The sequence below is a fragment of the Amblyomma maculatum genome, chromosome 2 (genome assembly GCF_055883805.1).
Source record: "Amblyomma maculatum isolate TAMU_Amacu chromosome 2, ASM5588380v1, whole genome shotgun sequence".
Taxonomy (NCBI): domain Eukaryota; kingdom Metazoa; phylum Arthropoda; class Arachnida; order Ixodida; family Ixodidae; genus Amblyomma; species Amblyomma maculatum.
This window is the reverse complement of record NC_139345.1, coordinates 100,986,025-101,097,424: the sequence shown is the minus strand read 5'-3', so window position 1 is coordinate 101,097,424 and position 111,400 is coordinate 100,986,025. Positions and strand designations below refer to the sequence as shown.

The following is a 111,400-nucleotide window of genomic DNA, read 5'->3' as shown; positions in this document are numbered from 1 at the left end:
GGGAATCAAATGTAATTAATTGGAACCAGTTAAAAAAATCATCATTGGGTGAGATGAGGAACCAATTGATTTCAATTGTACTTGCCTGAGGGAATGAACTGGACCAAATGGGAAATTACTTACTGCACTTAGTTATGATTGAGTCATGATTGATTCCAATTGAGTCCAACTGGACTTGAAGATTGCAACCATTTGGGAAGAACAGTTGGCTTTGCCAATAGGTGCAAATAGTCTGCCTAACTGCTCCCAAGATATCCATGGAAACATTGGCATATTTGACAAACACGGTAGAATATTTATAGTTTTCACATTAAGAGCATTAAAGACCTTAATCTAGAGAATTGTATACGGGAACCTATACGGGAATTGTATAGAGAACCGGGTTAATTGGAGAAATATGGGAAAGGCCTTCGCCCTGCAGTGGGAATAGTCAGGCTGATGATTATAATGATACAATAATTTGTGCTTTTCTGCAGTTGCATTAACTGCGCTGAACTAACGCATAACTAGTCCCAGCATGAGAGTTAAATATATGGGATAATGAGAGCAAATGTGTTCTATGAATATGTGTTCGGGTTATGTTAACAGTGTATGATGTTAACGTCCCTTGATTGTGATGCTTTATTAGGGTCTTGGTTTATGTGAAGCAAGTAGTTATGATTTGCACTGCTATGGAAAAACGTTGGCACAATAAGGTTCAGTACCGTCTATGTATGCCAATCGGGCTTTTTTCTCTTTTTTTTTTTTGTCTTGCACCTTAATATTGTTCGTATTGATCGTTTTACCCACCTTAATGTAGAAGGGCATCTTCTTATCGTCTAGTGGGTGATATTACCTTCATGAAACCTTACAGATGGAAAAGGACGAGTTTCAACTGGTTCAATTTTGTACCAATTGGTACAATTGGATGGCTACAGTACCAGCGCCCAAGAATTAAAGGGCAGGCAGCTAACGCGCGGAGAAGCGTACAAGGGCATATCCAGATCACGTAATCCAGATATATGCTCTCAGTCCTTCTGTAATCCTCTAGTGCGCCACGGCCTAGCTAAACGGCATAAATGTAAAAAGAATATGAGCTGGAAAGTAATGTCGCATAAACTCTGTGCAGGTAATCAGAAACGAGATAAACATTTACATTGTAAGTTGGTAGGTAAATGAAGACGAAAAAGCTTTCATTGGACGGCCATAATTTAATTGAATGGGCGCGCACTAACTAGAATAGTTTCAACGAGTATGTATTTGAACTAAACCCAAGTATCCGCAGACACGGGCGCGAGTATCAGAGCGTCTTTGTTAATGGTCAACGTGAACTAGCAATCGGTAGACTTAAAATTTAGCGATTTAGCGCATCAGCGCATGCCTCATTGCTCAGAGAGGTTTCGGTTTCGTTTCCCCAAACATCATCACGGTAAGTGATGGCGGTGGTTTCAGTTTCGTTTCTTAGAACAGACGAAAAGACGCTTTAGGGGGCGTCAAAGTAGTTCCGGCTTCCAGCGCCTCCGTTTCTTCCGTGTTGTTCTGTCGGAAGTAGCGTTACCGTTGGTCGGGAAATAGTCGGAAGTAGCTGAGGAGGGAGGGAGCAGACTCGCTTTCCACCAACCGGGATATCGGGCGTCGGTCGGAAAAAACGCCTCATCCTGCACGCGCCGTTGTGTCGACGCATGTAACGGGATGCCCGCTCCGGAGCGAAGCAGCGGCGGTGCGGCGCGCTTGTGAGGAGAGAGGCCGTGTTCGGCGCTCGTTAACACGTCGTCTGGAGAGCTGGAGGAAATTCGTGACTGCTCGTTTTCACCTACGAAGCTGAAGGAAGCAGCTACTCGACGTCGTTTCGTGCCATGAAACTGGATTCCCGTGATTTAGTCAAACTAGGCGCAGCGACGCGATGCAGACGTCCAGCGCAATTTGGGATGCCTAGGAGCTACAACCCCGAAGGTGAGTCCGCGCGCGACCTTGCCGGAGTCCTCGTCTAACGGTGACTTGGTTGGGTCGACGCTTTGCCGCTGTCGTGCCGTAGTTGCAGAGCGACCGCTTCGGCGCACATGCCGCGTGGTCCCGTCTCGCACTCCGAGACCGCGTGTGTGTGCCGCGGTGGAGGGGACGGTTTACTATTTGCGGACGCCGCTCCAGATTGATTGCGTTAATATTGCTGGCTCGAAAAAATAGCGCGATGCGACGATTGGGTGACTATACGTTTGTCGCCGCCACGCCGTTTTCACGTTCGTTCGTGTGCGGCGCTTGTCAGCGAGCAAACAGCGCGAACAAAAAGCCTATGTGCGCGTTTGTTCGCCTTTCTGCTTGCAGGTCGAGATATCGTCAACCATAAGGGGGCTATCTAATCGCTTTTATGTTCCCCCACGTATCCTTACCCCATGTAACTGGCCGATGAAAATGTACTACTCAAACAGCGCGCGTGCAGTAGGCAGGCAGGTTTCAGTGGCCCTTTCATTATTATAGCCCTTTAATTCAGTATAGATAACCTTGTTTGGCAGGTACTGGGTTACAAACAAGCTCTTTCATTTTTTCCTGTCACAGAACTGCATAATTAAAGATGGTAGATTTAATGCGCTGCCGTTTTCCCCAAGAATTCGCTGACACTACAAGGTTTCGAAATGCATGTTCTTCGAGTGCTAAAATTTGCGTCGTTGTCAGCATAATTGGGTCCAGAGATGCATGGAACCTTTTGTTTAATTGATGATTTCGTAAAGTCAGACTGAGCTCAAGTGCACATCCATTTGGAAATACTGGATTATTCGTTCGAGCTTATGATCCAGATTGTTTCAGTGCATGCAAAAATTAGTGCGGGTACGGGAAGAACCTACAAACATCAATTGCTGCCAGTGTGCATAGTATCAAGCAACTTTACAGTGTCGCTACCAGAAATTCGTGCTTTACAAATTTTGTGCCTCGGGCAATCCGTATGTGCTACGCCACTAATTGGCACCTTCCACAGTGATCAATAATTAAATTGTTGTTGCCTCCTAATCTTTAGAAATCTAAATGGACCAGAACTCGTTCGATTTATGTGGAGTTCGAGCCACAATTGAGCTAGCCTTTTAATATACTTGCCCTTGGAGGGAGCGAACTATCAGTTCGAGTTAACGGGAAGTTCGAATTAAGCGAATTCGAATCTATGAGATACCTATGTATAGTCATTTCCATTGAAATACGTAGAAGTTTGTCCATACTATACTGTTTTTGTGAAGTTTTTAAAGCATTCTACCCTGAAAGCGCCGTATTTATTATTATAATTGGCTGCAATTTTGATCTTCTAAAGTTAAAAGGTACTCCGGGGTGAATAATGCTTAGCGTTCCACCATAGAATGTGCCTATTTTAGAATCCCTTCTAGCTGTGATTACTGACGCAGCTGTTGCCATTTATGAAATGAAAGGAGTCAATGGTAAGGAATTTTTCGCATAATGAACTGTTAATTGATTGTTCTGCTGAGGTATGAAGTTTACTAGAGGAAAGTTGAAGGGCACCGGGTCTAGGATAAGCATGAATAGTGAAAGAAAGTCTTCGGTATTGTATACGTGTATGGTAGATGAGGCGTTTTTTTAAACCTTGTGCAGAATTTTCTATTAAGCGAAATGTCCTTGATAGAGTACGAATGAAATACGAATTAACGAATATCACGTAACTGACTTTTTAACATTTTGGTTCCTTTTGATGTTTGGTATGGGCGCAAGGATATATTGGGAAAGTTAAAGTCGTCTACATGAATCAACCAGACAGTCAATCAATCTATCTATCAATCGATCGCTAATTCCCGCATACCAAATAGGGGGAAGCCGAAGGGAAACTATGCTTTCTACATTTATGAAGGGACGTCATGTTTCCAGACTCTAACGGGACGTACATAGATAGAATTAAATTAAAAGTGATTTTCCATGTCGTACAATGAACAAAAGTCACCACTCGAGTTTTACTGCAGCAAAACACAGACGCTGTTTATGTAGTTTATCGTATAGTTCGGAGATGTTGGCGTGGTTCCCGTGGCAACACGATGTATGCGCAGCTGCGGATCGCAAGTAACTCTACGGTCAAAGTTTAGTCTTCGTATTCGGTCCAATGACTCTGTTTTAAATGTGTCGTTTTTATTACTTCATTAGATTTATTTTTTATCGTTATCCATCAGCCATATGTCCGCACGTCAAAGGTGTGGCGTTCATGAGCCCATGTTAGATACAGCCCAAGAACGAAGCGACCAATGGGGTCGAAAGATAGCGAGGTTGTCACAGTTGATATCAGTAGATCTGGATAAGATAAATAATGGATAGCGTTGTGCAAATGACCAGCAACACGCTGTGATGGTGCACATACTGAACGCAATAATATTTAGGCCAATCCCCCAAGATGGAGTGGAATTTGTACTTGGGGAATAATTACTCATTAATGTCCACCTCAACGCAAATATTCGGCTGCATAGGAGAAGTGTCCAGCTTTCGCAATCTTTATATTGAAGACTAATTCATCCTGATCAGGAGTTCATGCCAGAGGCCACCGCCTGACCATGCAGGACATCGCTTACCTGCTGAGCTAACCAGGATGGCTAACTGCATTACGGTTTGTGTCGTTTGCAGAAGTGTCGTAACCTCCCCGGCCTCGAGTCACATGATTGATGGAAACGCCGGAACCAGATATCAGTTCCACTTCCGGTTCCGGCGTTTCTACCAATAGGATGTCTCGACACCGATTTCGCACTTGCGCCACTAATTGACGGCGAGGCTTGCGCTAGGGCTTAGAGCACGAGTTTCTCAAAAACGCGCTTCTTTTGGGGCGAGATAGCCAAAGCTTGCCGAGCCAAACGCCAAGGCCATTCGCTTTTTTTGAAATCCTAATAACTTATATAACTGCTAATTGTAATGGCCGGTTACAAATATCGGTTTCATTCTACACGTAACTTTAATAGTTAGTTATTATCAGAAATTAGTTAACCAGCTTACAATTTAACGTTATCCTGTTTTCTTGTGTCCCTCAACACTGCTGCACCTGTGCCGTAGAAGCCGTCTTCAAAGTTAGTTCACGAGGGTGTTGCGGGCTAGTTGGTTCAACAATGCTAAAAAGGGAAAGGCGCAAAAGCAGGACGAAGCGAGAATGTTGTTCGTTGTTCGTTCCTCGCTTCGTCCTGTTGGAGGTGAAACTCAAAAGGCGCCCATGTTCTGATAGTTGCAGTTATTCCGTAGCGCTCGTCCGTTTCCTCACGGGGAGACAGCAGGAGGCGCTGGGTGAGATTAAGGTCATGAAGGTGGTCGGACGCGAAGAATTTGGACATGAAGTAAACTACGAGCGAGTGGAGCTGTTTAGTGAATCTTAAGTCTGACGTTCCTCGTACGACTCTCAGTGCAGGCCTTCCCCGCCGTGGTGATGCAATGCTTAGAGCTCTCGAATGCTGTGCCCGAGGATACGGGATCGAATACCGGTCGCGGCGGCCTCTTTTCGATGGAGGCGAAAAGCAAGGCGCCCGTGTGGTGTGCGATGTCAGTGCACGTTAAAGAACCCCCGGTGGTTGAAATTATCCGGAGTCCTCTACTATGGTGTCTCTCACAGCTCGAGTCGCTTTGGGGCGTTAAACCCAATAAACCATGAACCATTTCAGGGCAGGGCAGGGAGTTCGCTTGCGCCTGAAGACATGTTTCCATTTCTTCAGGGCGTCCATTCTCTCAAAACAGAAATTGCCCTGGCGCACCTCGACATTAAAAAGAAAGCAACAAGGGCGGCTAAACGTTAAGCACGAACGGTACAAATCTCATTCAACTGTCAAAGTGCGCAATCGCGTTGACCTTTACCGCTCTTTATGATTCTATGTCAAGCGCGTCAGTAGGTATTCCTCAAATACAAAAAGTACGTAGAGGTGCCTTAAAATTAAAACAAAGCAAGCGCACGGACGAACTTTTCTTTTTTCAGGCTCCGCCGTGATGGCTCAGTGGTTATGACGCTCGACAGCTGATCCCATTGACAGCGGTTGCGTTTCAGTGGAGACGAAGCTCAAGGCGCCCGTGCACTGTGCGATGGCAGTGCGAGATGTCAATGCACGTTATTTCCGAAGCCCTCTTTAGGTGTACCTCAAAACTGATAACGCTTAGGAGTGTTAAACCCTATTAACCAAAGAAGACAAACTTTTTTTTATTTTTATGCTAAAGCATTACTTCTATATGTTCAGATTTCTGTCCTCAAACCGCGTTCGCAAAAGCGTGTCCGCAGCAGTTGTGAGTAATTGGGAAGTGGCAGAGGTTAATGAGTGGCGTCAATCGATAGAGGGCGAGGTAATGTTGCTGCCGAAAAAGTAATTAGGCCAATAAGTTCATTAGGTAATTAATTAGAGGCAAAATATTTAAAAGTAAAGGCAAAAATGTCTCATTAGCCAATAGCTTGGCGCCACAATTTGAATGTATCAAATACTAAAATAGTTAAGTCAGTCCATTAGGGTGACGTCAAGATGTATCAAATACTAAATAGTTAATTAAATCGGTCAATTAAGATGACGTCAAGGATGTGACGTCACGCAACCTGAAGTCGAGCCAAAAAAGGGCATAGGAAGGGATTGGCGCGCGATTTGAAAGTACCAAAGACTAAAATGGGTGAACAAGAAGTGAATTAATGTGGAGTAGAGGATGTGACGTCGCGCAATCGGAAGTAGAGACAAAAAGGGCATAGTAAGGGATTGGCGCGCAATTTGAATGTATCAAAGACTAAAATAGTTAAGTCAGTCCACTAGGGTGACGTCAAGGATGTGACGTCACGCAACCGAAAGTAGAGACAAAAAGGGCATAGGAAGAGATTGGCTCACAACAAAACATTTACAAAAAAACAACAACAAAAAAACAACCCAAATTCGATAACAGCGAAAGGAAGAAAAAATACAAAAAAAGCATTCGTGCTTTCGCATTTCTTCAATGCAGATTCTGCAGTGCTCTTTTATTTTTATGTTCTCTAGCAGCTTATGCGCGTGAACATTATGGCTCGAAAGTCGAGCTTTCTGGGGCCCCTTTTAAATTTAAAGCATTGCAACTGCAAGACCTTATTAAAATACTGCCACGAGCATTTTGATGGGAATGGTCTAAACTTACGGCGAGTGGCAAATATTTGCTTCTAATGTTTCCCTGCGATGACAACTGAGTAGTTAAAACTGCAATTGAAAACCAATGGGCGGAGGTTTTGAAAATAATTGCGAGACAACTTTGGTATATATTGCAGGACACCTTTACGAGCATATTTATAGTAAAGGTATATAAGCTTCCGGTAACCAAACATTTTAATTCTCAATTAAGTTTTTCCTGTATTCACGAGCAATAAGACTGCCCATTAATTAATGGACGCGCTTTTTGAAAATAAATAGCATGAGGCTACAAGCCTGTCCAGGGAGAATCTTAGAATGAATGCATCAGATGTTATCTTGGAGTTATACGATGTTAAAAAAATGCGTTCAAGAGCTCTTTCACAGACTGTGTCCGAAATTTCTGGGTATGGATGCATGTGGAACATTTGGATGACTTGTGCCAACCTCCTCTTCCGCAGCTCGGTCGAAGCAGCGCAGTTTTCCCGTAGACACGGTCTATGTCCTAATTTTGACGGGTTTGGATGACATCCCACTCGGCCATTTGGCCATTAGCAAGGCCATCCTGGCCTTGCTAATTAGGGCCACATGTAGAGGTGATCGAAGGGGATAATGAGAAAGTATGGCTTGTTACAGAAAGTTCGCATTAAAAATTCGCAGGTGTTCCATTGGCCGATTCGAAGTTAATGCAATGAGCAAGCATGGCTAGGCTCGCTGCCCCTTTATATAGGTCATCGCGCACGCTTTCCTATATAAAAATGAAATCCTTATTACGTATACCCAATTGGTACAAAATCCAGCGGTGCTTGGTGAATAACACGGTTTGCAGGCATAGGGGTGGCTATGTCACCTGCCAACCACCACCTGCCAAAGGCATGCTTGTGAGGAACAATGGACATACGTAAAACTGCTTTTGGGCGGAGTAGAATCCCTAGTGCCAACGCACTAAAAATGATGTCATAAAACGACATACAATATTAATGTACCATTAGCACAAAAGCCGGCGGAAGACGGCGCCCATGGCACCAAAATCACAAGCATACCTCTAGCAGATGACGTGATCACATAATATGGCAATGTAAAAGAGAATCTCTATTGGAGAATCTAGTGCAATTTTTATTTTTTCCTCTTGAGCAATGGGGAGGCCGTCCTGGTCACCTCGGACCCCACGCGTTCGAATATACCTCTAAAGTCGCCACCAACCATGGGCTGAAGTCCGTCTAGAGCATCTGCATTTTGACAAAATTAACTTGTTCCATTTCAAAAAATCCCGCACTGAATCTCGCCCTTACGCTATGTAAGCTTGGCGTTGGCGTCAACTTCTGCTGTTTCATGTAAACAATAAAGTGTGTCAAAACAATCCTTTTTATTATGTACTATATAAACGATCACATCCAGCACGAATAGTGCAAGCTGGATCTGAACGTGATGCATTGAATGCTGCATTAGAGAAGAAAGATTTAATGTGCCCCAAATCCCTCAAGCACCTGACGCAGATTATAAGTATACTCAACGGGCAAAAGGCGACATTACAATACAAGCAGCTGAAATCCCATTCGAAATCCCTTTAGACCTGCTACAGTCGTGTGACATGTTTGCCGAAACAAGCACAATGCGACTGTTTCTGCCTGCTTGCATAACCTGCCTGATACTTCAAAGGATAACGCTTTCATGGCTTCTTTATATAAACCGCAAAGCTGTTGACACATATGTTGCTGACAAGACCGAACAGTTCAGTGAAAAGCGCGCGACGAAATGTATAGAAATCATTTCTGAATAAGATTTTGTGAGCGCGCCTTGCTTGTATGCATACGGCTTCGTCAGTAAGGGAAAAAGAATAGTAGAGATAAGCTTTGCGGCTTAGCGGATTATTCGGCGAAAGCTGAGTTTAGTGGCATTAGCGGCGGCCGAGTGCTGGGCACGCTTGCTCTTTCGCTCTTCGTCGGTCTGCGCATATTCCCACTTTGAACCTTGTTTATTAAAAGTGCTGGACGGCGCGTCATCGGCGCTCCTGCGCTCTCGCAGTGACCCTTTCCATCCACGTCAACCATCCTTCAGATATCTTCCGCTATATGAACAAAGAATGTAGGGAGAAGCTTCTACTGGACACCTAACTTTCGAACTATATCCTGATTTAAGAATTTCCCCGGTGCTATATAGGTTGGCTCTTAACGTTCTCATTAAGTGTCCTGTCATTAACCACTAGTACCGCCCATTAACTGACCAATAACCGCCAGATGTGAGTTTTTTTGTGGTTGTTTCATGGAAAAGGAAAACTTTTTTGATGGTGGGCTCTCCTAAAGTCTCCATTCTGCAAATCCTCGCCTTTAATAAGCTGCTGACCAGCGTCGCACGGTTTAACACCATCAATTGTTGGGTTAGAGGATGGTGCGAGCTCTGGAATAAGAGAATTTTCTTTCTGATCAATGCCGATTCCAATACCCAAACAGCGTTCGAGAGCCATCCCTTCCTTCAAATAAAGGCTTCATTCATTCTTATTTTATGACTCAAATAATGTCACACCCCTCGACGTATCTGCGTCATATCGGTTCAAGCCCAGAGATTAATCGGGCGCGGTGTCTTTCGAGTAAGTTGCAAGGAGTGAAGAAATAATAATAATAATAAAAAAAACAACACGGTTAAAACATTCGTCATTATTATACCGGGCGTGGATCGCTCTAGCGTGGCTGACCAGAGTTTCCATGGTACGTGGGGAGAAGTGGAGGCGGTGGAGCGAGCCGGTTCGGGTGTTTCGCTTAGCGCAGCTACACGCTACGCACCAGTGCACTCCGTGCTGCCGAGGAAAGGACGTTGTCGAACACGGCGGGGGCTCCGCATGACGGTTTTTCACGCGCCTCTTCCACTCTTCCACTGGCTGAACATGTCTATTAACATGATAAGGTCACATGTCACTGCGAGCTTCCCTGTAATGACATGAACCGAACAGTGCTACACTGTAATGTGAAACCCGGCGTTTTAACGCTATAAACTTGGAGGCCTTGATGATTATGATGATGATCCTTGAGGCTAGACCCTTTGTAACGGGCGATTTACGAAACTAACTCTGATCAGGTTAAAAAAAAAAGAAAGCAAAACATTAACAAAAAACATTGTGGTAATCAGGTGCTTGGCTGGCTCAAATAGGGAACACTCCAGCCGCCGCTTCGTAGACTCAATGGCCTCCCACCGCGGCGGTTTGTTGTCCGAGCGAAAGTCCAGTGCTATCGGCAGTGGGTCGGCACCGGAGCAGTCCATCGCACCACTATGGGGATGGTTTCAGGGTGGGGAATTCCAAGACAACATGGCGGATGGATTCGGCATCGGAGCTGCATTGCGAACAGGTTACTTCCAGGCCGCTGGTGTACTTGGCTCGGAACATTCTCGTCCGTAGCACGCTACTCCGAGCGTCGCACAGTAGGCCGCTACCTTGTCGTAGAAAGCTTCTCAGCCGATGATGGTTTTGTTGGCTACGTATGTATACCATTGCCGCCTTCCCCTGGCTAGCGAGTCTTCCACTGGTGGAGCTCCGGCTTCTTGACAAGCTCGCGTACCTTTTGGCGATGGTCACGCTGAGGTGGGGCATCAAGGCGGACAGTGGGTACGCTGTACCTGGAGGCCCAGCGTGTCCTGGTCCAGAGAGCTCGGGCAGCGGCGGCGGCCAATGGCGTCCCGGAATAGGGTCTGCCTCTCGGCTCCACAACCAAACGCACCTCCCTTCCCAAATCATATCGTCGTAAATAAATGTTTTCTCCTCCTCCTCCTGCACCTCTATCCGAGGCATCTTGTCCTCTTAACCCATTTGGTGTTTAGTGAGGGAAGGTGTATGTACTTGTACACCTCCCGAGCCCAGCGACCATCCGGCATCTCGCTTAGTCGCCGCGGTCGAACGCCAGTTTCGTCACTGCTTCGCGTGTCTCCAAGGAGGACCACCCAATGTTCCCCTGTACAGCTTCATTCGGGGTGCAGCCGTGGACCCCCAGAGCAAGGCGACCAGCTTGTCTTCGTTGTTCCTCGAGCGCCAGCCGAGTAGATGACGACAGACACACCACAGCATTTGCGAAAGTGAGGCTTGGGACTACCACGCACTTCCATAGCGCCCGGGTCAATTCATATCGACTGAACGTCCATAACACGCGGGATCGCAGGAAAGCCCGCTGTCTTCTCGCCTTTGCCCGCAGCTCTTCCTCGTACCCCTCTGCATAGTTGGGTGATGACGTCGTAACCACTCCCAGATATTTATAGGTCGAGGACCACATTATCAGCTTGCCTTGTAGTGTGGGGTTTGGGTTGTTCCTTACGTCAGTCCCAGCTCCAAAGTGCAAGGCTGCAGATTTCTCCGCATTGAAGGTCAGCCTCAGAGCAGAGCCCTCAGTGGAGCATATGTCTAGCAGGGTTTGGAGCTCTGTCAGGCTGCCTGCTAGAGGGGCAATATCGTCAGCATAGAACAGCGCTGGCAGTCTCCGCTTTCTAATGACTCCTTTTGTCATATAGCTCAGATCGAACCTGATTTGGCTCTCAGTAAGGTTTTGCTCTAGACTTGCAACATACAGCATGAAGAGCAGCGGGGACATTGGGCAGCCCTCACGCAAGCCCCTAGAGACTTCAAAAAGATCAGGACGTACGATTTCCCCAATGCACAACTGCCCTTGTTCCAGTGTAAAGAGCCTTTAGGAGGTGTAGCATGTTTCCCCGAAGGCCAAGAGTGTCCTATACCTTCCACAGTCTAGCATGCTCCACAAAATCATAAGCCATAGCAATGTCCAGGAAAGCAATCAGTAGTGGGCGATGTTCCTTTGCTGCGATCTCCACAGTTTGGGCGATTATGAACGGATTGTCCTCTAGGCAGCGGACTGGCCTAAAACCATTTTGCTGCTCGCCAAGAACATTGTCCTCTGCCCACTTCTGTAGTCTCATTAGTAGGATATGGGCGAGCAGCCTATACAAAGAAGACGTCACTGTGATGGGTTGGTAACTTCCAGAAAGACCTCTGTCGACGCCTTTCCTGGGTACCATTTTGATCCGAGTGTGTCTCCAATCCTGAGGGATGTCTCCTGATGTCACGACCGCATTCAAGGCAACCAGCAGAAGACTTCTCGTACCGGTTTTGGTTCGCTTTAGTAGGAACGGAGGCACACCATCTAGCCCTGCTGCCGACTGCCCTGACATTTTTTTCAGTGCTCGTTCCAATTCCCCGTCTGTGATCGAGTCACATGGCATTGAGGAGGCGGTAATGGTGGTTATGCCGCCAGTGGCTTGAGGGGATTCGGAACGTAGTTTGCAGGCCATATATTCCGCCATGAACTGAACGCATATTTCCCCTTCATATTCTATCCCATTTATTTGGTCAACAAGAAGAAGAGGCAAGCTGTTCTCCTTTTACGTGCCTCCAGAATTTCCTTCCCGCATCTCTGCTAGTCTCCTTGATTTCTTGGAAAAACATTTGATTCACAGCCGTTATGCGTTTCTGGACCAGACCAGCCATATTCCTTTCGGCATCCAGATAGAGATCCCAGCTCTTTTCGAGGGCTGTCTCTTCCGCGCATTAGCTTAAATCTCGTCGGTGCTCTCTGCATTTCTCTTTACGGTGAGCTATTGCAGCTGCCACTTCTCTGTCCCACCGTGACTTTGGTCTGTGCTTTTTATTATTGCTCCTAGACAGTCTCTGCCGGTATACTTTCTCAATTGCATTCTGCAGCTATGTGTTTTGCAGAATACTACAGTGTTGCCAGCGTTGCGCGCGAATGCGAGATAAAAATTACGCATATGGCTCTAGCAGGTAAGTGGTGGTTGTCAGGTGACATATATGGCCAGGTACTGAGTGGTTGGCTGGTTGTGCGACGCCACGAGATCATATATATTACGTGCCAGTGGATGCCAACTCGGTCTTCTGTTTTAAGTTGGGTGGTGAGATGGGAATCTAAACTTCTAAGACACATGTGGGCGATGTGTAAGACACGCTACACCAAAGACTACGATACCTATGTGATCTTTGGAGTAGCCCACAGGTATCTATGTGATCATTCACATAATTGGGTAGCGCCCCGCCGTGGTCGCGCAGTGGTTAGGGCGCTCGACTGCTGTGTCCAAGGACGCGGGATCGAATCCCGGCCGCTTTTCAATGGAGGCGAAGAGCAAGGCGCCCGTGTGCCGTGCGATGTGAGTGCACGTTAAAGAACCCCAGGTGATCGAAATTTTCGGAGCGCTCCAGTACGGCGTCCCTCATAACCTGAGTCGCTTTGAAACGTCAAACCTCACAAACCAAACTAAACTAAACATAATTGGTTAGCTTAAGACTGTATTCTATCGATTTGTTCGATATATCAGATGCACAAATATTGAGCCACAAAGGGTTTAGCGATTAAGCAGGAGCAAAATAGATATACGCGAATGTGGATCCGCAGGAGGAGCCGCAGGCGGGATCCATTTATAACGTCATACTGCTAAAGGAGGAGCTTGTGTCCACCGATTTTCTTCTTTCTAATTAGATGGAAATTTGGTTTCGTTTAGAGGGCTTAGTTTTTGCAGGCGACTCACACTTTGAGAGATGTAGCTTTGGAAGCCTCAAGATTAATTTCGGCCGCCTGTCTTTTTTTTCTTTTTTTGCACGTGCATTGACATGGTACAGTACACGGGTGCCTTCCTTTACGCCTCCATGGGAAAATTTTCTCAAAAGAAGGCAGTATAGAGGACCGTGGTGAAGCAGTGAGTAGTAAGTTTCAGGAATAGTACTCCGCAGATGAGGCACTAGCGTCCTTTTAATGCATGACCAAAATTTAGGCGATCGCCGCAAGCGCAGGACAGTCTATAACTGGAGCTCAGTGGGCGTGGTCTTGCAGTGGGTGTAGGCAGGCTAGTGATGAAGGTTTAGCGGGATAAGTTCACTTACATGTGTAGGGGCAATAACCGCTTTACTCTTGCCGAGCACCTGGGCCACGCTGCAAAAGAAAACTGGTTTGGATGAATGGGAATGACGCAGTAAATCTCTTATATTTCCGGGGACACCTTGTCCGCGCCGTGCGAGAATTGAAGAAGATGGGAAGAGCAGGAGAGAAAGGCCGCTGCGCTCCGTAGAAGCGCAGCCGCCCCGGCCGGGTTCGAACCCGGGTACTCCTGCTCAGTACACGGGGGCTTTAACCTGTGAGTCCCAGTTAGAGGTCAAGATCACCAGATGATCGAAATTATTCCGGAACCCTCCACTATATATCATGGGGATACCAGGCCAAACCACAGCGCCTTACCAAAATTGAGCACACGCACGAGCTGTGGGAGGCGGCACAGAACAGCGGAAACCCGCACATCGTAGTTGTACAGCTACGGCTAATCCGGATTGTTCGCCAGTCAGCAAAAACCAGTAGAGTCTTGCCTATAGCACGCATCGATGACCCTTCCATCTCCTTTCCCAAGAGTTAGCTCCTCCTCCTCCTCTTTCACTCCCACATTTCCTCCTTTCCTCGCGGTGCGGTCGATAGTGTCCGCAATGGAGCGAGACAGTTACTGCACCTTCAAAATCGCAACGAACGCAAAAAGTTTTTCAGGAAGTACCACATCTCATTGTAACCTAGAGCAAGTAAGTAAGAGCTTGGAACGTGTTGCTGTGGTCGTCCAGCTCGATTAGTGTTGCAACTCGCTTATCAAATTTCAGACTAGTCTTAAGCTGCTGCAGCCATTGTCGTTCATTTTACTATCACAATGTGTTTTACAGATCTTGATCTTCCACCGCATCTGAGAGAACACTTCATGACCAAGGAGCATTTTTTAAAACAAACTGCTAGAGTTGTATCTTATAACTGGAAATTTTAATATCGCCCCTCTTTTTTGTCTGTGGAAGTGAGCAAACTGGCACTAAAGGTCATATTTTATATTGTATTTTGTGTAGTAATGTCTGTCTGCGGCAAACACATACAGGCAAGCACTTAAGCTTATCCCCGAGATCAGCAAGAACGAGCTGTGCAGTTTTGCATTTTTCGTTCCATCTTTGTTTTTATCAATTTTAAACGGGATATTCTCGACAACCCCCAAGGAAGTGATCACCTTCCTGCGGCAACCAGGTTAGCGTCATCACCATCAGTCATCCCAAGCAAACAATGCCGTTGGAAGCTGCAGTTAGCTAAACTAGCCACTGTTTCAAAGAAAGGCTAGTCTGGATTTTTTTTTTTTTTGGACAGTGGGTGCGTTGCAGCAACCATGATCGCCCAAGCAATTACTGCTGCTGACGATACCCCAAGACCAAAACACACACACACACACACACAAAAAAAAAGAAGAGCTGAGAGTAGCATTTTAGGAATGTTCGTTGTCACAACACGTAAAAAAAGAATTTGTTTTATGCTTACATACTTTGCAATGCGCATCCTTTCAAGGAACAAAAAGTCATTAAGTAATCTTTGTTCTGCTAACAAAGCAGAACATCGTATAAAAGTGCTTTAAATAAAGGAATATTACAATTTAGTGAAATCGAAAACAAAATGTCACTGGAATACAGTTTTTGCAAAAAAAAAAAAGAAAAAAGAAAGAAAACAAAAGGTCGTTTGGAGGTTGAGTCAGGCGACACACGGTACTTTGGAGCACTTCAGCTTCTTTTGTTGTAACAAACATACATTTCATCCTCGTGTTTGGCGCAGATAGCCTTGATTGCTTATTGTAAGCACAGAAAACAAACAAACTAGACTTGCTTATCGGTCATATTACTTCTCTCAATCTTTAATTTTTCTGGTCTTTCCTCACACCCGGTTTCCGCCCTTCTTCTGCTACTTTTATTCTCAACGCTTAGTAACAACCGTGTAGGGTTAACTACCGGAAGTTATGCCATATTTGGTTACTGGTAAAGTTCCTTTAAGCTCTTGTTCCATCCTCTAGTTTGGCCTCATGCCTGGCTGTTTGCTCCGTAGCTTAAAAACGAATAATATATATGTCCCTCCCCCCCCCCCTTTCCTCAACGACTTTGATCATGCAAGAAAAAAAAAAAAAAAGGCCAGACCGAGGTAAGATCGGGATTCTTCTAAAGATGATGCACAGCTGAGTCCGAGACACTGAACGTCCTCATCAGTCACTGCCCACACATTCTTAAACACTGTCCGCAGAGTAATACCCGAAAATGACTTTCTGAGCCCTACGGTGGAGCAGTTTCTAGAAGGACTCGAGTAGCAAAATATGACAAGTTTCCGTATATAAGAGCAATAAAAGACGACAAAGTAGTCCCCAACCAAACACATAGCTCGTACCTTTACTTCCAGCACAATCGTCGGCTCAGCCAAAGTTGGCTGCGTAGATATAAATGTCCGACCCTATATACCCAATCCTGGACAATGCTTCAGGTGCCAATGACATGGTCATTGCTCCCTGACTTGCCGTGGCCGTCAAACGTGTGCAAGGTGTTCCTCGAATGACCACCCATCCGATGACTGTGTCGGCAGTGGCGTTGCGCCCTTCATCTCTGCCTACACTGAAGAATAAAAAGTTACGACCATAAAAAAAAAAAAGACGTTGCCATCAAGTCCGAAGACGATTACATATGCAAAAAGAACGCACTCTTGTTCACTGATGAAACTTCACCGAGGCGGTGCGGGTGTGGCACACCACTGCGGTATCCGGCCCCTGCCCATGAAAATCTCGAAGGGCCATAATCAACGCCCCAGGTAGGCACAGTGAAAGCTTCTCGGCCACTTACGAAAAAAGTCCCACCATTCCTTGATGATGATGATGATGATGCTCAGGGATTAGTCCGCAAGGCATCCCTCTGTCAGAAGAGGCAATTGCAACCTGTACACCTGAGGCTTTCCCGCGGATTTCAACGCCTCTAAGAGGCGGTGGACACAACCTTTAGCCCGACCTTGCTGCAGCAGCACTGTATAAGTCGCTTGAGTGTGTAAAGAAAGAGAGAGAGAGAGAAACTAATAATGGACCGGTAGAACTAGGGAACCAAAATCTCTAACCTTATCCCCAGAAGTCACTAAACGTATGACGTTCGTAATACATTGAAATTGTATTATTCTATTGGACTTTTCAAAAACTACAGCGATGTAAACGATCTTTTAAACTCAGTTTCCGCGGTGGCCTTATTCGACGAGATACTAACTTTGGACCTGAACGCCGAGACCTTTTAAGGAAGTATCAAGTGTTTTGTTGTGACCGAGTGCAAGGAAGCAAGATCTCGGGAGGTGTTGCTATGATTCTCCAGCTCCAGCGGGGTTGCAACTCGTCTATCAAACCTCAGATTAAATACGAAGCTGTTGCTGTCACCATTCTTCATTTAGAAACTATCACAATATGTTTAATATATCTTGCGCCACATCTAACAGAGCACTTCACGACCGAGGAACACTATTATGCCGTATCTTACACTGAAGTAAAACTTTTTGGGGGGCTAGTTGGTTCATTTGACACGAAAAAATTCAGCGCAAAGAAGGGACAGGAAGGTGCACTGATTGATAACTAATCTTTACTGAGCTCTTGTCCCTTCGTTTCGCCTTTGGGCTGTTTTATTTGCGCTGAACGTTTTCATGTCATACCTTATAGCTATGAATTTTAATGTCGACCCTTTTCTTCTTTTTTTTTTTTTTTATTGAACTAACCGGCGCTAGCGCGATGTTAAAGTGGGATGTTCTCGACAACCCCTAAGGAGGCGATCACCTTCCACTGGTGATCATAGGGACTCTATAGTAACCAAGTTATCATTGTCGCCATCAATCATCTCAAGCAAATTATGTCATGCCACTGGAAGCTGCACTTAACTGACTATTCATTGTCTCGAGAAAAGGCTAGAACATATTTTCAAATAATCTTAGCACTGACGAACCCCATGGGATTTTCACGACATGTATCATTGCTACAGTAATGGTGGTGGTGACAAACATTTATTTATTATTTTGTACAAGGGGGTGTTTTAACCGGGGCCCTATTGGCTCAGGCCCTCATTAATCTAGTTGGAGCTCCTATTCCGGATCCCCAATGGAGTCTAATGCCGCCCGCGCCCGTTCGACCAAGGTCCTCTGGGATCGTAGGTCATGGCAGCTGAGCAGCGCCGCCTCCCAGGCCTCCATAGAAGGGTGGGTAATGAAGGATTGGGAACGGTGGGGATCGGACGGACAGGCCCAAACCAGGTAAGAACCGTCCGGAAAGATCGCCCCACACCGGCTGCAGCCCCATCAAAGTCTGCATAGAAGTGCTTCAAGACTGCCGGGCACAGCATTGTGTTTGTAAAAATTTTGAGGAGCCTTTTGCCCGCTCTCCGCAGACCTTTACAAGGTTCCGGATAGCGGTGGTGGCTGTCCTTATAATACGTAGTAATTTCTTTGAATGTGATAAGATATTGGGTGGGCTAGGAGTAGACTTCCCGAGCAAGTTTGAGTGCCCGGGGAGAGAGCGCGCGAGCCGCCTGATCGGCTAACTCATTGCCCAGGAGTCCCTGATGGCCGGGAGCCCAGATAAGATTACAATTTGAAAGGTCGCTGGACTGACAGCAATTTTGTAGGATGCGCTTGGCAAGAGGAGGTATCCAACCCAGCTCATAATTCCGACAGGTCCCCTTGGAGTCGGTAATGATGTGTTTCACTTGGGGGAGGGAGAGGGCGAGCGCAATCGCGATTTACTCCGCGTGTGTTGTGTTGTGGGCGTGGAACGTGGAACGTGAGTCCTGCCACTGTGTTGGTGTTGTGGACCGCTGCCGCGGTGAACCACCTCTCACGGTAGGGACCGGCAATGTCCACGTTGTATACACGTGGCTGTCTGCCATAATGCCGCTCCAGTGTATCCGCAAGCGCCTGGCGACGGCCATTAAGATCAGAGTGTGACATGTTGCGGGAAATCGGTCTGACCCTGAGTGTGCGTGTCCGGGATTCTGGCGCTCGTACTCGTTCCTCAAAGGTGGTGGTGCATTGGATGTTTAGTCGGTCAAGAATGCGGCGACCGGACGGCGTTTGTGATAGGCGTGTGTATTGGCTGAAAAGATGGGCCTCTCGGAGTTCCCGATAGGTGTTGACCATCCCAAGGTCCAACAAACGCTGGTTGGATGTGGCAGTGGGGAGGTCAAGAGTCCCTTTGATAACTTTGCGATGAATGACCTCGAGTTGGTCCTCGGCGCGCCTAGCTATCCTTTGGTCCTCGGGAGTAGTAGCAAAATTCACGCTGTTGGGCACACAGAATAATTTAGAGAAGCGAAAATAAACAAAATCACGTATGTGTAATATTTTGTTCGAATAATTCGTACAATACGGATAACAGCGTACGAACAACAATGACAACAACAAAATGGGGAAGCAAGTTCTTAATCTTAATGGCAGCTTCTCTCTTTTCACAATCCCTTTCCTAACAGCTCCTAGCACATAAATAAGTATCGAGGAACACGCACACGTTCAATATAGGCGAACATTTCTCTAGAGTAATTGGCGCAACTACCATAACGTGAATTTATGTCAATACTATATGAAATTATTCAGATGTAGTTCATTGGCCGCCGGTAAACCGACTGCGCATGGTCATAATCGAAAACATGTGAGCCCATTTCTCAGAGCCGGCTGTAGAGGCACCTTTAGGGTTTCTTTTTTCAAATTATGAGCATAAAAATATCCAAGTGTTATAAAAAGAACTGTTATTGCATCAATAATGAAACTTATAAAACAGCATTAATCTTCCTTTGTACTTGTAGGCTTATAGCTATCGTGAGTTGTCTCCTCTAATCTTTGGAAGCGTTGTGAATATATGCCTAGAGTATATTACAGCGAGTACATTCGGCATACCACCTGAAATTATCCTTAAGAAAAATGCAGTTGTGTACTTGGCATGTGTCCCCAGTCAGGTCCGGAAGAAAAGAACAGTTTAAAGTCGTTTATAGTTCTGAGCGCTTCCGCTTCTTCTGTTGTAACATGCATTTTATACTCGTGTTTGGCGCAGATAGCCTTGAGTACGTATTGTAAGCACAGCAAACATACAAACTAGACTTACTTATCGGTCCAACACTGCACATAAAATGAACTACACTACTAATGAAACAAGAGCATGCATTTTACGCACATTTCACGCACGCACATTTCACGCACGCACTGTATATATATTTATTTATTTGTTATAAAGCTTGTAAACAAATTACGTAACATTTGCTGGTTTTCCCACCTCGTTCTTGGGTCTATAGTGAAGAAAATATAAAGCATAGAGCTTACGTGCCCCAATGCTTTCTCTGTATACCTTACTTATGCAAAGGTAGCAGGACTCGAAAGGTTGACACCGCGACAGGAAGTGTACAGCTGCTCCCGGAAGTGGAACCGAGAAAAGGCGTTCTCTGTGCGCCAAAAATGTACGAGAGAGCAATGGGATGCCGGAACGAATCCCAAGGAGAGCTCGGTTGGACGTGTGACCTTTCCAGCTGTCATCGCGGCAAACGCTCTTCTCACATATTGTTCGAGGTTGCACCCTATTCGATATAGACTTGCGTGACAGAGCCGCATATGAGGGAAGCGGCGCGAATGACAATCGCGCATTGCGAACGTGACAGCCGGATACGCGTGCACGCGTCACGGTCTTGATTAAAACTGAAATAGCGCCGAGGTAATCCAAACTTTCGTGCGGAGCCGTGCTGTTGACGCCGACATCATCAAACTCTAACCCTGGGTTTTTGTCGTTCTTCCGCAATCCTACCCCCGCATCCTACGCTTTTTGTGTGTCATTCGCTCGTCTCGGATGGCAAATATCGGATTCTCGTTCACCTTTATGGCACCGCACCAATTGAGCGCGCGCTCGTTTTCTGTCACCATTCGAAAAGAGTGATCTCTGCGTCGCCTTGAACTGTTCGCCTATTGCGAAGGCTTTGTTGTTGAATATATATATAATTTTTTTCACCTGACCTATTACGCTTTTAGCGAATATTAATATACAGATACATTTAGTGTGGTATGAAGGACTGAAGGGGTTGGGGAGATGTTGTAGTCATTGATTCGAGCTTTATGGAAGGAAGACAAATATATAATACATCTGAATATACGATTTTTTTAAGGCTCAATTCTTTAAACAGTTTACTGGCCTTAGATTTATTTAGCCCTGAGGCTATATTTGGAGCTACGGCGTACACGAGGTAAGAGGCAGAAAGCTTTAAGTAGTTCGCTAATTAATTAAATGCGTGAATTAACTATTTCTTATTTATTTTAAGGGTCCTGTATTTGCAGAATTGGAGCTGGTCCTCCAAATAGTATAACAAAAAAATTCTTTAAAAGAAATATAGCGTGCATTACAACGCCCGCAGATGTCAGCCTGATAGGCGCAAGCTTCACGTTGTAACACAGCGCCAAGCGAATGCGTTCGGCGAAGGGAGCCCATATGTTGCGCCGCGGCTCCCGCGAAGGCTCTCTAGTCTGGCGTAGATCACTCCGCCTTGGTGCTTTGGGGCCGAATTGCGAGCTAATTCAATGACTGTGCGCATTGGGTACCGACGGGGCTGCTATCAGCGAGGCCACGGTCGAAGCGAAGTTGTAAACCAACTGCCGCGCGTCCGTCCGGTTCTGTGGTGATACCAGCAGAGTGACGAAGTCTTTGGGTGGAGCTACCTACGTCACACAGGCTACGTCACACAGGCTACTCCACACAGGCTACGTGATTACAGGCGTAGATCACCCCACCCATACATATGCAACCCAATGTGTTTGCTTCTAACCCAGTTTGCAAGGCTCGTTTTGTATCCTCGGTGTTCGCTGCCTCGTAGTTGTCGAGAAATCACGTCATCATCCTTCTCGGGCTTATATATTCCAGAATGGCTTAGCCCTGCTATAGGGCTTAGCAGCAGGTGCCCCCTTGGGCTGTATATTTTCGGCGAAGACTGCATAGCATGGTGTAGGCAAATGAAGTTATTGTTATCAACTAGCAAAGGAAGCGGCAGTGTCGCGTACAACTTCTCTTTTGAATATATCTGCTGACTTCTTCAGAAGTGCAATTCTGGCGGGCTAGTTGGTGTAAATCATTCATTTTACAAACTGCGCGACTAAAACAAGGACAGAGTGAGAGACACAAGAGCACACACAAAGCGCAGAACTTCCAACTTTGTGTGTGTTCCTGTGTTCCTCGCTCTGTCCTTGTTTTAGTCACGCAGTTTGGAAAATTAATGACTTCTTCAGGTGGGGTATGTGCCGGCGGCACTGTCTGTTGACCGCTACAGTGTGGTGGCTAGCGGCGGCGTGCCGGAACTTCGTGGCTGCGGTGTTGGCGTAGAGGCAAACTCGTGTTACCCTTGCGGCGTGCACACAAAGCAAGCGGGTGTTGCGCCCTAGGCCAAGACTCCGACGCTGGGAAACTCCGAGCTGCGGGCGGTTCGGCCGGTTTCTTGGCGCCGCCGCTCTCTTCTCTCCCGAGGCGGAGAGCCGGAGGCTCCGGGAGTCGCAATCCTGCCGCCGCCGCCGCCGCCGCCGCCGCCGCCGCTAAAAACGGTGGGGTCCCGTCGGTGCTAGCGCTGTGGCGAGGAAGAAAATGTGCGCCTGCGGGACGCGCATCGCGGCTATTTTTGAGCGACATTACCCCGCTCCTCTCTCTGCCCCTCTCTGTCCGCTCTCCGTCCTTCTCTATCCGAGTTGAGCATACATGCATGCTGCCTCTGCTGCCTGCATGCGGCGTTGTTGGTGGAGAGGAAGTTTTAGGATGAGCCGACAAGCTTTGAGCACGGCCTCGCAGTAGAGGCGGCGGACGCAAATTGTTCGCGAGCATGGCGCAAAGACGGGCGAAACTTTGTAAAACATAGCGGTTGTGTACGAACTAGCAAAGCAAAAGTAAGGTGAGGAAGGGAAGGCGATTATTGCACTAGTGTTTGCTCGTGGTTGCGGCGCGGCGCGGCGCCGGTGGCGTGAAGGATGATGTGAAGGATAAGCCATGACCGAGAAGTTCGGTTGACATCCGGCTATTGCAGCAAACCGGCGGAATTCGGTGTAGGCATGCAACCTGTAGTTGGATGCCCAGCGACTTCCTTTAGTTGGTATCTCTCAGCCTGTGAGCGCGTGCTCTTGTGGCTTGTCTATAGAGCACATACCTTCTCTCACAGGCACCTACACGTGCGTTTGTTCAGTTTTTGCAGCAGTTAATAGATTACTCGCGTCCAGAACAACAAAACTAGAAGAGTACGAAAGAAATACAAGCTATATTCGTTTCAGAATTTTTCTTCCATTGAATAGTCCATTGAATAGTCTCGTTTCACACTCACTTCTTATTATCGGTCCATGTGTTCCAGTGTATTGACGGCTGGATTGTTGTATATTCGAACAAATTCTAAATTTTCGCCTTCAGTAAACTGTTCCTGCCTGCCTTAATATATTCTAATAGGTTGGACTTCAGCTAGTTTCATGCTACTCCACGCTGTAAAGCTAATGCCGTGTACGAAATGTTCACGTTTCCTATAAGACATCGCCTGGTGTCCACACTTGTTTACGCTCTGTACCGTGCGCAGTAATGTTCGCTATTCGGCATTCGTGTCATTCGACTGAGCGGATAAAGACATGCATATTTTGTAAAGCTTGAAAAAAAAAAAAAAACGAATGCGTCAGTGTCATTCGCAAATACGTTACCTCATCACTGATGCGGTCTATTGAGCAGACTGAAACGTCGGTATTTGTGCCTTTGCAAAATGAAATAAATAAATAAATAAATGCGGGAGTACAAACACTATATTGTAACGCGCGCTGAAACAGAGTGCTAGCTCACTTACTAGGCAATCTACTCTGGGTAGGAATTTATTGCTCCTATTTCGTTCAACATTTTGAACGAATATTTAGTTAATCGCGCTGTTTTTTCTTTTGATGCGAAAGCTTCACTGGCCTCTTCGAGCTAATGTAATCGACGCTGCAATTTGACCTCAGGTACTGCACACGGAGCCTGAGACGCTCGTTTCTTCTTCTTCGTCTGCTTCCTCCTCTTCTTCATCTTCTTCTTCCTCTTCTTCTTTTTCTGCTTCTTCTGCTGCTTCTTATCCTTCTTCTTCCGTTCTTCTCCTTCGGTGCGTATGGCACATACCCACAGTGGGGGATTGGCCAGAATTCATTGTTTACGTGTCAGAATAGAATTCATGATGTCGATTTAGACTGTACGATAGATAATTATTAATTAGGAATTAGTGTTACTAAAATAATTTGGAAGATTTTGAGGTGATATGAATAGAAATCAATGAAAGAAAGGGTTAAAATGTATAAAAATAAGAAAAGAGTACAATTCAGACAGATCAGCTTTAACACATAAATCTATACCGGTAGCATTATAGCTGTGGAGTAAATCACGCACCGGTTTTAGGGCATACCCTTTGACGGTTGCTCCAAAGGAGAGGAGGACAGGAATTGTAAATGGCAGTCCTAGAGAGCAAGAGGTATTTCTAAATAATTTCTTCTTTGAATAGCAAACCTGCGGCAGGAGAGGATATAATATTCAATTCTTCTACTGCTTCTTCGCTTCCTCGAATTCGCAAATCTGCTTCTTCTTTTTTCCCACACCTGACAAACTTTATTCGTACCGATACATATCTCCACAAATGTATACATACAGGATTGCCTGACACAATGCCACACAGACTTCCACTTCTCTGCACAACCTTTCCCTCCACCGCCACCGCTGTCCATCTGGTTTAACTCCTGGGATTTACCCCTTAAAACTAGCTTAGACACCTTCGTGTCTTCTAGACCCGGCTGTCGTGTCCTTTAGGTTTCATGGAGGAGCCGCGCGCTGGAACCAGTGCTTCGGCTGCTTTTCCTTGACGTTCGTAGACAGCCACGGAGGAGTTAAACCGCAGCATACCGTGCCTGACCATTCTCAGAGAGTTTTAGCTTACCGCGATCCGCTACCGTGATCCGCCAGCGCGCGTTCCACTGCGCATGCCCAGACCTCCTTGACGCTGATAGATGGTGCCACACACTGGATGTCGGTAAAGCCCCTCTATCTTGGATAGAGGGGCTTTAGATGTCGGCACATAGACCTGCCGCGTAGGGACCAATCAGCTTGTGCGGCCCCGCCCACGCACGGTAGCGGGTCACGATGGTGGATCGCGGATCATGGTAAGCTAAATCTCTGTAATAATCGATGCTTCCGCCGCTCTGCGAACTAGGTTATCTGTATGAGTCTAGCATAACTTAGCAGCTCAACATAAGCTAGCACAACAAAGGTTTTTGCTTGCATAACCAGGCGTAGCCGAGCTAAGCCGCGGCCGTTTTGTGTTTTTTTTTTTTTTTTTTTTTTTCCCGGTGCCGGCGCTTAGAGTATAACCTGTGGGAATTATGGAACCAAAAAACTCGAATCATGGTATAAGCCGGTTCTGGGCCGCTTTAATCTGCTTTCGCATAGCGTTCCACACCTGTGAGTGCGGCAGTTAATTCTCCCCACAGCCGCATAGCTTCGGAACGCCACGAGTGTAGCAGGAGTTCTTCGTGGAAGCCGGCCAGAAGTTGGAAACAAGGCGCCGCCTTGTTTGTCTAGTATTTCCGTCCGTCCCCTTGTCTGAGCCCTCTTAAAGCCACACCAACTCAGCGTGTCTCGGACGGTGCACACGTAATCCTGTCGCCCCCGTACACGCGTCGCTGTCGAACCGACGCAATGAAAGCAGTGTCGCACCCACGACCACACAACGGCTCTATCCTCCTCCGTTCTTTTATATCGCTCATGGAACCGACGTAAATCTTGCGCATAAGCCTCCAGTCCGGGAGCGGTCGCTCGCTCGTAACGTCTTTATTGTTTACTGTTTACGCGCGTCTTTAGCGAAAGGGAGTGGGAGGCGTATCCATGGTTACCCCTCTCCGAGACCCCACAGCTCCTCGGCTTTGGCGCGTGTGCGCGCGCGCGCCAGAGCAAAGAAACCCTCGCGGTCAGCGCGGACGAAACCGCGCTGGCTTTTCCTTTTCTTTCTTTCCTTTTTTTTTTATTTTGTAGCTTTTTCTGACATTATTTTTTTATTGCGTACGGTCGCCTTGTTCGAGGAAGCACTTTCTATTGACCACGAATGTAAGGCCGCGCACGGAATAATACAATTTCAGATGTATTTTTCTTCTTCCTTTTTCCTTTCGGTTGCGCGGCTACCGCTTGGGGCATTTTGTGAAAGCACGCTCGAGCGCGCGTGTTGCTCTGAAAGCCTCTCCGATCGAATTTGTGTCGCCGGCGCATATAACCTTCTGCGGGCGTGTTCTGCGTTTGATTGGAAATGGAATTTATTCTTCCGTTGCATCTGGCTCAAAACAACAAATCCCGCTATTCGTGCCTCCGACGCGTGTTTGCGAGTCCGTCGGAGATGGTGTTGTAGAGGCGTCGGATTAAATGATTGCGCTCAAGCGACAGCCGCGCTGAGAAAGCATACGCGCGCGCGCATAGACGATGTATGTGAGGAGGCGCGGAGTCCTTGCTCTTACGCACTTGTACGCTTTCGCATCGAACGGCATTCTATTTAGGGTGTAGGACGCACTGTTGCTGCGTGCACGGTCTGCTGGAGAGGAGGCTGATAGTGTGTCGCCGCTTTATACAGCGCATATGAATTAATAGGCCGCGAGCTGCGGTGAAGTTACCCGTGTCAAACTCAGTGCCATGGTACTTGTAGCATGCATATCGAACGAAGGGAGCAGCATGTTTCAAGCAGACGCGCACCGGCTTAGAGGCGCCGCCAATATCTGGAGGATGGAGCGTGCGTGTCAGGCGGTAGCTGACTGCGCAACGCACCAACGTGACTGGGCGAACCATAATGCCGTAGACTGGAAATCCGTGAATCGGGCTTGTCATTTCTTTCGTAACATTTATAGAACTCGAGCGCCCTGTTTTGTCGTTACCCAAAAGCGGCTGCGACCGACAGCTTTGAGCCGAGCATAGTCAATCGACTGGAGCGCAGTTTGGGCGCTTTATGTTAACGCTAGGAAATGGTACGCACGTTACGATAGTGTTTACTTTTTTTTTTAATTAGCAAGTTTTCCGAATTCTTTAGTTGTTTATCTGAAATGCAGTGTGTCAATCCGATGATGGAATAGGCGATTTTCCAAGCGCCGAGTATGAGAGTGCATTTTTCGACGCCGCAGGTTGTCGACGTAATTTCATTAAGGAAACCTTGGTGGCGCTTACGAGGCTCTACTGGTAGATTGCGCCATTATAGTAAGATGAAGTTCATTACGGAAAAACCAACGTAACAAACGGTTGAATGTCATCAACACAAGGAAAGTAACTTGCCTCAACGGCTGCGGCGTTCGGCTACCGAGGACGAATTGGCGGGTTCGATACCGTGGCCTGTCTGTCGCACATTGAGATGACGGCAAAGCGCAACAACGGGATTGTGCTGTTGGTATTTCAGCACCTGTTGTATAACTCGACTTGGAGACGAAAATAACGCGGAACCTTCGAGTACGACTTGCCGGTTAGCCTACCGTAGCGGTTTGGTACGTAAATATCCATTCACTTTATCTCATATCTGATCTAATCAAGCCTATACAGGAAAGAGTAACTCAGACATGCAAGAAGAGGGCAGACTTAAAGGTATTCAAACTGAGGTCAAAAGGAAACTTGTCGAGCACATCGAAAAACGCAGATCACAAGGCGATATGATGAGGTTCTTCATCCGAGACGTGTTGAGCTATAGATGCTGACGAAAAAGACGGCTCGTGTGCTGCGCATGCCTGCAGTGCGCGGGGAAACGAAACTACGAAACGTGCTCCACAAGCACTGCATAGAGTTAATACATTGTGAACTCAATAAATAATAAAGCACACTTTATAATGCCAGGCTTGGGAAAGTCATGCAAGGACCGGGAACGTCTCGTCGAAGGATATTTATGCCATATTACCATTGGACACAAGCACATAGACGCACACATGCGCACACACGCACGCACACACACATTCCGAATTCTGACCGAACAAGACAAGCCTTTTCGTGAAATATGGGGAGACCAACTCTCAGCAAGCCATATGTTATTCTCATGCACAGAACTATAGAAGCATCAGAAATACCTCACTCTACAATTAAGATATTCATTTTCACCGGTTGGTACCTTAATGTGAAAATGCACATGCTGATTTGTAATGTTTTTTTTTTTTTTCAAGTTTTGAAAAGAAGCAAAAATTTAGTAGGTAAAACAAAATACTTTTTTAACTTCGTGTCTGGTGCGTGGTAGCCTCAGCTGTTTTCGTGCCGTGAAACTCCTACACGACTCAAATACAAAGAAAAAAGAAAGTGCACGGTCAGGGTGTGCAACGCAGAGGCAATAACCAATGGTCGCTTAACGGTGTGGATTTATTTATTTATTTATTTATTTATTTATTTATTTATTTATTTATTTATTTATTTATTTATTTATTTGAGATACTATCAGTCCGGTCAAGACCAAGATAGGAGCGATACAGGGTACAGATTACAAAGGCGGAAAACGACAAACAAAACACCAGCACCCTCCAGTCGGTGCCAAGTTTTAACATTCCAAGAAATGGTATTCGTCGCAGTAAGCGGATGGCGTTTGCAACTTTCCAGGGATAACGCAACCGGACAGTGTTGATCGGAGGGATATATGACAGATGTTTTTGTCTGGCAGGGGATGTGAGCTGATGGTCCACCCATGTTTACGTTCAGTACGAATCGTTGGCTTCTGTCATCGATATTCTCGAATCAGTTCTGCCCGTAGGCGCCAACCGATGGTACGGGAAAACGTATCCCCTGCTGACTGTCTCCCTTGGCCATGTTCCGTCTCTCTTCACTGCGTGCGGCCTGTGCACTAAGGGACCCACTTCCTGTTCGTTCCTCTTCAGTGACCTGTCTGTTCTCGGCACGCGCATTAAGCAGAAAATGCTTGCGTGCCACACGACAACGCTGGTGTCGTGCTCTACATCACATCCGTTGTGATATAGCACTTTTAATAGACCCCGCTCCGTTCTGATCACACGTCGCGTCAAGTGACAGTCTCTTGCTGGTCTGGAGGCGCCGCGACGCGAAGATAGCTTCGATTGACGAGCAGATAACGAGATCGGATGGAAATCAGTTCGAAAGAAAAGGGGTAATAGAGCCATACAGAGTACCGGTCTTTCGTTTTTCGTAATACCGTTCTTGGTAGAAAGTGTTTTTTTCTTTTCGTCGGGGGGGGGGGGGGGGGGGGGGGGCGTAAAGAAGAAAATTATGCATACACGTGCTTTCACTTCCTCCTTCTCCCCCCTTTAAACTACTGGTCATAGGCGGTGCACGTTACAAGCATTTGGATATAAGGTCATTGGCGGAAGTAAAAGGTCTTCCTTTGGGTAAGCATCTCACAAACATTAAGATCAGCGCCGCTGCAATGCTGTCATCAAGGATTTGCATTTATTCGGCCATCCGCTGCAAGAATGAACTCAACTCAAGTGCGCCGCCATATCTTGAATACTTGCCAACTAGCTATACTTCCAAGGGCGGTGCGGGGCGATGTCATTGCTCCTATAGTGTTTTGTACATGCGCAGTAATGTGGTTGTCATTCATGTGGGAAGCTCTGCAATGCTCTAACTCCATCACTTGCTCCTGCGCTGATTGTAGCAATTGGCGACCCGGTACAATTAAAGCCAACATACGCAAAGAATAACTTCGCTAGTCGATGCGACGATCGGTTGTTCGGTTTGCCGTTCTGTCTGGCGGTCGCCGATATTGTCTGGCGTCCATGGTCGATTGTTTGGTTTGTCTTTCGGTTGATGAAACGGATGGTTCGTAGATCGATCGTTACTTTTTATACTATTCTAGATAATAGTAAAAGTATTCTAGCATATCTTGTTTCTTGGTCAATTCTGGCAGACAGTAGAAAATGACCGCTAAGTTACCGAATTAAAGAACATGCATCACCCTCTAAAGATAGAAAAGTACTGATAACAACATTCGAGGTTTTCGGAAGCGAGAAGCAGCGTCGAAAAACGCACACAAAAGAGCCTAGCTTCCGTTTTCGTGCAGCGGGTTTGTGCTATAAAGCAGTAAGGACATAAGCGCACTATTTTCGAATGCCCTTAGCTGTCTTGTTTTTCTTTCCTTTTCAATGTAGTCATGCCGAATTTCTGCACGATTCACTGCCGACATCAAGTGGAAGTGGGAGTCGGATATGAGTGAACAAAAATCTAAAGACGAGGATGAGAAATGCAGAAAAACAAGACTCTTCTGTGACGTCACCACAGTATTCAAGAAGCGAGCGAAAAAAATGTTTTCGAGGAGCGAAATCAACGATTCAAGTTCGCATAAAATAAATGTGAAAGTTGGAGCGGCGGCGTCAGCCCCCTTGCTTTCTTTCGTGCCGGGCTATTCATACAATCGCTGGATGGTCATAAACTGTTGTAGAAAAATTCAGTTATGTTTTAACGACCGAAAAAATGTAGAAGCGAAGCTGGCTCATTTTGTTTGATATCTTTTTGAGCCCCTTCCTTGATGCCACTCGCAGTTGCTCGCATTTCCTCTCTGTGTGACATTCTGTAACGACAAAACACGCTCGCTCATGGCCAGCTTTTCCCGTTCCGCCAGGCCTCGTTTCCTTGACCCGGTTTTATCCTTGCCATAATGTTAGGCACACTTCCTCGTTCATGCTTGAGGCTCGTACGTCGACGCTACGAAGTATAAACTTTCTCTGAAAGCCCTGTGGAGATTGTGTGCGTGAAGCTTTGTTTTTGAAGTCTCTCTAGATCATAACGAGTGCCGGCGATGCACGAAGCCCTGTCGGCTTCTCCGCCGGCGTTCAGTGAAAATAAACACGGCCCTCTGTGCATGCTTGCGCCGCCGCAGGTCTTCTCGGTCTGGAGCTCAGTCGATGCGGATGGCCTTGCGTCGTTATCAGTTGTTATGATAACTTTTAAAAATTACTGCTCTAAAGAAGGGCGCGAATGCTTTGATGGTTCCCGAAGTTGCACGGATTAATATATGAAGATCGCGAGAGTTTCTGGCTGGATGTTGACGTGGCTTTCACATGACGCGTCGCTTGTGCAGTTCACGATAGCACTGAGGGCAAAAAGAAAAAGGAAAAATAAAACTATAATTACTAACGCGGACGTTCGTGGAGAGATAACGAAAACTAAAATATTGATAGATGTGCGGCGGGAGTGCGCAACCACGACAGAGGCGGGCTCTGTGCCGAGCCCTGGATGGTGATTAAGGGCGCCTGGGTCTTGAGACGTGTTGCATGGTGGTCGTGAGCTCTAAGAATATACACTGTTATTGGTGTTATTTTTTAATTACTTTGTTTGTTTGTTTTTACACGCAGTTAATATCGCTGTGATTCTATCATGCCTTAAGTCCCAGACAACTTAAGAAGCTTCTTTTTTGGCTAATGTCTCGTCTGCTGGCAGTGCAACTGAAGTCTTTCACCGTAGGCCGCGTCTAGTAAGCTGCCGAAAATCCGAAATGCTACCGCCGAAGTGGTTGTGTCGGGGCGTCGGTTTGGAATCCTGACCGTGTGGATATACTTCGATGGGAGCGAAACAAAAGAGAAAAAGATGACAGCGTATTATCATTATCAGATGAAATGCGAACAGGATAACCGAAACACGAATAGAAGAATACAAAAATATTAGCTGTTCAAGACAAGCTATAACTAGGGTCCATTAACACTTCCATGCAGAGGTCACCGCGCTTCAAGTGCACTAGTCTCTCTCAAATAAAATCGTTTTTATTGCTACCGTCGATCAGTATTGCCTTGGCGTTTCATTGGACGCTGACAGTGCGTCATCCCCTCCGTGGTGCATGGTGTAGGGGTTAGGGCTGTGCTCGGGGATGAGGGATCGAATAATCGCGGCGCCCGCATTTCGATGGAAGCGAAATGCTATATGCACATGTGTGTTGTCGATGTCAATGAACGTTAAGGAACACCAGGTGGTCCAAATTTCCGGAGCCCTTCACGACGGCGTCTCCATAGCCTGAGTCGATTTGAGACGTTGAACCCCATGAACCAAACCAGACAGTACGTCAACGAGCCGCATACCACACCACCAAACACATCACACCATAAAGCACACGTCCCGTACCACGCATATTACACCACCAAGTACACCCACCACCACGCACATCGTACCACCACGCGCAACACACCATCACGCACGCATCACCCCTACAACACGTCACCCCCACACATGAACGCATCACTACCACCCGCACCACCACCATAAATATTACTACACGCCTCTAATGTAATAACACGCTTTTTCGATGGAGGCGAAAAGCAAGGCGTCCGTGTGCTGTACGACGTCAGTGTACGTTAAAGAACCCCAGGTGGTCGAAGTTCCCGGAGCTCTCCACTACGGCTTCTCTCATAGCTTGAGTCGCTTTGGGACGTTAAGCGCGATAAACCAAACCAAACCATTCTTAATGTAAAGTGACTCTGCCGTGGTGGTGCGATGGTTAGGGCGCTCGACTGCCTTGCCCATGGATGCGGGATCGAATCCCTGCCACGACGGCCGCTTTTCGATGGGAGCGAAAAGCAAGACTCCCGTATGTTGTGCGATGTCCGTGCACGTTAAAAGAAATCAAAGCAAACCATGCAACTGCATGTTTGGTCAGCGTTGGCTGCTTGGTTGAACGCCTCGTTTCATCAGTGCTAGCTCTTGTGGTTATTGTCTGGTTTGGTCTAAGGGGTTAACGTCCCAAAGCGAATCAGGCTATATGAGAGATGTCATAGTGGAGGGCTCCAGAAACTTCGACCGGCAGGGGTTAATTAACACGCACAGACAATCGCACAGCACACGGACGCCTTGTTGAAGGGCAAACAGCGCAAAGCGAAGACAGGAGCTGAATAACTACATGACGAGCGCATCCTTGCAAGCAGCACTCGAGAGCCCACTGCTCCACCGCGGCGGGGCTCTTGTGGTTGTGGGTGCGAGCACTAACACTAAATGAAATGGCACTAGCGTCCTCTCGCGCCCTAGGGGGATTACGCGACTCCTCTCGACGCAGCTGAAAAAGGTGTCGGAAAAAAACTGCCGCGTTTTAAACGATACAGGTCGTGTTACTCGAAAACATATCTCCCAATAGCAGTGGAACCCGGCGTGGTCCGGCGTGTGGAGAGATGGTCACGAAAATTCAGGAACAAGAAAAATATTTTGAAAATATTCGGATTGACGCCAATTCTTTTTTAGGGAAGTTCATGTACGCAAAGGGAAATTATTGAGCTGCAAACAAAATCCGGTTAATTTGCGTAATGTGTGAATCGAACCCAGGGCTTTCAGACTGCGAGATGGGCATGCCACCCACAGGCCACGAAGGCTCGTTAGTCCAATGATGATCTAGTTAATGCACTATGCAATTAGTAGTAGGGATAGTGACGTCAGATAGTAGTGGCATTATGACCATGATCCTTTCCGTCGGTCAGAACGGTACGTTCAAGCGAAACTATTCGATAAACCTTAATGAGCATGCAACGTAGTATGCTGCAGAATAGGGGCCATACTTTCACGTTTACAGCTCGCAAGCAGTCTTAAGTGTCCTCCAAAACTTTCATCTTTCTGCTCTGCCCTGCTGGCGAGTTCCTTCATTGCACGTTTTGATCATGTGCCGTCATGGTAAGAGTAGCATGTTATTTACGCCTCCGTCACTGGCTAAGTGCCAGACTTACAGACGCGACCAAGCTTGTTGCAAGCTGAGATTTTGATCGGAAAGATACTGTGAGAACCATACTTACTTACGTTGAGAGTGGCCAAAAGGGCGCATTTTACACTGTCATGTGGGCACCAAGTATTTCGGCAAGCAATATTATGCTCGTGGAGTTGTCGCTAAACTGCTTATTTAAATAACAACCGACGCCGGAGGAGCTGGGGGCTTCAAATGATTGCTCCGTGTCGTCGAAGATCTCGAGTCGTCCCCACTGCCTCGTTCGCCTACTTTAATAGTTAAAGGGAGCAGTCGAATGGCACCGCATGCGTCAGCACAAATCGAAACGAACGAGCCAGCATTTGATTCGTACTGACTCTGCGTGGCTTGGTCTTCTCATAGCTCCATATCTTAGAAATTATTTTCAGCGCAAATAAGTGACCTGATGACAATGGTGCTAATGATAACGCAGCCGCTTTAGTGTGGTTTATAACGACTGCACTGTATGACGGCTGCGAAATGTTAGTTATTAGCTATTTTACTCCATGGAGTGCTTTTTGCCCAAAAGGTCACATTAAAAACTCAGATAGACAGTAATAGGACCCCCAAAGTCGTATACTGAAGTTAAAGGTCATGGGAGCGGCACACGTGATCCCCTTGCCATAGTCACGAGGGCTCCGACAGGTGGGTCAGAGCACCTCATTTGCCCCAATGGTTGCCGTTAACGCTGGCTCAGGTACCTCAAGGACACAAATGAAAAACAGAGAAGTGGCCGAGCTGGGTCGCCCTTGACTAAACTGAAAATATTTACTATGTTCAGAATAATAATGCGACTGGTAGGATATTCGAGCTGTATTGTGCCTTTCCCTGTACGTCGTCCTTCAGGCTCAGTGATGTCGTACTTGCGTGTTAGAGGCTTGCATGACGATGCTTGCATCGATTAATCGAAGAGAGACCGGAAAACTCGTCTCCTTTTGCATATTCAAGAGGCAGGGCGCACGCTCTTCTTGCAGACATGTAAGAACCCTATATTCCGTGCCTTACATATGCATATGCGCTCTTTTGGCACGTAACAATCGTTCGCGCTCTAGCATTCTGTTGTTGCACGATTCGATTGAGAGTGCGGCGAAAACACAACACCGTTTACGAGACAGAAGCCGGGGTGGGTGCAAATGACTGTTTTGCTTTCCTACCATTGTTCGGGAGTATGTAAGCGCGTGCTATTTTTACAGCCACTCAAATAAAAGAGTGCGCTTTACGCTCACGTACATTCGTGCTCGAGGCCGCAAGCACGTGTACCGTGCCCTCGGAGACGGCGTAAATGTTGCTTGGTTGTGCAGTGTGATTTCCTTGACTGTGCTGCTGCCCAGGTTTTTGGAACTGCATGGAACCCTCTTTGTGACCACGTTTGAGTCGTTTACATTTTTTTGACAAAGGCCGCACGTCGCATTGTCATGGTAGTCCCGCAGAATATGCAGATACGGAAGACTTCGTTTACTCTCAACGTAAATGATATTTCATGCATATGTCGTAAGTGTTGCATCCCTGATATCACCATCATCATCGTCATCATTGCAGGGTTTGCTGTAAACTCAGTACACCCACTGTTAGTTAGCGACAACGCCTTGTCTTGGCTAGCGGCTTTACCTTGTGTTGGCTTGTGGCTATGCGTTTACATCAGCTATAGTGCCTAAATACATCAGCCGTGCCTTTCACTTGCTGCTGTTCATTGACGGAGTGACCGAGTCCTTCCATCATGAGATCATTGCTGGGCAATTCCTAAGCATAGTTCTGGGGGCCATTCGCGGGTCTTAGCGGTTCTGTATCCTGTCGCGAAGCGGTTCGGCGTGGCAGCAGTGAGGAGCATGCCAACGAAAGGGCCCGCCGTGTTTTCTTTCCCGCTGTCGTTCTCGCCGCGTGTACGGCAATATAGTGGCTGCACTCCGCAAGACTTCCTACATCCAAGGCTAATGCATACACGGCGCATACACAGCATTCGCATTGTATTCGCGGTCGCGTCGAAGAGGACGCGGCATTTTGGGTCATGGCTTCTTGAACAGCGGCTTGAGAAAGCTGTTTGCGTGGCCCTTGTTCTGCAACTTCTCGGGTCTGGTCTCTGGCTTTTCGTGTTTTCCTGTGGACTAAAAAAAAATATGCGATTATTAAAGAAATGTTTCCTTTTTTTTTTTTTGCAAAGTGCGCCGTCGCACTGAAAGAGCTGGGTAAATTTTTGATGAAAATAGTGCGATTGGTTTGCATCATCACACGCCCCGCGTGCTGCATCAAATGGCAAAAGGGCAAGCCGGACAAAGTGCACGCGCAGAGCACCCATGAAAGCGCGCTCTCAAGGCTGTCTGCTGCAGAGCCTATAGTTGGATATAACTGCAGAATACAGAGGCAGATCTCACTAAGGGAGGCCCCCAAGCCTGTGGCATTTTCATAACGTCGTGGTTCATGTTAAGCTGTGTTCAAACAAATTTCGTCTTCCATACCCTTCGTCCACGGCCAGTCACCATGCGGTCATCCAGACAAAAATGAATTATCCACGGGGTCATGAGAATCGGCCGACGCCAATAGCTAGATAACATCCTTTGGGAGGAAACTGCTTAAAAACGAATATGCAGAAAACTAAAGCATTATTAAACAGCCTCTGAATTGAGGGAACAGAAGTTTACGCTAGGTAGCAAAGAGCAGGGAATGCTAAGAGAGTACGTCTACTTCGTGCAGGTAGTCCTCCAAGGTCTGGGACACGAGAGTGAAAGAGCTAGGAAAATAAGATGGGAGGGGGCGCATTTTGGCAAGTAATGTCAGCATCTGAGATCGTGAATGCCAGTTTACCGGTATCTTTGAGGAGGAGAAAGTGTACACGGTACCTTGTCGGCGCTTATCCGTGAGGTAATAACCTGGGCTTAAATACAATGGAGCAACTTAAGCGGAGGACAACAAAGAGAACTATGGAAAAGGAAAATTGTAAGCGGAACGTTAATAGATAGGAAGTGTACAGCTATCACGGAACAAGAGCTAGATGCTGCCATTTTCAAAACCAAGAAGGGCGTGTAATGCGGAGGCAGGGTAACTGATGGTCATTAAAAATAACTGATTGGATTACAAGAGAAGGCAAACGTAAAAGCGGTTAGGTGGGTAGATTTGGTTAGGAAGTTACTGGCACAGGGCCGAGTTAATTGGAGGGATATGAAAGATGCATTTGTCGTGCAGTAGATGCAGTCCTGCTGCTGATGATGATAGTGGAGTCATGTAGCTTCACGAAAAGGTTGTTTTCGATGACTCTGCTATGTTCTAGTCGGTTGCTGAGCACAAGGTTATGCTGTCTGAGCCAGATTGCGACATGCACATTTCAGTGGAGGTGTGTGAGAGAGAGAGTTAGTTCATCTGTATAAAAGCGTTGTTGCTAGTATTTCGAGTGGTGCCCTCAGTTCAGGGCTGTATAGTGGCGGTCGCCACCGAGCGCGCACGCGATATTAGCCTGTGGTGAGGCTCGCGAGATGTGTCGGCCAGCTCCGCTTCCCTGGATTCATGGGCGGCGCTGGGGGATAGGTTTAACCTCAGTGGTGTTTAGGCAGGTGCGTGCAAAATGTTTTTTCGTTTGTATGGTTTAACGTCCCAAAACGACTCAGGCTATGAGAGGGGGCGTAGTGGAGGGCTCCGGAAAATTTGACCACCTGGGGTTCCTTAACGTGCACCGACATCGCATAGCACACAGGCGCATTCCTTTTCGCTTCCATCGAAAAGTGACTGCCCCGATCGGGATTCGATCCCGCATCCTTGGGCACACAAGTCGAGCGCGCTAACCACTGCACCACTGCGGCGGGGCAGGCCTGTGCAAAGTGGTATAGGGTAGGAGTGTCCCCGCAGGAACGGCAGCAATCTGGATATGGGAGATGGAAAATTTCAGGGGTGCACTAAGTCTGCTTTGGTGCGAAGCCCAGATGTAAACTGTTCAGGAGGAATGGAGGAAATTATTGGAATTGAGTGTAATGGATTGAGTAGATGACTACATATGTAATCGATAAAACCGCTGAAATTGGCCATCAGTTTCTGAAGAACTGACTAATAATAAAATGAAGCACTTTACTTACACAATACTGCAGACCTTCAATTTGATCCACGTAGATCATTAATTCATTCGATCGATCAATTATTTAATAATTAATATCTTGATGACATAATTATTTCTAGTAACGACATATCTATACTTAAACAACTATTGTAATAATTACCTTTGCAATTGATGATTGACGATTTGTGCGGACACGCTTTGACCACCGGCTCTCCACGCTCCACGCTCCTGACCACGCTCTTGAAGCAGAAATACTTTCGCATTGAAGCGGGGATGAGGTGGAGGTTTTGTAGGTGTTGAGTGCCTGACTGCAACATTGAAAATAAGTGGAAAAAGACAAGGAAAAGCGAGAGAATGCAAACGACGACACAACACGCTGGCGTGTTGTGTCGTCGGTTGCTTTCTCTCGCTGTTACTTGTCTTTTTCCACGCTAGTTGCAGTATTGCAGTCAGCTACTCAAACGCACCAACCAGCCCAACTGTCTTTTTTAGTAGGAGTTGGTACGTCGTCTTGGTTTAACCGCTCGTCTCTCGAAACCCGGCTGGCGAGATCTCGGCCCATCTCATTAAAGATTTAATTTCCGAGGACAGCATCCTGAAGGTGTCCAGATGATGCGTACCTGCGATGTTTCGATGGTACTTGTGAGGCTTCTATGAAATGCAAACATTTGCGTGTGCTAGGTGATTATATGGTACGTGTAATGCGGGGCTTAACGTCCCGAAGTGCAGAGCCCCGGATTAATTTTGACCAGATGGGGTCCCATGTAGTAGACAGACGTTTTCGCTTTCTGACTTCTTCGAAACATGGCCGTCGCTGCTGAGTTCCGCCACGGCCATGCTCGACCATGTCAGCACACGTTAAAAAAAATTGAGGTTGTCGAAGTAAGCCCGGAGCCGTCGACTACAGTGCCTCTTACACTCTTCCCACTTTTGTTGCCTCCTTCCTTCTTTCCTTCGCGGCGTGTTTGCAGTGTTATCCCACCTTTTCTTTCTAAAAAAAATTCTACCAACTTTTTCCGTCGGCATGGCTCAGGTTGCAAGAGGAAAAGTCCTCCTGCCTTTGAACGTTGTCGCATGATTTTGCCTTTTCGGCAACGCTTCTGCTTATGCGAGCTTGGCCCTCCTCTTTTGGTGTCGAACTCGGCGTACGTAGCCAGTTCAGGCGTGAGCTATATTTAGAGTAATGAGGAAGCCAGCGTGGCGACAGTGGAAAACAATCGACAAGCCCCGGTTTGTAGAAGTCGCACATACCGCAATGTTCTGGCTAATCAGAAAAAAAAAAAAAAAAAAGTTAAGCTTGTGGAAGAAAAGTTTGTTGTCGTTGCAAATGCATGGTGTGACGAAAGACAGAGGTCCTTGCGACGAGACTTGTTATTGATTCTGAACAGTAAGGGCCTGGCGTGACGGCCTTCTTTTAGCGATTGATTGTGCGCTACTTGCTCATTGCTGGGTGCTGAAAATACTCTTTCGCTTCGTGTTTCTTTGAGCTGTCTATAAATTTATAGACTGGCGCCCTCACGCAAGTGCATAATACGCTTGCACTTATACGCAAACAAGACAAAGTCGAAAATATAGCGAGCGTGCTCGTTCAAAGCCGCTACACTGGCGGTGGCCGCTGGGGAGTTTGTTTATCTCGGTGTCGCAGGCACGGCTGCCGGCCACGGGCGTCGCCGCTATGGGACCGTTGAGCTAGCTGGCAAAAAAAAATAAAAAATAATAAAAATAAAAATAAAAAAATGGGTATGGGTTGCATGATTTTAAAGGAGACTGGCTAAAAATAATGAAACGCTAAACTAATCTGAAGGTCAAGCCGCTGCAGCTTCTCGTGTAGTTACGTATGCTCACTTGTTTCCACGGTACCTCACGTTGACTCTGATGGGACCGCTCTGTGTAAAGTTGTAAGCGAAACTTGGGCAATAAAATTATTATTATTATTATTATTATTATTATTATTGTTGTTGTTGTTGTTGTTGTTGTTGTTGTTGTTGTTGTTGTTGTTGTTGTTGTTGTTGTTGTTGTTGTTGTTGTTGTTGTTGTTGTTGTTGTTGTTGTTGTTGTTGTTGTTGTTGTTGTTGTTGTTGTTGTTGTTGTTGTTGTTATTATTATTATTATTATTATTATTATTATTATTATTATTATTATTATTATTATTATTATTATTATTATTATTATTATTATTATTATTATTATTATTATTATTATTATTATTATTATTATTATTATTATTATTCAGGAGCCCTCCACTGCGACAACTCATCCATACCCCTCATTTCACTTCTTTCATCAATTCTCTCACGATGCGATTTTATTTATTTTCCGATACTATTGGCCGGTGAAGGCCTTGTCTGAGGGAGGTAGGTAGGCACTTTGTCGCATCTCTTCCCCATGTCCGATGCTAACCAAAACATATGGGCTTCAGTGCGCGGGATTGATGATTTGGTCAATCAAAGCGCGATATGGAACGCTTCGACGAACGCCTATGGTTACGGATGCAATAATGACATTGCGGCTATGGGTTAGCTGATAATCAATTGCTTAACAGAAAGCGCACAGGATACACAGACGAGTGAATGGACACTCGATTCGACTGCTCGAACATTTAGCCGGTTATTTCGGATAGAATTTAGTTACAAGCTAGCGTTTCTTTGTTCTTTTCGTGCCTTCACTCGTCCTGCGTTTCCTGCGCGGATTGTGTTAAAACAATGTAACGGATATATTAATCGATCAAATGTTTGCTGATCAGGGATAGCGCGATGAAACATTTACAGGATCATTATCAGCGAAAGTGCAAGAGGAGAGGATAGCGGTGGCTGGCATTGTTAACTAACTGATGGCCGCAACTGTGGACTCAGCTGCAAAGGGACATCCCATTACGCTGCGTTATTTCCTTGGCTCGGCTGAACTACAGTCCTTATAAAGCCTTTGTCTTCAGAACCAATACCTGTGGTGGTTGTGGTAATAGCCTTTATAAGGTCAAAATAAAGAAGTGAGACTCTTTGAAGAACGCCCAAATGGGTGGAGTCATTCCGGGACCCAACTGGTCGAAACCGCTAGCTTCGCCCTCTTGACCAAGGCCTTTTGGGTCTGGATGTATTGGGGCGGCGGCGGGAAGATATAGACTATAGACCTGCAGTGGTGCGCGAGTTGCGGCTGCGTCTTTCTTTTTTCCCGCTCCCGCTTAACGCCATAAGGCTTAAGATCAGGGTTTCGCAATAAAGTAATGAAGCTCGGCCGAATACTTTGATCCTTCGGTGGCTGCCCAGGGGGCGTACACGCAAGGCGTTGATCACTAGCGTATACATTTGCATCGCGACGAGACAGACGATTTATTTTGTCGATCTTTCGTGCACGTAAAGACAACCTAGTCGGATCGCTAATGGGCACTACTCGTTCACTGAATAGTGTTTAGGCCGATTGTTGTTTTTTTTTTTTTAGCCATCCGTAGTTGGATTCACGGGGTACACGGGAAGTCGCAGACCTCACGTATATCGAGGGAGCGTGCGCTTTCCAGTCTCTACAAACCCTATTCACTACCAGGCTTAGCGCGAGTTGTGGCAACCCTGGATTGCGGCAGTCGCCATAACATCGAGAGGTTAGAAACTAAAAACACCCCTCAAAATAATGTTTCTGTCGCGTCCACGCCGGTCTGCCGGCCGCAGTGAGGTTGGAGTAATTTGACTTTCCTCTGCAGCGCTGCGCACCCTCGCTTTTCCGACACCCGAGAAACTTTGCAACGCCGTCCAGCCGTGTAACCAGAGCTCTGATTTCGCCGATGCCCTGTCAACAAACGCCGTAGGCCTCTCTCTCTCTCTCTTTCTCTTTCTCTGATGGTGCTTTTTGCGTGCCGGGGTTGCCAGTAGAGCCGGAGTGACGTCACGTGAATAAGCACTATACCAAGCCCATACATTCTCAGTCATAACTAGCTGTCGGGAAACTTTATATATGATAAATAACGACCGTATTCGTAGGAGACTAATGTAAAAAAAAAAAAAAAAAAAAGGTGGTTAAACGCGGCTTTCACACTCTGTGGGCAAAAAGCGTAGGTTGGAGCCACCCGCGCCAAAGACATAGGCTTGTCGTTCGCAACATTTGTCAGAAATGCAGCCAGATCCCAAAGGATTTTCTACCATATACGCGGACAGATGTCCGTGGTGCGACGAAAAACCCACACATATCACATCACATGGGCCTGTCATAGACCCAAAACATAGACCTGGTCCCCAAAATTCGAAACCCGAGTGTGGAGCAATGAGAGACTCTGCTGTCCAGCGACCGCTGCGAAGACCATGCAAGGTCTGGTACAGAGAGCTCAACGGGCGGCAGTGGTCAGCCGAGCCCTGGACTGAGGGCAACCGACCATTTTGTAGAAGTGCGACGAGGTCGACGGAGAAGACTCTTGTGGATGCAACAAAGAGACACCTGTGAAGACGCCCCGAAAACCGCCAAAATGATATAGGGCTAAATTAAGTTTTTCCTTTTTTTCTTCCTGAGTTATGTCGTGCATCGCCAGCGTTGCAAATGTCCTGAATAAGCTACAAGGAACTGTCGTGCTCACCTCTCTGAGAGTAATTTATAAATCCGTATATACCCTTTACTTTTGGCAAAGGTCGTAGGAGTACTTGGACCTTTTCTTTTCTTAAGTGCGAAAAAAAAAAAAATCTTTGTGCTACTCTTTTTTCTTTATTTTTCGCTTACTCTTTTCGTTCCCGTGACTGCTCTTAAAATGGTCCCTCCTGAAATATGAGGAAAAAAATGCTAAAAAGACGAATGTTGCAATTATATTGAATATGTGTATTTGTGGCACTTCCGAAGATAAAAATTTTAGCAGCTGCAGGATTAGCTGCTCGGAGGAGGGCGAGCGTCCCAACTTAGGCTTTGGTATGCGCACTCCGTTGTCGTCTACATTTTGGGAGTGCATGTCTCGAGGTCGACGCGCGACCATCCGGCCTCCCTCCCTCCACAGCTGGCGAGAACGAGACGACTTCACTTTTGCTGCATTCCTATCGGAAGACGCGTGCAATATACTCCCCCGAGCATTCCTTCTGGACCGCGACCTCTCGACAGCGACGCTCTCGCAAAAACGGCGCATCGCCACGCCGCGTTGGCATTCGGCGCGTCCGCTTGGCGTGCCGCGCGCTCGTGCATCATGTACGGACTGTGAGGTCATCAGTTCACTCGTGCGGGTCCGGCCGCCGATGTTCCCTAGATGTTCCCTAGATGTTCCCTAGATGTTCCGCAACCAACATTAGAGAGTTTTAGTACTGCGTATTGAGCGCTACGTACACACAGCCCACGTACTTTGCGGAACGCTACGCCACGGTCGCGTACATGCCACAGAAAGACTTTTAGTAGGGCGGAAGCGTATACGTACGCAGGGGTCTGAAAGCTAACGCGGCAAGCGCAGTAGCCTGTGCAGTGCCATCTCGCAGCCATTCAAGAACTGAATTTTCCAGCGCAGGAACTCCTGCTTCTTTGTTTTTCCGACAGGCGAGAGATGGAACCCATGCTACAAAGGTGCTGATTTGGTTCGTCGTTGTTACAGAGGATGAGGATATAATTAATAACTTTAACCGAATCGGAGCACTACCCCCAGCAAACGTAGTAGAAAACGAAAATTAACAATACAACCCCGTGCAAATTTAAAATTCGAAGAAGCAAACCGTTTTTCTGAAAGAAACAATGTCATATGCCAAAGCAGTTTTCCGAGTTAACAGTGCACCTATGATGTCATCATTCAGTGCAAAGTAACTATGAACCTCGGAGAATACACTGCGAAACTATACGAAGCCTCATTAGAGAGGCGGAGTATATTTAAAATGCCACGAAACGCATGCCGTAAAAGTCGATACCATGGCCCATAGGCAAAGAAAACTTACCAAAATAATTTTCCGGTTTAGGCCAGCCCCAATGAACACGGCAGATGGTTAAAAGTTAGCGAATGTTTTGAAGAAAAAGTGTGACAAAATATGCTACAGCTTTTTTGGAGCCAAACAATATTTAACGCGCCTCGATGAATCTGCGTTGTAAAAACCTGCATACGCCTGAAATTTAGCTGTCTGCTCTTCCGAAAGTTTCAACGTTCCCTCTTAAAGGCGACCGCTCAAATGATACAAGCTTTTAAGCTAAAAGCAGTCATCGCTCGGCACGAAAAACGAACCGTGCACAACAGCAGACGACCAACAGTCCGTCTGATCACACGAATGTCATTCGCGGTCGCCGGCGTCGTCTACGATCGAATAGAGCGTCGGCTGCGCCGCCGTCTGCTACAATCAACCGTTCCCCTCCAAAGTTTAAAAATGCCTTTTGAATGTAGTTTTGTCTATGAGCTGCTTAATTTGAATAAAAGGTATTAAGAAAATTTAGTACATACGGCAGCTGTATACGAGAAGCTTCTGCGATTGGGAGAAGCACCCAGCGCATAGCGAGCGTGCGTGCGGCATGTGCGGCTTCACAACACATATTTTAGAGCCGTTTATAAATAGATTACCCGCGGAAGGACTCAGCATACTTTGTCACACATTTATTCAAAGCACTCGCCAACATTTAATGATAGGCAGCCTCCATTGGTACTGTACTAAACAAGAAAGATATTGCGGTAAGTTGTGTTTACATGTTTTCTAAGATCCCTACCATCTCGTACCCCTATAAGTCACGCAGCGTTATATAGATACTCCGCCTTTGAAATGGCATTTCATATTTTCACAGTCTGTTCTTGGATGTTTGTAGTTGCTCTATACCAAAAACAAAATCATAGGTGCCCCCGTGAAGACAAAATGGCTTTGAAATCTTTCGCTTCCACATATTCTTGAATACTGCGTTTGTCTATAGGTGTAAAGCCCATGGGAAACTTCGTACTTACTGCTTCAAGTTTCAGAGATCCTGGCGACGGAATACACCAGCTAGAAGTTGGAGCGTTCGCGCAGCGCATTCATAGACAATTTGTGCGTCGCATAAGGCAATCCGCGCCCTCTATTGCGGAGCAACAAATGAATTAGATTTTACTTCTTGCGAAACGTCAAATCGCCTGCAATGAAAAGAAAAAAAAAACGAACACGCGCTGCGTGTTTGCTGCATATCATGCGCGGCCACATAGCCAAACGTGTCTGTCGAGATTTCTCCTACGCGAGAGCAACACGCAGACGGTTCAGCGAACGCACGCAGAGTTAGGGATTTCTGCGTACGCGAGCAACGTATACGCAGTACGCAAGAATCGTGATGCGTATGACGCATGCGCAGTAAGCAGCACGCAGGCCGCCTACGTACGCAAGGGTTCTGCGTATGCTTACGTACGCAGTGCTAAAACTCTCTATTCTCTGCCGGCAGGGAGATGCACAGTGCGTGTTTTGTTCAGAATGCGCTTGCACGACTGGCACTCACCGAGTGCCATGTTCTGAACATTTTTGGTTTGTCCGACTTCACGGCACCGGTCTTCTTCTTTTTCATGACAGGCGTACAATAAAGTTTCAGTAATGTGGCATTTTTTTTTTTTTTCATTTTAACAGGAAATGTGTTTGGACACGTACAGATATATGGTGGGTGACGCTGAAATTAATACGCTTTGTGTTTTCCCGGTTACCGTACTTGTAACGCTAACTGCTCGTTTGGCTACTACTTGAAAGATAGTGTAGGGTATCTGCGGCATGCTCCTGCTCTGTTTGAACAAAAATACTGCTACCGGCTTGTTCTTGCGCGCTCCTTTGAGATGGAGGCTTTGTAGAAAATTCCTGCGCAGCAACGAATTAGATGCCCGGACAAGAGATCGGAGTGTTTGTATACAGCAAATTCGCATATTTATGCCTGTAAGCGTTATAGGTCGGTCGTGATCGGTTTGTAAGCAAGATAAACGAAATCTTTCTTCTTGTTCACTCGCGAATGCGCGTAAGTACGGGTACACCCGCTTCTTATGTAAATTCAAGCGCAACAGCGGTGGCATGCTGTTGAGCTTAATTGTATTCGTAGCAGCTGTGCACCAACATGCCAGGCAAAGTATTTTATTGATCTTTTGTACCAGTTCCGCTTTTCAAAAAGGGCGTCACCCTCAAGTGCACGCTACAGGTCCTTAGCAAACGCATGATGGCTGCCACATCGCTTTTCGCTCTTCGCACGGCTCGCAATCGCCGCTGTCGCTGCCTTTTTTTCCACCTTTCGGCCGAAGCATATGGCTTCTGTTTTTCGCGGGATTCGGGGCTTCCCGCCTCGCAATAACTCGTTGGCAGCTAGGAGGGAACGATATCTAAACCACTGCTCATCACATCGCCGACAGCCGAATGTGTGGCCGGACAAGCCAAACTGCACGTGCCTTTCACAAGTACGCTGGTGCCAAGTGGATCCGTGGCATAGGTCGGAAGAGGAACTGCAGTTCTGGATGGAAATAGATGCATTGTCTCCATTCCTGAACCCGAAGTATTCAAATATGCGCTTCTTCATCACATATGTTAGTCTTTCCTTATTTTTGATGTATAATTAGTTACCACTCCTATCCGTAACGCCTCAAGGGCCCTTACAGTAGCCAAATAAATAAGGCGGCTGTTACCAATGAGGGCACTAAACTAGAAATAGCTTGGTTGGCGGAATTACAATAACGGCATGGTTGGTTTTAATGTGCAAATAGAGATCGTCACGTGTCGTAAGCGATGAATTTCGTACGTACATGCGTTGGTATGCTTATTTTAGCGGTTAGGACGTGCGTGTACGCATACATCTTCCCCTCCTTATGCATAGTCGCAGACTATGTAGCTCAGATCGGCACGTAGGGCAGAAAAAACTAGACGACGGCAAAATTGAAGACGACAGAGCAAAGGGGTGGGTTGTTTCCGCCAATTTCTTTCTGCCCCGTCTCGTATTTGCACATTTGTGTGAAGAGATCAATAACGGACTGTACAAAGATTTTAGTACGACTGGTTGCTGAGTGGAGTCTAACTTTGCTGCAAATATATATTCCGTGTCTGTCTCGCACTCTGCATTGCTGTCCGGATGACCGTCCAAGTCGCGATATACGTACACTTTTCGCATTCCTCGGCGTGTCTATGCAAAGACAGCCAGGCGTCAGCCCCTCTAAGCTTTCGCTGTCTCGACCGGTTGGCCGGCGGGTTGTGGGGCCGAGAGTCGTCGCCTTGTGACTCACGCAAATATTAGCGTCGCGTCGCAGTGAAGCCTTGTCGCGTTTGGGATGCAAATGAGGGCCACCGCAGACTGAGCAGCCGCGACGTGCGTATCACTTAACGGGGCTCTGCTGACTTCGGCGTCTCATAACTAATTACTCTCGCGGCAGCGCGTGCTGACGTACAAGCCTTGACAAGTTTCCTGGGGCGCGCGCATAAGCAGTCGCCTCCCGAGGTATTCACTGCCAGTGAAAAACAGGTTCTTTTGGCGCGTTTTTCGCTCCTCTTTGATAACATAGTTTGTGCAGAGTAGGAATAACTGGAAAAAAGAGGTGGGGGACTTCCGCATATTTCAACCGACCCCAAGCAAAAGTTTTATCTAAGTCGGCCTTGGGATGACGCGAAGGCAGAAAAAAACTTGACGTTCGTGAAGTATACGTATACGCTTGACACTTGAATACGCTAGATGGCCGATTGGCAGTTAGATATAATTGTCGCGGTTACTCCATCCTGTAAAAAAAAAAAAAAATGAATATGTCTGTCTATACAGTAAGAAGAGGTAGCAGCAAGATAGAGAAGGAAAAATAGTATTACGAGAAAACATAAAAATAGGCAATGATGGGTTACGGCATGGTCAAAAGAAAGGCAAGGCTATGACCAGGTGGCCTCAGCTCGTGGCTGTCATGATCTACGTGTTTATAGGGAATGATGCGACGCCCGTGCTTTCCAGGCTTCTCTTGAAGCTTCTGGTCTTTGACCTTTTTGTCAGCAAAATAATTCCTCATAATCAAGTCTCAGTGTCACCTCTCAAATCCTTATCTAAAAAAACAACACACACCTTTATCGATTCTTTTGACAGCATTCCACTAAACCATGGGTGTCATAACATAGTTGCCACTTTTGATCGCAGCACAGTTAGGGCAATCGAATCTTGCGTTTATCAGCGCGAAAGCATTATTCCCATTAGAAAGAAAGGCGGCGGAGTTGTGTGCATGACGTATGGCTAGAAAAAGAGAACTTTTTGTTGGGCGAGTTGGTGTCTATTCATTATAAGTTAAAGGCGCCAAAACAACACGCACACACACAAGAAAAGAAGAACGGGACAGAGCGCCACTCACAACTGATTTATTGTGCAGGAAAAAGTACGTATATATTACTGCCGGCACATGCGCAAGGAACACATTGTGCGGATTCTTGCAAGGAGTGGCAATACGATGGCCAGAGAGCTAATTGAAGCATTTTATATCGGAAAGAAAGGTAATTTGTGTATCAGTGACACGTCGATCAATCTGTACAATGCAGAGAAAGCGTTTCTTGAACATAGCTTATCTTATATGACATGATGCTGAATGTGTTCCTTGCGCATGTGCCGGCAGTGATATATATGTACTTTTTCCTGCACAATAAATCAGTTGTGAGTGGCGCTCTGTCCCGTTCTTCTTTTCTTGTGTGTGTGCGTGTTGTTTTGGCGCCTTTAACTTATAATGTATGGCTAGAAAAATGCGCCATCGGCAGCTGCACAGCGAGAAAAATAGATGTCATCAAGCGGCCGTTTCACGTTCACTGCAAGGAACATCCACGATGCATCACATGGATGCCTCCGAACCCATCAGCGGCCGAGGCCACTGACACTTCGGATAATATAGTGTGTCTGATTCGTCCATACGTTTTATGATTGGTCTTCTAGTTCGCGCGGCTCCTGCAGCGGTCGACTGTAGCCATGCGGATGTCGGCGAGCGTCTGACGCTCCTTGACAATAATGATAATAAAAAAAAAAAAAAAAACGAGGAGACTTTGGCAACTAAAGTGATGGGAGGCAAAAGCCTGAGTGCTATTCTGCTACGCGACTGTTGCGCATGTAGCGATGAATGCCGCTGCGAGTAAAATAAGTGACTACTCTTTCACATTCTGCGAGTGAATTTATTCAGTCAATTCTGCTTAGCAGCGAGATCACGCTCCTTGTATCTTCGCAGTTCTACGTTTACTGTTGTGTGGTTCATTTTACCAGGCGCGCGGTATTAATTAGTCATTAATTAATTATGCATCAGTGACTAAATAAATGATTAATTATTTGGTAATTAATTAGTGATTGGTAAGTAATTATTATTCATGAAACAATTAGTCACATAATTAGTATTTGCTTAGTAACTAATTAATTAGTCATTATTAGTGATTGATCATTGTTTGACATATGGCCACATTCGTGCATACTGTGGTGGTGCTCTATGATTGGTCGAGACCTCCATGACGTCATCCCGTCCTGATCAATCTGAGCCGCCGCAAAAGCGCGACACTTTTTCTGACGACAACGATAGGGCAATAAAGGCTATCGCCTTAATACTTGACAAGCCCCGGTGCTGAACCGCGTGGAAGCGGCACACAGAGAGGATGCCTCGGTGTCACCTCCTTTCCCCCTTAGCGCCGCAGCAGGTTCGAAGCGGGAGACCAGCGCGCTCGCTATCGAACTGCTGCCTCCGTCCGGATTGGAGAGTTCAAGTGCCAACGGTTTCCTGGGCTAGAAAAAGAAGGCGCGCGCTTGGAGAGAGACCGTCGAGAGCAGCGTGGTCGAGAGCGTCCGCCGAGTACTGTGCTGCTCGCCCGCCAGGGGCGTGGCGGAATCTCCCTGGGCGTCGCGGACGGCGAACGGAACCCTGACACCCAGAACCGAGGCGCGACAACATACCACTGGCCGCCCGACCATCTTATGGCGCCACTTTTTCCGACAGTTTGACCTACAGCTTTTGTGGGTGGTTCATATGATTTCTCGTTGCATATATACCATACATATGCTAGCCAAGTTGAAGGCTAGCTCGCGACAGGGATTCGAGCTGCCTACATGTGTGTCTGAAATTGCATGCTCTCAAACCGAGGTTTCGGCGAATGCGGGTCCCAGATTCCGCGTGGAGCATGACAGTCTACTTGTAATGCGCAAACACTGAATGCAATGCGAGCAGAGAGAACTTAAATACAAGTTGAAACTTCACCAAAGAAAACATTTCACCCGAGAAACTATGGTTTTGCTTCGTACACGTATGCAGTCTTAAGCGTCTTTGCCGAATTTTCATATTTTTTTCTACTGGTCCAGTTTCGGCCCCTTTAAACAGGTTGTATTTTGAGAGATGTCAGTACGTGTGCTGCGGATAAGTCCTACTGCCTGCCAAACACGTTCCAGCCCATTGGGATACTCTTGGTGACTTGTCTGCCATGGTCCGAGGTTATTGCTCCTTAATTATCATCGACATAAGCACGGGATTTATGTTTCCAATGCCTGTCGCACCACTTTGCATTTTCAGCCTAAATTAAGTACTTTCGTAATGAATTGAAGTGTTCAGGCCAGAACATTCATATATAGTATTAAACGGAGGCGCAGGCGCTGATCGTGTTCAAATTTTCGTGATTTTGACGACTTCAGAGTGAGCCCGAGTACACAATTCCGTCAAATTGTTATTGTTTGAAATAATGGACTCTGTGACCCTTTCTGGCGATTCGAGATTTTTGTGGCTGCAAAATACGCATTTAATTGCTGTGGAAATTGCAATTAAACGAAAATTTCCGCACTCGATTCAAACTAATTACACCTGCACCTCTAGGTGGATCACTGGCGAAATTGCTCTGGTATGACAACACCTGTATTCATTTTTTTGCCTTTTATAGACTATAATTACTCTGCTTTTTAATAATGTACCATATGATAGTGTAATTTACCAGTATACGTCAGCTTGAGTTTGTCCTCTGTTTTCTATTTAAGCCTAGGGATGGCGCTTGCCTCGTACATATCCATCTCAAGTTCTTACTTCATTTTCTTGGAGCAGGCATTCGCCTTCGTTTAACTGTATATTGATTTGCTTCCGCGCGACAGATGCGCGAAATCTGCCATTCAATACAATAATCTGGCATATCGTAGGCGTGTTCTACAATATTCAGTATTCATTTATCACACTACGGCATCTTCAAACGGACAAGTGCCAAATTTTTAAGGCGGATGGCATTGTCGAAAGAGTACACGTACTGTTCTGTTTCACGTTTGAAGATTTTAACAGGAATGACTGTGTATACAATTCCTTGAACGCTGCAGCAGCACTGCCTAAGATTTTCTAGTTTGTCGTTAAAGTAATTTAATTCTCAATCACGCCTCCTTATATTACGCGCAATAAATTGTCTCTTCGCAGGAGAAGCGGTGTACATTGAAATTGCAAATATTGATTGATTGATTGATAGGAAGGGAAAGGCGAGGTAACTGTCTCGCTTGTTTTCTGTGGACACCTCAACCGCGCCGTAAGGAAAGGGAGGAAGGTGGGAGTGAAAGTGCAAAGAGAGAAAGAGGAGCCGTAGATGGAGGGCTACGGAGTAATTTCGACCACCTGGGGATCTTTAACGTGCGCTGACATCGCACAGCACACGAACGCCTCGAAATTGCAAATAAGCGTCCCACGGAAGCGTTCTTGTCAGTACTCATTACTGGGTCTTGAAAAGCGCGGAGCGCATGCCACGTTTAATCTGGGTGGCAGACAAGTTGTTTGGAAAATGTCGCAATATCGGCTCTCCTGCAATATGGTGTATAATCGTTTTGAGCGGTTGTGATGGAAAAGGACTGCATGTGACATACGTAAAGGTTCGCCCGCCCAAGCGCAGTCATATACGGTTCTAAAGTTGACGGATTCTAATAATAATAATAATTGATTCACAGGAAGGGAAAGGCTCAGTATCTGTCACACTTGTTTCTGTGGGCACCCGAACCGCGCCGTAAGGGAAGGGAGGAACGTGGGAGTGAAAGTGGAAAGAGAGAAAGGGGAGCCGTGGTGAAGGGCTACGGAGTAATTTCGACCACTTGGGGATCTTTAACTGCGGCAGCCTATTTGATTGATGTGTCGAAGAGTACGTGGAAATGGTATATCTGAACCGGTGGTAAAAGGCAATAATCAGGCGCAAATAAACACTCGAAAGAGGTGCTGCGCCTTCTTTCTGCCTTAAGCTCGTAGGTAAGGGAGGGGCATGAAGATTACGTCCTTTTCGCTTGACGGCACGTCTAGTTCACTGATCGCTCTATAGTGAAATAGCCTATTCGCCACTGCTTTCGCGCGTTTACGCTTACGTCGCCCACACTGGAAGCTTCAGGTATCAAGGACTTTACACCGTAGTGACATCGTAGGGCAGAAGCAATTTGCCGTAAACCGCTGTCCCCAGAGCAAATACAATCACCCCTTCCCACCTCTCCTTTCGTGCCCTCTGTTTTGTGAAGTTTCAGTTGTGGCACGTGGAAGAACCGAGCAAGACAGAAAGCCACTTGAAGTGTTTTTTATCGAGAAATCAAGCAGAGCCGGGCCACTACGTGAGTGGAACGTCAATATAGACCTCTCAGACAGAGGATTCGATTTTTCGGACGGTGAAGTAGCGAGACACGTTGAACGACGAAATGGCGGTGGCGAAACCGTCGGTCCTATATTGGTAATATGTGTTCAAAGAGCAATGGTCCTATGCTGGACCGGCCACTTGTCGAAGCAGTACCAATATTAGGTAAATGCTTTGTGCGTCTGGGTAAGGCATTAGGAATTAAGCGAGTAGAAAAGCGCATGTACACAAACAAGGGAAGTCGCAGCCGTAAGTTGCCTCGCCGGGGTGGTGCAGTGGTAAGACGCCCGACTACTGTGCCGGAGTTGCCGAGTTCGAACCCGACCACGGCGGCTGCGTTTCGATGGAGGCGAAACGAAGTGGCGTCCGTGTGCTGTGCGATGTCAGCGCACGTTAAAGACCCCCAGGTAGTCGAAATTACTCCGTAGCCCTCCACTACGGCTCTCCTTTCTCTATTTCCACTTTCACTCCCACCTTCCTCCTTTCCCCTCGGCGTGGTTCAGGTGTCCATAGAGCAAGTGTGACAGATACTGCGCCTTGCCCTTCCTATGAACCAATTATTATTATTATTATTATTATTATTATTATTATTATTATTATTATTATTATTATTATTATTATTATTATTATTATTATTATTATTATTATTATTATTATTATTATTATTGTTATTGTTATTGTTATTGTTATTATTATTGTTGTTATTATTATTATTATTATTATTATTATTGCTATTATTATTATTATTATTATTATTATTATTATTATTATTATTATTATTATTATTATTATTATTATTATTATTATTATTATTATTATTATTATTATTATCGCAGCCGTAAGCCATTAACACCATCGCATCATACCTTTAAAAGCGGAGTGTAAGTATCGCTCCAGTTTTTTATGTATTTCGTCCTTATAAAAGTGAAGGGTACGGAAAAGAAAAGATTGCGAGCTGTTCAAATGCAACCTATATGTTAGTCTTTCATCAGAACGTTTGTAAGCAGTATTTAAAAAGCAGGTAATGTAAACGCCGCAACAGCCGGGCAACAAATGTGCTGTAGCAATTAACACACCACTAAGCATGTGCGCACTCACACGTGCACACAATGAGACTGCACTGCAACCTTTTCGGCGGCAGTCGGCTTCGTTGCTAAGCGCGTCGTGGTTTTCCTATTGATTCAGCTGGCTTAACTTCGGTTCGCGTGTGAAAGGTACGACGCACTTGTAGCGTGCAACGAACGAGAACGGTTAATGCCCCTAGAGGCTATGACGAAAATATTAAAAAAAAAAAATGCGTTTGCATTTTACACTGCTATGTTTCTTTTATTTTCCGCGAAACACGTGCAGCCTACCGACGAGAGCAGAGAATCGCATTCATCAGTCATAAGCAATCGCAGTCACGCTATAGTCCACTTGTTGTTCGCAAACGTCGTCCTATGTGCGTGCAGTCACCTCAAAGAAAAAAGAAAGTTGTTAGCACCGGAACTTTTTCGAATATGATCCGCCTCCACACAAGATCACGGCGTTGTCTACGCATGTATGATATTCATGGGATGACTACGTGAAGTGAAGAAGAGAGGAGGAAGAGAGGACGTGATTGCTTGACTTCAATTATTCCATCTAGCAAACAGCGTAGTTTAATCAATACAGAACAAACGAGAAATGAGAGGATGACGAGGAAGAGCACTCCTGTGCGAGATCTCGGGCATGTTGAACTATAGTTTCGGACTCACTTAATTCGCGTTTATAACGCAGCGTATAAAAGATAAGTATTTTTCTATTTGAGGCTAGAATGAAAGAGCTCTGCGCTACCGATTTCCCAGGAAAAGTTTGGGTTTATAAAGCTTTTGTTTCAGATTTGCTTGTTTGAGGACAAATTAACCGCACAATGTTCTGCGAACTCGGAGCTATTTCCTTTTTAGGTTCGCGCACGTATATTGTGTGGCGCGTTCTGGTTAGTGCCTTAGTTATGTTCCTGGCTGTGTGCCTCCTGGAACTATCAAAATTGGTCTTAGGCACCTGCGAGTTAAAAAGATAGTTAAAAAAGGTAGTTAGAAAGATACAGATGTGAAAGTACAGATAAAAACCTATCTTTCTCCGTTAATTTGTTTCTATAGTGATACATGTTTATACCTTTTCCCAATTGATACATGATTACATTGATAAAAAAAATTAAGTGAGCGTTAAGCACAGAAACGAAACCCAAACGTATGCTGTTAACGCCCGCTCACGGCGCATTTGCGGACGCGAGGCGAAAGAACATCAACCGAAATTTGAAAATAAAACATCCAAGAAAAACTCCGAAAAGTGATTACAACTGGAGCATACGGTTTACATCTTAAGGAAGTTGCTTTAAATGTTTCGTTTCGTGGAAAATGCGGTGTCGGTGCGCCGGTGGACGATAGGGTGTGACGTCACTCGTGAAGTTACAATACTGGGTGTGATTGAAACGTTTGATAAATTGCAACTATGAGGCTATATGTCTTAAACGTCATTATAGCGCATAACAGTGTAAATCAATTATACTTTAACACGTTTGCTAATCAAGCGGTGGAATCTAAATCCCGAGCCTGGGATCCGGTGTCATACGCGCATCATCATACGCAAATCAAAAGTGTGGGAAACATACATGCATCGAGAACCGATAACCAGTCAGGAGGGTGATCCTGCGCGGCATACAGCCCCCGCACTAAGGCGCACTGTTTTCTGAACAGAGACTTTGTTGAACGAGGCTGTTTTGCGTGGGTTTCCTAATGCGGCTTTTCCACACGCTAAAAATCCAATCAGCCCCAGCAGATCGTGTGGAATCCCGGAGGCTTTCAGGTTGGTTGGTTTATGGGATTTAAAGTCGCAATGCGGCTCAGGCTATGAGAGACGCTGTAGTGGAGGGCTCCGGAAATTTCGACCACCTGGGGTTCTTTAAAGTGCACTGACAGCGCACAGCACACAGGCGCCTTGCTTTTCGACTCCATCGAAAAGCGGCCGCCGCTGCCGGGATTCGATCCCGAATTCTTGGGCACAGTAGTCGAGCGCCCTAACCAATGTACCACCGCGGCGGGTACCGGAGGCTTTCAGTACAGCAGTAAATGTATAACAGTAAAGCAAAGGTGACATCTTAGTATAATATTTAATTATCCGTGGAAATATATCCCAGAAGACACCGTACCACTGCTGCACACAAATCAATCAGCAATAGTCCATTCTAAGTCGCTACCAGGGCAAAACTTTGCTACAACTTGGCATGTGTGTGACTGGCTATGGGAGAATGAGAATGTAATGAAAAGCGTTTGTCGAAAGAAGGCTCTTACTAGTATAACTGGATATGTTAACCCGACAACCTAGATGGCAGACTGCACTGTCATGACGAGCCGCTTGCCGGTGTGGTAAACCCAACAAATTACAATTTAAATTTCGGTTATCGCCCAAGAGGAAAATGTATGATATAGCTTTATCTTGTGGTTACCTATAAAAGCAGAACGTGAGGCAAATAGCTCTCTAAGTTATATCGCGGGCAACGCAGTGAACTGTATAAACGAAAAGGGACTACTCTGCCGGAGTTCCCGGGTTCGATCTCGACCACGGCGGCTGTGTTTCGATGGAGGCGAAACGAAGTGGCTTCCGTGTGCTGCGCGATGTCAGCGTTGTTGTTGTTGTTGTGGCTGTAGGAAGAAGGAAAAGAATATGCACGGGCCTGCTACTGGCTTTGTAGCTGAGCCATCTCCGCTGCCTCGTGCGGACAGAAGAGAAAATAGAGAAGAAATCAAAAGCAGAGGGAGAGAAAGACGCGCGCCGCAACAGCAGCCGTCGTCCACCACCGAAGCAGTGGCGGGTGCAATGACGGCCTACAACAGATACAATTCGGTGGCTGGCTAGCCCCCGCCGCAAGCGGCGTTGACCTACCGTCCCAGCCCCGTAGAGCCAGGAACTGCCACCCTTCACAAACTTTCCTCCCACCTGTCAGCGCACGTTAAAGATCACCAGGTGGTCGAAATTACTCCGCAGCCCTCTACTACGGCTCCCCTTTCTCTCTTTCCACTTTCACTCCCACCTTCTTCCCTTCCCTTACGGCGCGGTTCAGGTGTCCACAGAGCAAGTGTGACAGACACTGCACCTTTCCCTTCCTATGAACCAATTATTATTATTATTAGTATAGTACTCGGGGAAAGGAAGACTGCAATGGAATAGACGCAGGTTGCACATCTATAGGCAAGACCAAGAAGAAAGGGCCACGGGCAGGGCTTGTGATTCGGGTGAAGCATAGTCGATAGACTCTTTGCGTAACGGGGTGTGTTTGAAAGGAGACGTAATTGTTGCAAATGGGTGGCAGAAACTCATGTCGGCATAGTTTCAAGGCGAAAGCCTCTAATGGCTCATGCTGTGGTTTCGGCTGTAGGAAGAGGGAAAAGAAAATGTACGGGCCTGCTACTGGCTCTGTAGCTGAGCCACCTCCGCTGCCTCGTGCGGACAGAAGAGAGAAAGTAGAGAAGGAAAAAAAGAAGAGGGATAGAAAGATGCGCTCCGCAACAACAGCCGCCGTCCACCACCGAAGTAGTGGCGAGTGCAATGACGGCCTACAACAGATAAATTTCGGTGGCTGGCTAGCCCCCGCCATAAGCGGCGTTGACCTGCCGTCCCAGCCCCGTAGTACCTGGAACTGCCACCCTTCACCACCTCCCCCTCACTCATGCTGTCGTGCACAAAATGTGTCCCGCTTTTGCGGCGGCTCTGATTGGCCGAGGCGGGATGACGACATATAGGTCTCGACCAATCACAGAATACCACCACATGTGAGGCTTATATGGCCATACACCAATCAATGATCAAATGCTAATTAATGACTAATAATTCATATTAATTACTATATATGCTTAATTAGGTAATTAATTACTGATTAGTGCCACTCTCGTAGCAGAATGCGGCACTCAGGCTTCCGCCTTTCACTACTTTAGTCGCTAAAGTTCCTCGTAATTTTTCTTCTTTCACTATATCCCTCTTTTCTTCCTTACCTTACAGCGCGGTTCAGGTGTCCACAGAGAAATGTGACAGATGCTGCACCAATCTACATTTTAAATTTTTATACGAGATTTTGAAGTATGCGGGAATACGTGAGCGTAGCTGGCGAGACGCATGGATAATCTCAGCGCAATCGGGACGCCTATTGCCCAGAAGCAGACGTAGCTGTGCTGATGATGGCTGGCTACTGTATTATATATACCGCTGATGCGCTACAACGTTTCAAACACCTGAAACATCCCTGGCGCAGCTGTCAACGCAAAACTGCGCCTGTCAACGCACTATTTCCATTTCAAACTCGCGCGCAGCCCATGACGCGTCCTCGGTGGGAGGCGTTTCACGCGTCACAGCACTCATTGCACGTGCCGACAGCGGCACGCGAGCGCGCGCTGTCGGCGTCAACGTCCTCGTATTGCGACGTCGGCGTTGTGGAGAACGGAAGGGGAGAGGCCGCGTGCGCAGCTCGTGCGTGCCACTGGACGCGGCGTTCGTTCGCTCCTGTTCGTCGTCGTGTGTACACACATCAACGGCCAAACACTCCTCGTCGTCGTTCGTGACGTTCTCGCGTGTGCAGCAAGCATTTCTCGCGCTTGTGCACTTCTGTATTTGTTCTAAGCACTCCCTCCCCACTCTCTCCGTTTTTCTGGCCTTACGTACGCAGGACGCAGACGGACTAGCTGTCGTCTGCTCCCTTCGGTGAGTAGCATACGGCTCCAGTTGTTTACTGGATACCACATATACACTGTGGTAAGCGCAGTGCGTCCAGCGTCCGCGAGATTCACTTTACTACCTGCAGTCGGCGTGTGCGGGACGAATTTATATCGCGTTAATTAATATTGCGCCTCTGCATCGCGTGTTTAATAGCGCCAAGAGGAGACCGTCTCGTCGAACGTGAGTATACGTCGTCTGCGCTAGCCGGCCGTTTCGTTTACGGCTTTCCAATATACAAGGCGTAAAGTGATGTCGCATTATCGAAATCGCGGTAAAGTCTGGTGCCGTAAAACCACCGTCCGATTATGCGATGTCATTTTGCGTGGCGTGTTTCGACACTATGGCGCCATAGGAATGTAGGAAGGCAGAAATGCATGCCGACGACCCGTTAACAACGCTGCTCCCTGGTGGTGATTGGAGTGCCCCCGCCTGTTCGGAGCCGTAAAACTAGGGGTCGTTGCCGCTTTTCCCACCGCGGGATATCTTTATCGGAAGTACACGCCGCGAGCCTCCTGTTTGACGTGAAATTGCGTCTGGTTATATTACGTTACTGCGGGGAAAATGCCCTCGCCATTACGTAATATAACTGGATGCAATTTCACCGCCAAACAGGAGGCTCGCCGAATATACTTCGGGTCTTCAAAGCTCACGTGGGGCCCTCAGCGCGTCTAGCGCTTAGTTCGTTAAAAAGCAAATTTGAGGATGGTGCGAAAGAGAGCCATTTGTAATAAAGTACGGGTTTTTATCGGGTGGGTAAAACGAATCTATTACCTTCGTTCGTTGATCTGTTCTTTGTCTTAGCTCGTTTTGAAAGTGGGGGAGGGGGGTATCAAAGCGATGCTCGGCGTTATGCGAGCCGCGCTGTCTTCTGAACTTTGAAGCGATGACATGGCTTTCGCATACCGAGGTAAAGTACTCGTATAGCTATTCATTTTCTTATTTATTACGAGTTACTTCTCGGCAGCTCTTCTATTGAAAAAAAAAAAAAAAAAAAAAAAACAGAATGTACTATTTTGATCCTATCAGCCGCGAAACTCCGAATCCCAATCTAGGCAAGACCAGCTCTCTAGTTATAATGCAGAGATGCATCACCTATATCCAATGCAGGCAGCTGTTGTTGGCTTCTCTGCTGCAATGTCGGTGGATCATGTGAATACATGTAAAGGTAGCAAGCGGCGTGACAGACGTAGAGCTTCAAAATTTTGGTCGTGTAAGAATGCTTGATTTTGGCAGTTATCATAGACGGGACCCGTTTGGGAAGTGCATAAACAGCGTAGCGAAGACAGAGCTCTTACAATATTTATAAATGCGCCTCGCTTATCAGAGCAACACGGTTGACAGAAACTATTAAAGTAGGCTGGGCACAGCGTACAGCCGGATGTTTGTTGGCCGTTCACTCGGTCGCTTACGAAAGATGGCGTGGCTTCCATGACTATACGCAGCTAAGAAATGCGACGGGCAGTCGTAAAAAAAAATATAGTTGTGGTTTAACTCGGGTTCACCCTAGCTGAATTGCGATAGCAACGGCGGAAGCTTCTTCTGCCTGCTACATTACTCCCCTATCACGCCCTATCAGTGTAAGGTGCTACATTATTGGGGACACTTAAGCTCATCCTTTAGGAGTATGACGCGAGAGCGTAAGTTACCAGTCTTCTTCTTTCTTATTCTTCTTCTGCTCCTCCTCCTCCTCCTCTTCGGCTGATCAAGGTCAAGCGTGGCCTCCGCCGGGACCACGCGATGGCTCGAAACCTGGCGCAGTATTGCTATCGCAATAAAAGTTTAATTTCGCATTCAGCGTGACCGGTGGGCAGCTATAGGGTGGTCCAGGGGACTACACTATCATAGTTGGCATTGGCCAACCTGTGCACAAGAGTCTGCTCGGACTGAAACAACCCGCCACGGTCATCCGGAACACATCACGTCTCGGACACTGGTGAATGCCGGCGTTCGGATCCCGAGGGACCCCTTAATACTATCGCATCCTACATTTAATTGTATTCGCTATAGATAAGGTGACCACCCGGTTACACCCAATCCATCCCTGGTATCCCGGGCTCATTCCTCTTCGCACCCTCGTAACTCCTTCCACTATTGCGACGACCTCGCGAAACGCTTATATAGACCTCCTCTTCCAGAACTAGCCATTGGTGCACAAGTAAAACATATCTTCTTCCATTTCTCCGACCGCAAGGCTTACTTCATCACAGTCAAGGACAGAGAAAGGAGTGTAACTTGAAAAGTGCCTGTGCAAAATAAAGTGTGCTCTCTAACTGCACGTATATACCTGCATGATCCTCCAAAATTGGATGCCTCAACACAGCGCGAAATCAAAGCACGCAGAGCTCCGCTCAGCTTGCGCACTACCGGTTATCGTAATCGTCGGTGAAATTGTTTTGTTGTAGTTGTGCGCTGTTGCAGTTTTTATCAGCGTTGTCAAAAATGTGCACAAAAGAGAGAAACCTCCAACGGTGGCAAGCGATAAGATGAAGCCTGTTAAGCGCACATCCGCATGCTAAGTCCGGCCGTGGCTAAGCATGCTCATGTCTAAGCGAGTGTGTGGCCACTGGCGCCTTTCACGGGTTGGCTGTTTTCGCCAGATCTGTCAACGACGCGTCTATGTGCATGCCATGTATATATGACGGAGAGGGGCATTCGCTACGTTGTGCATTGACCGACGGACTGTGATCGCCGCTACTGCGGGCTGTGGGGTATTTTGTTTCTGTAAGGAGCGCTGCCTATGTAATAGGCTATTTGCCGTACACGTACGTCATTACACACGACATTGTGATTTTAATCTTTGCTGTCTTTTATTCTTCCTGTTTTATTTATTTGTACGAAGGATAAAGGGGAGCATTTCTGGTAGCGGCGCCGGTCGCTCTTATGTATAAAGGAAATAAATTTCGCTATTAGTGCGAGACAGTACAAAATAACGTACCTTAACGACACACAATAAATAAAACCTAGAGAGCGCATTGCACGCTAGTTTTAGCGCAGACGTAGCAATAAACATAATAAATGAGCATTTGAGGTCATAATCACAATCTCCCGAAAGTAGTGCACGACAGAGGCGCAGCCGGAAATATTTTTCGGAGGCCGTTATACACCGCCGGTTAAAAAAGGGACAAAAAAAAAAAAAAAAAGACGAAGGGGGGGGATTCAGTGGCCATAAAATTCCTGAGGGAAAAGGAGGAACTGATCCCCCCCCCCCCCTTGTCAAGAAATATGTAGGCATGAAGACAAAAACAGGAAAACATAAGCTTAAGAGCACAAGATTACATTGTTATCCATGCAGTAATCTAACATCCAGTAAATCCCAAGTTTTTTCACCCTGCGTTTCCTTCTGCACCCTCTTCCTTTATTCGAAGGACAAGGGAAAAAAAGGAAAGAGAAGTTATGAAGCAGCTAGGAAGGAAAGAAAATAAGTAAGTGTAGGAAAGAGGAAAGTAAATAGGGCAAAAAAAATGAAGCAAGACAAAATAAACATAAAAGAAGGGCTGCACACGGAAGGAGATAAGTATAGAGAGAGAATAAGAACGAAGCAAAAATAAGGGAAAGGAAAGGGACGATGGAAGAAAAAGAACGGAAAAGAAGGCACGACTGTGGAAATGTTTTCGTGCGCTGAAGAGGGTCTGCTCCCACGCAGAAGCCTTGCCCCCATTTCTCACGGAAGCCGACGAAGCGGGATGCATGGAAAGGTGATTGGGAACAAAGTGGGGAAGACGGAAGGGAAGGAGGGTATTAGGAGATGAAATGCGCAGCTTCGCGTTGCGTTCCGACCACGGCTGCCATCAATACCCCGTTGGTCCAAGAAAGACTTCCCAACGGGACGTCCGTCGGCGTTCATTCAGGAAGAAGTTCTGGCGCTCTTTTTGCCGCCCCCGCACCGTTTGGATCTCTCCCTGCCGATGGCTGCCGAGAGCATGCACCGATCATTCGTCTTCTCAGCAAACATGGCGGGCGCGTGGGTGCTCTGCACGGCTTACCGAGTGCATTCATCCTTCCCTCATCACCCCCCCCCCCCCCCCCTTCGATTTAGCCTCCGCCGGTTCGCTAATGAAGCCCCACGAAGCTCGCATGCGTGTCCTTGCTAATTAGTATGTGCTCATTATCTCTGCGCAGACGCTGTACATTAGATCTTTCTCTGCGTCGCACAGCTATAGCTTAGCTGCCGAGGGAGCTATACTATAGCTTAGCCGCCGTTTTCACCCGTGCGCATGCGCTGGAATACTCGTATTATTTAAGCGCTGCATTGGGCGTTAACCGTTGGTGGTGTATACGTATCCCTTGTGGTGCGGAAATTGAGCCACGCGAGTTGCGCACAGTATCGATTCCAGGCAGCGTAAGTTAGGATAAGACAGCGCAAAGCGGGACATGGAATGCCGGCGAGGACGGGGATAGCAGTAATCCTCGTCGCCGAGCAACATATCCGCTCGAACCGGCGCTGGTAATCCCGTAAGGACTGCCTGGAAGCAGACACTTGTATCTCTATGAGGGTGTGTGAAAGGCGAGGGCGAAAAGGCAGCGCATACGTTTGTTCCTGAATGAACGACGAAGTTGATGCATTGTCAGAGCTGTCTAGATGACGAGACACTCAGTTAGGCGTTGTGGACTCTGTAAAAGAAGTGGGTGGTGAGGAACGAAAGCCAAGGATAAGACTGAACTGTTTTTATCTGTTCCCCGTTACTGAGCAAGCTAAGAGGGAAGCAAAATGCGGGCCTCAGTAATGCGGTTAGCCGCAGGCCAAGTGCTGGCGTATGCTATGTCTCCTTAAATTATGTTTAATGCACACAATTAGAGGGGTGCACAACGGGAGCTAACACGGATAGCTGCAGCGGAACTAGTGCTTTGCCCATTTTGTGTTGCTTTATACCGGATGATGTCTTTTTAACTTTTGTTGTTGTTTGTATTGAAAACTGATACATCGATGCTGTTTAATAAGAGGAAAATTAGGTTGACTAATTACGCGGCTAATTAACTAAAATTAGGCAGTCACTTTCAGATTTGAGATATTAAGCCCTTACGCCATTAAACACTCAACTAATAATAATATAATAGTTGTAGATGCTAAGTGGCAGGATTATATTGTGAAATTGAAACCCGTCACATCGAAGGTGCGCAGAGTTTTCGAATTTTTTTCAGTTGCAATATGTCTTAAAACAATGAACGTCAAAAATACACATTTGAAAACCAGTTCAGTTTGCTTTCCCGCATTTTATATTTATAAAATTGCATCACTGTTCGTGGCATTGACACGAAAGTTAAGTTAAAATCTTCTACATCGTCAAATATCAGATCAAATCAATAAAATATCAGTAATAGATGCATATGAAATGCGAGCGACGCCAGTTTAAAATATTGCGATAAGAGAAAGTCATCTCGGCAAGCTTTCTAATACGTATATTTAGCGTGCGATATTTCGAACCAAATTGCGACTAAGAACATTTAAAGCAAGGCTCACCCTTAATGTCAATGGCCTTGAACTTCGCACCATAATTTTGCCCTCTAAAATCAGATGAAAACGGTTATTAGTTAATTTTAACCATTTACTCGCCTAATTATTTATTCTTAACAGGCATGAAATGGGTCCACCTTGCCGTGCAATCGACCTGTCTTGATTGCACCAACGTATTTCTAACATTCAAATGTATGTACTGCTCCGCGTAGTACATCTTTACATATAGCAGGTAATAGTTGTCATTCTTCCACATTGACCGGGTAAATATTACGATTTTGATTTTTTTAATTTTTATTTGCCTTGATGCGGTACATATTAAGTATGTGAATGATTTTCTACAGAAGGAGGCCCCAAGGTAAGAACCGTCAGGGGGTCCTCCTGTGAATAAGTACAGCAGTTAAAGCACAAATATAAGACATCAAAACAAGATAAGTGCACAAAGAGGACCTAAATTGTAAAACATTTTTTTTTTTTACAACAGTCAACAGTCTCGGGAAGGAACAGCAGTTTACATTAGGTAGCGAAATACTGGAAATAGTAGGCGAATATGTCTACTTAGGACAGATAGTAACCGCAGATCCGGACCATGAAAAGGAAATATCAAGAAGAATAAGATTGGGATGGAGCGCATTTGGCAAGCACTCGCAGATTATGACTAGCAGCTTACCGGTATCGCTCAAGAGGAAAGTATACAACAGTTGCATCTTGCCTGTACTCACCTATGGGGCTGAAACGTGGAGGCTAACCAAGAGAGTTCTACTTAAGTTGAGGACAACCCAGAGGGCTATGGAACGAAAAATGGTAGGGGTAACATTAAGAGATAGAAAGCGTGCAGAGTGGGTCAGAGAAATAACTCAAGTTACCGACATTCTAGTGGAAATTAAGAAGAAGAAATGGACATGGGCAGGACATGTAGTGCGAAGAGAGGATAACCGATGGTCGCTTAGGGTAACAAACTGGATTCCAAGGGAAGGAAAGCGTAGCAGGGGGAGGCAGAAAGTTAGGTGGGCGGATGAGATTAAGAAGTTCGCAGGGGTCAAGTGGATGCAGCTAGCACAGAACCGGGTTAAGTGGAGAAATATGGGAGAGGCCTTCGCCCTGCAGTGGGTATAATCAGGCTGATGATGATTATGATGATGATGATGATTTTTTTTTTAATGCTAGGAATGTATGAACAAAAGTCAGTATAAGCACAAATACAATTTTACAAAACGATAACAAAGTAACCATGTGTCATTGCCAATCATCGCCGCGTGGTGTTAAAATGATGCTTTGGTGTTTAAAAATGGAAAAGAATTTTAGCCAAAATTTTTAGCAGTTTTTTGGATCACGAATCGTTGCGTGGTGCGGCGCGGATACCAGTGATGTAAATGGCTGGAGCTGGGCTGGGAGCCGAGCGACTACACTGACGCGGCGATGCCAGAACGATACATCTTTGCCTTGAAGTGACAGTTTTGGTCACGCTTGCCGCACATTATTTGCATCGACAAGTCGATCGACCGATCCGTGTCGCACGTATGCAAATGGAATTCTCGCCGTGAGGCGACGATGCGCTTTCATAATGGCGTCGAGTTGCCGTTCCACTTCACACTGTATACATGTGTACTTATGTGCATTGCTGTTGCAGACAGTTTGACATACGCTAGCCGAGAAACATAACTGGGCACATAATATATGTTTGATCAATTGGCCGAGCCTTGTCACTGATATACATAAACCCGAAATTTCGTTGCTATGCAAGCATGTCTATAGTAGGTCAGAAACCTGAAATATCTTTCCTTTCCTTGCTCCAGTCGACTGGAGCAAGGAAAATGATAGGAGCGACATAAGGGAATAACATAACGGCTAGCAAATGTGAACTGATGATGCCTAGCTGAAAATAGGAACTGTAAATGGGCATGAGGCCGAGACGCAGAAAGCAGATACAGAGAAGACAAACATAGCAGTTGATGGCTCAAGCCGGGAGAAGAAAGGCAATTTTCAGGGACTGATTAATCGCAGCAGGAGTAGGGCAGGGTTAATTCGAGGCCGTGGTATAAGGCTTTGCTTTGTCAAGTGTAGTAGAGGCAATGATCATGCTGTATCAGCGAGACCGAATGATTCGGGCGAGTTCATGTTTACGACCATTGCTCAGGGGAAGGCAGAGATGCGTTTTATTTCACGTCATTCGCCTTTTTTTTTTTCTTCCCTAACCATTCGTCACGAATTATCTTTACGAGTTTCTACACATGTTATCATTATGGCTACTCTGATAAAATTTGAAAGCGGCTGTTTTAAAAATTGAGATTTCTGTAGTTGCGTTGTTGATCGAATATTTAGGGGAAACCCCCAAAGTGGAGTAGGTTTGTAATAGGGAGTAATTTCTTTTGTAGCAGCCGTACGGCTACAAAGGAAACATATACAACTTTCTCAGAAACTTCGTAGGTAAAGAAAATTCGTCCTGGTCTGGAGATCGAAACCGAGACTACCGCCTTTCCGGGGTAGCCGCTATACCAAATAGGCTAACAAGGACGGTCAGCAGATCAAATGGTAGGGCGAGAGCGAATTGATCGATAACTCGAAGTGGGAATGGGGTTGATCGAAATGGTGTGATCGATTATTTAGGAGAAACCCCCACGGTGGAGTAGATTTGTAATGACATCCACCCAAGCGCAGAAACAGAGTGCTGTCAACACAGACGGTGAGCCCAGATTTTAAATATTCTGAATCTGCTTTGCGGTTCGAAATATGCAGTATCGAGAGAACACTTTCGAAGGCTGATTCATTTGGCTTTCCCTCGTTTCCCATTTATAAAATGGCGCGGCTGCGCGTGGTATTGTCGCCGAAATCGTGTCAACTTCAACATCATAAGGTGTGGATCGCGTCTGCATTTTCTAATCAGAAATCAAAAAAAAAAAAAAAAAAAGTATGAAGCAATGTGCGATGCGGGGAGAGCCAGCTTAACGCGCTTTGAAAAGCGCATTTACCAATTTTAATATTTTTAACCACGATTCAAAACCAAAAAGTTTGAAAATTCCGTTCACCTTAAAAGTTTAAACGATGTTCCGTTTCGCAACATAGCCTTGCTGCCTAAACTACAATATAAACGCTGATTAGTCAAGTTCTGTTACATACCGCACTTATCAGCTATATCATATGCATCATATCCTTCTTGCTGTAAAATCCGCATGGACAGGCAGTACCACAGTTTAAAATGAAGACCTGCATAGATTTAAAAATATCACTCGGTGTAAACAAGCATGCAATTTTTGAAGATTCTTTCCCAACTTTTCTAGGCTTTTAACGTGTCGCGATGGCTGAATGGCTGTGGCATTTACGCCCCGAGTAAAAAATACCAGGTTCGATACAGGGTGTTTTAGAAGCGTTCCGATGCAGGCGAAACGTGAAAACATTTCAGAGCACTTTGAAAAAAAAAAAAAAAAAAAAAAAGAAATACCGTGTCGCCCGCAATCGAGTCGATGTAAGCATGAAATCGTTGCGGTCTTCGCGGCGCCCTTGCCAACTTCGTCAGAGGTCGCACAATCATGACGTTGTCGTCAGTGGCGAGCATATTAATGCGTAAGCATTAAATGGCTATGTTTGAGGAGTTTGTCTCCAGAACTTTGTCGGCAGGATTGCGTCGAAGTGAGGCGAGATAGGAAAAAGCAAATGGCTGTAGTAGATAGAGGAGGAAAAAATGTCGCAAGGAAAAAAATTTGCTTAAAATTTACTTTTTTAGTTTAAAATACCGCAGGCCAATATTTTGGCCCATGCAGGAGGGGCAATACAATACATTCAAGGATTTACAGATTAAAAATAATAAATAGGCAGTTCATTCAGTTGCAGTCAATAACCAAGAACAACCAATACAGCACTGATTTACTCAAGAAAATAATCCTCTAGAGCTTTACTAAAATTGGGAGACTGGAAAATGCCCTCGGGAAGACGGTTCCAATCAGCAACGTTCCGCGGAAGAAAAAAACTGTGCTTGAAAGTGTCAGTCCTTGCAAAAATGGGTTCGAGCAATTGACTTCGTGAGTCGTGTTCAGCGCGACAGCTGTTTGAAAATTGTGGGTCGAGGTATGCTTAATTTATGTGACAAAAGGTTATGCATAAACAGTAAATGGGACATTTTTCTGCGTACTTCAAGTAATGGGATATGGTTGGCTTTCATTAGAGTCGAGGGTGAGTCTAATGTCTTGTATTTGTTATAAATAGACCTGACAGCTTTCCTTTGCACCATCTCTATCCGGTATATATTTCTCTTTATAAATGGATCCCATAAAACCGAAGCGAAGTATAATTTAGATATAAATTTTGAGTATGCAAGAAATTTCAGCTTACTTCGAGAATCTTTAAAATGGCGTGGAACGTATGTCATTTATATTGGCAGTCCATGTTAAATCATAGGTTAGTATTTATAATGTGTCACTTCGTGAATTAAATAGTTTAACAGGCTTAAGAGAAAGAACTAAGATGTGTTTTTACGCGAGATGCGCAAAAGGACAGCTTTTTCTAGGTTAAATTGCATATTCCGTTTAACACACCATTCATGAACTGCTAAGAGTGAATTTTGCAAAATGTAGAGATCATTCTGTTCATTTATGCTCTTAAAAAGTATGTAGCCATCAGCAGAAAGCTTTAAGGAAACATTCTCGGAAATGGAAACTGGCAGATCATTGATATAAATCAGGAAAAGCAGCAGGCCTATGAAGTTCCCTCGGGGTACCCCTGAAGTAACTGGTAGCTCGCTTGATTTGCAGCCATTAACATCTACGTATTATTTCCTATATTTCAGGCAAGCAGAAATCAAGTTAGCAATGTAAGTAGGGACGCCAATACTTTCTAATTTATAGGTAAATGAGTTTACGTTGGGAACTATGTCAAATGCCGTCCGAAAGTCTAAAATAAGGACATCAACCTACCCTGATTTGTCAAGAACTAGTTAGAATTCATTAATTGTCGTAACTAACTGAGTCACATTGGACATGCCCTTTCTGAAACCATGTTGCACGACGACTGATTCTAGCTGTGGTTGCTCCCTCCGTCAGAAACACACTTGAAAGTACTTGTTAAAACATTGTGCTATCGTCCGCGGCCCGCGGTAGTATAATTAAAGCATGCACAAAGGAAAAAGGTGTCGAAAAATACGTATCGAGTATATTATGTTCAAAAGACGCGGTTGCTGTAGTAGCTGCCACCGTGTCGTCATGGCGCAGCCTAGTAACGCGTGACGTGCTTACGCATTCCGCCAATGCGGGGGGCCGCAGTGATCTCAAACGTTTTTCTGCAGTGACGTATAACTCTCAAACTGATCGCATCCCGCCAGAGGCTTCCTACCTCTGATTTCATCAGAATCCATTGCTCCTACGCGCGGATAATGCGTAGGCAGGTAGGTCAAATTTTGGGGACTGTCCACCTAAATTTAAAAGGCACCACTTAGTTGGCTATAGTGAAATTAGGTTAGACACCATTTTTCGGTAAATTCGGACGAAGTCAAATTTTGAGGGTCCAAGGACCAAGATTTAGAGGTTGCCCACCTAATTTGAAACTCTCGTCTGAGATGGCCATACTAAAATTACGTTGAACAGCAATTTTTGGTCAAATTCGGAAAAGGTAAAATTTGGGGGGCGCGGACACACTCGTCCGCTGCCCGGACGTCCTCGTTTTGTTGCCCTGATTGCTGCAAATCGGCGCGCGGATGACGGAAGATCGGTGCCCGTATGTTGGCTTTCGGTGGCTGAGAATAGGAGCTAAATCAACGCAGAACCGACTAGAATATGTCACTTGCCGATGGCTTTCACGGCTCGAAGCAGCGTCTCCGAAGCGCTATTTTATTTATCTAACTCTCCTTCTCTTCTATCCACTTCGTGCTGTGCGCAAAAGCGTGTTTGTGCAGTTTCTGGAGCAGTGAATCCATCAAGTGCATGCATTCAGTCCACGCTGGTTGAATGAAAAGGGTCAAAACGTCCTGACCCCTTGCAAAGTAGCTCAAACGCGCCATCAGCACGAAGGCGAACCTAAACAAGCTTTCGCAGGCTATAAAATGCAAACCTACCTCACCTCTGGGTGGACGCCTCGCACGTGCTGTCGGGGCACGTACCAAACAAAAATGAGACGCCTCAGAGCCCGCGGTACTCTTTTCCTTTAAGTAATTTCAAGTTTTCATATACTCAGGAGCCCAGCACTGACTGGCCACCAGTTACGCGGGAACGGAGCGACCCAGAGCATATATGGCGTCGCAACTCCGAGTTGTTATCCGTCTTGGGCATGTCTGTTGGATGTGTGAGAGGCATAGCAGGCGGCGTCCTAGCACCCCCAACGCCTTCAATTTGGCATTAGAGGCAACAACCGGGAGGTCCAGCACTCGCTTTGTCGCTTTCCTGATGATGGCATCAATGCGCTTGTCATCTTGTTTATGGTGCGTAGGCACGGCACGGTTTAGAGGATCCGGTTGGTCACGAAGGCATGGGTGAGCCATAGCGCATCCCTGCCCTGCAGACCACCACGCTCGTAGGAAATGTTATGGATCATGCGTCCTGCCTGTTCGCCTACGTGTTTGAGTTTCGCTATAATAGACCCCGGCCCAAGCCTGTCATTGATGAACAAACCCAGTATCCAGGGCTCCAGTATTGCTCTGATGTGACCTCCCGACAGAGGGATGTGTAGAGACGTTTTATCATTATAATTTGCCCTGACATGCAGAATCTCTGATATTGCGGGAGTACATTTGAGATCACAGTCGGCAGCATACGCATCGACTATGAAGGCGGTTTGCTGAAGGTGCTCCTCCTGTCCTCAAGGCTCCCCTCGGTGGTCCAGATTGTGATAACATCTGCGTAAAGTGTGGGGCGACTTGCATGTTTGTTTTAGGGTCAGGGGAAGTCTTTCTGTAGTCGCCAAAAGAGGCCTAATTTCAGGTGAGGAAATGAGTCACCGTATTGGCGACATGTCATTTACTTTCCATCCGATCTTCTATGTGCACACAGACATAGCACAGAACACAGGCGTCTATTTGTTTACTCGATCGGTCGGCTATGGTCGGCTAGGCTGCCCTGTGTGTAAGCAAGAGCCATATCTTAAGAGCACCAAGTCAGCTCCGAAATACGAGGCGTTCCGATCACTCGCATTAACCATTTTCACGTTTCAAGTGTTCCACACTGGTGTCGCTGACATTATTCGTGCCATGCTTCCTCCGTATGTTGCAGGTGGCGCACTGGAGGGAGCAGTGACTCAGTCCGCAGATGTGGCCGCCGGCGCTACTGCGCGTTGACGTCTTTGCCGCTGGTGCGGTGCGGCGGGTGCTGCTGTTGGCGGCGCTGACGAGTGGCTGCTACGTAGCGCTGACGAATGGCGCACGTGCTACTGCCCTGCGACGTGCCTACGTGGCAAGAAGTGGAGCGTCACCTGAGCCAGCTCCGGTTCGCCCACTCGCCCGAGCAGCTGGTCGCCGACATGCAGCGCATTTACGACCTCTGCTGGTGAGAAGTGACTCTCGAGCAGCGGTCTACTGGACCTCCAGTCGCAGTGGCCGTCACTACAAGTCGCAGTTCGCATTAATCCGTAGCCTTACATGCAGTGGTGGCCCATTAGTGTCTGTTTATTATAGTGGGGACAGAAGCGTGTGGGAACAACTTCCGTAACTCAACTACTGTGCTAAGGGCGAGGGATCGAATCCCGGATGCGGCGGCCGCATTTCGATGGAAGGGAAAAGCTAGGCACCTGTGTGCTGTACGATGTCAGTGCAAGTTAAAGAACCCAAGGTAGTCGAAATTTCAGGAGTCCTCCCCTACGGCGTCTCTCATAGCCTGAGTCGCTCTGGGACGTTAAACCCTATAAACCAAACCAACCAGAACGTCCGTACGGTTGCTCTGAAAACGCCTTTGTTGTTAGTGGAGTAGCATTCGCGTCAAACGATGAATATATAACACTCGTGGAACTTGCTAGTTTGTAGCGTCATTGGTGACATCATTGGAAACATCATTGGTAGCCTCGTTGGTGCCATCTTTAGTAGCAGTATCGGTGATGTCATTGGAAGTGTCTTGGCCGTCTCATTAATAGCGTCACTCTACTCGCTTCAGGGGTTTCGACAGTAAACGAGAAAACAGCTCGTTCACACGGAACACAGGAACAGGCGGCACAGAAATGCCGTGCTCGAAGCCGTGACGCATTTCAGAAAATAGCTATGGTTACCTTACACGGCATCCTGTCTGGGATCCAGATTAGGAACACTATTGCGGCAGTTCGCCCTAATGTCAAATCCCGTAGTATGTCCCCCAAAGTTAGCGGAAACACCATGTTCATATATCCTTAGCTCGATATGACCTCGCTGAGGCGGGAGACAAAACCCGTGGAACACGTAGAAGAGAAAACTGTCGTAATGTGTTCGCGATTTTGCCTTCGTTGATGTCGACGAGGGGCGTCCGTTGTTCTCTCACGCATGCAGCGTCGGTCTGGATCCGGAGGACCCTCCGCGGGAGGAGATCCGGCTGGACCTGCTCAAGCGCTTCCTCAAGTCGCTGCCGCCGGACGAGAGCCGGCGCTTCTTCGAATCGACGCTGCCCTCGCTGATCGGCTCTGCGCTGAGGCTGCGCGAGCTCCGGCCTCCCGGAGGATTCCTCTATTGTCTGGAGCAGCAGGGTGGGATATGGCTCCCCTCTTCCTCCTACTCTTTCTTTCTCACCCTCCTGAACAGAAAAAAAAAAAAAAAAACAGCGCAGACAAAGCAAAAAAAGGCGACACAACTAACGGTTGTCTGTCACTTTTTGCCTCGTTGCTTCATGGGTTGTATTCCAATCTCTCCGAACACGCACCCGCCGCGGTGGATCAGCGACATTGGCGATTTTTTATGATTATAAATGCTCAGCTTTGATCCTGTAGCCATATATTTGAGTAATCAATAAGGTGTTATGGAACAAATATTTCAGTTTTAATTCTCACGCTTACCCATTCACATAGATTTTGCTTCTCGCGCTTACGTTATCGAAATCCGGGCCCCCATTCCTGGTTCTACGCGCGTTTTGTCTTTGAAATCATTTATAGCTACTTTTTTTATCTGATAGGTATGCAGAGGTTGTTTTTTTTTTTCTTCGCCCTTCCTAAGGGACAATAGATTCAAATTATGACCGCGTTTCGGCGAATTCAAATTCCAGAACGCTTGCATACTAAGATTTTGGTGTCATTAAATGAACCTGGCGGCTCTAAATCAATACGGAGCTCACCACTGCGAAAAGTATACGTAGTGCTGAGTGATAATCCGTCAATGTAATGTTTTTCCAGTTGGCGCCAAGCGGCGAAATTGGACCATCTATCCAGGGCTATGAAAAATGTGCGGACCGCAGACAAAGAACTTAAGCTTGGAGGCTAGTCCAGCGCGCCGTAGTACACGTGGTGAGGAGAGGGTACATTAGGCGATTATTCAGTCATCCGGAGTCCAGCAGAGCCTACCTGCTGGCAAAATGATTTTTGGTTGCCGAGCGCGGCTATATGTATAAATGTTGGTACTGCTGCGCGAGGCGTGCGCTGGCTTCTTAACATCCTCATGCGGACGTGTGGTACCTGTTAGTCTTTTGCAGATCGGCAGTATAGCACTGTGAATTTGACGGTACTGTGACAGGAGTGCCATTCTGGCGACTTGAGGTGCCTGCTGTATTAATCGAATTTTCCACGTGATCATTGCTGGCTCTGCTTTCAAGTCTAATTCAGCAGACCTGCGGTCAGCCGACTGAGTACAGTCATGTGGATGTGGGAAAGAATATTGATTATAGAAGATGCGTCATTACGTCATGAGAAGCCACTACATGCCTGATTAATCATGGGCTTTAAGGCGCACCAAGTAATGATAAGACAATGGCGGCTTGGGTACCGCCCTCGGAGCTGCGAAGTTTATATAGCGTTAGCTATTCTTTGCTCGTTTTCCAGTTTCGCACCGTCGTCGTCACTGTCTGCGATGCCAACAGCAGCGAATGCTGTCTTTGAAGACAGCATTATTCTCTCCCAGGACAAGGGAAGGAGGGGGGGGGGGGGGGGGGGCGTCCAATAATAAATACCTTATTTTTTCTGTGCACACATTGAGAGATTTAAGTAAAATTTACAGAACCAGCAATTTGTTTTGATGTTGCGAAGGCTAAACATCTGTAATTAGACAATTTGTGCGATTCATTTGCTGCTAATCAATAAGCAATGGCTGAACATAAATGGTATCAGCTAATTGGCCTTGCATTGTATTTTCGAGGAAACAAACAAAACGCGAACAACACAGAATACTGATGCGCTAAAAATACTAGCGATTCACGGGTTACTGTATCATGGTTACCGTGGTAAAACTGTGATAATAACCAAGCATCTCTATCTGAAACGCTCTTAATCTTTTATGTTCCACTCGTATCGCTAGCGGCTATACTTTAGCAATTCATGTACAGGTCATCCACTTCTAGCTATAACAAGGTCACTCCTTTCAAAGCAGCATTGCATCCGATACAGGCACATATCGAAGTAAATTGATACACGCACAGACGGATATGGAGGTGGCACTTCGCATGGCCAGCCGCTTAGCTTTACTGCATTGACGTGTCGGACGCAATGGCCCTTTAAAAGAAGTGACATTGTTATAGCTAGAAGTGGACGAGGCTGTACAACGCATTCGAGTCCATCGACAGTACTTGCCATCGCAGATGTTTCATATCTTACGATGTGTATAGAGAAGTGTACGAAACTTTAACATGCCACCGACAGGCTCATGCGATTCATATTTAGCGGCAGTACTGGCAGCCTCCGGGAAAAGAGTAACTTATAGGTAATTCGTGTTATCTTCCTCAACGACTAGTGTCGCTGTCTTCTACTCGAACGAGGTGCGTGAAAGCATGCTCCCTTCGACTAAACTCGAACAGACCGGCGCGTTGCTTCGGTGGGTCAGTGATCGGAACACAAGTGCAGAAACACCAAAGGTCTCTGCCCTGCCGTTCATGTGACGCAGTATTCAGAGTACACATAAATGCACGTGGCCCGGCTCCGAGATGCTCGTGCTTGTGTTCTTTGGACCGCTGCCAGAGTCTCCGAAGGCGTCCATTTAGACGCCGTTTAAGAAGCTTCGATCTGTTTGGGCTCGCCAAGGGAAAGGCAGTGAGGCGCGCGTGATATGTTGGCGCCGTACACGCAGCTCCCGGTGCCTGCGCTGTGTTTTGGCTCTGTTTTGAGCAGCTTGGGTAAATGCATAAACTGACTGGCCTTCGGAGTTGCTGTGTTGCTGGCGTGATAACCCAGCGACTGGTGTTCGTGGCGTCGTGTTTATTGGGATGTTCCCCGACAGTTTTTGTCATCAGGCGGTAGCGTCTGAATGTATATGCCAACGAAATAAGAGCGCGGGATTGCTGACTAACCGCACTTGAAACGTGTATCTGTTTGTTCGCTTGCTTAATAGTTTCCCTTCTCTTGCAACCTTCAGCTGTTTGTCGAGGGTGGTGGTGTGGGGCGTAAAAACAAAAGCGAATGCGCGTTAGTTCAAGCACTGAACACTAACTTGTGGTGCTTTCTGTACATATTTCGTGAACAGCTTTACCAAATAGTTTACACGAAGAAAGTGCTGTGAGGCATTCGCACATTTGTGTGTGTAAGACAATGCAAATGCCCTCGTGCACAGTGAGAGCCCTATACTCTTGAATGTTTGTTTTAACGGGAATTACGGGTGCTAAAATCGCGGAATGTCCTTGGCCACTACGGGTGTCTTCTTTTACGAGTGTAGCAATCTGGTACGCTTTCAGTGCGCAGCATGCGTGTTTTTCAGTAGGGGGCGCACATATTGCATCGAACGTGTAAATCACGAGTGCACTTACACCACGGGGATAAACCCTGTACTGTAAGCACACCTGTGATACACTGTGTGCGTGTGTGTCTTTATCTGTCTGTCTGTCTGTATCTGTATGTCTGTGTCTGTCTGTCTGTCTGTATGTATATCTGTCTGTCTGTCTGTCCGTCTGTATCTGTCTGTGTCTGTATGTGTATCTGTCTGTCTGTCTGTCTGTCTGTCTGTCTGTCTGTCTGTCTGTCTGTCTGTCTGTCTGTCTGTATGTGTATCTGTCTGTATCTGTATCTGTCTGTCTGTCTGTCTGTCTGTCTGTCTGTCTGTCTGTCTGTCTGTCTGTCTGTCTGTCTGTCTGTCTGTCTGTCTGTCTGTCTGTCTGTCTGTCTGTCTGTCTGTCTGTCTGTCTGTCTGTCTGTCTGTCTGTCTGTCTGTCTGTCTGTCTGTCTGTCTGTCTGTCTGTCTGTCTGTCTGTCTGTCTGTCTGTCTGTCTGTCTGTCTGTCTGTCTGTCTGTCTGTCTGTCTGTCTGTCTGTCTGTCTGTCTGTCTGTCTGTCTGTCTGTCTGTCTGTCTGTCTGTCTGTCTGTCTGTCTGTCTGTCTGTCTGTCTGTCTGTCTGTCTGTCTGTCTGTCTGTCTGTCTGTCTGTCTGTCTGTCTGTCTGTCTGTCTGTCTGTCTGTCTGTCTGTCTGTCTGTCTGTCTGTCTGTCTGTCTGTCTGTCTGTCTGTCTGTCTGTCTGTCTGTCTGTCTGTCTGTCTGTCTGTCTGTCTGTCTGTCTGTCTGTCTGTCTGTCTGTCTGTCTGTCTGTCTGTCTGTCTGTCTGTCTGTCTGTCTGTCTGTCTGTCTGTCTGTCTGTCTGTCTGTCTGTCTGTCTGTCTGTCTGTCTGTCTGTCTGTCTGTCTGTCTGTCTGTCTGTCTGTCTGTCTGTCTGTCTGTCTGTCTGTCTGTCTGTCTGTCTGTCTGTCTGTCTGTCTGTCTGTCTGTCTGTCTGTCTGTCTGTCTGTCTGTCTGTCTGTCTGTCTGTCTGTCTGTCTGTCTGTCTGTCTGTCTGTCTGTCTGTCTGTCTGTCTGTCTGTCTGTCTGTCTGTCTGTCTGTCTGTCTGTCTGTCTGTCTGTCTGTCTGTCTGTCTGTCTGTCTGTCTGTCTGTCTGTCTGTCTGTCTGTCTGTCTGTCTGTCTGTCTGTCTGTCTGTCTGTCTGTCTGTCTGTCTGTCTGTCTGTCTGTCTGTCTGTCTGTCTGTCTGTCTGTCTGTCTGTCTGTCTGTCTGTCTGTCTGTCTGTCTGTCTGTCTGTCTGTCTGTCTGTCTGTCTGTCTGTCTGTCTGTCTGTCTGTCTGTCTGTCTGTCTGTCTGTCTGTCTGTCTGTCTGTCTGTCTGTCTGTCTGTCTGTCTGTCTGTCTGTCTGTCTGTCTGTCTGTCTGTCTGTCTGTCTGTCTGTCTGTCTGTCTGTCTGTCTGTCTGTCTGTCTGTCTGTCTGTCTGTCTGTCTGTCTGTCTGTCTGTCTGTCTGTCTGTCTGTCTGTCTGTCTGTCTGTCTGTCTGTCTTGTTGTGCCGGTGGGGTTATCACACAGTAGCCCACCGTCAACAGGGTTGTGCCAAGGAGCTGGTAACGCAGCGCTCGTCACCCGTTTCGTGAACGAGGGCTGTCAGCTTCCTGGGCGGTAGCGATGAATCCGAGTCGGCGTTGGTGAGATGAAGAAAAGGCTTTATACACTATTTACATGTATTTACACAACAAGATCGGCTCTGGGGCCGAAAGCTAACATAGCCATACGCGACTGTTCTCGCGCAGCGACGGCCGGGGAGATTCCGCCGCGTCCGCACTGTCAGGGGGCGAACTGCTCCCGATGGACGCTCGTGACGAACTCACACACTCGGAGTCTCGAACGGAAGCACTTGAGACTCCGTTGCCGAGAACCGTTGACGCTCAAAATGGTCCAATCCGACGGCAGCACTTTCGCAGGGCCAATGGGAGAGCTTGCTGCGCTCTCGCTTCAAATATGCCGCGGGGCGAGAAGGGGTTCACCGTCAGGGCCACGGCGCGCCGTGCTGTCTGGACGTTCAGCGCATGTTAAAACACGTCGCTTCTGTCCCTTTGGTACGGCTCGCCTCCAGTGCATTGGTGCTTTGCAGAGAAGTATCCAAAGTTTGTGAAGGAGGCGTTCGCCGAAGAAGTTTGGCGTCCGGCTGAATTTCTAGGCGGCTTTGGCCAGGCACAACAGCACCCCCGCCATCAGACAATGCGCCGGGAAGACGAGCTGCTCGCATGTGGCTCGGATGCCGGGCGCGCTCGTTCGCCAGGTTCCTCCAAGCTCACGTACAGTGTCCGGGCGCCAGGTAGCCTCACGTTCCACTCGCCAGGTCAGGATCTCTGCCGACAGCCTTGTTGCCGGGGCACGCCGATCAACTTCGCCCGGGTCGCTCCGATGCCCTTGCCTCTCGCCACTGGTAACGGTAGACTGTTCTGCGGCTTGCGAAACCGACCAACAACAGGCAACACCCAACACAAGCAAGTACCCTCGGTCACCCGTCAAACACCAGACAGAGGCAAAATTTCAAATTCAATTAGCTAAATTGTTGTCCCCTTTTTACTCCCACTACAACAAGAGACAAGTGTATACGATGCAGTGCACAAGGTTCAAACAACAATTTTGCGCATTAAGGATACATTAAATAGCAAAGAAGATTAATAATCAGTAATAGAAAAGAGTCTCCTTGAAATCACTTGGACCGTAGACCACAACTGAGGAAGTAAGGAGGTCATTCAATTTTGCCCCGATCTGCCTAAAGCATTACCGTTAGCGACGAAATGCTCGTTGAAGGTAGCTATGTCTCGAATGCATGACTCAAAGCATCCGAGTTCGCATTGTGCTGCTCTTTTCCGCAAGCGGCAGAATGCGTAGCAGTATTCGGGTGGTTTGGCTCTCCTCCCTCCGCCACAGCTTCGGCTGTCCATTTCTCTACGAGACCTTTCTTTCCACTTTGTGCGTGAAAGAACAGACGAGCACAAGTTACTCGCTTTGTTGAACGATCTGTCTCGTTCCTTACGCTTTGCGCACCAATCGCGCATTTTCAGAGCACGGGTGCATTTGTGACACTGGGATCGCCGCTTCTTTTCCTTTCGCGATCGTTTGCGTTTTCTGACCTTCCGATGACAGCATTCTTTCATGCACCTGCCTTTCCGCTCTTTTCGGTGGCGGCACTTGAGTTTTTGCTTACTTTCTTTTTGTGCCAACTCTTTCAAGCTGCCGGTAACCGGAGCTAGTATGGCGCCGACATCGTCGGAGTTCGGCGCCGCGCCTGCATCGCGGCCAGCAGCGCATGACTCACTGCCAGTCGCGTCCGAACAAGGACAAGGCTCGCTCACGCCAGCCCCCGAGCTAGGTATATGCTCTGCAGGCTCGCCACTCAAGTTACTCTGATCCGCCGGTGTGCCGCATCGCTCAGCGCTAACCGGAGCACGATCAAGGTCGTCTGATAGCTGGGGCGTTTCGGATCGCGTGAGGTCCATGTTCGCACCAGGGTTGTTTTCGCCAATACAATTGAGCGCGTCAGGACAGGAAGATGCATGGCTTTTATCTAGTCGCTCGCTGTCGACTTCACAGGTGGGATTCTCGACAGCGTCTGCGTCATGGGTTTGCCTTAGGTGTTCAACACTCGTGGGCTGCGCAATTTCCATGAGCGCCACTTCGTTTTTCCGCGAGTGATGATCTCCGACAACGCTGATCTCGGACATCACCAATTTGTCGTCTCCTAGCCTGACTACATCTCCGCCACGCTGTACAACTGCTGCTTCTGAGTTGTCAGGCGGTTGATTTACTGCCAGGTCGCCACTCTCGATTGGTGGAATGCTTACTGCTACGTGGGAATGCGTGCAGGACGGTGTCACTTCAGATTTCTCGCCGATGGAGTCGGCTCCAACCGTCTCAGCTGCCAATGGTTCGACCAAGGTAACCCTAGACACTTCTGTTTGAGACTCGATCAGCTCGCTGCTGCTATCGCGTTGCTTGGCCGCTTCCCCAAGTTGTGTCTCATTCTCTGGTGCAAGCACAATTTGCTCTGAGACTTCCTGACTTTCTAGCCATTCGCTTACAGCGGCTTTCAACTGATAGGCCAAATCAAAGTATGCCTTGTTACAATGTTTCTCGCGCTCATATCTTTTCCGAAGATCCTGAGGCGTTATCTCATATCGTATCAGCAATGACTTTTTTAGTTCATCGTAATTTTTCAAGCGGTCGCCAACCAATCGCTTGATTTCTTCCGACGCTTCAGCGGAGAGAAGAGCTACCAACTTCTGCGCCCAACTATCTCTCTCGAAACGTTTACTTCTGCAGACATTCTCGAAGTCTGCCAAATACACTGCCATATCCTCGGCGATGAGGAACGGTGGTGGACAGTCTCGCGGTATTGAACCGTTACAATGAATGGCATTAAAAGCTTTAATCTTTTCCACGCTCATTCTATGTACTGAAACCTCCAGCTGCATCAGTTTCCATACGCGGGCGTCCTCTTTCTCGCGACGTTCATCGCGCTTTTGGAGTTCTTGCCTTTTGGCTTCCTCCTTCCCTTTTCTCTCTTGAATATCATCCCAGGCCTCTGCGGCTTCCTCAACCGTCACTTCCTCTGCCTGCATGATCTCAAGAATATCCTTTTTTCTTTTCGCTGAGCCCAAATCGATGCCCAACTCATCACAAATTTGGAGAAGTTCTCTGACCTTGTAACTCTCCATCTTTACACCGGCCTCTTGTTGTTTGCCTTTTTAGAATAGTGTACTATACGTTCGCTATCTCGCTCCTAGCAAGAGATGCGCAAGCCTTTCTCACACTGATTCCCTTCTCAGCATCCCCTGGTTTTCAAAACACTTCCTGTAGGCTTGAAACACGCAAGGTTAACACAATGCTACGCTCAGCCTTTCTCTAAGCTACCCTGTGTGTTAGAGAAGTCTGGCGTTTGAGGGAAACTTCAGGTACTCACCGCGCCGAGGTGCCTGACGCCGGTCGATCCCGCAGCTGCCATCCAATGTTGTGCCAGTGGATCCTGCAACTGCCACCAATATTGTGCCGGTGGGGTTATCACACAGTAGCCCACCGTCAACAGGGTTGTGCCAAGGAGCTGGTAACGCAGCGCTCGTCACCCGTTTCGTGAACGAGGGCTGTCAGCTTCCTGGGCGGTAGCGATGAATCCGAGTCGGCGTTGGTGAGATGAAGAAAAGGCTTTATACACTATTTACATGTATTTACACAACAAGATCGGCTCTGGGGCCGAAAGCTAACATAGCCATACGCGACTGTTCTCGCGCAGCGACGGCCGGGGAGATTCCGCCGCGTCCGCACTGTCAGGGGGCGAACTGCTCCCGATGGACGCTCGTGACGAACTCACACACTCGGAGTCTCGAACGGAAGCACTTGAGACTCCGTTGCCGAGAACCGTTGACGCTCAAAATGGTCCAATCCGACGGCAGCACTTTCGCAGGGCCAATGGGAGAGCTTGCTGCGCTCTCGCTTCAAATATGCCGCGGGGCGAGAAGGGGTTCACCGTCAGGGCCACGGCGCGCCGTGCTGTCTGGACGTTCAGCGCATGTTAAAACACGTCGCTTCTGTCCCTTTGGTACGGCTCGCCTCCAGTGCATTGGTGCTTTGCAGAGAAGTATCCAAAGTTTGTGAAGGAGGCGTTCGCCGAAGAAGTTTGGCGTCCGGCTGAATTTCTAGGCGGCTTTGGCCAGGCACAACAGTCTGTCTGTCTGTCTGTCTGTCTGTCTGTCTGTCTGTCTGTCTGTCTGTCTGTCTGTCTGTCTGTCTGTCTGTCTGTCTGTCTGTCTGTCTGTCTGTCTGTCTGTCTGTCTGTCTGTCTGTCTGTCTGTCTGTCTGTCTGTCTGTCTGTCTGTCTGTCTGTCTGTCTGTCTGTCTGTCTGTCTGTCTGTCTGTCTGTCTGTCTGTCTGTCTGTCTGTCTGTCTGTCTGTCTGTCTGTCTGTCTGTCTGTCTGTCTGTCTGTCTGTCTGTCTGTCTGTCTGTCTGTCTGTCTGTCTGTCTGTCTGTCTGTCTGTCTGTCTGTCTGTCTGTCTGTCTGTCTGTCTGTCTGTCTGTCTGTCTGTCTGTCTGTCTGTCTGTCTGTCTGTCTGTCTGTCTGTCTGTCTGTCTGTCTGTCTGTCTGTCTGTCTGTCTGTCTGTCTGTCTGTCTGTCTGTCTGTCTGTCTGTCTGTCTGTCTGTCTGTCTGTCTGTCTGTCTGTCTGTCTGTCTGTCTGTCTGTCTGTCTGTCTGTCTGTCTGTCTGTCTGTCTGTCTGTCTGTCTGTCTGTCTGTCTGTCTGTCTGTCTGTCTGTCTGTCTGTCTGTCTGTCTGTCTGTCTGTCTGTCTGTCTGTCTGTCTGTCTGTCTGTCTGTCTGTCTGTCTGTCTGTCTGTCTGTCTGTCTGTCTGTCTGTCTGTCTGTCTGTCTGTCTGTCTGTCTGTCTGTCTGTCTGTCTGTCTGTCTGTCTGTCTGTCTGTCTGTCTGTCTGTCTGTCTGTCTGTCTGTCTGTCTGTCTGTCTGTCTGTCTGTCTGTCTGTCTGTCTGTCTGTCTGTCTGTCTGTCTGTCTGTCTGTCTGTCTGTCTGTCTGTCTGTCTGTCTGTCTGTCTGTCTGTCTGTCTGTCTGTCTGTCTGTCTGTCTGTCTGTCTGTCTGTCTGTCTGTCTGTCTGTCTGTCTGTCTGTCTGTCTGTCTGTCTGTCTGTCTGTCTGTCTGTCTGTCTGTCTGTCTGTCTGTCTGTCTGTCTGTCTGTCTGTCTGTCTGTCTGTCTGTCTGTCTGTGTATCTGTCTGTCTGTCTGTCTGTCTGTCTGTCTGTCTGTGTATCTGTCTGTCTGTGTATCTGTCTGTCTGTGTATCTGTCTGTGTCTGTATCTGTCTGTGTGTGTATCTGTCTGTGTCTGTGTATCTGTATGTCTGTATCTGTATGTCTGTGTCTGTATGTCTGTGTCTGTATGTCTGTATCTGTCTGTCTGTATCTGTCTGTCTGTCTGTCTGTATGTGTCTGTCTGTCTGTATGTGTCTGTCTGTCTGTGTCTGTCTGTCTGTGTCTGTCTGTCTGTGTCTGTATATGTCTGTCTGTATCTGTATGTCTGTGTCTGTCTGTCTGTATCTGTATGTCTGTGTCTGTCTGTCTGTATCTGTATGTCTGTGTCTGTCTGTCTGTATCTGTATGTCTGTGTCTGTCTGTCTGTATCTGTATGTCTGTGTCTGTCTGTCTGTATCTGTATGTCTGTCTGTATCTGTATGTTTGTATCTGTGTATCTGTCTGTATCTGTGTGTGTCTTTCTGTATCTGTGTGTGTCTTTCTGTATCTGTGTGTGTCTTTCTGTATCTGTGTGTCTGTATGTGTGTGTCTATGCTCATTGTGACGCAGCAGGGGGTGCTAAGAATTCCCGGCTCCGCTGGACAGGCCGCCATTGGAAACTGACCCTGGCAACGTTTAACGCTAGAACCCTAGCTAGTGAAGCTAGTTTAGCAGTGCTGTTAGAGGAACTAGAGGATATGAAATGGGATGTCATAGGGCTTAGTGAGGTTAGGAGGCCGAGTGAGGCATATACTGTACTGAAGGATGGGCATGTACTGTGTTATCGAGGTTTACCAGAGAGGCGACAACTAGGAGTAGGCTTCCTTGTCAATAAGTATATATAGCGGGTAATATAGATGGATTCTATAGTATTAATGAGAGGGTGGCAGTCATCGTAATTAGGCTTAATAAGCGGTATAAACTGAAGGTTGTACAGGCCTATGCACCTACATGTAGTTATGATGACCAGGCAGTTGAAAGCTTCTACGAAGATGTAGAATCGGCAATGCGAAAAGTAAAGACGCAGTATACTGTACTAATGGGCGACTTCAATGCCAAGGTAGGGAAAAAGCAGGCAGGAGACCAGGCAGTAGGTGACTATGGCATTGGTTCTAGGAATAGCAGGGTTGAATTACTAGTTGAGTTTGCAGAGCGCAATAACTTACGAATCATGAATACCTTCTTCAGCAAACGGAAGAACCGGAAATGGACATGGAAAAGTCCTAACGGGGGAGACTAAAAATGAAATTGACTTCATAATGTGTTCAACCCCTGCCATTGTGCAAGATGTAGAGGTAATCAGGAAAGTGCGATGCAGTGGCCACATGATGGTGAGGTCCCGAATTAGCCTAAATCTGAAGAAGGGACGCAACAGATTAGTAAGAAAGAAACCCATCAACGAATTAGCGGTGAGGGGGAGGGCAGAACAGTTCAGGATCTCGCTACAGAATAGATATTCAGCTCTAACCGAGGATGGCGACATTACCCTAAAAGCAATGAACAATAATTTCAGAGATATCATTACTGAGTGTGCGGTAGAAGTAGGCGGTAGGATAGTTAGAGAGGATACCGGTAAGCTCTCTAAGGAGACGAAAAATTTGATTAAGAAACGCCAGAGTATGAAAGCTTCCAATCCAACAGACCAGATCGAATTGGCCGAGATATCAAAGATAATCAATAAGCGCAAGGTGGCCGATATAAGGAAGTATAACATGGAGAAAATTAAGGATGCTGTAAAGAACGGGGGAAGCCTTAAAGCGGTAAAGAAGAAATTGGGCATAGGCAAAAACCAGATGTATACGATAAGGGACAAGGCGGGCAACGTCATCACAAATATGGACAAGGTAGTCAAAGTAGCCGAGGAGTTCTATACAGATCTCTACAGTAGCCAAAGTAGTCAGGACCGTAACGAGATTGGCGGCAGGGAAAAACAGTCAGACGTTCCACCAGTGACGAAGGACGAGGTCAAGAAAGCATTAGAAACTATGAAAAGGGGGAAATCGGCTGGAGAGGATCAGATAACTACAGATTTGCTAAAGGACGGGGGGAATATCGTGCTAGAAAAACTGGCCACCCTGTATACGCAGTGCCTGGTGTCATCGACGGTACCGGAACCATGGAAGAATGCAAACATTATCCTCATTCACAAGAAAGGGGACTCTAAGGACCTTAAAAATTACAGACCAATCAGCTTACTGTCTGTTACGTATAAGGTATTTACTAAGGTAATCATCACTAATAGAATCAGGACAACCTTAGACTGCAATCAAGCAAAGGATCAAGCAGGTTTTCGGAAACGGTACTCTACTATAGATCATATCCATACCATCAATCAGGTGATAGAAAAATGCTCGGAATATAACCAGCCCTTATACATAGCATTCATTGATTACGAAAAAGCACTTGACTCAGTTGAAACCTCGGCGGCGATGCAGGTATTGCGAAATCAGGGGGTAGACGAGCCGTACGTGAAAGTGCTGGAAGATATATATAGTGGCTGCACAGCAACCATAGTTCTGCATAAAGAAAGTAACAAAATTCTCATAAAGAAAGGTGTTAGGCAAGGAGACACGATCTCCCCAATACTATTCACAGCTTGCTTAGAGGAAGTATTCAGAGACTTGGAATGGGAACAGTTAGGGATAAGGGTAGATGGAAAATACCTCAGTAATCTGCGATTTGCTGATGACATTGCCTTGCTAAGCAACTCGGGGGATGAACTGCAAATAATGATTGATGACCTAGACAGGAAAAGTAGAAAGGTAGGCTTGAAAATCAATATGCAGAAGACTAAGGTAATCTTCAATAGCCTCGGGAAGGAACAGCGGTTTACATTAGGTAGCGAAGTACTGGAGGCGAATATATCTACTTAGGACAGGTTGTAACCGCAGATCCGGACCACGAAAAGGAAATAACAAGAAGAATACGATTGGGATGGAGCGTATTTGGCAAGCACTCGCAGATTATGACTAGCAGCTTACCGGTATCGCTCAAGAGGAAAGTATACAACAGTTGCATCTTGCCTGTACTCACCTATGGGGCTGAAACGTGGAGGCTAACCAAGAGAGTTCTACTTAGGTTGAGGACAACCCAGAGGGCTATGGAACGAAAAATGGTAGGGGTAACATTAAGAGATAGGAAGCGTGCAGAGTGGGTCAGAGAAATAACTCAAGTTACCGACATTCTAGTGGAAATTAAGAAGAAGAAATGGGCATGGGCAGGACATGTAGTGCGAAGAGAGGATAACCGATGGTCGCTGAGGGTAACAAACTGGATTCCAAGGGAAGGAAAGCGTAGCAGGGGACAGGAGAAAGTTAGGTGGGCGGATGAAGTTAAGAAGTTCGCAGGGGTCAAGTGGATGCAGCTAGCACCGAACCGAGTTAATTGGAGAAATATGGGAGAGGCCTTCGCCCTGCAGTGGGTATAGTCAGGCTGATGATGATGATGATACTCATTGTTTCAGACAATTTCGGGCATTGCGGCTGTGTCTGTATAAAAGGTGGTACCAGATGTCTGCCAATTAGTGTAGACAGATGTCAAATAGCAGTAGTGGTGCTCCGAACATCCTTGTTACAGCCTAGGTGGCCAAAAAAGTTAGTGCAGCGGTAGCAGGTAGGATTAACAGTGCTTCCTGATGACAGCAGTCGATATCCTAAGCCGCTTGTCCTTGGTATTAACGCGATAGCGTTAAACGCCCCATTCACCAGAAAATCCGGTGTCCGCGTTGTCGTCGTAGGCGTTGTGAGTGAAAAAATCAGTTGTGGTTTAACTCTGGTTAACCCTTGTTGAATTGCGAAAGCAACGGCGCAAGCTTCTTTTGCCTGCCACATTATTCCCCTATCACGCCCTATCAGTGTAAGGTGCTACATTATTGGGGACACTTAAGCTCACCCTTTAAGGGCATGACGCGAGAGCGTAAGGTACCAGCCCACATATAAATGAGAAGGGTTCAATGCTGCTGAACCGAATGTGGACCGAAATCATTAGCTGCCGGTGACCGAGCGTTCTTCTTCTTCTTCTTTTTCTTTTTCTTCTTTTCCTTCGCGGCTGTTCAAGGTCGAACGTGGCCCTTTCAAGGACGACGCGACGGGTCGAAACCTGCTGCAGTATTGCTATCGCAATAAAATCAGGAGCATGGCACTGTCATGTGGCAGCTAGCAGCTGACATGGTCGCGCACTGACTGGACGTATGGTTACCTGGCGTTACGCCAACTCGGGCCTTTCTTTCATTGGGAGGGTGATATCAGAGTCAGCCAGACTTCCAGGATCCTTGCTTTAACGTCACCCTTAGGCCACGCAGGCACTTTCATACGCTTAGTAAAAAGCGGGACTTTATATGTCAGGGGGTATATAGCCTACGCTGTTGCACCAGACCCTTAAAGGCGGAGCCTATGTGTCCCCAATAATTTTTGTTTCATTGCAAAAGACGATCTGGCGTTATCCTAAAGCCGACTGTTGATATTTCCTTTTATAAAAATAAAACCTATAGGCCCGGATATTGAGGTGTTTTGCATATTCACAGAGGACACTTGCGCATTGTGCGGTATCACACTCAAATTCACCGCTTTGTAGGAGAGTTGGAAATGACTTCGAAATTGAAATTTGTGTTCTTGGGCTACATAACTGATAGCGTAACAAACCGAAAGGTTTATTAGTATAGCGTTGAAATAGCGCGCAATATCTGTGACTCAACGGTGACCTATTCACAGTGTTAAAGAAAGGGTTAAATGGTTATCGTAGTTTCTTGTTCTTGACGGTATGCCGCTTCTATTTGTCCCATTACCTTCGCAGAGGGCATGTTCGCGCTGAGCCGGCCGTTCGTGGCGTCTCTGCTGGCCAACGCTTTCTTCTCGACGTTCCCCAAGCGCACTCCCCGCACGCACCCAACGCTGCTGGACTTCAACTGCTCCGAGCTGTTCCCCTACCTCGGAACGTGAGTGTGACGCTAGGAGTGACAAGTCAGCTGCACGGGCTTGAAATGGCTAGTTCGGCATATAAGCTGTGCTTCAGGGCTAATATTCGCAAGTAACGGAGCTTTGAGAGTAGTACTGCTGCAGCCCGCGCCGTCAGGCGCGCTCTTGGCCATGCAGGACTCGACGTGTACGTCACATTGCTCATTCGGGCTGGCGACTAAGTTTTCTTACATCCTGTTCAATATCATTCTGTATTGTTTCTCATTGTAAAGCAGTTTAGTTTGTCGTCGCTGGCGTACAGTTTGCGACGTTTTTTGAGGCTTCTTAGGGAGACATGTAGCGTATAGTACTGAAACGAGGATGTAGGCTAGCAAAAACACCTGAAGCGTATTTCTTGAATGAACCTCGTGTGTTTTCCTGCGAAATAATAACGGCTGCAGTATCGTTTCGCAGGATCAAATGGACGACAAAATACATCGCGCCCTTGTTTCTCAGTCGCCAGACTGAGCTTGAAGTATCACTTATTAAAGCAAATACGCGACGACATGGGCTGGCCTAGTGTGGACCGTTCACGCTGAAGCTGCTGCATGTTTCGCCTTGCTGACGCGTAACAATATTTGCTTCCTTTTCACGAACAGAGCGCGTAGCCAAGTGCTGTGAGCAGCAGTAAACAAGCGTCGTGCTTTTCCATTTCCAGGCCCTGCCACTGCGAGAAATTGCGGAGCCTATTCGCCTACTTCGACTGCACCTTCCAGGATGAACCGGAGGGCACCGTGTACTTCTGCAGGCAGGTTCGAAATGATTGCTCGAGATACAGGGCGCAGTCGGGCAGAGACGGATATGGGAAATGATGCAACGTGCCCTTTAATATTGATCGTCACACTGACTTCTCGCAAGAAGACGTTTTTCTTATAGTTTACTTTTCTAATGTGATTTGCGTTGATAGTGCGGTTTATTTTTGCGTGCGGCCTACTCGCGTTGTGTAGCTTACTGTTGTCGTGTAGCTTCCTCTTTCTGTGCGGCTTGCGTTGTGTGGCTATTCTTCGCATGGGGTTCCATTCTGTTGATTTTGTGCCTTTTCAAGCATAGAGTTCCTCACACTAACTAGAGGGAAAGCTGAGGGCGCTGCCCTTCAGCCACCATGGGCGCGCTAAGAATCATGGGCCGGTGTGCTACTTGTTGCGGGACAGTAGGTTTTTCTCGGGTACGTGGAGTGGCGTTACTGCAATGTTTCTTTTTCGTCATCATCATCATCTGAAGGTCCGTACATAGACCGCGAAAGCCATAGTAGCGAAGGCGCAAACGCAGACGTCGCCAATAAATGGTTTTTGTTTCCCGAAATGCCACTAAAAACTTCCTTAAGTGATTGCACAACCATAAATATTTTTATAACGTTTTTCTGTTTCAAATTTTGCCTATTAAGAGCGAAATATTGGTATTTGTGCTGCTCAAAACTAAGCCAATAGGAGAAAGAGCCATCGCTTATATTGGATAAATATCACACTGACATGCTGTTTCTCTCTCTTTTTGCAATTTATAGTCACAATATTCAATCTTAGGACATTATTTACGGTAGAACAACGTTTATCTTTGCATTAGTTTTGGCCAAAAGTTGTAGTTCTGCACTCGGTAGCTCTCTGGCCCATGATGCTTTGAGCGCCCATTGTGGCTGAACTGGCCGTCTGGAAACTCCATGTAAACTCCCATAGACGGCAGCACAGCTTTCCCTCTAGGTAAGAGTAAGAAACTCTGTTTTCAAGACTTTCTATGCATATAAAAACCCAATAGGCTCGACAGTGTGTCTCTGTTTCAGTGAACAGTATGCAAAGTCATGCTATAATAAAAGAGGACACTGTGTTGGCAAGCCAGAGGTAATAAATAAACGCTAATAAAATTAATAAAACGTAACTTCGTGGGTCGGCCCACAGGTGACTGCCGCCAAGAACCTAATGTCGCTACCCGAGTGGATGTGCAGCGACTGTCCCCTGTGCCCGCTCATGGTTCGCACCAGGGGGATCATCGAGGAGGCCGAACCCATCTTGCTCAAGGTATGGGCGCGCGCTTGGCAGTGACAGTGCTGCGGTAGTGTCGCGCTCTACTTGCCAGATGTGACGTCAAGGTGCTGGCGGGACAGGGATTTTATAATTTGGTTGAAAATTCGTCAATCCTGTGTCTCATAACCAAAAAGAGGCATTACAGGTAGCTGCTACCACTTCTGTCCTAAGAACTAGAGCATTGCTAGCCGAATAATTACTCATTTCTAAAATAATTCCACTGAGCAGTCCCCCCTCCCCCTCAACACTTTTAATAGATTTGATTTACACTCCCTCCCTCCCTTTTTATTTTCTGCAATGAAAAATTTCTTTTTGCCATCTTTTATTTTATATTGGTTTAAGCTCGTGGTGCTTTTTGCGGTGCGGGCTGGGCAACGTTATTTTTATTTCTTTTTTAATTGCCCACACTAACTTAATTACTATCGCTTCAAACTTATCCTGAAAAAGCCAAAGCATTGATTTTGTCATTCGCTTTTTCAGTGCTATCCCTCCGGGCCTAACGTCGGGAGTGAATTTCTCGGAAGCAATTGTACAGTGGTAAGTAAAATGTTTTTGTTTTTTTATATATCGCGCTGATGAGCTCATGACACCGCTGACGTTAATATGAAACTAGAAAGGTTTTTTGTTTTTTCTGAAGATAAACAAAACCCATTCATTACCTGTGTGAGTACGAACTCTGTCATCGTCAGGGTACGTCGGTATCCGCAATGTTTTTTTCGTAAACTACTCAGCGTTAATGCATTTACAGTATTGAGATAGGGTCTGTCTTCTACTATTTCGTCGCTTTAATCAAGTGAAACGTTTTAATTGCAAGGCTTTTTTTTTGTGTGTGCAGCCGATTGGCACTTTTTTCAACACCTTCCTCATACAGTTATCTATATAGGAGCGGAAGTGTCATTTGATTTCTGTGCCGGGTCACTTGTCTTCACATCCAGGAGTGCTCTGTATTTCTCAACTGCCCCGAAGTGCTGGCTGCGCTGCTCTTCGTCGAGCTGTTGGGCGACAATGAAGCTCTCACCGTAGATGGCCTGCTCCCACTCGACCCGAGGCCACAGGCCAGCGGTGAACCGGTACGAATAGGCTCCGGTGATTTATTAGGGAGTACACTGGGGTGAACACTATTGAGTGCTAATATGCTTAAGTATTTTAAATGTCTTTTAAGTATTGCCGGAGGCGTACGATTGGGAGTGGGCTTGGAAGTGCGTTCAGGAGCGTGCTACCTACGTAGTACACTACGGTCTACAGTTTCGTAGGAGGGAGATGCGCTGCAATGTGTGCGACTTCATGCTGAAAAATTAGCATGCAGATTCCCTGCAGGACAAGGTAGCCTGCTCTTACTTCTTGCGGACATGCGTATCTAATCAACAGCACAGAGTCATGTTGCTTCTTGGTGGACATATCGTACGTGGCGCTTGAAGTGGCATTAAGTGCAATAAAATCGAAGCTACCACGAAGGAAAAAGCAGAACTGCTTCAGGCTAATTACTGTGTATGTAAAACCTTGTTCACTGGGGGCGCGTCGAACCTCGTTGAGTATTTACATTAAGTGAGTTTGTTAGTATCTGAGAAACGACTAAAATAGAAAAAAATGCGATTTTGAAAACTTCTTCGCCCACTCACTGTATACAGCACAGCTGGCCCTATTTCAGTCAACAAAGCTGCGCCCGATGATTAAAGTTGAGGTGTTGCTGCGCAGGGAGCTTAGGCGGGATGGCCAGTGTATAAATCTGATTTTGTTTTTGTTTTTATTGGAGGATAATGTACAGTCTGCAAATATTTTTTGGCTGAGGGCAATCTAGGAACGCTGCAGATAATTGCCAGAAGGCTCAACTGCTGTAGATGGAGGTAAAGTGATCTGTTCAACACTTTTCTCGCAGTCCCCTTCCCCCTTGCTCTTTTCATGAACATATTTGCACATCCGCATTTCATGCCCATGCTGGCTGAGCTACTCGCATACGCGAAAATACGCATGATATAAAATAAAATAGTCAGTCTGTATTGGGCTGAATGCGACATCCGAGTGACCTCAGTCGCAATGGCTATGTTATCATATCTGTAATATTGTCTACGAGCTACGACGTACAGGCGATTCGCAATTTCAGGCTCGCGGACATTCCTCACAGCATAGGGTTTCTCCACGTTTCTCGCCGCCTTCGCAGGTTTTCGGACCATCCGAGTGCGCCGTATGCCTTCTGGACTTGAAGGACCATTCCTCTCACCCGATGGGACAGTTCGAGGACGCGTCCCTACTGCGCGAGCTGAACAAGTGCCTCGTGGTCTTCCGGCAGGCCCTCAGCCAGCGTCGGCCCTCGCCCGTGGGCCGGAGCTCCAGCTCTAGCGCTACGGGCCACGATCCCCCGTGCTTCCACTCGTTGTCTTCGTCTAAGACGTCTTCTTCGCGAAGCAGCGTCCACGCCACGGACTCTTCGCCTGACCAACGGCAGGTTATCGACGGCAAAGAGCACTTCGGGGACTGCAGGCCTCCTCCCCCGCAACGCTCGAGAACGAAAACCGTCACCGACACGAGCACCAAAGCCGACTTGCAGGGCCAGCCCACGCGTACGCCACAGCTGGAGAGCCAGGCCCCTACGATAGCCGCTCTCCTTGGAGCTCTGCGAAAGAATACAGCCCATGCCGTCAAACCTGAGGCACCACTACCGCCGCAACCAGTGAAACCTAGCACCCCTCGAAAGTGCTTTAGAGTACTAAGTTCACGGAGCCCAAGCCCGACAGGAAAGAAAGAAGATGACAGTCTTATGCAGAAAACTGAAACTGAAACTAATGCCAAAGTCTCGGACGTATTGACATCTCTAACGGGTCCCAATATCGCGAGACCCTTGGCGACGAAGCCGCCGCCACCTACCTCGAGAAGAAGTCTTAGGTCTCTGGGCGGCTCTGGCTCCAGAGGTTCCCTGGAGAAGAACCGAAGCCTGGAAAAGATCTTGAACAGCATCTCTTCCAGCCAGCTGTCCCCTTCTTCGTCATCATCAGCGCCGCTTCTTACGCAGGCCGTATTGTGCGCCCAGAGGCACCCTTCTCCTAGACCCGAGCGGCGAGGCAGTGGATCCCAGGGGGCCATGGTGTTCCGCCCGGTCAATCTGTCACCGCTGCTCACGCGCAAGTCGGCCTTTCGTCCTGCCGCCGAAATTCTTCTAGACCAGAGGAGGCAGAGCGACGGCCACCCTCCACCGATACCGCTGCCGCACTGCGAGTTCTCAGCTCTCAGTAATAAAACCACCAGCAAGGAAGGGCAGCAGGATAGCAAAGTGGCCCCATTGAAAGTCTTCACGTCGCCCCCAGTCTCCTCGCCTCGGGTCCAGCTGTCGCTGGAGTCTGCACCCGAAGACAACGTCTGCCGGAGGCAGGAGAGCGTCGAGCTCGAGTCGCCTGGTATCGAAAGGCCGCCGCTGGCACGGGACGTGTCCAAGGAGACGGAAGAGTGGGCCTTGGCGCAGCAGCAGCAGCCGTGGGCGGAGAGTGCACCTCCAGCACGGGGACACCGGAGGACTGCGTCCGGGTCGTCGACGACTCGCCTGCCGTTGCCGCGGCTACCATCGCAGAAATCGTGCGACGACGTATACCACACGGCAGACGAGAGCCTCGAAGACAGTGAGCTACCATTATTTACCCTTTTGCGCCATCAGTGCACGACAAGTTTTAATTCACACGGAAAAAAGGGGACGTATATGAGCCTTAAGACAAGATTGGATAAGTGATAGAGTGAACACTATAAAAGTGCATTATGTAAAGAATTAAAAGTTCCACCCGGAGCTTTTGCTTCGCATAGTCGAAGGGGACCAGCAGGCATCGTTGCGTTGCATGAGTTAGCTTGATTTATTATTGCGAGATGGCATGGGAAACATTATTTTCACTACTTTTCATAATTATGCGGTGAAGCAACAAGATAGGCAGTCATACTTGTGGTGCGCGTACACCTCAGGAGCGGAGGTCACTGACAGGAGTATGATTTATGCTGTCTCTCTGCCGGTAGAAAATCTTCCTGTGTCTCGTTAAAAACCATCGGAAATGTTTTCGCGGCCCTTCCTTGAGCCTGTCAAAGGCTGATTTTCAGGGATGATCACGTAGTTTTAACCCAATAGGCAAATCGCCGTTTTCGACTCGCGAAGCAAGTGGCGCCGAAGTGCTACAACGTTTTTCCGTTTTGAGGAAGATTTTAATTGCCCCAACAGGGAAAAGCGGCGACACATCGGGTCCCCACACAGGCTCAATTTTGCATGTCTCGTGGTGGTGGCGGTGGTCAGGGCACCGGCCAGACTGCCGATCCCGTAGCCCTATAAAACTGCCTTGCTAGCAACACGCATTGGAAAATTACATATTAAGCGATTCCTTCAACGAGGCTAGTCCTCGTGTGTAATCCGAATGGCTACATTTGTACGAAATCAAAATTGCGTTTCCTTTACGCTCTCATTCTAACGCGGCCATTCTAGCACAAACGTTGTCTGAGACTCATTTTCAAAAGCTGAAGACCTGCCCATTTGCACCGACGCCTCTCTTGTGGCGAGACCTTCGTCGCCTGGCGCACATAGGTATTGCTACGTCACTGATTGGCATCCGCCTCTGCTCTAAACACAACCTGCTTTTGTCTACGAGCGATGAGTTTCCTCCGCATCACCCGTAGCAAGTGGCATGGCAGCGGCTGCGCCATCCACGCGCGCTGGATTTTCGGTTTATGGATTTGTTTTCATGGCCGCCCACAGAAGATCTGAGCACCCTCTCTCAACAGCTTACGCTTCTGCTCTGCAGCCGCTTGCCTAGCGATTAAATGGTAGAGAGACAAAGGTATACAAGCGAAATAGCGAGGGCTTGTGCATTGGCCAGTCCCCAGGAGTTGGTAGCAGCCATTTTTATTAAGGATAACAACGTCACTGAGATTTGAGTTACTTAATACATTCCCAATGTTGTTCGGGCATCAATCCCCTTTCAGTATTAAATAGGGGAGGGGGACACGTAAGCTACGTCTTTAACGGTATAACGCGACAGCATTAACAGCTCCCGTCCGTGGCTTCCCTTGTGAATTCTCGTTGACGTATATGTACTTTGCTAGTCGTCTATCACTAATCATTTAATTGGTGACTGTTATCTAACGTATTAATTAGCGTACAGTCGTAGGCTACCACATTGTGTGAAAGACCACCCGACATAGGCTCAGAGCATCTCTTAATCCGTATGGACGAGCCTACGTGGTCGAGGGGTAGCATGTCCGACTATAGCAATGCGCTAGGGTCTTGGATGGCTGCATTTCAGTCTCACGCTCCTATCTGAAATAAGATGCCCGAGATGGTAGCCCCTGCTAAATTGATCATGTTAAGTGGTCACGTGACGTCGCACAGCCCGACGACCAATTAGTGCACGGCTATGTCAGCTGCCATCTACCTGCCAGAACCATGCCTGCGATTCTTCACTCGTAACGCCGACGCCAGATATCCTGAAGAGCAGGGTCATTACCACCATCGAGTTAACATGTACAGTCCTGAGCACAAGTGGTATGCAACACTTAATCGGGGAAGCTAACTACTGCACGGTACTGTCCATTGAGCGCATCGGATTAACCTTGCCAGCCTTTGGCGCTCTGCACAGGTCCCGATGGAGGCCATGTCGGCGTGCCTAGCGATGCCCGGCCTCGCAGCTTCAAGTCGCGCCGGGAGCGCTCGCAGCGCTCGCAGGCCAGCGGCGGCGGATCGAGTGCCTTCTCGTCGCTGTCGCAGCGCCTGAGCAGGGACGACTCGGCCAGTTCGGTGGGGTTCGTGCTCGACTACCGGAGCGACGATGAGGACTACCTCGCCTCCTCGCTCAGCAAGCACGAGAGGCGAGTGCACTGCGACGGGGGCTTTGACTTCAAAGAAGGGGACTGTGGAGCTAGTCGCGCTTAGTGCGGACATACTCTGCCAGCCAACTTTCGCTTATCATATTTATTCGAACAGGATCGTCATCGTCAGCACAACTCCTTTCTTTGCGTTAGAATTAAGGTATGCCATTTGTCCTTAAAACTAATCGTATCTTGTACAAGCTGAAGCCACGTATATACATTTACCCCCAGATACTTACGACGTCGTCCTCATGCCCCACTGTCATGCCTTAGCTGGGGTTTAGCTTTAGTTAAATCCGGTAGGTTGCGTAAGCAAAGTCGACGTAGCTTCTCTTTCTGTTCTTTCTTCTTCTTCTGCTTCTGCGGCGCGGCGTGGCTACCGACCGGGTTTACCCTACGGCTTGAAGAGGGGCCCCATCTGCGGTCGCTCTAAAGGTCAAACGTTGCTACCGACCGGGTTTACGCGACGGGCTGAAACCTGGCGTAGTATTGCTTACGCAGTGAAAGAGGACTTCCATTTATCTCTCTCTGCATCGCATGCCCTGCCAATTTAATTCCATTTGCTTGGTTTTGGCTAGGATGCCATTATCTCTTTCTTGTAACGTACTGTATGTGGCTCTTTCTGTTCGCCTTGTGTCTCTAAATGTGAAGTGTTTGTGAAAAATGTTGAGCCCAGGGGGTCTCCTTCTGAGAAACTTCGTGCGTTTTGTAATGCATTTCCAGCGTTTCAAATTTATGCCGAGATTTTTTGTCCTACCCTCTCCATGGGGAAGGACCTTCACTAATGCTAAATCAGAGCCACCGCACGGCTGAGAAACAAACCTACTGGGCTCTACACTTTTGGCAAAGGCTGTACATCCGCTGTCATCTTCTTTTCGCTGCACTTTCTTCATTGTAATTTCAAAGTTCTGTGTAATAACATATTCCGCACCTGAGAAAAAAAAACCGGCAATATCGGAGCACTGGGCTTTGCTTTCTTCGAAGAACACTTCTCGCACGCGGGAGCATGGTACGCTTGTCTGCGTGGAGGAGGCAGAAGCAAGCATACGTGGTACGCATATTAGTACAATGGAGTCCACCTCAGTGATGGTCAGGTGGTTTGAATATTCTCCTTAGAACCGCCGGCTACCCACGGGCGCAAGTTTTCCTTAACACCAGGTGCTCCGCTTCTATGAATGCTTTGGAAAACTGGATCCTAGACCCTGCCTCGTATACTCTAAAACATTTTAACATTTTGACCAAGCTGCCCTTGCGCTATGAGAAAATGGCTGTGGTTTGGCTCCTGTTAAGCATAGTGTGTCGCGAAAGCTTGTACGCACGGTTACACGTAGTAAACTAAAACTGATTGCTCGGCTAGTTGGTGTATAGTGAGTATCTTTTTGTTGCGCTATTAACCTTTCCTTTATGTGACACGTAGTGAAGCTCCTTACTGTCACAGCTTGTTTATCTTCTGTTTGTCTTCCACGCCTGTACAGCGATTAACCGAGATACTGTTGTGCTAGCTAAGACTGCAATGATCAAGCTCGACGCATCTGTCACGCACGTCACGCATGTCGCATCTGTAGCTACTGCGCGTGTGATACGCGCATAGCGAGGCTATGGAGTCAGCGGCGGCCGAGCGGCGCACTATAACGGCGCAGCGAGGCTGCGGAGTCGGCGGGGGCGCAACTCTGACGTCACGCGGCGCACATGTTTCTCGGCGCATGCGCAGTAGCGGCTCTTGCTCTGCACGGCGACGTTAATTTTACCTGGCGTGGTGTGGCATTGTGAAGCTCTCGCTTCAATAAAACCATACCGTCGCATTTTGCTTTCGCAGGTACGAAGACTTCCGGCGCCGCATCCGACGCCGGGGCCGGCGACTGGCACGCCGGCTCAGCCGCAGCTTGCGCGCCAGCTACTCGAGCGGCAGCAGCGACATGGACGACATCGACGAGGACCCCGAGCTGGGCTTCTCGCGCGCCCCTCTTCCCGTGGGCGCCGTGCGTGCCGCGAACTCGGAGCCCACGCTGCACGTGCTGCTTCCCACCAGGGGATCGGCGCGCGAGCTGCCGCCACTGTCCATCGCCTCTGAGCTGGTCATGACCTCCTCGCCTGGGCGCCGGCAGACGCTGGTGATGACCACGGGCCGGGGTCGGCCCAAAGCGTACTCCTTCGACGGCGTCAATCCAAACCTGCCGGTCCCCTTCAAGGCCAGGTTCAGGTGCGCTTTTCTCTCTCTTTCTCTCTCATTGGCCCCATACCGAGACCCAATCCCGTTCTCATCATCCTGACACATGTCGACTGCGGGCCGACAGAGAGAGAGAGTAAACTTTGATTGTTTAACGGAATAGCCTGGGTGGTTTCCTCAGTCCAGGATACCGTTGTCCTGGGCTGTCTCCCGGGCCCTGGCTCTCCCATTAAGCCAAAAAGGAGAAGAGAGAAGGGGAAATGGAGAAAACTACCGCAGCTATATTTACCTCCTGCTGGAACATTCGCAACTGCAGGTACATCTCACCACCTAGCAGTCGACACGAGAAACCACCGATTCAGGCCACGGCCAGTCTTGAGGAGAGCGTGCATGTCAATAATCGCTCGCTCACAGCACGCAAATAATTGATTGGTTCGCAGGAAAGGAAAGGCGCAGTAGCTGTCGCACTTGCTCCCTGGACACTTGAACCGCGCCGTAAGGGAAGGTGGGAGTGAAAGCGGGAAAAGAGAAAGGGGTGCCGTAGTGGAAGCCTCCGGAGTAATTTCCACCACCTGGGCATACTAACATCGCACTGCACATGGACACCACCGACGCCACTTCGTTTCGCCTCCATCGAAATGCACCCGCCGGCGGTCGGGGTCGAACCCGGGGACTCCGGCACAGTAGTCCGACGACCACTGCACCACTGCGGCGGGGGCACGCAAATAGCGCCGACGCCGATTTTCCGGAGAACGGAACCTCTAACGCTATAGGGCTAAAATCGTGTCACATCTTTTCATCGGTACCGATATATATATATATATATATATATATATATATATATATATATATATATATATATATATATATATATATATATATATATATATATATATATATATATAGACTCGCAGATTATGACTAGCAGCTTACCGGTATCGCTCAAGAGGAAAGTATACAACAGTTGCATCTTGCCTGTACTAACCTATGGGGCTGAAACGTGGAGGCTAACCAAGAGAGTTCTACTTAAGTTGAGGACAACCCAGAGGGCTATGGAACGAAAAATGGTAGGGGTAACATTAAGAGATAGGAAGCGTGCAGAGTGGGTCAGAGAAATAACTCAAGTTACCGACATTCTAGTGGAAATTAAGAAGAAGAAATGGACATGGGGAGGACATGTAGTGCGAAGAGAGGATAACCGATGGTCGCTGAGGGTAACAAACTGGATTCCAAGGGAAGAAAAGCATAGCAGGGGGCGGCAGAAAGTTAGGTGGGCGGATGAGATTAAGAAGTTCGCAGGGGTCAAGTGGATGCAGCTAGCACAGAACCGGGTTAAGTGGAGAAATATGGGAGAGGCCTTCGCCCTGCAGTGCAACGTTTATAGAAGTATATCTATAAACGTTGCTGCAGTGGGTATAATCAGGCTGATGATGATGATATATCGCACAGCACACGGACGCTACTCCGTTTCGCCTCCATTGAAACGCAACCGCCGAGGCCAGGATTCGATCCCACTTCCTTGGGAACTGTAGTCGAGCGCCCTAACCACTGCGCCACAGCGGGGCTATATATATATATATATATATATATATATATATATATATATATATATATATATATATATATATATATATGGTATAAGTAAATAGACGTACTTGGTTGCTAGAGGTTCTACACAAGTGAAAAAAGCTTCATATTGATTCCAGTTGTATTTGGAGTCGACGTTTCAGCAGGAGCCCTACCTTTCTCAAGAAGGCAGAGCTCCTGCCGAAACGTCGACCCCAAATGAAACTGGAATCAGTATGAAGCTTCTTTTCACTTATATATATACGTAAAACGTCAGATGAGTTCTGAAATCGATGAATTAGCAAAAAAGCTAGTGTGACATTCGTGCAAATACAGTGATTTGCGGTGTAATGAATTCTTGTTCCTCACCCAGTAAATTAGTAATGTAATAGATTTCTTTGGGTCATTAATTTAGCAAAAGAGTAATTTCCTCGAGAAATTGCTTTCGAAAAAAACAAAACAAAAACCGCACTGCTCATTGTGTCCGTAAAGCTTCGTTCTCTTGTATTTCGCATAGGTCGCCGTGTACAAAAGCAGGAACGACGCGCGAAAAGTCTGGGCCCCATTAATGGGTCGGCATGTAAAGCATGATGGGTAAAAGCGTGCGCCTGTAAATAATTGTATGTGTCCGTTGGCATCAATTCCCGTTATTATTATATGGTCCTCGTCCGAGGGATGTGAAAGATTCCACATATGGTTAGCATCTACCGAGAAATAATGTGCAATGCTTTGCTCTGGCCGCCAAAGGGACAGCGGGCGCATTTTGAAGAGTTCAATATGAGTGAGGAGCGCACACAGAGGAGTTATTTCAGCCAAGGGCACAGCATTGTCGAGCCACGCTCTTTGCTACGAGGCGCTTATAGGGACAGTCTGAATGTATACGGCTCTAAAGGTGGATTTATATTTCAGAAGTAATAAATAACCTTTTTCGAAGCAAGCAGCTGCGGGCAGCAAATATCTGGGTTCGCCGCTTGTTCCTGTTTTTAGTGCAGAAAAAAATGACGACTTTTGGGCCTTAATTGCTTTTTTGTTTAAAATTCTGCTCGTCTTTTTTTATATAATGACCGAGCTGAGGCGAGTTACGGGCAGAAATAAAGGAAAGAGGAGTGTTGGTGGGGACAGAGTTTGATGAGAACGCTAAAGAATGCTCGCATCGCGCTTTGAGCGGGAATGTAGTGTTTCGTTAACTCTATTTTTTTTTTCCAGATCTTAATTGAGGTCATACAACTTGATCGACGTAAAGCACAGCAATGCTGGCCAAGCATTTCTCGATTTTATGAAACTGACCAATGTGTGCAACACCACATCATCGAGTTACGTCGACACCAGAGCGCTACTATGAACGAAAATATTGCTGAAGCACCCATAATTGGTGAAGGCGACAAAATTTTTCAGTCGTCTACAGTGCAACGAATACATTCACCGTCTGATAAAGAGCGACCTCAGTGATTTTATAATTATTTAGTGGTAGTTCACGTTAAAGCTATTCACCACTGTATTACCTTTATATAGTGGAAGAAATTCATTGACGGGGTCGCTGTGAGTATTCGAGCCAAATTTAAATGTTTTGTGCGGTGCTGATAACTCACAAATAATTTTTAAAAATAGCTCCTGGTGACCGCTTGCAACCGGTTAGGCTGGCACGCTGCCCCCGCGCATACCTCCCATATGACGCAAACCACACATGGGATGTCATCGATGCTTGCTACGTGCGCCCACTCATATTGGACGCTCCCAAGGTTTGGTTTGAGGGGTTTAACGTCCCAAAGCGACTCAGGCTATGAGAGACGCCGTAGTGGAGGACTCCAGAAATTTCGAACACATGGGGTTTTTTAACGTGCACTGACATTGCACAGCACACGGGCGCCTTGCTTTTCGCCTCCATCGAAAAGCAGCCGCCGAGGCCAAGTGACGCGGGCAAAACCGAGCGTGGTGGGGCGCCATCACGGCTTGTTTCTTCATTTTTGTCTTCTTCGCCTGCATGCGTGGAGTTGGGGGAGGGAGGACCGTGATTTTCTATCGGCGATATCTTCGATGTTAGTGATGCTAGCTTTAAAATGTTTGATTTGAAGATAGGACTGATAGGACACCTATTGCTCGCATGCTTTTTTCAAGTTTTAGTGAATAGGTTTTCGTGGCGAAGGAAAGAGAGAAACGCGAGCGCCTGTAAAGAAGGCATTGCTATGGTCGCGCACATGGTCCGAGGACGGTCCAGTTCCAAGGCAACGACGGCTCGGGTTTCGTTGGCCCGCGCGTCGTCGTCGGCGCAGGCAAGGGGGACGTTCGTTAACGAGGGACTGCTAATGCATGGCTGGAGGCAAGATGTTGTTGTGGCTGTAGGAAGAAGGAAAAGAAAATGCACTGGCCTGCCACTGGCTCTGTAGCTGAGCCACCTCCGCTGCCTCGTGCGGACAGAAGAGAGAAAGTAGAGAAGGAAAGAAAAAGGAGAGGGAGAGGAAGACGCGCGCCGCAACAGCCGTCGTCCACCACCTAAGTGGCGGCGGGTGCAATGACGGCCTACAACTTTTAAAGGAGTGAGAATCCCGACAAAGGAAGTCGTCTGACCTTTGCTAAAGTTTTATTGAGACGCCATTCGCTTTAACGAAGGCATGATTGCATGATATAGCTTTTTAACCTAGCCACTTCGTATATCAGTTTGTTGCGAGGCTATTTTTCTCCTTTTTTTTCCGGGGTTGTCACTTCGGCATCTTTCCTGGTCGTTTTGCTTCCGCTGTGGAATTTGTCTCTGCCGCCTAGGCAACCTGGACCACTATAGTTGGTTTGGTTTGGTTTGTGTGGTTTAACGTCCTAAAGCGACTCAGGCTATGAGAGACGCCGTAGTGCAGGACTCCGGAAATTTCGGCCACCTGAGGTTTGTTAGCGTGCACTGACATCGCACAGCACACGGGCGCCTTGCTTTTCGCCTCCATCGAAAAGCGGCCGCCGAGGCCGGGATTCGTTCCTGGCCCACTAGTGCAGGCTCAGCAAATCTGGAGCGGTAAGACCTCAGCCCTCCCTTCTCTGGTCGCTTTATTTGTTGTTGTTTTTTTCACCTTGTGGAAATTTCCGTTTTTATACGCTCGGATTTGTTTGGGGCTGTTTTAATTGACTACTATAGACACGTCCACAGTAAATGGCGGTAGTGCGCTCAGATGTAGAGCGTGCTGCACATGGGATCTTGCAGAGTAGCATAGCTGCGTATTATCTAATATGCAGGCGTCTAACCTTTTTTCTTTTTTCGTAAAACGTCCCTCTTCATCTTTCTGATGTCGGTATATATTCAACCCCGTGCAACTGAAGGCATGGAAGTTGCCGGAACGCAGAGCCTCCTGTGATACTCTCGCCTCCAAACTCAAGGAAAGTAAGGAAACGGGATCAAAAGGCAGTTCGTACATCTGAGTCCGGGAAAGAAGGTATATACCTGGGTGAGGAGGGAGCGGGAAGAAACGGGAGATGACAACGTTGATTTGGGGTTAAGAACAAGGAAACTGCATAAGCAGCTGCGCAGTTATACAGCTCCTGGTGGTGGCATTTTGTCGCGGCAAAAAAAAAAAAAAAGTAGCACTGTTCCCGAGCGCCGGACGTTAGCCCTGACGTGTTAGCGTTCTGCTTCCAGGTGCAGGAAGACCTCCGAGGAAGGGAGCCACGGGAACTCCTGCTCCCTGGGTCTGACGCGCCAGGACACGGAGTTCATCAAGGCGCACTCGTTTCGGCCGGTGTCGCCCGACCTGACTTCCTCGGGCGGCGGCACCTCGGAGGACGACGGTGTCGAGAGTGCACCGGACGAAGAGCCGCGCGAGGCGCAGGACTTCGACACGGCCAGCGGAGGTAGCGCGGAGAGAAAGCGCGAGAGCTTCGTCTCCGTCGATGAGGAGCCTCCACAACAGGACTCGGTAGGCGTCGTTTGCTCGCCATTGCGGGCGTTGAAGCCCCCGTAGCACTCGTCGGAGATCGATCTCGTGCTTTGCGCATGCGCAACGGTATAGTGCCTTCACGTTCGGTTGTCGCCCTCAGGCTCATCTGCTCGAAACTATCACTGAACAAAACCTAAAAAAAGAACAACATAAATGGATTGCTTTATTTTTTTTTTATCCATTGGCAAAAGTATTCTCGTATTCTCGCGCATGCGCAGAAAAAAATGTCGCGCTCCGGCGAATGTCTGGTATGAACCTCCGAGGCATTGAAGCCAGGTTTGTCATCGACACAGCGTGACTTCAAGCGCAGCGTGGTGAGCGAAAAATACATAAAACAAGTAAGGAAAACATTCGTAGAGCTATAACTTACCAGTTTAGCGCATCAATCAGCGTTAGCTGATTTGGCGTTTCTTTTTCTTGCTATCGAAAGGTGTACATAGGTTGAAGGCTCCGGGAGCGTGGCGGCATGTTTTGGTCTCTATCCCTGCTCTTTCCTACATCAGGGATGTAGACAAGCACAAAAAGTCGTTAGCGACTGCGGCACGGCACGGTTGCCCATGCGGATGCGGCCACGCGTTCAAATTTCGGCTGATGCCAGTTGTCACATTAACGGTTGGGGTCGCCAACTCGATTACGGCCTGCCGTATGTAGCCGTGCTCGTCACTGACGCAGGAAGCCTTCCGTTCGGCGCCTTCTTTCCCGATGCGAGCGTCGGCGTCTGGCGTACGTCCCGTGGCCACGTGTCGGTGGGCACGCGACTGCCCCGATCCATCGGGTGACGCCCAACTCGAGGCCATCGTCCAGTGGATCGCGGCCAGTGTTGCCGGAGTACCCGGCCTCGTGGTCTACACTGGCGGCGAGCCCAGCCTCGAACAGGTAAGCAAACCGGTCAAGTTATGGGTTCTATTGTCCGATATAGATATAACTCGATAAAAAAGCGGCAGAGCAATAGCATCGACCGATTTTTCACGACGCCGCGGTTAATTCGATGAAACCATATTGAACCTCTCTTTTAATATGCCGCACCTTGCGTTGTTCCGTTATAGTATGTAGGTCCAAGGGGATTGTCCATGATATCTGAGAGTCGGCCGGGTATTTTTGGGGCAAAAGCTGCGTTTTCGTTGGGCTGTATCCGATTGGCTAGCCGAAAATACTGGATTAGCCTTAATTGCTTGTGGTTCTGTAGTGGAGCTAGAAGTGCACAGTTAGGACTGCTAGACGGTGCAGCTTGAGTGAGGAATCAGAGCTCTTTTGAAGCTGTTCTTCGCGATAGTATATAGTTATCTAGACGGCTGTCTGCATCTGCTGCTACGCTGTGTGGGCTATCTCTTTATTGTTTGCTGCTGTGCGCCAAGCTCAAGCGCTGTAGTAGTCATAGCCCAAAGTCCACGCGGTATTCCAGTGTCCAGGAAACACCCAGTTAAGGAGAATGCTCCGTGGAGCATTCGCGCTCGGCGAGGAGGCATCGCTCAATTGAGCATTCCATAAAATATTACTCCGTAATTATGCTTGACGCGCGCCCTTTTTTGTTTTCTAACTAGAATTCCACTTGGCGTATAATGCCCAAAAGTAATTACTGATTTCAATAGAGACATAACTGATAAATTTGCCTTTTTGTGTCAAGTTATAGCTCCCTTTCATATTGAGTGAAAAATTTCGAAAATGTCTGGAAAATGGGACTTCGAGATAGAAAAAAAAAAAAGAAAGAAAAATCGCCAACGACGAACTCAGCTACGGCGGATGAAATTTATAGTAGAAAATTGTCTAATTTTTTAATTAACTAAACCTCACAAATAACTTATAATTAACTCAGTTGGGTGGTTAGTGATCATAGGGAGTGCGAAGCCGTCGAAAAGAAAATGGCACATCAGTTTTTGAAACGAAGAAAAACTCGTTTCATGAAATTCTGAAACGCGAGGCAATCTGCGCTTTTCAACAATGTTAGTTCTTACTACTTACATTTGCAGGTTTATCGTCCGTTTATTCGTCGCTCTCGGATTGCGTCTTTCCTTTTCTCGACTGGCCTTATATATTCCGTTTGAAATGGGTGTGCATGTCGCCACTTACAGTAATAATTGGTGGCGAAATTGCGGTCCACTCGTTTGAGATACAGGGTTTTGAGTGGTGTCGCACAAATCGGCATCATTTGTTTCCGCGCTCACGGTGAACGAACAACATTTAAGGGACTTCGCAATTCCGGGAATGTCGCTAGACATACTGTGCCCGTGGAAACACAAAGCATGAATGTCCGGTCATGTCGGAAACGCGAGTCTGTGTCGTCTTTGCTCGTGTGTGTTTCCTTCTTTTTTTGTCCTTGTCTTCTTTGCGCTACGTTTTCCTAAAATGCGAATGCACCAACTCGCCCAATTTAGCATTCTTGTGTCGTCTTCACACTCTCATCCGATACTTGCAGCTGTCTCAGGTGAGCTTCAAGGTGGAAGAGCGACACTGGACGGTGGGTGACTTGGCCTGCGAGACGCTGCGCTTCTGCCGGAACCGAGTGGCTCTTCACGAGGGTCGCAACAGGGCCACTGTGCACCCGGGCACCACGCTGTTCTCCCAGCTCTTAGGACAAGCCGCGCCTCTGTCTGCGACAAGTCCGGTGTCTGTGCGAAAGTGCGGCGCGGCTGCTCCAGCCGACTGCGGCGCTGGCAGGTGTACCTTCCAGAGCCACGACTCGCTCGAGTGACCAATGAATGGATGAGCGAAAACGACAGATCAACCAGCGTGATACTATCGCACCGATGAGCCTGGTCTTTCTTGTGAAGCATAAAACGGTGGTAATTATTACGCAACAGTCGTGTACTAGCTACGTGCCAGCTGGAATAAGGACACTTTTTTAAGGGTGTTGAACTAGGTCTATTACATGCATCTCAAAGCAGCTTTCTTGTTATGGCAAAGAATCTATTTGAAAGGCTTTCATATTTTTGTTAGACCTTGCAGCAGCTTATTTGAGAGAGCTAAACTGAGGACTACTCTCTGCTATGGTAGGTACTCACACTCGTCACCCTGCAGCAGCTTATTTCAGGGAGCTATACTGAGGACTACTCTCTTCTGTGGTAGGTACTCACACTTGCTACTATATTAAATTAAAAAAAGAGTCTTTCTGCGATGAATTGCTGTAAACTAAGCTCCGCAACAGATCCTGAGCATTCCTTGCTCAAAGCAAAGAAATTTGTAATATGTACGAGTGCAGCCTCAGTGCAGTCGGGACATCATGTACAAAGTAACGCGCTGCTCTCGCAGCAGTTCCTTTGTACCTTAAATATATTTTATACAGTTTTTAAATACTATAACTTCTGGTGCTTCTTTTTAACTACTGTCGTATCTGTCTCAGCTCTTTGAAGCAAACTCGCCTGCAAATGCACTGCTATTTCGGCATTGTACATCTTGAGCGACCTGAATAGTTTTAGTCATTTGCTGATTAAGCATATGAAACTAGATGGTTCTTGTACAGATTGGACACACAGTATGTTTCTTCTGAGGAAGATGTCAGTCATATACCAATTATGTATAGAATCATTCATACAGGCTCTTAAACTATATAGAGGTTCAAGAGCTGAGAAGAATGTTAAACTTGCATGAATTCTGACGGACTGCCATAGGATTCGCGATGTAGCTCTCATGTGTTATAAGACATTGTTGAGGTAGCGTTTTTTCTGAAATGTCAGCATAAGCAGATCACAAACTGTGGCATGCAAAATAGTTTCAGCTTTGAGAGTTTTACAGTAGCAAATATCTAGGCTATGACATTTTGTTCAGGGCCAGAAATAAAGTGGAGCTTAGCGAGGCTTATGGGTCCTGGAAAAATGTGCTGTAAAAAAATGGCAAGTGCTTTGGTTTTAATGTAGTAGAGATATATGGACCTTGCGAACAGGCTTAATGCTCGAGCCAGCTTTAAAAGTTTCATGTTTATCAGTATTTGAATAAGCAAGGTCTTTTCAGGTATTATCGCACTTGCTATTTTTCAGATGTTATCAACTTATATGACACCATGTCTAGTCGCATCTTCGGCCACCTAGAGAAACTTAGTGGCCTTACACTGAACTTAATTTTTCTTTAAGTATATAGCTGATTCACAAGGTATCTCATTAGAAGTATTTTACATTGATTTTACAGTGTTAATTACTGTTCTGTCAGCGCCCCTACAAGGAGGCGTTGCTGAGTCAGATTTTCTTTTGCCATTTTTTTTATGTACTGCTTAACCATCATTACAAACATGTGCCAAATGACATTGAACGTCACCTCGATGTTTGTCATTCCACTCTGGTCAGCTCGATTCTGCCAAGAAAACAGCTTGGCTACTGATGTCACCACAGTATGGCTCTGCATTTGGTGTTGTCTATCCAGAAACAGCATACCTAATCAGAATATGAAGAGGATAATGTTCCTGCTCCCTGAATCATTCTGCAGTATACCTCTGAAATGATATGCATAAATTGCTACTATCATATGAGGAAGTTAGTTTTGTTACATTACCGGCTAGGCGTATTTGTAATATGTGCAATCGCTATCGTCATTAATAGTTTAATTATTTTATAGTTCTGGGAACCTGAATGGTCTTTGGGGAGAACTTGGACTTGCCCAACCTCCATGTACACGCACAAAAGAAACATCTGGAAACTACTGCTCAATTTATTTAGTCACCTCTCTGTTCCCACATCCTTCAGAATAACGGCAAAAAAAAAAAAGTAATGAAATTGGCTACCACTCCCTTGTGCCCGGATAGGTTCCATTCGTGATATCATAAGACTGTGTGAGGCCTTGGGCTGAATGTTTTGGAAACGAGTGAGTGCCTTATGCTTCCCAGCCTAAGAAATCTGTACATAAAAATAGCATGTAGCTGGGACTTGTCATTACGTGGTAATGACCTTCGAATGGCTCATTCTGTGGCTTTACGAAATGTTTGCCTTTCTTTTTTGTTTTGTGCAGCTGTTATCTGCACTGTGTTTATGCCCCGCGAAACGATCAAGTGTCATAATTTACTTTCTGAATGGCGAATAAAATTGTATAAGAATTATTCTAGTATCCATGTTCTGTATTTGGCGCAAGCTCCACAGCTTAGGCAAGCGGCGCGCAAGCAGATCACGTGACTCCTCTTGCTGGAGAATCATAAGGCGCTGGAAAGATTTGCCTCATTTCAAAACACACAATTCGCGTTACCCTGCCTATTTTCCCCTGGTAAACGGTTCCTACATTATATATTAGACCAGTAGATCTACTCTCCGGGCTGTAACTAATTCGCCGGGTGTCGATGAATTACCTTGAACTCTTCACTATGGCCCACCTCGCCGTCTTCTTCAGCCTGTGAGTGGGGATAAGGATATTTCACCCTATGCCCAAGAATAAGCATCCTGTGTATCATGAAGGTCGCAGGAAGGCAAGAGCCATAGCTTTGCAAGCTAAGTATGGGAACTACAAAGGGGCCGTCTATGTAGACCTTGCGGATCATAAGGACAAGAACGCATTTATAGTTGTGGTGGTGGACGGGCGAGGACTATCAGCGACCTCTGGATAAGACAGAACCCACTCCCCAGAAGCTGCAGAGGAGGCAGCTATAGCATTAACTATATCTCGCACTAAAGCTGACTTGATATTCAGTGACTCAAAAACAGCCATCCGAAATTTGGCGAGGGACAGAATATCCGGTACAGCGGCACAACTTACACAGGCCAAGGGACGAGAACTTAGGGAGGTAGAAATCCGCCTTTTTCCCAAGGCCGCCCTGCGCATGCGCGTCTCTCCCCTGGTTGAAAACAAACCACCAACCCAGCTGCGCATGCGCAGTTCTTGGCCTCCGCGATCGGCGCAGCCGTAGCCAATCTCGGCAGCCATGTGTAGTTAATATTAGTGGCAGGCGTATGCGATATATGGCGGTAGCTGTCGAGAACACACATCATTTCGCTGGCTCCAAAGACGTTTTCAACCAGTAGCAGACGAATTTTCAACCACTCCCAGAGGGCGCACTTTTTGTGAAAAAGGCGGATTGTATGGGTATTGTCACACTCTGGGAACCCTGGTAACGAGGCGGCTCATACAAATGATCGAGGTTTCGTCAGCCGAGCAGGTGAGCCGGCGGTTCCGATGAGGTCCACGAGAGATGGTCTGGTATCCTTTCACGATATCACAAATCACTATAAATTTGAGCGGAGGATTTATCCGCCCCCCCCCCCCCCCCCCCCGGACAAGCCATTGATCAAGGCAGAAGAATTCGTCTGGCGAAGATTGCAGACCCGCTCTTTCCTAAGCCGAGAAAGAGAGAATAAAACCGAGAGCCAACATCCGGGAACCGATTTTCAGTCACCCGGGCTCTGATTTCTCTTCGCCCAGGCCACGAAACGTGAACATCCGGGCACCTAACAAGATTTCACGGGACCAGTTCGCTCTCTCAGGATTCCACGCTCTCCCAAAGGATGGTGCCACGGTACAACACACCCGCGCGTAAAACTCCGCCCGATCCCAGCGTTGGAAACGGTAGCAAATCAAAGTCTTAGAATCGAGTCTGTTTGCTAGTTATACGCCATTGCAGAAGACTGCTCGCCCTTGCCGACAAAGCCATGATTATGCGGCCACTCACAAGGTGACAAGGCCGCCACGGACCGCAACAGCACTGCCCATCTAAGGTCACACAGTTGCAAGCGACTCTCGACTCAACAGGGGAAAATTGTGGTGTTTAAACACGGCTTGAACCTTGTGACACGAGCGAAAGCTGTGTTAAGCATATTTATGCATGGTTTGACGGTTTGAATAAGGCCGACGCTCAAGCTTCACCTTGAGACACACATGTCGACTGAAAAAGCACCCAGAGGATACGTGCCCCTGAAAAGTTTTTCAGCGCTTCTTGCATCGAGTATAACGAGCATACGTGTATGTACGGCCCCATAGCCCTCTCCGCTTCTACTCTGGTCATCCAATGGTGTTCCGCATGCTGCGACTTCAAGTGCATACGTTAGACGTATTTCCCCAAGCTCGCGAATCAGCGCGCACGCAGGATTCACAGATAACGAGCCGTTTATTAGCTTGAACTTCAACGGTGGCCTTCTACCACGATCTTTCAGGTTTATTGCTCGAGTAGTTGGCTTTGCTGCAGTATGCCAGTGTTGTAGGGAGAACAGATAAGCAACTACCAGAGCGGGTGCTATTGTGAAGTTATGAAATGCGTAAAAAGTTATGTCAAAAAACTATTTCCAAGAAATTGTCAATTTCTGAGTATCTGTCACGAAGTACGAACGATCTATATATCTCAGATGTAATAATTTGCTTATTCCGGGTATTTGAGAGAACTCTTTCGAAAATTCCTAAAGGTTCAGAGTTCGCAACAAAATATTTCCGGGAACAAACTCTCTATCAATCATAAAAATACAACTTAATTACTCCACAACGTCTAATTCTTCTAATAATTCACTGAAATTTTCTGGCAGCTTTATAATTAACGCAGCCCGGTGCCTATTTTGAAGCCGTGAACAAGGTGATGTCAAATCAAAACTATTTTCCTAAAGCCCCGCAGTGCGAGGAAAACCGAGGATTTTCTCCGCACGATACCAGATCTGACAACAGGAAGTTCAATGCAGACGCGACGTGCACTGATGAGCTGCAGTCTATGGCGCCAAATTCGAACTCCTTGTCTACTGCGATGTGTCGTGCACGTTTCGCCGTTCTCAAACAGGACCACGCATTTGGCAATGACTGCCCTGTTCCTTGCACCAAGCTGCGGAGCAAAAGAATGCCCCGTTACGTGGAACAATACCACTTGCACTTCGAACGGAACGCAGTAGCAACACGTCATCAGCTGACGTCGCGGCTGTCCCGAGCTTCTTGCGCGTCTAATGCGCTCAGTCGCGATTTCATGCGGAAAAACAGCTCCGGAATTCCTCACGTTGCAGCGCTTTAGGAAATGAGCTTTTAGTTGTTTCGAAAATCACTATGGTATATCGTCTTTTCCAATAACCACCGAACTTTGTTAAATAAAAGAATAATTAGTGTGTCTTTGTTACTCGGCTGTATGACTACGAGATTTAAAGAGTAAATTGTGTCTTTCGCGGCAGAAACTTTGTTTCTGCAACTTGTTTTTAATTGCAACTCTCTATATTTAGGAATTTTGCATATGCTCGTTAAGACACCCGGCAACAATTTATTTAGATAGGGTTGAGTAAAGACGAATGTAATTGTGGTCTTGAAGGTGTTGGTGCACGAAGTAGACATATGACGGCTCGAAAGAAAATGCAAAAATATTAATCTGGGAAGTTGCGATTTTTTTTCTGCGCTGTATGCTCTGAAGAAAAGGGCTCTTTCCGCCATTGCATAATAATCAGCGCCTGCTTGAAGATGTTAAAGTTCGCATTACTTTAGCAATCATTATTAACAACAAACAGAAAATGTGTCCTGCATGGAGACACTCAGCCATCCTAAACGATGCGGAAACCGCGCCTACAAGACATCTCAATCTCTCTGGGGCCATCTTCAGAGCAGGATGACGAGACGTCGTGGGCAGAAGGCATCTGTGCACATTCTGGTATTTATCAACCACCACGGCACTCCTGCGCGTACATGTATCTTAACTTGTCCAGTTTCTGCACCCTGGTACATAGCCTATGAAATATAGAAAATATTCAGCAAGGTGCCTCATGAATTGAAAGAAAGTGCTTCTTCGTGCTAGGAAGCTTTGAAAGCAATCAATGCAACAATGTGCGCTAATTGCGCAAGTAGCGCAGCACACAAATTTTGGCCTAACATACTGACGACTTATCTGTAGCATCCACCGGAACAGACGCAGTTAAAAGTACGCACAGTTCATTACACATTCATCGTTAGCAGTGGCGTACAGTGTGGCGGTCTCCGGCAATTCGTTCTATTAAAGGAGAACAGGAAAATAACGATGGGGTGGTCAAAGAGCACCAGGGTGTGCGCGCTCGCTTCCAGGTGTTCAAACAGGCTTCCAGACATGCTTCTGGACCTATGGCGATGGTAGCAGTGGAACAGCCGGTCCAATGGTCAACACTGCGAGACGCTGCTGCTGAAGTTACCGTCCATTCATTATTTGTTTCACTCTGGCCTAGCTCCGAACCGCTGTGTAAACCATGTTTGTGCCGCGGATAGGAAGCACGGGGAGCCCTGCAGCGCCATCTCCGGAAAACT

The 111,400-nt window shown here is 47.1% G+C and overlaps 1 protein-coding gene across 3 annotated transcripts; it reads left to right on the top strand.

Moving 5' to 3' along the window:
* Positions 1-1,511: 1,511 nt before the first annotated feature.
* LOC146199414 (uncharacterized) lies at positions 1,512-107,279 on the top strand. Of its 3 annotated transcripts, none has more exons than XM_084594885.1 (14): positions 1,512-1,932; positions 70,432-70,704; positions 71,670-71,863; positions 86,617-86,758; positions 87,436-87,529; positions 88,667-88,786; positions 89,273-89,329; positions 89,728-89,862; positions 90,951-92,400; positions 94,390-94,618; positions 96,435-96,818; positions 101,968-102,244; positions 102,938-103,141; positions 104,679-107,279. In XM_084594885.1, exons 2-14 carry the CDS (start codon positions 70,574-70,576, stop codon positions 104,952-104,954), a joined length of 3,693 nt encoding a protein of 1,230 aa, XP_084451011.1. In that variant the 5' UTR covers positions 1,512-1,932; positions 70,432-70,573; the 3' UTR covers positions 104,955-107,279. The 3 variants fall into 3 exon arrangements, with proteins under 3 accessions (XP_084451011.1, XP_084451012.1, XP_084451013.1); XM_084594886.1 differs by lacking the exon at positions 1,512-1,932 and adding an exon at positions 57,639-57,774; XM_084594887.1 differs by lacking the exon at positions 1,512-1,932 and adding an exon at positions 57,811-57,969.
* Positions 107,280-111,400: the final 4,121 nt, after the last annotated feature.

What these genes read in the sequence shown, in the direction of transcription:
- LOC146199414 (XM_084594885.1), top strand. Translation starts at nt 70,574, where the DNA reads ATGGCGCACGTGCTACTGCCCTGCGACGTGCCTACGTGGCAAGAAGTG. An exon ending in CCGTGTACTTCTGCAGGCAG is followed by an intron (nt 87,530 to 88,666) that starts GTTCGAAATGAT and finishes GTCGGCCCACAG; the next exon opens with GTGACTGCCGCCAAGAACCT. An exon ending in GCGAGCCCAGCCTCGAACAG is followed by an intron (nt 103,142 to 104,678) that starts GTAAGCAAACCG and finishes CGATACTTGCAG; the next exon opens with CTGTCTCAGGTGAGCTTCAA.